The 120903-nt window shown below is 46.8% G+C and overlaps 27 protein-coding genes across 30 annotated transcripts; 14 read left to right on the top strand and 13 right to left on the bottom strand.

Moving 5' to 3' along the window:
* The first annotated feature begins 6591 nt into the window (after nt 1-6591).
* E1B28_006934 (uncharacterized protein) lies at nt 6592-10681 on the top strand. The gene is made up of 2 exons (XM_043151638.1): nt 6592-6691; nt 6752-10681. The coding sequence occupies exon 2, from the start codon at nt 7544-7546 to the stop codon at nt 7946-7948; it is 405 nt and encodes a 134-aa protein (XP_043009718.1). The 5' UTR covers nt 6592-6691; nt 6752-7543; the 3' UTR covers nt 7949-10681.
* Nucleotides 10682-11337: 656 nt separating this feature from the next.
* Nucleotides 11338-11941, bottom strand: E1B28_006935 (uncharacterized protein; the record flags this gene model as incomplete). Its single annotated transcript, XM_043151639.1, has 3 exons — nt 11338-11421; nt 11477-11630; nt 11685-11941. The coding sequence occupies 3 exons, from the start codon at nt 11939-11941 to the stop codon at nt 11338-11340; spliced, it is 495 nt and encodes a 164-aa protein (XP_043009719.1).
* Nucleotides 11942-14280: 2339 nt separating this feature from the next.
* Nucleotides 14281-17069, bottom strand: E1B28_006936 (uncharacterized protein). 2 transcript variants are annotated; one of them, XM_043151640.1, is made up of 4 exons: nt 16987-17069; nt 16147-16919; nt 14894-16094; nt 14281-14738 (listed from the first exon to the last, which is right to left on the bottom strand). In XM_043151640.1, the coding sequence occupies exons 2-4, from the start codon at nt 16684-16686 to the stop codon at nt 14656-14658; spliced, it is 1824 nt and encodes a 607-aa protein (XP_043009720.1). In that variant the 5' UTR covers nt 16687-16919; nt 16987-17069; the 3' UTR covers nt 14281-14655. The 2 variants fall into 2 exon arrangements, with proteins under 2 accessions (XP_043009720.1, XP_043009721.1); XM_043151641.1 differs by having other exon boundaries at nt 14281-16094.
* Nucleotides 17070-20515: 3446 nt separating this feature from the next.
* Nucleotides 20516-24522, top strand: E1B28_006937 (uncharacterized protein). 3 transcript variants are annotated; one of them, XM_043151643.1, is made up of 7 exons: nt 20516-20685; nt 20786-20988; nt 21042-21137; nt 22083-22251; nt 22503-22894; nt 22951-24158; nt 24235-24522. In XM_043151643.1, exons 1-6 carry the CDS (start codon nt 20538-20540, stop codon nt 24151-24153), a joined length of 2211 nt encoding a protein of 736 aa, XP_043009723.1. In that variant the 5' UTR covers nt 20516-20537; the 3' UTR covers nt 24154-24158; nt 24235-24522. The 3 variants fall into 3 exon arrangements, with proteins under 3 accessions (XP_043009723.1, XP_043009724.1, XP_043009722.1); XM_043151644.1 differs by having other exon boundaries at nt 20516-20988; nt 22088-22251; nt 24235-24483; XM_043151642.1 differs by having other exon boundaries at nt 20516-20988; nt 21042-22251.
* Nucleotides 24523-24930: 408 nt separating this feature from the next.
* Nucleotides 24931-26222, bottom strand: E1B28_006938 (uncharacterized protein; the record flags this gene model as incomplete). The annotated part of the gene is made up of 7 exons (XM_043151645.1): nt 24931-25005; nt 25068-25235; nt 25292-25294; nt 25373-25499; nt 25558-25847; nt 25908-25982; nt 26043-26222. The coding sequence occupies 7 exons, from the start codon at nt 26220-26222 to the stop codon at nt 24931-24933; spliced, it is 918 nt and encodes a 305-aa protein (XP_043009725.1).
* A 1172-nt stretch (nt 26223-27394) lies between these two features.
* E1B28_006939 (uncharacterized protein) lies at nt 27395-28622 on the bottom strand (the record flags this gene model as incomplete). Its single annotated transcript, XM_043151646.1, has 3 exons — nt 27395-27578; nt 27634-28039; nt 28094-28622. The coding sequence occupies 3 exons, from the start codon at nt 28620-28622 to the stop codon at nt 27395-27397; spliced, it is 1119 nt and encodes a 372-aa protein (XP_043009726.1).
* A 2253-nt stretch (nt 28623-30875) lies between these two features.
* E1B28_006940 (uncharacterized protein) lies at nt 30876-34334 on the top strand (the record flags this gene model as incomplete). The annotated part of the gene is made up of 6 exons (XM_043151647.1): nt 30876-30883; nt 31127-31288; nt 31348-31640; nt 31696-33735; nt 33797-33885; nt 33948-34334. The coding sequence occupies 4 exons, from the start codon at nt 30876-30878 to the stop codon at nt 31716-31718; spliced, it is 486 nt and encodes a 161-aa protein (XP_043009727.1). The 3' UTR covers nt 31719-33735; nt 33797-33885; nt 33948-34334.
* Nucleotides 34335-40845: 6511 nt separating this feature from the next.
* E1B28_006941 (uncharacterized protein) lies at nt 40846-44277 on the bottom strand (the record flags this gene model as incomplete). The annotated part of the gene is made up of 10 exons (XM_043151648.1): nt 40846-41307; nt 41368-41532; nt 41600-41820; nt 41875-42274; nt 42328-42683; nt 42735-43014; nt 43066-43556; nt 43614-43722; nt 43773-44042; nt 44101-44277. 10 exons carry the CDS (start codon nt 44275-44277, stop codon nt 40846-40848), a joined length of 2931 nt encoding a protein of 976 aa, XP_043009728.1.
* A 246-nt stretch (nt 44278-44523) lies between these two features.
* On the bottom strand, nt 44524-45152 carry E1B28_006942 (uncharacterized protein; the record flags this gene model as incomplete). Its single annotated transcript, XM_043151649.1, has 2 exons — nt 44524-45059; nt 45116-45152. 2 exons carry the CDS (start codon nt 45150-45152, stop codon nt 44524-44526), a joined length of 573 nt encoding a protein of 190 aa, XP_043009729.1.
* An 11971-nt stretch (nt 45153-57123) lies between these two features.
* E1B28_006943 (uncharacterized protein) lies at nt 57124-59460 on the top strand. The gene is made up of 8 exons (XM_043151650.1): nt 57124-57383; nt 57439-57495; nt 57561-58297; nt 58353-58373; nt 58441-58510; nt 58572-58774; nt 58846-58976; nt 59047-59460. The coding sequence occupies exons 3-8, from the start codon at nt 58039-58041 to the stop codon at nt 59311-59313; spliced, it is 951 nt and encodes a 316-aa protein (XP_043009730.1). The 5' UTR covers nt 57124-57383; nt 57439-57495; nt 57561-58038; the 3' UTR covers nt 59314-59460.
* Nucleotides 59461-63331, bottom strand: E1B28_006944 (uncharacterized protein). The gene is made up of 10 exons (XM_043151651.1): nt 63040-63331; nt 62894-62981; nt 62670-62844; nt 62300-62420; nt 61713-62248; nt 61573-61650; nt 61364-61519; nt 61237-61309; nt 61094-61183; nt 59461-61037 (listed from the first exon to the last, which is right to left on the bottom strand). The coding sequence occupies exons 1-10, from the start codon at nt 63089-63091 to the stop codon at nt 59596-59598; spliced, it is 2811 nt and encodes a 936-aa protein (XP_043009731.1). The 5' UTR covers nt 63092-63331; the 3' UTR covers nt 59461-59595.
* Nucleotides 63332-63430: 99 nt separating this feature from the next.
* SPM2 (Ubiquitin-conjugating enzyme spm2) lies at nt 63431-64263 on the top strand. Its single transcript, XM_043151652.1, has 4 exons — nt 63431-63498; nt 63557-63696; nt 63765-63970; nt 64030-64263. Exons 1-4 carry the CDS (start codon nt 63489-63491, stop codon nt 64088-64090), a joined length of 417 nt encoding a protein of 138 aa, XP_043009732.1. The 5' UTR covers nt 63431-63488; the 3' UTR covers nt 64091-64263.
* A 1293-nt stretch (nt 64264-65556) lies between these two features.
* E1B28_006946 (uncharacterized protein) lies at nt 65557-67030 on the top strand (the record flags this gene model as incomplete). The annotated part of the gene is made up of 5 exons (XM_043151653.1): nt 65557-65876; nt 65943-66079; nt 66149-66280; nt 66344-66792; nt 66859-67030. Exons 1-5 carry the CDS (start codon nt 65723-65725, stop codon nt 67028-67030), a joined length of 1044 nt encoding a protein of 347 aa, XP_043009733.1. The 5' UTR covers nt 65557-65722.
* An 852-nt stretch (nt 67031-67882) lies between these two features.
* On the bottom strand, nt 67883-69852 carry E1B28_006947 (uncharacterized protein). Its single transcript, XM_043151654.1, has 2 exons — nt 69739-69852; nt 67883-69677 (listed from the first exon to the last, which is right to left on the bottom strand). Exon 2 carries the CDS (start codon nt 69643-69645, stop codon nt 67981-67983), a length of 1665 nt encoding a protein of 554 aa, XP_043009734.1. The 5' UTR covers nt 69646-69677; nt 69739-69852; the 3' UTR covers nt 67883-67980.
* A 606-nt stretch (nt 69853-70458) lies between these two features.
* Nucleotides 70459-70853, top strand: E1B28_006948 (uncharacterized protein; the record flags this gene model as incomplete). The annotated part of the gene is made up of 2 exons (XM_043151655.1): nt 70459-70576; nt 70645-70853. The coding sequence occupies 2 exons, from the start codon at nt 70459-70461 to the stop codon at nt 70851-70853; spliced, it is 327 nt and encodes a 108-aa protein (XP_043009735.1).
* A 112-nt stretch (nt 70854-70965) lies between these two features.
* On the top strand, nt 70966-71301 carry E1B28_006949 (uncharacterized protein; the record flags this gene model as incomplete). The annotated part of the gene is made up of 1 exon (XM_043151656.1): nt 70966-71301. One exon carries the CDS (start codon nt 70966-70968, stop codon nt 71299-71301), a length of 336 nt encoding a protein of 111 aa, XP_043009736.1.
* A 395-nt stretch (nt 71302-71696) lies between these two features.
* Nucleotides 71697-73749, top strand: E1B28_006950 (uncharacterized protein). The gene is made up of 3 exons (XM_043151657.1): nt 71697-71846; nt 71927-72017; nt 72073-73749. The coding sequence occupies exon 3, from the start codon at nt 72077-72079 to the stop codon at nt 73649-73651; it is 1575 nt and encodes a 524-aa protein (XP_043009737.1). The 5' UTR covers nt 71697-71846; nt 71927-72017; nt 72073-72076; the 3' UTR covers nt 73652-73749.
* A 58-nt stretch (nt 73750-73807) lies between these two features.
* Nucleotides 73808-76042, top strand: E1B28_006951 (uncharacterized protein). Its single transcript, XM_043151658.1, has 4 exons — nt 73808-73942; nt 74024-74082; nt 74134-75840; nt 75899-76042. The coding sequence occupies exons 2-3, from the start codon at nt 74076-74078 to the stop codon at nt 75816-75818; spliced, it is 1692 nt and encodes a 563-aa protein (XP_043009738.1). The 5' UTR covers nt 73808-73942; nt 74024-74075; the 3' UTR covers nt 75819-75840; nt 75899-76042.
* Nucleotides 76043-82541: 6499 nt separating this feature from the next.
* On the bottom strand, nt 82542-84430 carry E1B28_006952 (uncharacterized protein). Its single transcript, XM_043151659.1, has 2 exons — nt 84348-84430; nt 82542-84296 (listed from the first exon to the last, which is right to left on the bottom strand). The coding sequence occupies exon 2, from the start codon at nt 84286-84288 to the stop codon at nt 82564-82566; it is 1725 nt and encodes a 574-aa protein (XP_043009739.1). The 5' UTR covers nt 84289-84296; nt 84348-84430; the 3' UTR covers nt 82542-82563.
* An 80-nt stretch (nt 84431-84510) lies between these two features.
* E1B28_006953 (uncharacterized protein) lies at nt 84511-86784 on the bottom strand. Its single transcript, XM_043151660.1, has 2 exons — nt 86599-86784; nt 84511-86531 (listed from the first exon to the last, which is right to left on the bottom strand). The coding sequence occupies exon 2, from the start codon at nt 86443-86445 to the stop codon at nt 84589-84591; it is 1857 nt and encodes a 618-aa protein (XP_043009740.1). The 5' UTR covers nt 86446-86531; nt 86599-86784; the 3' UTR covers nt 84511-84588.
* An 88-nt stretch (nt 86785-86872) lies between these two features.
* Nucleotides 86873-90051, bottom strand: E1B28_006954 (uncharacterized protein). The gene is made up of 4 exons (XM_043151661.1): nt 88324-90051; nt 88144-88252; nt 87969-88092; nt 86873-87900 (listed from the first exon to the last, which is right to left on the bottom strand). The coding sequence occupies exons 1-4, from the start codon at nt 89874-89876 to the stop codon at nt 87179-87181; spliced, it is 2508 nt and encodes an 835-aa protein (XP_043009741.1). The 5' UTR covers nt 89877-90051; the 3' UTR covers nt 86873-87178.
* E1B28_006955 (uncharacterized protein) lies at nt 90042-92363 on the top strand. The gene is made up of 8 exons (XM_043151662.1): nt 90042-90258; nt 90324-90437; nt 90504-91208; nt 91265-91435; nt 91495-91785; nt 91847-91896; nt 91954-92065; nt 92124-92363. The coding sequence occupies exons 3-8, from the start codon at nt 90711-90713 to the stop codon at nt 92250-92252; spliced, it is 1251 nt and encodes a 416-aa protein (XP_043009742.1). The 5' UTR covers nt 90042-90258; nt 90324-90437; nt 90504-90710; the 3' UTR covers nt 92253-92363.
* Nucleotides 92364-92594: 231 nt separating this feature from the next.
* E1B28_006956 (uncharacterized protein) lies at nt 92595-94863 on the top strand. The gene is made up of 10 exons (XM_043151663.1): nt 92595-92906; nt 92967-93031; nt 93118-93355; nt 93431-93606; nt 93666-93879; nt 93940-94074; nt 94141-94243; nt 94314-94567; nt 94603-94772; nt 94832-94863. The coding sequence occupies exons 3-8, from the start codon at nt 93212-93214 to the stop codon at nt 94541-94543; spliced, it is 1002 nt and encodes a 333-aa protein (XP_043009743.1). The 5' UTR covers nt 92595-92906; nt 92967-93031; nt 93118-93211; the 3' UTR covers nt 94544-94567; nt 94603-94772; nt 94832-94863.
* Nucleotides 94864-96790: 1927 nt separating this feature from the next.
* On the top strand, nt 96791-98169 carry E1B28_006957 (uncharacterized protein). Its single transcript, XM_043151664.1, has 5 exons — nt 96791-96833; nt 96890-97015; nt 97098-97219; nt 97395-97582; nt 97652-98169. Exons 3-5 carry the CDS (start codon nt 97124-97126, stop codon nt 97854-97856), a joined length of 489 nt encoding a protein of 162 aa, XP_043009744.1. The 5' UTR covers nt 96791-96833; nt 96890-97015; nt 97098-97123; the 3' UTR covers nt 97857-98169.
* A 3329-nt stretch (nt 98170-101498) lies between these two features.
* On the top strand, nt 101499-104757 carry E1B28_006958 (uncharacterized protein). Its single transcript, XM_043151665.1, has 4 exons — nt 101499-101603; nt 101665-102051; nt 102503-103102; nt 103505-104757. The coding sequence occupies exons 2-4, from the start codon at nt 101697-101699 to the stop codon at nt 104395-104397; spliced, it is 1848 nt and encodes a 615-aa protein (XP_043009745.1). The 5' UTR covers nt 101499-101603; nt 101665-101696; the 3' UTR covers nt 104398-104757.
* A 1884-nt stretch (nt 104758-106641) lies between these two features.
* On the bottom strand, nt 106642-108274 carry E1B28_006959 (uncharacterized protein). Its single transcript, XM_043151666.1, has 7 exons — nt 107989-108274; nt 107846-107927; nt 107559-107783; nt 107345-107495; nt 107093-107287; nt 106844-107019; nt 106642-106786 (listed from the first exon to the last, which is right to left on the bottom strand). The coding sequence occupies exons 1-7, from the start codon at nt 108237-108239 to the stop codon at nt 106679-106681; spliced, it is 1188 nt and encodes a 395-aa protein (XP_043009746.1). The 5' UTR covers nt 108240-108274; the 3' UTR covers nt 106642-106678.
* Nucleotides 108275-117851: 9577 nt separating this feature from the next.
* E1B28_006960 (uncharacterized protein) lies at nt 117852-118301 on the bottom strand (the record flags this gene model as incomplete). The annotated part of the gene is made up of 1 exon (XM_043151667.1): nt 117852-118301. One exon carries the CDS (start codon nt 118299-118301, stop codon nt 117852-117854), a length of 450 nt encoding a protein of 149 aa, XP_043009747.1.
* Nucleotides 118302-120903: the final 2602 nt, after the last annotated feature.

A 120903-nucleotide genomic window follows, 5' to 3' on the forward strand; every position in this document is an offset into this window, starting at 1 on the left:
CTCTGAGGAGTCTTTGTCGCTTGAGAGGGGAGCAGGTGGAGGAGTCATGGGCTCTTCACGAGACCTTGAGCTGCTTGCCGTGGTTTGTGAACCAGTGGACGATCCCGGAGACTGAGGAGGGTCATAATGACCGGAGTATTGACCGTTCTGTAATCGTGAGGGGCCTTCTGGATCGTCCTACTCTGTGGTATGAGTACCAGGTACACGCCATACGAAGGAAGTTAGACAAACATTCAAGACGAACCTCCGATTACGCGGATATTTCATGAAATGCTCTGTGTCATGAGTCAGTGAATTCTCGAGTAACGCAAGCCACCGAGTCTCGTATTTACCAGGGAACATCTCATTGATACTGGGCAGACGCGGGGGTTCGGTCGGAGGCCAGAATGATCTCCTTTGAGAGGGATGGGCAGACATAATCAGGGCGGCTTGGGAGGTAAGTTTAAAAATATGATAGGTTGACTCTTATATAGTCGTTCGACCTAGATGGTTCTGAAGGGGACGAAGAATGCAAAGGAGTTAGTAACGGCTTGATTTAGGTTAGACGTTTCATCAAGCCATGTTCTTTCAGGTTCACCAGATCTGCGGCAAGTCCCAGAATCCCAGGAAGGCAATAATACTCACACATAGATGAGATTCAAGAGGAAGAGCGGGGTTCCAAAATTAATGGAGTATGTATTCAAATACATATATTCAAATTCCTTACCGTCATTATTGATTTTCACTTCGCTCGAGTCCCTCGACCCTTGATCGCCATTTCATTGCCCAATACATATACCGCCCCCGAGAAAAGCAGCTCATTTTGCACTCATTTTGTGCTGATTCAAGTTTCTCACTCTCCATTCATAGGTTCCCGGCGGATACCCGAGTACGCCGAATCGCTTGATTCTGAGTACGAACGCAAAGCGGAGGAAGCTCCTTCAATCCAATGAAAATCTCCTTCATCACGCCTACCCCTGTGATTTGTTCCGCTCGTAAATGATGCCGGTTTTCGCGTCATGGAAGGGGCGCTCAGTCCCTTGGCCAGTGTTAATGTCAACAGATGTCAACTACCCTCAAATACTCGCGACAGTTCTTCCGGGTTACTCAGGTGCTTGTATGTGTTACCTCGAGTCACTGCTACAGGGCTGACCGCTAGATTTATCAGCGCAGCTCAGGTTCGACTGAGAACCTACCTCCGAGCTCCCCGACTACCCTTTCCGGCTGTTTCACCTTCAGCCAGTGCTCTGAACAAATTATTCTCTCCCGGAAGTCGGATAATCATTCCAATTGACATTCCCAAACATTGCAATGAATGTGACGCCTGGAGTCTTAGAATTTATGCAGGATCGTGAAGTACTAGCGGCGATTGTTAGCCAGTGAATATGATAAATGGCGGGGGAGGGATCTCATCAGAGGATTCCCTCTTAATCGTTTCTATTCTCAGGCTAGGCTAGACTGAACCCAGTCATTCTCCATGCTGAGTGAACGTCGATGGCTACTGTCGAGACGTCGACGTCGACCACCGGCACTGTCAAGGCCAAAATACGGCAATTTCCGCGTTTGGTCCTCTCCGAGTAAAGCTCAACAGGCCGCCAGGCGCCTTTGTATGTATCGCCTCGGTCTTTGCTTGGGAGGATTTTCAAGGGGAAACAATTCAAATAGTGTCCCACCATACTTGATTAGGAACTATGGCACCAAGGACTCTCAACCTACATTACCCGGTCCTTAAGCCCAAGCCTCAATGTATTCCCATGTTCGCCGTCTATTACTACGAGATCAGTGGTGGCAGGTATGTATCATAATATTGTCGGCTACCGACTCCTGAGATCGGCTACCGCATAATTTTAGCGAATATCGTGAATGATGTCGAGTCGTGAAAAGTAGGACCGACTTCGATTTCAAGGAATATGTATGTATGTAGCAGGTTGAACAGCATGTGTACCTGTTATACAATTCACACGTCAGGGTTCCAGCGGATAAACGGAAAGTGAAGTCATTGCTTTGAAATCCAATTCATTAGCTTATAATTACAATTACACCGCAACTGAACCGAGTTGCGACTAACTTGAGCTTTGATTACAGATAGATAGATAGATAGATAGATTACACAGCATGGTCCCACAAGGGAACCGCCGGAACTACTAGAACTACCCTAGAGCGAGCTCACCCCTCTTTGGAGGTGGTAGACCATAGGGAGCCCAGCAGCCTCGTACTACTCTACACAAATGGTGTACTGTAGTACTAATACGATTGTCAGAAGTACGGTAACACATGTACCTCATCGTTTGGAGATCACTCATGTGTGATCCAGAGTTGACGGCGTCGAAATACTGAGGATGTATATGTATAAGGCAAGGGGAATGTAATTATTCCATGCGTATCCCATGCAATCAGACAGCCTTTGTCATCAGTAAAGTTGATGACCAATGAGTCGGTAGGTCGTTGCACCGACACTGACCAGCATGGCCAGTGACAGCGTGGTTGGGATGACCAAGTTAAGGTTGGCCAACCAGGGGCGTTACGCTGTTGTTGTCGCAGGTCACTACTACTGTGAAGAAGTGGCAGACGGGCGATAAGATAGGAAAGGCGGATAATGCCAAATGGACTAGCAGTCGTTGGAGAAAGGTGGTTTGACATCACGACATTTTGTTGGTTGTTGTTTCGCAATATCCGTAACCTCATAGCCACTTGTCAGGTGGAAATCCATGGGCGTCGTGTGTAGGTTCCGATTTGGTTCCGATACAAAGGTGGTCTCGTAGTGGTAGATACATCGATATCCACATTGAGAAGGGCTCCACCGGAGTAGCATAAGATTATTATGTAGCAGCATGGATGAAGGACACGTGTCGTTGACGGTGGTAGACGGCTACCCCAGGCTGTCGAGTAACAAAGGCGGGAGTTGGGGTAAAGGGGTCCAGATGTGCACAATGGACGTCGGTACCGGGGCCAGGTTGGGCTCACCAAACTTCGAGCCCTGTGTCAGCCGAGCCCGGTCAGGTCAGGTGTGAGCAGGGCTAATCAAAGGCAGGTGGAAGAGTAAATGATGAAGCAAACAGTTCGTGCTCTGTAATGTGGGACACAGACGGTGACAGGAGAAGCAGGGCGTCGGTGGGTAGACACTTCAGCCATAGTAGGTGTACAATGAGGCCATCATTGAAGACAACGGCATCACTTTGTAGAATTGGTGCATGAAGTGGATATAATGGGTTGGCTGTAAATTTTCTGACACTGTTGTAGGGGGTGGGAACGTTCAACAGCGGGATTAAATGTGGCAATGAGGAAGGGAGGACCGTTGACGTCGTGGTCCTGTGACGGTCATGTGCAGTATCATGAGCTATGGTGTTGTTACTGAGACATTAGGTGCATGGACGACAGGTTGGCTACGGAATCTCGACCTCGAACGAAGCGTGGCATCGCTCGTTGTAGTCATTCGACGTTAGTGGTCGAGGGAGTCAGTGTTGTAGGGGGTGTTGTAGGGGAGGACCGTTGACGTTGACGTCGTGGTCCTGTGAGGGTCATGTGCAGTATCATGACCTGTGGTACCGATGTGAGACATTAGGTGCACCGGTTCAGGCAGGGAAGAATGGACGATAGGTTGGCTATGCATGCCGGTGAAAGGGAATGCGGATCTCGACCTCGAACGCAGCGATCGCTTGTCATAGTCATTCGACGGTAGTGGTCGAGGGAGTAATTATCGGATTTTGAGAGGTTTGGCCATGTGCATGAATGATCAAACGGCCGTCTTCGTCAACCTATACCAGAGTCCATTTTTCCTTTCCGTCTTCATCCTCCACATGTCCATTCCGCCACATTGGGTATGTAGCAGTCGGATGAGGGTGCTCGCAGTTTTTCAGCGGTGCCTAAAGAACAGATCAGTAAGGCGAGACGGTGATCAAGAACTCAGCTGGTGGAGGATGAGAGCATGTGGTGGCCCATGGTTTGGCGTGAGGTGGTGTTTTGCTTGGACAGTATCTAGCGACTCGGTATATCATGCTAGTCATGATTAGTAGCAGTGCTGGTCGTTATTGCTGCTGTCGACGTGTTTTTGTATTGTGAGAATTTTGGAGATGGTGGTGGTTATGTGTGTAACCGTCAGTGACATCCAAAATTGTAGCGCAATTATGATTTTGTGTAGCTCCCCGCCTTTGTTTGTTGTAAATAAAGCAAGTAATCCAAATTTGGTAACCATGAGGTAAGTTGGTGCTTTGTGGGTATCACGTTGCTGAGGGGACAAGGGCGGGGAAGCAGAGCTCCTACGCCGATTGGCTGGATCAAACTTCGGGCGTCGGGATGGTTTGCCAATTTTGGAATACTTTTTATTTACTAGTACAAACAAGGGCGGGGAGCTACACAAAATCATAATTGCGCTACAATTTTGGATGTCGCTGTAACTTCAGATTCTACGATTATAGACAGACATGAGAGAATACCGGCAGTACGTACGGAACGGCGGGGCGTTATTTTTGGAAAAAACTTTAGCCTAGGTCGGAAGTGCGTTCCATCAACCCGGGAAAATCCTCACGCCTCTTTGCCAGTAACCTGCGTTTCGTCGGTGAGGAAGTCAGTCTGTGAATTAAGAAACTGGACAACAGGCACGCGTAACTTGGTCGAAACCACTTGTCAGAAAGCGAAAACATGTAGGAGTATGCGATAGCGACAGGGACGTAAATCCGATGGTCAATCTCCCGTCCATGAAGACGTAGTAGACGTTGCTACCGATCATCACGGTCGCGAAAAAATAGCCCGTATGAGTATCAGCTACAGACTAGATACTGATGTGGAACTCGCGCAAACAAAGGCTTAAATTAAATGGGAGAAGAGAAGTACTTACCAGATCACATTGTGGCCGCAGAAATGATAACGAGATACCCATTAATTTCCTCAATCGCGAAGTGATTTGGGCTTGTCGATTCACACACAAGAGAAGCTTTGGAAAGTAGGAACGGCGGAAATGAAGGGGGTCATAGCCAGGGACACCACGAGTAATGTCGGCGGGATGCGCACGGATGAATTCCCATATCCCACACTCTGTCCCAGCTCGGCAAACCCTTTCCCACAGTCACATTCTGTGACAACGCACGTCGCCGTTTCTCCTCGACGTCCACCTGCATTGTGCAGCTGTCACTCGTAAGACTCATAACCTTCCGAGGTTCTTCTCCTGTACCACCTCTACATGACTTGTAATTTTTATTGATTTAATCTTGATTTAAACTTTTTAATAGGTAACTCTATATACTATACACAAAAATCCAGCTTTTTTCCACAATCTATGTCCCTTTTGGGACAAGTCGGTTCCAAGTGTGGATGTACAAGCAGAAGTAAATAAAATTACCTAAGATTCGGGAAAGAGTAATGATAGCTTTTCTTATCTATATATAGTTAAAAACGTAACAAAAAGTGTTTTGTGGCTATCAAAAAAGCCCTAAAAATCCTAAAACAAGGCAAAAAGTATTATGTCATTTTGCTGATAAGTTCAACATTTGTTTATGGTCACATACCAAGTATCTCCTACTGTAGGTAATTCTATTTACTTCTGTTTGTACATCCACACTCGGAACCGACTTGTCCCAAAAGGGACATAGATTGTGGAAAAAAGCTGGATTTTTGTGTATAGTATATAGAGTTACCTATTAAAAAGTTTAAATCAAGATTAAATCAATAAAAATTACAAGTCATGTAGAGGTGGTACAGGAGAAGAACCTCGGAAGGTTATGAGTCTTACGAGTGACAGCTGCACAATGCAGGTGGACGTCGAGGAGAAACGGCGACGTGCGTTGTCACAGAATGTGACTGTGGGAAAGGGTTTGCCGAGCTGGGACAGAGTGTGGGATATGGGAATTCATCCGTGCGCATCCCGCCGACATTACCACGAGGGAGAACGAGAGAAGGCATTTTCATGGAAGCGATTGACGGAGAGGTTTGATTAAGAAAATAGCTGCCATCAAAGCTGAAGAAAATTTGTTTTCATGTTTGTTACACACACTCAAAAGATCGAACAAATACTACGGGCGTTCCCTCCTACGATCCCTACCAAACAGACGGTTTAAAACATGTTCCCTGGTTATTTCAGATTTTCCTAAATGTTCGGATGGAGTATTTAGAAACACATATACTCGGTTAGGATGGCCGTTCCCTAATACTTCATCCGAATTTTCCTACTAGTAGTTGATTCTCCGGACTGACCGTTTCGCTCCGTGGAAAAGTCGTAATGAACTAGTATACCATTAATGTGAACCCCGATAAGATGGCTGAAGAACTTACCAAGGAATCAATGCATGCGAGGAGCAGCACCTCGTCTCTTTCTTCTCAAGCCCATCGGAGTGACTCAAGAAGACAATGACTGTCGTTTGACAAAAAGAAGAAGAAACCACGGATGTTGGCAGTAAAAATCCATCAAACACACCTTTAGGCTTCAATAACGAGTGTCTTGCGCTCTATCACAGTCGAACCTGCTTTAGCCATCACCTCGAAACGACGTCTGAGTACGAAACGAGGACAGAGGTTGGGCCGCGGAAATCATGCGCGCAGCAGCGGCAAACACGACCTGACCTGCCCTAAAGATGGTCTGTGCGTTAGAGAACGAACGCACGTGACTAAAGGTTCCAGTGCCCACCCGACTTTCGCAGTTTTACAACCCCCTACGACAGCAACTGGTCTTTTTCCCCGAACGCGATGACATAACCAGCGTTAGCATGTCTCTCAGAATCTGGTAAGCTCTACCCTCAGAAGTCTTGCGAGTCTGATAGAGTCTGAAATATACTTCTCAAAGTCTTTCATCCCATGAAGGGTGCTTCAGTTTTGCTCGAGAAATTCCATCCGGAGCGCCATAGGACTCAGAGATTCCTCCGTATCGTGGGTACTCAACTGCTGTTTAATAATTAAGTTGATTCAATTGTCTGACTCCAGCCGGTGATATTCGCTGTAACGATTGCGGAGTTACGATGCCAAATCCTCGTCGTCCACTCCATCACTTTTCCTGCGCTTTTCATCACCAGGACGAAGTAACCAAGTATCGAAGATGCCGCACAGGCTACGAGATGGTGTGGTTGGGAACCATGGACGAAGAACGTACCGGTCCTGTACTCAAAGAACGCTGTCTCGAAGGAATAATAACTCGATACGTGTGGTTGGATGAGGTGGATCTTCGTACCGCGAAGTGAAAGGCTTCTGGGTTTTTCAGTCAGTTCGGAGGGAAGAAAGGATCTGGCGGATGAGAGGCAGAAGAGCTTGCCAAATCTACGAATTATAGAACTGAAGGGTATTCGAGGAAGCATTGGGCAAGGGGTGATGCTCTTCGGTTGCCCTGCGGGTGAAGAACTTTGGTGGTCTTTCGAGTTCTGAATATCCGCCGATCGTTATCACATCCACCAATCTCATCAGTCTGGACCTTCCCTGTCGACCGTTTCACACACTTGCCACTCTTGTCATTAGGACCCGGCAATCTTGATACGATGCCAGCTGGGGGCGTTACGGGTTATGAAGCAGGTGATTGCAACTGCTCACGGCGCTGTGGGGTGGTTCGGAAGCCTGCCTCGGCCAACACGGGACGTTTTAGATCAGAATGGAAAGGGGGAGCAATATGGAGCATATTGCGATTGTAGCGTGTGTCTGTCTTGGACGGAATGGAGGACAGGCCGATGGAAGAGCGCTGCTACCCGTTGACTCGCTTGCCGCCACAGGCGTTAGTCGCCACCACCGCCCCCGGGGCGTCCACGACCCACGAAGCCGGAAATTTTCTCTAGCCAGAAGTCAGGAAGGGCATACCTGGAACAATACTCTGTTTACTGAATTCCCTTCGCTTCCCGTGACTGCTTTAACCAACGCACCTCATTTCTCATATCTTGTTACCCGCCGCTTCTGCATGGAGTGGAGACCACCTCTTCATAAATCAGCAACAAACACTGTGGCCAGTCCGTGTGGGGTGTGCGGGTTTCGGGGAACGGACGGGACATTAGACGAGCTGTGAGGTAACCTTTCCCAACAAGTATCGGATCGACGTGAATCTCGAAACCATCAATTCCCTTACACCCCAATCCATTACGGGTAGAACCTGAACGGCGACCCATCATCCCCCGACATTACATATGCGCTTATCCAGGACGATGTACGTAGGATTTGAGTTGAGGTGAATAATTATTCAATCGGCCCACTCGTGTGGCGGGTTTTCGGGCGTAGGCTGATTGTTATTCCAGGTTAGCGCTTCCTTGATCTTCCATCTCGGTTCAAAACTTCTATGCTACATCAAGATGGTTACGGGATACATGCGTTACCTCGACTCTGCTCCGCTTTCGGGCATCGACATTCTGGTTCCAAATGTCGGGAGGAACTTTTATCAGCCGTGCAGAATATATGAGGAAGCGTACTGGGACCAGGAAAGTTTTTTTTTTGATGGGGATTGCCCAGTGGTTACTTCGAACGGAGGAATCGTGTTAGGTGGAGGTACCGAGAAGGTTTCGCTCTTCAGCACATATGCGGTTTGAGCGATAGATGTACCAGCCTCACCCTCTTTCTCACTCCCCTCACCATCGTGGACCTCAAAGTTCGAACGCACGTACCTCACCCCCCGTTCACCGACCGTTCCTCTGCAACTGAAACTCATTCCATACAATGATACCTTAGGAACAAATCCTTGGCGCCTCGATCAACGTTCCGGAGAATCGTGTTTTCGGCTATGGCCCTTGTTGGTGCGTTGGCGTGTTCATGGAGAGTCAGGCCGGTTTGCATCGGGATCGGGGAAAGGTTGCCCTCTAACATCGCACCATGCCATAGTCAAATCCATGATCTTTACGAGGTGGAAGCTAACGTGAACGTTGGAACGCCGACATTACTCATAACTTCTTCCTCCTTTCGTCGGCACGTGGCCCATAAAACTTCCACCAGTCCGGGCAGAAACGTAAATCTATGAATGCCCTAGAACACTGGATGCGTTTTGATGGTCTTCGATCAACAACCGCCTGCTTTATGGCTACTACCGCATCACTGAACGTCTTCCCATCCTATCAGTTCCCGGCGGAACGCTGTCAATTCCGCAGGCATGAACTTGGTCAACAAATCTGATCAGAGAAACGCGTCTCACGGCCAATTTGGAATACATGAACTACACTCTGGTCGTCTTGGGGTTTTTCACGAAAACCCTTCTAATCGCTTCATTCCAAGCGTTGACCGGGCCAGGGTGATCGGTCAACTATAGACATTGAACGCCTCTACTCCTAATGACTGGATGTTCATGCCCGGTCTTATCGCTCGCTCGCTTTTCATCACTCTGCGGAACAATACGCTGTTACTTCGAACAAGTCTTGGGACCACCTTAGGGGGGTATACCCTTTCCCAACGCTTGTGGGAGACGATAGGGATGGATATGAGAGTTAGAGTCAGACCTCCAAAAGGCACAAGTGAATCGTCATCTCACAGATAGTGACACCCCATAACAAATTCACATTTCCGCGGAACACCGGTTTACCCATCTGTGGATGCCGATGAACCCTTGACCAGCCTCTTTCGACCGGAGCGCAACGCATCTGACGGCCCAATGCAGAACGGTGGATTACCCTCCAGTCATTGTGGGGTCTTTGTCCATCACCTCCCTCATCGCTGCCGGGTGTACAACCCATCTTCGATCACCTATGGGTACAGTACCTCTACTGCTCACCAGCGGTTCTCGCTTCGGTCTTACCGCTGTCATGTACTCGCTCGAGCGTCATTCACGACTGAGGAACAACACGGTGTTACTGCGAACCAATTTTCTACCAGCGCTGCGTCAGGCTGAGGGTATTCTGCAACACCAATCATCAGTTCTTTCCATCCTCAATAACCCTTCGTCGGATTGGTCCTCCGCCTACAGTATATGACCTTTTCATTCACTCCCCCCCATTCGACCGGAGAGCGGCGCATCTTACCGCTGTTGCAGAACACCAGATTCGCCTTCCGGTGGTGGTGGTTTGTTTCACCAATGCCCGCCTCCCTATCGGTATAACCCATTGTCGCTGAAACGCTGCTCTCACCCCCACGTTCGTTATCACCTCCGAATCCTCGGTCTTATCGACTTCGTTTATTCTCACTCTTCATTTCAGTGGAACGTCACGATGGTGTTGCGGACGAGGCTCCTTCTGGTTGCGGAGGAAATTTATTCATCTTCAACCCTCGCTTGCAACATCAGGGGCGATATGAGGGATACGAACCTCGATTCCTAAAGTCGGCTTGATTGCTCGTTAGACCTGCGAGTAGGGAAAAGATACGGGGGAAGAGCTACCACCTCACGGAAGGGAAGGTCAAGGTTACAGCCGTAATGCCTTCCGAGGGTAGATGATGGATCCAAACAGACGGAGTGACTTCGCGGTGGAATGCGGTGTCAATCGGGATGTGAAGGGTGGCGAGAACGAAGCGTTGGCGGATGTCGGACGTAGGAGATGGAGTCGTCGCGCAGACAAGGCTTTATAACGGGCCTGGGAGTCGGTCGGATGAACCCTCATTGCGCAAAACTTTTTACGTACTCTATCTTTCCCACTACATACACTTTCTACACACGGCGATCAAGTGAAAGTCGTTACCCAGTTCTACGTTCGTTGTACAGCCACTGTGCTTATATCTATCCTTGTATACCTGGCTTACAGACGCCTAACCACTACCGAGATACGAAAATCGATCAGCGGTACCGACAATTACTGGATGACAGTTCCCTGAGTGAGAGGCATGACTGCGCCATATGAGATCTTTGTAACATATCTCAATGTACACAAATTATAGATACACAACGGAAATAATCAATTCTCAAATGAAACAGTTTGCGTACAAGTATTTACTCTAGGGTATCAACGAGGATTAATAGCAGCGCGATGGACACAATCAAAAGTATGAAGGGTGCTTCGTGCTGCTGCTGACCACCATATTGTGATGACCGGTAACTCGGTAAAGATGAAGATATCCAATCAAAGAATATGTTCATTTTGCAATGAACATATTCTTTGATTGGATATCTTCATCTTCAGCGCAATCCCCTAGGGCCCTAAATAAATAAACAGACAGAAAGGTGCTGGAGAGGAAATGAGACTAGGGTCAACCCCTACATGTGAGTAAAGTTCAACTCAGAAAGGGAAATGACTCACATCTTGTCCGGAACCAGTGCATCACCATAAATAGAAAGGAACTGGATTGCACGAGGCAGGCGTGTATGTCCTCCACAATCCATAAATAGCAAGGATAGTTGAGTCATTTCCCATCTCGAATGGGGTAGGCGAAGGTGAAGGAGGAAAAGAGGTTCATAAAGGAATAATCATGTTTGTGATATTGACTGGGCATGTCACAACTCTCATCAGCAAAGGGTAGGGGAGATTACTAGAGAAATACCTCAAATGTCCATCAATAATTCTGGACCCTGGGTTGGAACGGCATGGGTTGATGAGAAGCTACAGCCCTTGCCTCCCTCGTAACCTGAGCATAGGCCTGTTCACTGAGTGAGCACAAGGAATAGTTGAACGTATAGAATTGGGGATCATACCTTGATCTCATGTTCAAGCTGACATAGCCGTGAATGGCAACTACGCATTCCTCGGGCCTGACGATACCGAAACAGAATTCGAGCAGGAATATTGGAGATTCCCGCCGGTTCGTAGTACTGGTTGGTCTTGATGTTCTCGATTTTTAAATATATTCTGCGACCCCACACATGAGCAAAGCCTGACATTCCGTCTAAGGGTGCGACTTACTCTTGTAGAACAGACTTAAAGGCTGGCCCTGCTTCTGAAAGGAGATCCATATGGTAACTGCTGTTTTCATTGATGAGGTTCTCGGTGAACTGAAGACGCTCGTTCAACGCCTCAAATGAGCATGAGGCACGAGTCCACTTGCTCGCAATCCAGGAAACTGAAAGCGTGCCGAGAATGACAAAAACAGGAAGGGGCACAGTCACTGAGGTGCTGGACTCCTGCATTGACACATTGCACAGTTCGGATGGGGGCGGCATCGACGTCGATCAACAGCTATGAATGTTGATTTCAGACTATGAAGGATCTATAACAGTCGAACAAAAGCCTTACCTTAACAAAAACGGTTACTTTCGTGGGATGGATCTTCAAGGATGAAGGGGAAAGGGCAAGGGTCAAAGCTGTGCGAGTCATGATGTATATAACCCAGCACAAATCATTACGTTCTCCGTCCAAATCTGCTCTTTATTTGACATTCTCGTCTTCTGACCTACACGCAGTCAATGGAACCTTCTGGAAACCTATTTATTTCTAGACAGGCAGTCAGCATCTAAGCGCGCAATACTGTACGAGCTGTCTTGAAAGTGCGGGATGTTCGAATTGTAATATATTGGTACTGTAAATTGACGGTTTAGTGAGTACAAAGTTTTCAGCGCGTATTTAAGGAAAAACCAGACCACGTCGAGCTGTAAAATCTTCAGAGAGCCAAACCGCGAGATTAGCGCTTGATTAAAGCACTCAACAGCATTACACGTTCCTACCCGGCCCTCGGTATCAAAATCCCACCTGCACGAGCTACAAATATATGAGACGTCATCTCGGCATGGATGTCTGGGCAATCCGAACCACAATGGAATGTGTACGGGCCTTCGGAAACTGTATTCGGTCGTTCGGCTCACGAGTGTGGAAAGTACGTACGGTAACCTCATGTAGCTCAATCTTCAAGCTTGACCAAAGAGGATGACGCTCGGTGTCGATTGGGCGTCGAAGTTCGCCAATTTCCTGTATGAGTCGTATAGCGACTTGCTCCATTTATGTAGAGTATCTGGAATTCAAAGTAGTCAAGGCGTCAAGGGTTCAGAAATGGATTTAATTTCTAGAGAAGCTCGTCAACTGAGGCTGGTTGTAGTCGGTCTTCCAGGGTTTTCTCCGATATGCTGTTGTAAATGCAAAAAAGTTAAGATAAACACGGCTAGGGTAAGAAAAGTAAGAAAAAACGCACTTCATAGGACACCTTCCGCTCCTGATCTATTCCTACCATCCCGTCCAAAAAATGAAGGTGTAGAAGTGACTTTCGGTTGACACTCTATTGTCAAAATCGACCTGAACGTAACGGATTCACGAGCACGTTAAGCACTAGTAGAGACTCGGTATATCTTGATGACCTCCTCACATCCGACCATTTTTACAACGATAGCGCGTTCAGGTCAACTTGAGCAAAGAATAACCTTGAATACAATTGAAATGAATAAACCAACTGACATAAATTACTGCCAACGTACCCATAGTGAATTCAACAACTTCATCTCTGCATGTAGGGCCTGCTCTCCAGTTTCGTTGGATAAAAAAGTCCAGAAGTTCCGAGGCCTGTGGTTCTGTACAAAAACAATGTCGATGGCAACCAGACAACCCCGGGCCTTGCAACGGTACCGGGTGGTATACTGAGGCCGGACCGGCGGACCTGTGCGGTATCTCTTACTCCGGTTACGGAATCCGCGTATCATCAACGTTCAGGATGTGATTGGAAGTGCATATATAACGAAAGGCTCGACTCCGTTTACAGGTCAACCGTCCCAGTCAGGTTTTGTGCTCAAGGCCGTGACCGTCGCTCAAGGCAGCATAGCGGCAGCACTGAACGTTGAACATTGAACAGCGACACTTATACGGGTGGTGAAGCTTGAAGCTTGGATTTATGCCTTCATGGCTTTAAGATTGAGGCCTTCCTCCAAAGGATTTCCAGGGTCAAGATAAACAGAAGCCAACTTTGAATCCAACTCGTTTTTCCGCTATATCATACGGCCTCGTCGATCGGGATCAAGAAAGTCAAGGTGAATCTTCCTCACTGCTTCAGGAATGCATGTATGGTCTTTCCAGCGTTGGATGAACGGTAAATGTTGAATGTTGAACGCCGGATCAAACCTTTGCCTGAACTTTGCCGTGGGTGCCGGACCACTTCCTAGGTCAAAAAAAGGGGACCTCCCTTATCGTAATGCAGTACAAATGAACCCCCGCCCAAGTTCGGTAAAGTGAAAGTATTTTGGAACGGTTTGTTCCTCCCCGCTGCGCGCGACTGACCTCTATCCAGCTCTCTCAAGAACATTTGTCCGCCCAGTTCCCTGGCTACCCATGCCCGCTTCCAGTTCTACGTCGCACTAGTGAAAGATCAGCGGTAAGGGAATCATCGCACAAAAAAAACAGAGACAAATTCTTTGAAATCGAGATGGAGATCAATCGATCAACAGCTTGGCAATATGAATTCCAACTGAACATCGCGAGCGTACTGCCGACTTTGATCGAATCCCGGGCCGTGAGTCATGATCCCAAAACGAGTTCACGTTTATGATGGACTTCCGGTTCAAATTTCCAACGACAAAATCAACGGAGATGTACGCAGATTGATCATCTACTACACAACACAAACCCAAGTGTACAAGGATGGCAGAGAGAGAGAGAGAGAGAGAGAACCCGCGAAACCAGAACAGACGAGCGGGGGGGAATACAGCGGAAGGGCGTATGAGGAGGGTTTTTACAGATTAGCAGACAGAAACACGCGATGATGAGAATCCATGTTGAGGGACGGAAGGGATACAAAATGACAAAACAGATCGTCCCAGGCGACAAAGGAACGCCGGCACCCAAGTAACACATGCAATGGAAAGGAGGCTCTTCGTCTGTCGCTAACGAAGCACAAAGTCTTTTATACTTTTTTTGAGGTCCGACATGGGCGTTTTGAAGGAAACGAAAGCTTGTGAGGTCAGAGATGGACCCGGACATGTTGACCAAGGTTATCTCTTCTGCTGAACGACTTGCCGCAGCCAGGATGAGGGCATTTGTGCGCTATAGGAGTAAAAGGGGTAGGGAAGAAGCAAAGAAGAGTAAGTCATCGTAAACAAAAGAGGTATAGGGATAAGGAAAATGACGACGGAAAATGAATAAAATAAAATAAAGTAAAATTCGGCCCCCGTAGAGAGAAGGTGATGAAGAACACTCACGCTTTTCCCAAGTGTGTAAACTCCTGACATGACGCTTCAGATGTTCTCCTCTGACGAAACATTTGCCACACCCGTCCACTGTGCACACGTATCGTCTCTCTCCGGAAAGTTTCTTGATACCGCCGCTCACAACCTTAAAAGGCTCGTTTGCAACGCCGGTAGGCGGGTGTTCAGGTTCAACACAGCTCTGGATGTCTTGAGTGAAGGTCTTCACAGGACGGCCTCTAGGTGCGACGGTATCCACCACAAAATCTGCGCCAGTGCCAGCGCCGTCAAAGTCGAAGGGATGGTATACAGGTGGACTCGGCGCTTCTGCATCCTCTCCTGACACTGGCACCTTCCGTCCCCGACTCTTCTTCGTCACGTTAGGCACCGGGACTGGCTGTGAACGTCTGCCATTCTGCCGCCGATGAACCGCTGATTGAGCGTCATCAACGCTAGTGAGCCCTGATGGCTCAAAAATACTAGGTACACTCAACTGTTGCGCTCCATTTGCACGCAGCTCGAGTTCCCTTAACGTATCTGCGTTTCCGCTTCCGCTTCCGCTGCCTTTCCTTCCCCTCCCACGGATACGACGAGCTCCTTCCTCGTCTGAAGGCACATAAACATCGCTATCCGAGTCGTTCTCACCACCCTGAAGGAACTCCTCGTCGGAGTCAATGAGCGTGGTAGGGGGCGAGGCCTCTGCCTGCGAAATCAGAGCCGGCTCTGACTTACGAGGCCTCCCTCGCTTCTTTTTCTCCATGGTATGCGCGGGAGAGTTCCGACGTACCCGCTTCCTATCACTGATATTGTCTACAACATCCGAGTTCAACCTAGTACGCTTGCCAAGGGGTTGTTCCAGCTCAGCATCGATCGCTCTGAACGGAGAATGATACTCAAACTCGCTTTCTAGCTCAGCCTCGTAAGAAGCCGATGCGACGAGGAGTGGGGGAAAATGTTGCAAACGAGACTCATCGAATTCCGAGAGAGAGAAGGTCAAGTTGTAGGCGTCTTGAGTGTGAAGATCGAAAGCGGACGAGGGCGAATAGATATCTGACATGTTGACCATGGGACCATAGTCTTCCTGAGGGTGTTGAAGTGGAGAGGGCAACTTGTCCGGTACAGGTAGATAGGATGCCCGCGGTGAGGAGGTAGCAGATAACACCAAGGGCGATGGAGAAGATGTGGAGTATATGGAAATCGGCGAGTGAGACCCGGACTTAAATGGAAGATAAGGGGGAGATTCTGGAATGACACGGGGGTGAACGTACCTGAGCGTGCACCGAAGGACTAAACGACGGGACCGATAGTCTTGATGAAGCAACTTGATGGCCTTCAGATGTTGAATGAACCGAATTCCCACTCGAGTCGCTTCCATCAGAGTTGGGCGAGGTAATGCTCGGTGAGTCGGAATCCAATGAAGTCCCTATGGGGCCGTGGATGTCGCCAGAAAGAAATGTATGACCTGTTGTCGATGTAGGGCTAGGGGTTCCAGCGTAAGAAACGGAGTCGGCGGGATAGTATTGACTGTCTGTTGAACCGTTTCTCTTCGAGAATGAAGACGCCCAAGCATCTTGAGGATGAACGTACTCGCCCGAGCCTTGAATGAGGATCCCACGACTGACTGGGTCCATAGGCAGATACCGAGACTCTCCTGGATAACGGTAACCGTCTATCTGAGGATTATGGTGATCTTCTTCATCGCCAGGTAAATCTTCAGGAAAATCGATGAACTTCGACATACTCCAAGAGCGAGTCGCTGAAAGAGAAATGGTAGGCGGTGGTAAGTTGTCTAGTAGATCTAAATCCATTTTGGTAGATGAGCCTTCGTGAGAGCAGCTTTTGAGCTGAAAGGGGGGTGGCGAACAATGGCGAGCAAGTCTTCGACACGTTGAGAGATGGTGGCAGCGTCGATAGAAAGATGGCGATGGAATAACAATGTGGAGGATAGGATGGATGGTGGTGGTACACCGGAAAGATAGGATGCCATTTGAATTCCCCCTCTCGCCCTTATGAGTCTTTCGTCCGGTATGCCAACCTGTGGCTGTAAACGACAATGACAAATTCCTTTTTTCGGAGCCGTGGAAAACCCAAGAAAAACTGGGACATACCTGTTTCGTACCTGTTAATGTAGCTAATTTTCAGCGACGACTACTGATATTGATATTATCACCAAATAGAAGAAGAAAACACGGAAAAAGAATATATATGTAAGGACGAGTGATGCATCAAAGCAGAACTTGGGTCGTGGTTCGCTGGCCCCGAGTGACATGATTTATTTGAGACTATTTGTCCTTCATCCCAACGAGGAAGCAACGGCTTGATCTTGCGCCACTTCACTATCCTGGAGGAGACTGGATTCAGACATCTTAGAATAAGCTTTTTGGGGGTCTAAATGGTTTAAAATCTGGTCGGAGGAAATCTCCTCAAATTTATACCGGTCGTCTAGATCCTGTTCATCGCCTCAACGGTCGATCTTGGAAAACTTCATCCGTGGAAGCGTAAAAAAATCCTTTCAACGCAAATATAAGATTTCAAGGCGGTTGGAGAATCGAAGTGAATTTCTGACAATGACTGAATCGTGTCGGAATCGTGAAAGGCAGCCAGTTGGCATCTAATATCATTCGGACACCGTATGAAGGTTGGAACGACCGGAAGAATAATGTTCAAGGAACTCAGGAAATAGGGAACGTATCATTAACTATGTTTTAGATCCCGATGATGACCATCATCGATCGGCATGCGTTGAGAATTCGAGAAATAATGTGAGACTTAAACATAAACCTTTTTGGTCAACGTACCGTATATCGTATTTACGTCTAGGATGTCACTATTCTCTGAACAGTCGAATCTGGGTCAAAATTGGGGCGTTGCGAGAAGGAAAACGAATAATAATGCAACCCAAAGCTTATATTGAGAACGTTCGATGGCGGACTCCGCAGGAGACCATAAATCCCTCCTAAGCGATCGTAGTTACTACACTTCCACTCCTATGGAGCGAAAAGCAAGGGCGGAAAGTCAACCAAGGTAACGAACCTGGCATCCTCGATCTCCACAGCTACCAGACTCGCTGAGGACAAGGTGAAGGGGAATAATAGAACTAGACCCTGATTCATCGCACCAAGGCCTCTAGAAATGGCTCCCGAATATGTGCTCAGCCTGAGTCCAATGCGGAGCTCCCTGATCTGCTTAGTTTCAGAACTCCGCAGGGTTCCAAAAGGCGGAAAAAACGATAGGCTGTCCAAAGGGCCTTACTGCCCATGAGGAAAAGAAAATACACTCTTTCGCGACGCTTGCAGGGTTTTTCCTTAATTTCGTGAATACACGGTATTTGCGCTGTCGATCGACTAAGACGCCCTCGGGAAATGGGCGATACATAGATTAGAAGGTGGTTGAAATTCGCCTTCTGAATCCGAAGTGAGCCGACAATGAAAGAGCAAATGGAATACTGAATCGTACGGTGCTTGCCCCGCCTAAATGGCCATCGACGGGACACACCATCGAAAGTCCTGACCTGTAGAGTACCCAGCTGCTACATGGGAAGGTCGCATCATAACCGTTAGACCACTGATGCCATCTTTTACTTCCAGTAATAGTTCGGGTTTGAAGGCTACCAGTCTTTCATTGAAGAAGACAGAATACGGCTGACCCGGGCCATAAGGAATTTGATGGACCGCCAACGAATGCAAGATTCTGATCGCAGAAAGAAGTAAGAATTATTTGTAAATCATCTGAGTCGTCTGAAGTACAGGTTCAGGTATACTTGTCATATACATACAGCCATCTACCCCGGGCCAACGGCATACATAATACCACCCACTGCCACAATTTTGATTACAGTCGAGCATAGATATGATCCTCAAACATGCGGAGTCCTCGACAGATATGCATGATATATCTCATTCTCAAGGACAGGCATGTCCAGGATTCTTACCTGCAATTTCGTGCCCAACAGGCCGAACTGGGTACAACTGGACTCAGGATCAGTATATCGAAACACTTAATCGAGGAATTTCAAATTTGACATTAGTATTGTTGCGAAGCCGTAACGGTAAGTATACAAAACCTCGTGTCATTGACCTTCGGTAGACGACTGTAATTCATGTATCCAATTTGGGGGGACGGGGCTGGAGGTAAACCGGAATCAAGATGAGTAAATTGGTTACGCTCGTTAAGTACATGTCCATCGTCGTCGGTCTGAAGAGAAGTGGGTGATGAAGATTTTAGGGTATTACTATCGTCATACTCGCCGCCGAAGACGTTGTCATCCTTTGGAAATGATTTTACTGTTGAGGATTGTCAGCGGGCTGTGAAGGGGGACAAAAAGAGGAATATTCACAGCCCATAGTAGATGAGCGACTACCGCGACGTGTATACTAAGGAGATCTCTGATAAAGAATTGGTCTTCTCGTCCTTGGTATTCGTGCAACAGATTGGGGGAGCCGCACATATAAATTCGGAGTTTTCGATATTACGGTGGAGCTGGGAGTAGGCATCCTGATTGTTCACCGACACCCGTCAGCAATGTAATCGTTCACTGAAATTAGTCAGACGAGGCCTCTTCCGATGTTAGATTCGATTCCACTAGTATCGAGCTGATCGGAAGGGTCGTGGAAGCGCGTAATCTCTACCATGAATGCTCCTGAATGTGTGGAAGTCACTATGGAGTCGTCCTCTGGACGGTCCCATCGGCTTTGGAGAACAGAATGGTATTGGTTGTACCTCGTATTCTGAATCTCAGAGCCTGGAGCTCTCGTAAATGTTCCGTGGTTACAGGCATCACTTGAGAAAAGGTTGCCATGTTTTGTTTTACGATCAAGACTTAGAGGAGTACCAGACTGCGTTCTCCACGATAGCTCCCGTTTACCCGCAGGCAGAATCCATACTTGCAACGCCGAACAAGTTGTCCGGAAGATTGACAGCGGGAACGCATTCCACGGGAGGTTCAGTGATTGAGATAGCTTTCGCTGACTTTATTTGATATCGTAGATACGGTTTGAGAAACCCGTTGAACGGAATATTGAGGTGAGTTCGGTAAGTTTAACCTCAAAATTCTGGCTGCAATGAACCTAGTGGCCAGTGATCTGTATTGGAAAGATACAATTCCTTTGATGGTAAGAGATAGTCTCAGTTTACGAGCTTGAAGATAACGACACCACCCAAAAAAGCAGACTCGCCTGACGCCTGATTCAATCAAACTTCATTGACGGAAAGTGGCTGTATGTATTTGCTGTATCCACAGCTGTTGCGATCTAACACCATCGACTGATGATCGATGACGTGTCGGAGTCATCACGGAGCGGGATGGAAGGGGGGTTCGACGAGTCCCTCTCAGAGCTTCAATCAACTATAAGGTTAATTTGTTGCCACTGCCCGAGGAGGGGTCATCGCATTGAACACGTGGATGACTGTGGTTATGATTACTTACGATGTGGTAAAAGTTTGCACGAGATTTTGTAGGAATATTAGCCACGTTCCAAATAACCCTCCAAAACGACATGGATGGCTGGAGAGATGAACATGAAAGTTTGAATCAGATCACATGTCTGTCCAAGCGGTGGCCACATGGGAATATCTTTCCAAATCTAGCAAATGAAAACTATTTTCGTTATTCACATGCGCACATTTTGATGCAGGCTTTGTGACTCTCACTGCTACTCCCATGATCGCCAACGATACACAGCGGCCAACCCACTCACCAGGTAGTAGTGTCAGCCTCAGCTCGACTCTTCTCGATGATCAGGACGAAGATGTTCAGATTGCAGTTCGTGCCCTGGGTGACATGCGGAACGGGGGTGTATCGAAATCCTGTGTGTTCATCAGTTCTATCTATATCGGAATTCAGAACTAACGATATGTTTTTAATTATCATCTTTTTGCGGGATGCTCTGTCAATCTTGGAAGCTTTAGATGGTCCGTATACCCAGTCGGAAGCCTCAATGTCAAGCCCGAGGACAACGTCGTCGCTCTCGACCTCGAGTCTTCCTATAGACGAAGGTCCTGCAGAGACCTCTACAGAAAGCGATTTTGCTTCAAGGGTTGCTCATTTACCTCTCGTTCATGGTGCTTTGCGAATGTATGAGCAGGGAAAAGCCAGTTCCAGAGTCGTCAAGGTGCGTAATGTCAATACTTTCATGTGATTTCACCCTCAATTATCTGTTCTCAGTATGGCGCCGAAATTATGGAATCGAGCATGAAGACTATATCCAGGCCTGTAATCGACAGATTACCCTCTAATACCGTCGATGGTATTTTGGATAGAGTGAGTGGAAACCAACTACCCCCTGTTCTCGACAATCTGTCTCCGGTCATAGCTGAAGGCTAAGCGAGACCGTAAATCCGTTAGCTGTGTTTTTCAAGTCCGTACTTCAAAGTTTCGTTTAAATTCTCTCTTATTGCATGCCGTCCCCGTTTTTGATCCATCAGCGCATCTTGATATCATCCCACCCCGTTCTTTCACTGCACCTTTGAGTCCAGTTTCCTTACCCTTTTCCAAAATTTCTCTCCCAATACCTTTTCAATTTTCCCTGGTCGCCGTCAGCGGCCTCTGGTCTAATTCTGGCAAGATTGCGAAACCCTCCTCTCTTACCTGCCCCCCGACCACACGGATCCTTTGCAGCACAGCAATGATCCAAGCTACTGGGATCATTACTAAACCGGGAGCAGCTTCCAATTCTTGTTGGGTTTCGTTAGATCTTCGATCCGTCCTATACAATTCGCACTGTGTGTCGATTCGAATACACCTTTGCATCCTCTCTCTGCCCCTTGTTTTATGACAATGGAACGGAAAACGGACAACCTGTCCGTGACCTTTCGTCATCACCGGGAACAATTATACTGTTTCTGGCACCATCTGTTCCTATTCATTGCTTTTCCCCCCCTTCTCTCATAACTGATGCAGATGGAGCATCGCCGACTTAAAAGGGGGGTGCTCCAGCTGTTATATCTTGACCCTTTACCTGTTCTAGTCACTCGTGTTGAGCACTCTTCTTTACTAAGGACTGCGTCCTTTTACTTTTTAAATCTTCATCTATTCGCTTTTTCATTAGACTTCTCTAGCATTCTCTTTCTTCCCACCCTACCTTTCCGTCTTCTAGTTCCGCGCGTCAACACTGACCAGCATATTCTACATATCTCAATCCTCCTCAACATGTGTGCTTTACCCTTACTTCCTCCAATCTCCGCTCTGCTCGACTGCATTCCTCAGTTTAGACCCCAGCACTCACCAGTTTCTCCTCGCTCCCTCGAGACCCAACGCCATCATCATGAAGGGGCGGATAGTTACGACGGAGATGCGACGTCCAGCAATCGCCACGAAGAAAATTCTATACCTCGTCTTACCTACGATGGTGCGGCAGTGGGAAGCTGGCTTTATAGTACGTTTCATCCCTTCACTTCATTTACTTCTCTTTCCTTTTCTCGTTATTTGGGACGTACCCGTTGTTTCCACGGTCCTTAAACACATGCGGCCAACGACCTCGTCATGTGCCCCTTTAATGCATATCAACTTTCGTTGGGGTTAACTTCGTCTTTCTCCACCAAACTTTGGGGATCAAAAGTTTTACCCATATGTCCTTCCTTTGCCTGCCTGCTTCATTTCGACCAATGACGCTAATCCCATGATTAGAAACTCCTCCTTATAACCATCGACCACCAGATAATCTAAGGAGAAGGCGTTCGAGTTCTGCATTATCTATTGAAGAACATAGTACATCGTCACATTCCATTACGCCTACGATGACTATGTCTGATCTCCATGATGGAGATTATGGAGGTAGCTCAAGGGCCGGGACTTCTTCCTCGGTTTCTGGTCCTTTTTTTGCGTCCGGAACCCGGCGGGGGCGTTTCCGCTCCCCCAGTCAACCTGAGAGGAGTGCCCACTCGCCACCGCAGGAAAGGGAAACGCAGCTTACAACGACATCGAGACTGCAAGTTTTCCTGACACAAGCCAGTGGTCTCAGTGTGGCTTGGAGTGCGGAGAGCATGAAAAGATTGAGGTATTGCTTGACCTGGTTACACGTATGTGACGTTTTCCGAATCCACACACCTCGTCTAACCTTTTTTGTTTCATCTAGTGGGCCATAGATCATATAGATTCTCAAATCAACTTTTTGAGAGACTTTACCATCTCACTTCAGCAACAATATCTCGAAACCGTGGAGGAGGAGGAAGGTCACGGCATCAGCCCGACCACACCTACTCAAGCGACTACAAGGAGGCCCAGGCGTCGACCTCACACCCGGACACCCTCTACAGTTTCCATCTCCGAAGAACACCAACGCAAGCTGAACGATGCTCGAAAAGATGTCGTTCAGACTATTCGTCAGGTTGTCAGCGTCGTCAGCAAGTATGCTGGCGAGGCGGCCCTACCGGAACCTGCGAAGAGGCATGTCAAGGGCTTCATCTTGATGCTTCCAAGGAGATGGGCAGAAGCTGTACGATGCGGGGGAGGTGCATCAGCTAGTGGTGCATTGCCTCCTTCGTCTGGCAGTGGGCCTAGTGAGGCTGAGCGGGAGATCGTGAATGCCGCTGCATCCGGGAGAGCGGTCAGTGGTCGAAGGTATCATGGTAGTAGGTTGAGGGAGAGAGGGGTTTCCTCTACCGCGGCGTCACCAGCATCCTCGAGAGCTACTTCGCCTTCTGCCTCTCCTCGCATACCTCTTCGCGGAATGCATGAAGCCGGAGGTAGCGGTGCCAACGATGGCAGCAGAACCATGTCGGCCAGCTCGGCCATGGCTACGACTCAAAAAGTGTTGGTTCTTGCCATGGAGAGTCTGGATATGATGAAGAATGTAACAGGCGTAGTGAAGAAGAGTCTTGATGCGGCAGATCAGTGGGTCGAGACGATGCGGAGATACGGACTTCAAGGATCGCAAACGGATGGAGAGATACCGATGGATGATCGGCAACTGCCACCACCAGCTCAGGAAGGTTCCCAGTCATACTTTTCGAATGGTGAACACCCAAGATATCACGAATACCACGATGGAGATGCATTGTCGCCATTGAACCTCAGCAGAAGGGGGAGTGTAGAGAGCTTCCCTCTACCACCTCCTGATTCGCCGTATTCGACACATTCAACATTGACTGGTACGGGAAGTACTCCAGGTACACCCGGTTTCACTGCCTTGAAAGTACCCCACAGCAAACTTGATACTCTGAGCCCTGATGTTCCCGGAAGCATGGGACGGATGACTTTGATGGATGGTGATACAACGGTGAAGAGGGAAGATGAGAGCGAGAAGTTGATGAAGATGGACGTTGATGTTGATACTTAGATAAGGTGAGGTCTCTTGCGCACCATCTAGCAGATCTTCCGACGCCACCAACTGACATGATCTTTTTGCTTTTGATTTTAGGTGATCGATATCGATCGCCCGTATTTTCTTTTTCTGTATATCTGGGTCCTGGATTGTTTGTTTTTTTTTTGTTTTTACGACATCGCGTTACTGTTTATTATTCATGCTGGGAAACTTTACGCCACTCGATCCGATCTGTCCATGAATCCATCCTTGTTCCCGTATCGCCTGGTTTGCGATCCGTCACAAGCACGTACTGATATATAATGTACTGGATCTTTATTGCAACAATAGTTATTTGTATTCTACACCTTACACATACATGAGGGAATCAAGAAGATTGCGAAAACATAGCATAGAGTCAGAGGTTTGGAAATGAGGCTGGAAAAGAAGCACTAAACCGATGCCTACAAACATCCTTATGATGATCAATCAACAGATTCGTACACTGCAAGAAAGTCTTCCGTGGTCCGGAATGTCATTGAGGAGCTGTACCCTAGTTCTTCGATTCAGAACTGTTGTGAAGACACACATCACCACTTATGCGAATGCGAACGCGGATCATAGTTGATAGAAAAGAAGACAGAGATTTGTATTGTTGTGTGTGGAACCAAGTATATGAAATTCTAAAACAAACCAATATTATGGATTATGGACAGGAGAGAGCTTTTAGAATTGGAAATGGGTTTAGATATCCATCGCTCGAAAATGGGATGAGACTTGAGCCGTTGAAATAGAGACACCTTCTTCTTAATTCTAAGGAAAATTGAAGACTCCATCGCAAGGCATTTCGGCGAATTCCATATCCAACGCAACCCTTGGGTTGGCGAACTGTTTTTGGGAGCATAAAAGTCAGTTGATCAGGTATCATTGAAGGAGCAGCTGATACTGACGAAGGCGATCTGGGGTTGCGTATCGGCTCCGATGTAGCCTAATCCCTTGCCGACACCAGTGAGCGAGACGACACACGTGCATTTAGAGCAGGAGGTGGTTCCGTGGAATTGAGCAGCGTTGGCGGCAGCGGTAACCATTGATATTGCTGCACCATTGGCTGCGTTACCCTGATCGAGGCAGAGTGTCAGAACACCAGACTGAGGGACGGGATACGAAGACTTACAATCTAGACGTGCGAAGAGGGGGGGAAGGAATGGGAGTTCAGTGAGCGAATGTTGACAGTATAAGTTGGAAGACATCATACCCAGCTCGTTGCGCCGTTCGGGTCTTGTTCAGGGCCAACTGTATCTTGGATGACGAAAGCATCGGTAGGCTTGACAGGACCGGTACCACAGGCAGCTGCAGTCTGGCAGATCTTGTAAATTACGTTTCTACAGGTGTGAATCGTCAGTCGTTTTCACGTCTCCAGGATACGATTGGAAAGCTAACTGGATATGTCCCTCCGAGATATATGCACCGCCGGGTTCCCTACCCAGTTGGTTCCCGTCGGAGTTGGGGAAAGTCATCTGGTAGCAGCTTCCGTATTTCAATCCGTTTGTCGTCGTAGCATCTCCACAGGCGCGTTGAAGCCGGCAAACACCAACTGGTTGATTCGGGCAAGACGGGCAGTTGCCGTTGGTAGGGTTGGTGCACGTGCCGTCGGTGGCCAAGACTTGGCCTTTAGGACAGCACTTCCCGTTGGGAGCGATTCCCGCGTAGTTCTGGTCAACACCACAGCACTGGAATCGCGATTAAGAGATGAGACGTGGTGAAGGAGATTAAGGTTAAATGAGACGTACCACGCCGACACGACTCTGCTGGTTATAGATGACCAACTCTTGAGTTGGCCCGCAACAATGGTGGGCATTTGTTTCCTATCGGAGAAAATCGATTTTTAGTCACACTCAGATATCAGAAAATCGAGGGATACTCACGGCGTTCACATAGCCTCTGTCAGGGCCTCCGAGGCATTGAATGACGTCCATCTCGCAAACGAAGTTACCGGAACCAGCAGGATCTTCTACGGCGCGCCAGCCGGGGTCGCATCCATCTTCAGCTTGAACTGCGAAGAGCAGGAAAGGCAATAAAGCAGTGATGATGGAAAGATATTGCATTCTCGAATTGTCTTGCTGGTCGGAGAAGTTGCTGCTGTTCTAGATGAGAAACTAGAAGAGGGTGAGGACCAACGAGCGAGAGCCTTGAAGCATTTATACTACCTACCATTACTATGATAGGCAGCTAGCACGGCTCGTCAAAGATAATAACTGACATCCCGAAGGCTGGAGTGGTTCCCTTCGTACCAAGCGTCATTCAATGTGACAAAACCAGACAAACCGATCGAACCATACCTGAATTCAACGAGACTAGCTTCTGGAAGTCCTCCGTCTTACTGATTGACCTTGTGCCTTCGGTTCGCAGCTCGTCCAATTCCGTTAACGCACAGAGAATACATGATATTTATGTGTGGGGTGAACGACGACCTCCAGTTGCGCGTTGTTGAGGACGTCTTGTATGTAACCTTTGGCTGGAAAAATTCAAATAACATTTATCCTGGAGTCGTTAGTATTTCTGGCTTGAGAAACTTCAGGATGCCTCTCTGTACAATATGAAGCTCACCTGAGGGATTCAACGTTCAACGTTCAATGGGCAGAGCAGAAAGCATGATGGTGTTGAAATGATGGTTGTACGACTTTTCCCGAACTCCGAGTTCCGGTCCATCTGTCTTTGTCAGCAAGTCCGCAGTCCTTAAGTTGATCCCCCCCGGCCAACTTCCCCGCAGTAGTAACGTTTCTGTTCTCGCGCGTCGCTTGTTATCATTGCCAGACCACAAAATTTCTCAAAACACTATACCCGACCTCTCTGAGAGTTGCAATAATGGTGTTCTGTGACCCGTCCGCTATTCGATCCGCGATCTTTCAAAGTTATGCTAGGCTACTATGACCCTTCTATCATCAAAATTGACCACCCTCACCTTTTTCTTGGTTTTGCGCGTCGCCACAAATCGACTTAGTGAGGGGAAATGCGATTATTTTCTCCCGATAACATAGAGAAATTAAAGCTTCAAAAGTATTGGTACTCGGACGAGTCTCGAACTAAGTATGCTCAATATTTTGATGATTCGGTTTTAATTTGATTCGAAAACAGGTTCGAAGATTCAGTCTCGACCCCGAGAGGTATCTGGTCGTCGGCATGTGGTACTCGAACGGACGCACACTGGCAGGCGGGGACTATACGATAGAATTACTACAGAACATCGACATTATGGAATGCATCATAAAGGAAACTGCTAGCATTTACCGCCAGCGACATCAATGTCAACCAAAGCTGCTATCTGCGAATTATCGAACAGCCTTATGCGTTCCCAAGGGACGCCGTCAAACGCAGCCTCAAACCTCTCGTCGGAATTGTCGGCATCATCCACGAGATGTATCCAGATACATCTGATGAACTCGCCACCATGGGCCTTGAACCTGTGAAACAAAAAGATCATTGTCGAATTTCAAGAATAGGAAAATGCCGACATACGCAGCGGCATAGATCTCTGGGTCCTCTTCGGTGGAATCACCAATCGACAAGAAGCTCTTTTGGGGATACATTGCATTTACTCGAGCAATTTGTGTCAACTTGTACTCCAATTTCGCACTTGGATCCTCGCTGAACCATTCCATCAATAACCCGAGGTCGGTAAGGGTGAAATTACGGAGGAAAAGAGGACCTTGCGGGTACGTCGTGTCCACAAAGTCTCGGAGGAAAGGGTATAACTGGAAGGGAGATCCAGATATGTAAATGAACTGAGGTTGGTTCATCGAGATCGCCAAAGAATTGTAGAGCTCCGGCATTCCGGCTACTGGCGTTGGGTCGTCAAGAAGGGTTGACTCCACAAGCTTGAGCTTGTCTAGGACATTCGAAACCTTGATGGTGTCGTCAATGTCTGATATGCCATCATCAGCAAGAAATGTGCCTAGGAGTGGCAGCATAGACATACCAGATATAACGCCAAATCCGTCGGGAGGAGATGGAAATATTGTCGCACGGGGCGCGAAATCATTTCCTTCAACTGTTGCATTGAATTGTTTCCCATAACCGCAATGTCCAACTGAAACAATACCAGTGACCACGCCAAGATCCTTAAATCCGGTCTTTGGAAGCGTAGCTTTCTTCTCACATCCCTCAACTGTCATCTTCACCTCCCTTCCTGGTAAGCCCACAGTGGCAAGAAGCTTCATTCTGTCGATGACTCTATCAATCTGGCCCCCAACGTCAATCCCAAGCTCTGCAAGTGCATCGTTAATCACAGTGGTAAGAGGGTCCAGATCGAAGTGCTTCAGGAATACATATGATTGAACGTTAATAAGGGTATTCCCGGGATTTTCTGGATCTTGGAAAGCAGGAGAGTCGAAGAGGAGGACATCGTCAAAATCATTGATAGCCGAGAACAGTCCTTGTTCCGTTACAGGTACCGCATCGACGACAAAAGGGAGGGCCAGACACAAGATCGCGATGTAGAACTTCATAATGTTATGTAGACCAGGTGCTGTGACGAGGGTCGTCGTTTGGGCGTGAGGAACCAAGGACCAGAGAACGGCACTCTAAATGAAGGACAACAACGACTCAGACAGGAAGGATATCTGCGAGTGCCGCCAATGGGGTTTGCAGAGTCCGCTCAAAACGGGAGAATACTCTGTGTGCCCAGGGTCTCTTATATAGTGCTCAAATTGACATTTCACATCATGTTGGCAGAATTTAGAGTTTCCAGGATCAGGATCAGGCAAGGTGGTACATAACACGAGGCCCGGAGACTCACGACACCGTTGACACCTGGAACGACGATAGGCACACCCGAAGAAACGACAGAAAGCATACTGAAACGCACTACAAAACATGATCATGATGCTGGAGAAAGTCAATCCGGTTGCTGGTTCAATGAGTTGAATATTCAAGAGTAACCTGTCACGGATGCCAGGTGCTTGCAAATACACTTCAGTAGTACAATCAGGGCTAGAGATCTCAATCTAGGATCGACAACAAAGGAATAAATAGGATTATATTTAGCGCGGGACAGAGACAGACCAGGGAAATCATCAGACTCAGCGGATGAAACGCCGGAAACTCCGATGATGCTTTACATAGGTGGCAGCTCCCGTCAACTGAGGCCTAGTACTTACGTTCCAACTTCTTCCGCTACATTTAACTACCCATCACCACCGTGACAGAACCATGATCTTCTTCGGCATGATTGTCGCTCATGGCCTTGTTCCCCTTTTCTCCGTCACAGAGGAACACAAGAACAGAACTTTGATGGATTGAATGAGACTGTCCTATAATTTCCGGAGATTGGGTTGGGGCGATATCGTCCAGGGAACAGTAGCTAAGTACGTCTATCAGAAGGTATAACCTATAGAAGAGTCCCCAGCACGGCTGATGAGTCCTATTAGGACAAGCAGCGAAGTACGTCCCGTCAAGAAAAACAAGTAAACACGTGGTTGAAACTGAATAGACTGAAAATTCGGGGTATCGATGAGGGAAAGAAGAAGTGCGACAAGCGCAACAACACTAGTGCGGCGCGCTTCCCCTCACCACCTGCGTGGTTGTTATAATCGACACGAACGAGTACGACAATCGACGTACGAGGGAACTCCTCGTACGTCGATTGTCGTACTCGTCTTCCGTACCGACTCAACACCGCAAAATGGGATAAATAACAGAAATAGGCATAGGGTGGCACAAGAAAAACGTGATTGCGAAAACCATCGGACGGAGGTGCCTGTATATACAACCGTGTTATTGCAAAAGAAAACAGGATCAGGAGAGTAACCCACGTCTAACGTTCCGACATCACGGTTAAGAGCTAGAGGCGAGAGGGTCCGGAACAAGCGGATGGTGGAATTTTATTTTCTCATTTCCTGGGTGAAAGGCGAGTAGAAGGGAAAAGAAAAGAAAGAGGCGGCAGTGGCAACAGTCATGAGGACAGGATTCGCGAGCCCGAACGAACTGGACACATAATTGGATATAGGGATGCCTTGGAAGACATCAAGCCAGAAGGCCGGCGCGAACCCTGTTCTCTTTCACTAATTGGATATGAGCCTGAAAGAAATCGCATCAGTCACTCGACCCGTGCCGCCGGGGGACAGTTTCTCTACCTCAATATCCAACTTGAGCCTCGTTATGCGGCTATGAATCGACTGAGTGGCGCAGATCATACAGCAGTGAAAGAGAAGCCAGGAATGGATCGGCAATGGTCTCGCGATTTCCGCGAGTCGTTGACTTTTGACTCTTTCGACCTCCAGGAGGAGACTGCAACAAGTCTGAATCAATAGGTTTTCTTAATTTGACTGTTGAATATTTACCCTTCCAACATCTCCCTGTATTCTACTGCAGATTCCTGCAGATAGTTCTGATGCAAGCGATTGTTATCACTGATCAGAACGTCGGTGGATCTAAGTTGATCTTCCAACTCGTCGACGGTAGTGAATGGGTAGTAATACCATCTAACGGTTGCCCAACCGGTCCCGGCGATCGTTAATAACAACCCGAGTCTCGTCAAGACTGGGTGACCGTAGAGTGCCATATCTGGAATCATGCTCGACTGCGCACATTCCGTGACGGCATCTGAGATTAAACCGGTTGGCGCCATTGCTGTCGGGAGTTGCTGCACAATTCAATGATCTAACTATCAATATTGAGGAGGTATGAATGACTCACTTGGTGGGGAAAGGACGTTTTGTCGATGCCAGGCTCGCTGATGATGGGGGATTGGGCAGGAAACAATGCTGTGGTGGGTGGAGAATTTAAAGGCGTGCCGTTCTCTCCCCACCTCTTTACCACCTTTTCGTCTCAGTCACATCTTCCCGAAAAATCCGAGTACTTCCATCCGCCATGAGGCAGTGGCGTATTGGGGGCTTTCTTTTCACTGTATTGAGATTCTCAGGGAGGGTTAAAGCTGTAAAAGAAGGCGGAGAGAAGCACAGAAACAATAGTAAAAGCAAGCTACGTACTCTGACTCAAATTTCCGAATAAGGGAGCGAGAAGCCGTAATATACAGCTTTGATCCCCTCCTGGTCGTGGGAACAACTGACCATGGGAACCAATCGACCAAACTGGGTCTACTTCATTGCTTACCACCACACCAGACTCTTGATCCCTCTCATTTTGCATCTTTGAACGGATTGGAAGGCTACATGTAAGGATTATCTCTTGGTTTTGTTCTTCGCTCACCATTTCTCCGACATTATTAATTAGGCCACGTTGGGGTGTGAGCCACTATCAGCTCAAATCCACCGCGGTGGGTTCTACAAAAACGACAGTCTGGTACAACCTCATAATTAAAAGCATTTTGGTAAATGGGAATGAACTAGGCGTCGGTGTGCTGACTACACTCACAGAATCTGCGGTACAATGTGATTATTACACTTTTTGTTGGACGTCAAACAAGCTTCGTCAAACTTCCACAGGCTCGGATGCTTTACGTTCCAGGAGATCTGAAAGTTCGATACCATCTTGGGTGTTCAAACTCCTTCATTGCCTTGCAGAAGGTACGAATTGTGACTGCAGGCTTCTTTTTGCGCACCTTTTCTGACATCATATCAGACTATCAGGCGGTAATGAGATGAAGAGCAATGAATACCGTGTCCTGGAGCCTCCATACTTCTCTTTGCGGCTTGCCTGTTCGCAATTGACTTTTGTTGTGACTGCTTGGGAAGGGGCAGCATACGTTGGATATGAAGAGATCTCTACCGGCCGAACCGCTAATCCTGTCCATTACACCACCTCAAGTATGCTCTTGATGGATGACCAGACCATAGTGCAAGTATAGTGGGGTTTCGACAGCTTTTTTACGAAAAAACCTTCCCGAAACATCTATCTCTGTGCAAGAACCTGACCAGAAACTTGACAGACCACCCTCCCTCAATACGACCCTGGTATCCAATTCGCCTACCATCGAGTCAGAATATACGTATAGGAATCCCGCCACCACATTTGCCGCACTACGCAGAGCTTTCCGATTCAACTCATGCAAGGCGTACATTCATCTAAAGGTTCTACACCATACCATCCTTTTCCAGGTTATTCGGGATCTTTTGGAGACGGGAAAGGAGCTCATTCGCTAGACGTTGCCCGTTACTGGCTCAGGAATACTCTCCATGACGCACCGACCCTTATTGCGGTACCGGTTCCTGCGGTTCCTTCATTCCTACAAGACACTCCCTCCATACCGGTGCGCGACTCTGACATTCCAAGTCCTTGGTGACGAAACTCCACCACGGAGAGTCTGTGGTCGACAGCTCCATGTCATGCAACCGCCTTGTGCCGTGCTTCTCCCCCCCGTCCTTTCGATCCCGCCTCGTGAATTCCAATTTCTATATCGCGCCTCTTGCCCTCAACCCTGCTCACCCTCTCCACATCTGCGGCCTCCCTGGCTTTGACCATGCGGTTTCCTGCCACTGAAGCCGTAAATGAATCTGTACAGTCACCGTCGGATGGTTGAAGATTGTTTCGGGGTTGACTGGACTAGGGCACGTGCTCGCCAGCGCGGAAAGTATGATACTTTCTGAATTGGTGTTCGCATTGACCCACGATGAAAACCCAACCTACTCTCGTTTCGCTACTAAGTACCCCTCAAGCTTCTACGGGTCTCGGTGTCGACATTTAGTCGTTTGGATGTCATCCTTCATCATCTCACCAAACTGGACGGGATTGCTCTACCTTCCGCATCCATTTCGCAGATCTTCAATCTTGCAGCCCCGGAGAGAAAAGCTTTGATATTTGCCAGAGATGGTACAATGGATACGCGGGTCAAAAAATCAGGGTTTCGGACAACAGCTGAACTGTCGTCCGCCGGCACCGATGGTACTACTCTTCTTTTCCATCACCAACGTGTTAGGCGGAATGTCGGTCTACCTCAAAATTGGCCACAAGGTGCCCCTTCCAAACGAAGGGAAACATATGCTTTGCGGCCGCTTTAGAATACGGGATAAGTCATCGTGCGGGCTTTTTCTCATCCTACGGATACGCTGTTGGTCAGGGTTCTTGTCAATCTCTTTCTACTGAGGCTGAAGCACCTCAACCACCCCGGCGATACTCGCGTACTGGCCTGGATGTATTTCGTTCGTACCCTACCGATTCAGATTCTATATCTCGGATGCCATCCTTTTATGAATCGATGACTCAAGTGACGAAAAAAGGCTTCAGTTGTGTCCTTACCGATATCTGTACCTTCCTCTGTCACAAGCGACATTTAGCGTTCGCGGCGTCTGTCCGGTTCTGATACACGTTTGTTTGTCTTTCAGATAACCGCTAGTGCTTTGCCGTTGTTCGTTTTTTGCTGCTTTTATTGGTTTTAAGGATGTTATGGCTATGCTTGTATGTACTTCACGAATGTTAAAAGAAGTCTCAGTGCTGTCGAAACATGTAGTTACTACGTTCAATGCGTGTACGAGTAACGAGGCGAATAATATTTTGATTTGACACGCGGCGGTACAAATCATCTTCACTCACCACCACCATCACCAACTGGCCAAAATCTCGATTTGTTCGACTACTTTCGACGTATCATTTTGGTAGCGATTGCCCAGCAATATGGGGTGATTGTCCCTTACACATTCTCGGAATTCAGGAGTCGGGTTGAAGGTATGGAGTTGCTCACGTCTACTGCGCGCCGTGCTTTATTCATGTGTGATAATCCTCGTAGCATTCAAAAGAGCAATTTTTCAAGTTTTTGCATTCATCTTGTTTTGTCGAAATCAGTTCGGTGGACTTCTATAAGTTGGGCTCTCGATGGTATGTCATGATATTTTTACCTCCAACAAGCGACACTGAAAAAGATGCCCTGATTGTTGCAGAAATCCTTAAGCCCGTTTTCGACCTCTCACATTGCTCATAACGCGTCACCATCATTCGAATCTTCTTTCATTTTCACCCAAGAGATGCACCACAATCAACCTCTGTCATGCGAAAGGTGGCAAACACGAGTAGATGTCGATCCTCGCCTGTTGAGAACGGAATATATCCTTTCCAATGAACAGAAACTCCAGGAAGCGGGAAAAGGTTTTCTTACCAGTTCTACAATGATTATAGTGAATTTTTTCTAATTTTTTTTACAATAACTCTTGTAACTTATATTAAAATTAAGCTGATTTTATACTATAGAAATTTCAGGATAATACCTAGAATAATCAAAGTATACCACACATGGTTTATGTTAAAGTTATATAAAATTTACAGTAAGCCTTATTCAAAATTTATGCTAAAATATAAAGCAGATCAGATATAACATAAGTAAAGAGAAAATCCTAGCTTATTTATAGAATACTTATGCTAATATCTTCTCTCAGTATAATATTACTTTGAAAATAAAATAACTCATATGCATTATGCTATAGCTAATTAGACAAGATATAAAATAAGTTCAACATACTGTATTTGGATTATAGTAGTATTATGCTAAAGTATAAAAGTCTATTCAGACCACTCATTATGTTGTTAAAGAGTAAATCTAGTATAAATTCAATGTAAGTTCTATATGTTTTATTCTATTATCATGGTTAGAATAACTTGATAGTGTAATCAAAGATTATACACCATGCATATTATAGAAGAGTTATGCTAAGAGTTACTCAAGATGAGCATAAGCAAGCTATATAATGATATACAAGTAGTATAGAGATATGTATGTTTATATGTAAATAATATGTAAGTAATATGTGTATATATACATCATATGCAAGTCATATGTAAATACATACATCATTTGCAAGTAATATGTGGATATACAAGTCATATGCAAGTCATATGTCGATAAGTACGTCATATGCAAGTCATATCCGAACACGTACATCATATGCAAGTCATATGCGGATATGTATGTCAGATGTACGTCATATGCAAGTCTGTACATATGCACATATGACTTGCATATGATGTGCATATGATGTACGTATTCACATATGACTTGCATATAACATACATATGATGTACTTATCGACATATGACTTGCATATGACTTGTATATCCACATATTACTTGCAAATGATGTATGTATTTACATATGACTTGCATATGACGTACTTATCGACATATGACTTGCATATGACTTGTATATCCACATATTACTTGCAAATGATGTATGTATTTACATATGACTTGCATATGATGTATATATACACATATTACTTACATATTATTTACATATAAACATACATATCTCTATACTACTTGTATATCATTATATAGCTTGCTTATGCTCATCTTGAGTAACTCTTAGCATAACTCTTCTATAATATGCATGGTGTATAATCTTTGATTACACTATCAAGTTATTCTAACCATGATAATAGAATAAAACATATAGAACTTACATTGAATTTATACTAGATTTACTCTTTAACAACATAATGAGTGGTCTGAATAGACTTTTATACTTTAGCATAATACTACTATAATCCAAATACAGTATGTTGAACTTATTTTATATCTTGTCTAATTAGCTATAGCATAATGCATATGAGTTATTTTATTTTCAAAGTAATATTATACTGAGAGAAGATATTAGCATAAGTATTCTATAAATAAGCTAGGATTTTCTCTTTACTTATGTTATATCTGATCTGCTTTATATTTTAGCATAAATTTTGAATAAGGCTTACTGTAAATTTTATATAACTTTAACATAAACCATGTGTGGTATACTTTGATTATTCTAGGTATTATCCTGAAATTTCTATAGTATAAAATCAGCTTAATTTTAATATAAGTTACAAGAGTTATTGTAAAAAAAATTAGAAAAAATTCACTATAATCATTAACATAATACACATGTTTTACACTACATTGCACCCAGTGATAGTCCATCGTTAAGACAACTCCCTTTGGGATGCCAAGGTCACCCAGACCCTGATCTCCATCCCAAAAGAGCCTCTTCCAACGATATTACGAGCCACTCCTCATCTAACTCATCTTGAGTGCCGAATGTGGATGCACGTGACTGCAACATGACGCGTAGGGTACCGGCGGAGATCTGGGGGATGATCTTCTCCACACTATGCTCGTCGTTCCACGAGTATTCATTCGGCATCAATTATCCCTCTACCTCTCCGCTCCTCAGGCTCCCTGCTGTACTTGAAAGTCAGCAGGTTGGAATTCTGAATTGTATTTTAGGGCTGAACGGAATCTAATCCTAACTTCTAAGGGATCATTCGGGGTATGAGGGAGACAGATGATATTGACATAGGATACCTGCCACCATCCTCCCCCAAGTTTGCTCCCATTGGAGGACGATCGCCAAGGGATTGCCCAAGCTCTGGTCATCCATCGACATTAATCTCTCTCATTCGCCATATAACATTGCTATCCCTCTCAAGGTGTATTTTGCAAATTTGAAGGATTATCCTTTAAAGCTACGAATTCAAGGTGCAGTATGTGGTTCCATTCCGCCATGTGCTCTTGATGTGTTGAAAGTGTTGTCCAGACACATTCACAGAACTCGAAAGCTTATCATGGCGATGGATCATCGCAGTGCCATCGACAATCTACCCCCCCTTCAACGCCTTGCCTTCCCCAATCTCGAATCGTATTGCGAAGAACGGAGACTGCCCCATGTCTCTTCTTGGCCCTGGCTCTGGCAAGCTATTCAGGAGGCACCAAGGCTCATCATAGTTTCAGCTTTCCATCACCAACCTAATCGCATTCTACCATTTTTTCAGCTGAAAACTTGGGAAGTCCTAGATTTCAGGGGCCTCGTGGCTTGAATGACTTTCTCGATAACGCACGGAGCTGCAAATGTCTCACTTCTCTTACTTTGCATATATCGAGCGATTTTGATGGTTCCCCTGTGGCTGCTCGAGAAGTCAAGTTGCCCTCCCTTCGTAATTTATCAGTCTCAGTTGACTACGACGAGCCCGATTGGTTTTCCATTATCCTTCAATCCCTCAATATGCCTACTCTCAAATCCAATCCCTCAATATGCCTACTCTGAAATCGAGTTCTATTCAATATGGGATTGGGTCATCGCCTTCAACCAGCTTGCTCGCCATGGTTCGGAGATGCTCAGCTATGCTCAAACAAATAACGCTTACCGACCTGGCAGACTGGGAACTTGCAATTTCCTCACGAGACTTTCTGTCAAACCTTTTCAGAACAGCTTCCGTATTTGACCCATTTTGGGTTGCATCTTGGAGTGCCACCTCTTTAGTGATGTTATACGGTTCCGGTTTGAGCCAGTTCTGTACGGTCGAACCGGTTTCAACATTGGGTTCTGAACCGTGAAGAACTGGAACCGGAACTGGAGTCTTGAGGATTTTGGAACCACGGTTAGACCAGTTTGAACCAGTTCTGGGCCGGTTCCAGTTGCCGTGGGTTTGAAAGGCCAGCGGCATGATGCCGAGCTGTACAATCCATTGAATACTCCCCAAATACTCCCGATATCAACTTACAGCGACATCCAAAATTGTAGCACAATTATGATTTTGTGTAGCTCCCTGCCCTTGTTTGTAGTAAATAAAAAGTATTCCAAAATTGGCAAACCATCCCGATGCCTGAAGTTTGATCCAGCCAATCGGCGTAGGAGCTCTGCTTCCCCGCCCTTGTCCCCTCAGCAACGTGATACCCACAAAGCACCAACTTACCTCATGGTTACCAAATTTGGAGGTTCATGTCGTATGTCTGTGGAGGCTTATGCCCGATTTGGCATAAGCCACCCCTAACACCGGCAAACAATGACAATGCGCTTTGTGAACTTAAAATCTATACCTTGCCAATGCCTTTCAAGTTTCCCTTAACAGTTCCACAGTGGATGAAATACAGGAGCTGGTCACTGAAAACAAATTATCACAAGAAAATGAAGACTCAAACAGTTACAGCAAATATTGAAGGACAGCAAATCTGTTGCAATAATTTGTAAATAGGAATTGGTATCTTGAATAAATCTTTGATTGAGAGGGCTAAACAAATATTGAACCATGAAGATTTTGAGAGTATAATGTAGATATATGCAGAAATACACTCACCAGTTTGCAAACCTTAGAAGTGATAGCTGTCTCATATAGCTAGCCATCGAGGAAGAATGGGCGACTGCTGGTGGCTATGCCCAGCCAGTTATCTTATCATATCGTCGTCCGTACATCATTGTACCTCGCTGGAAAATTTGTGAGATGACTCATTTACCCTCATGTCATCTTGAAAATGATTGGCCAAGGGCTTAAGTCAAACAGGGCAATTGCTATAAATGGCATAAGCCTACGCCCGACTTGAAAACCATTGAACTACCTTATATGGTCTTGATTGAGATAACATCGATTCATCAAGAACCAGATATGGCATGAATTTTGGGCCAAAATATTTTGTATTCAAGGTCTACAGTACTTCAAGATATTCTCTCCCTTCCCTCTTTCTCCCCTTTTTTTCTAACTTGAAAAAACTTGAAAAACTCGATTTCTCCACAGATATACGCCATAAGCCAATTTGGATTACTTGCTTTATTTACAACAAACAAAGGCAGGGAGCTACACAAAATCATAATTGCACTACAATTTTGGATGTCGCTGTAATTTATTACTATACAACACGCTGTCACTGGAATTCACCATATAATTGGATCAACAAGGACTGAAAAACGTGTTATGGGCTTGTTTGGCAGTGTGTGTAGTTGATTTACTGCCAATCTGAGTGCAATTTGTTTCGAAATTCCAGTACACAACATTATAAAAATGGTTAGATTTAACTTGTACTACTTGTAGATTATTTTTTGGTATATAATTTGTGTCCAAAAGCTTCAAATTATTTATATATATGGAACCGATAGAACCTTCGGTTCGGTTCCAGTTCCACTTCGAACCAGCTCGAACCTAGAACCACAGAGAACCAGAACCAGAACCGCCTTTCTCTCAAAAGTGGAACTCGGTCAGAGCTGGCTCAGACTGAACCGAAATGTATAACATCACTAGAAATTAGGCACTACACTACATTTGTCGATGACATGATCTTCGCCCTCCTTTCCAAATTTGGAGACAAATCTCCTGACTTTCTCCCACAACTTGACTATTTCTCCCTCAAACTTCCATATGTCATGCTGAACATGCAACTCGTGAAGCACATATTGGAGGTGGTGTCTGCAAGGCAGCGTACATCCCATCCTTTGGCGGAGTTTCGCTTTGTGCGTCTTCATCAGTGAAACGGCACGTGTATAATATGTATAATATGTATAATTGAATAAAATAAATGTCTTTCTGCAGATATTTGTTATATATTTTTACATGTATAATGGTGGTGGGCATCAGCAGGTTTTTGATAGCTCACTTAATCCGGTAACCTGAAAGTAACCGACCAAAACCCACGCCAAACTTTGTTCGTTCCAGTTCTAACTCTGAAAAAGCATTCTATTACTAACAACTACTGCTAATATAAGGATGGAACTAATGTACGATACACAATATAAGGTTATATATGAGGTAAATTATACAATAAATACATCTTAATTGCCCTCTCACAAGTTCTGGGCAATTATTATCATTATCATTATCCATCCTCCATCTCTTCATCCTCCACCTTATACCACGCACTGAGGACCCTCTCAGAGCTTTCAAACAAAACCAAGTGAGTTGCTTCGGCCGCTTTCGAGCTTTTCTTGCAACAGGCACCTGACCGCTGCGAGATTAAGCGCTGATTAAATGCTACCATTCAGAAGGTCAGAGTCAACAGCTTTCACGAGGTCAGGATGAACATCTCCCTACCTCAGAATTTGGGAAACTACTCTTTGATATGTTTGCCACATTCAAATAGAATGTTTTTTCCAATCAGGGCAAAAGAACTCAACTGATTTTATTATCAGTACGACAAAATAATGAGACTTAATTTTATAAAAATATCGTTCTATTACTTCAAGGAAAACAGTACATGCTGCTCAGATCACAATTGTATTTTGTTATTGAGGGGCAATAGCAACCTGTGAAAAGGCTTGAAACTGACACAGTTTTTGGCGTGGGCTTTCGCTTAGATGCACCAGATCAGCCAGGCTTATCTATTCTCCCATGGCCGCTGATGCCCACCACCATGTATAATGGTATAAAATGTATAATAATGTATAAGTCCATAGTAACAGGTCATGTATTTGTCACATGTCAAAAAAGCTTTGCGAGTTAGGGCCTATCTGTGGGTGTAACCACAATCATAAACATTAGCACCAGGTTGAATTTCAGCCATAAAATAATGTGAAGTACAAACCCCCTTATTGCTGTTGACGAAATATATGTCTTAGTGGGATAGTGGACTTAGAAAAATAAAAATACTTATAGTAGTAATAATAATTTAAAATAAAATAAAAGCTTCATTCTACACCGCAAAAAGTCTCGCACTCACCACCCAGGTGGATGGGCCTGATAGAACTCGAGTGTTGTCCCATCTGGCTCCACGTAGCGCCCATCATCTGACCATATGAGCCTGAGCCCACCCTAGGTCCAGAAGGTTCTTGATCCTGGGCGTCCAGAAGGTCTCTCCACCTGGCAACCACCCAGACTGTACATAAGAGACTCATATTCATACTATTAGATTTTACTGGGATACATATTGAGCCTACGGGCAGCTTCCAAATGGAACAGACATAGCAGGCATTGTATGCTACTACTATGGTCAGTCATTGTAAAAGTACAGTGTTCATCCAAATGACAGTAGTTACGATACCCAAATCTATTTTAATAAATTTGTACAAGACGCAATCAAAAACTGAGTATCTAGAACTGTATAAATCATCTACTTTTTACGCCGTTTCTTGCGATTATTTAAGCCATTAGCTTGCACTCCCGACTCCCCTTCAAGCTCAATGCTCAAGTTACCCTCTCCTCCACCTTCGGCTTGAGTGTCCACTTCGAGCGTCCTCTTCTTTGTCTGGATGGTATTGGCGCGCTTCTTTTGAGTCTCGGCTTTCTTCATGATGAGGGAGCTGTAGAGGTCCTTCGTGATCTCGAGATGTTTTTCAAGTCGATTTGGAAACATCATCACAGGCACAGTGAGTTCACAAGGAAGCACATGCCTGACGAGGTGAGCATTGTGGAATGAAAAGAGATTTATCAGGTAGTGTCGGTCAGACTTGTGTTCAATGAAAGCTTGCATCTGATCGGTTTCCTTCCGTTCGTTGATTCGTTTCCGTGTCCCAGTCGCATCACAGCCATTGGTACGACAGTCATGCTGCAGGTTCTGCAAAAAACTGATGTTCTATATAAATCAGATGTTAAACGAGCTGGTTGCAATTGAAGGGTTTGTGACATTGCTCACCTGGGTGCGTACAATAACATAACTATACTCATCATGTCGTCTGAAGACATAAGGCAGGCTAAAAAAAATGTCTCTGGTTGGAGCAATGGTAAACTCCTCGAGCACGGCAAGGCTCTGTTCATCATCTGTGAGTATTTCCTTGATACGTCCGATCTCAGCCTTTTCCTGTTGTAATGGCAAATTCAACGTCAGAATTTGATTGGGCTTAATGAAGGTTGTATGATGGCCACACCATTACTGGAGAGGTGTAGAACACCCACGATCCAACGTTACAGACATCACCTGAGACAGCAATAACACTTCGACACTTTGACCATGTCGAAGCCTCATCATATGAAGTGAAGTTGAGTGCCATCCCCCCGTACGTGTCGCTGAGCTTGACCTTACAGGATTCCTTGCAGTTTTCTCTTGTATTGTTCGGTTTATGACCTGCAGGCACCTTTTTGACCGTGCCTAAAGGCCGTTTAATGAGGTTTTGGAATATATAGTGAAGATAATTTCACGTACCAGCTGGAAGTATCACTTCGGGTGACCACCCAAGCATTCCCTGGAGAATAGGGTGACTACTCATGATCTCCTGAACTCCCAATCCAGCCTTCGTCCATCTGCTCTGATCCTTATCGTACCAATAACCACCAAATAGACGGTGCTTTAAGCTCTCCTGGTTTCCCATCTGCAGGGCTATATCACGGCTCAGCGCCCGATGATTTGATAGTACTGAGCATGACCAGAACATGCTATTGAAAGACTCAAATGTCTCCGTAGCCATCCCTACCAGTGGGCCAAAGCGGAGAGTATCCTCTGTCAGATGCCCGAGAAGATGTAACTTGAACTCTTGGAGCATCTTAGTGGCGTCGATGACAGCGAAACTATCCTGAACGTTTGCTCCCGCTCTCTGAATATCGTTCTGAAAACCACTGATCAATAGGGTCTCCTGAGAGGAAAGGACTGTAAATGCACACAATACTGCTTGATATTGTCTAATTCAATCTGCCACAAGAGTGCCGAGAGATGACTGGCAGCCTTCCACACGTCCAGGTATTCCTCGGGAACGATGTCGTGAATATGAAAGACAATTGTCTGGATTACTTGCCGAAATTGGCCTCCATTGAGAGAGTTGGCATACTTCATAATATATCCTGCTTGGATTTCAGGTATTGAAAGGCCATCACAGTTGGTCGCTTGGAAGTGTTGTGTGAAAAGAATTTTCTGGTGAGCCATGAATTTGGTGTTTGAATAATGCCAGATATATTTGACAGCACCAAGTAGAATGGTGTGGAGGATCTCGACAGGTGTATCACAAGCCGGGTTGAAACCTTGTTCAATTCATTTAGAGATCTGGAAAATAGACCACAAATTGGACTCACCATTGGTGGAAAGAAAGGGGTTGTAAATATTGTCATGATGCTCTTCTGCCCATTCAAAGAGAATCTGTTGAGCTTCATCCTCGCTCTTGTTGGCCTCACCATTCTGGAGTTCATTGTAACGTTGGGTGAGATTATCAATCCAGTACTCCATGTAGGCATCCTTTGTTCCTGTTTCTTTCTGACGTGTCTGGAGTGTGGAGCATGCAATACCGCTGCATGCCATTTTCACTTGTGCTTCAAGCTCGCTCCTGATTTTCTCCTTTGTTCGAGGATTTCCGGGCTACAATTTCATAAGTATATGCAATGAAGCTCAACATAATGGCATTCTTACCATGAATACGGTGTGGAATCCTTGACCTTGTGCACGACTCAACTCTGGACCCCCCATTTCGCACTTTCGGCAAGGATGGTTGCCCATTGATCCAATGTGACTGGAGACATCGCTCTGGGCTGGGTTATCCGAAGGGCCCGCATGTGTTTGAAGCATGAATTGTGTCGTTAGCCTGCTAGTGGTATCGAAAACTTTGATGGGGGTCTCGTGGGTTGCGTCAATCAACTTCTTGACGGAATGATACTGCTCAGATATAGTAGCATGCTGCGAGGTTGATATGAGGTGGACATGAAATTCTTGATGGAGCAGTCTACGTGGAAGGTTTCGGTGTGTAATGTAGGAATTGTTGTGCTTGTTCCAAGACTTGGATCGATTACCGGAAACATCGTCTCCAAAATAGTCAATAAAACTAACATACAGGGGATCACCATTTGCTATAGCTCGATACCTATTTGGCATCCGGCTTGGGTACCCTGCAGTGATGGTAGTCTCTGAAAAGATCAGACTATTGGTTGCTGTGCCTTCTGTTTGAGTCGCAATTTACTCACCTGACCACTTCTCCGGGATATTCTTCTCATCGAGAAGATCAAGAAAGTTTGCTTCCAAGTCATCAGTGCAGATTTGAATAGCCTCGGAGTCGACTACGCAGGCCATCTTCTGTGATACTTCCATTAAGCACACTTCTACCGGATGCAATTGAGACACACCTGCTCGTCGAAAGTGACCCGGTAGGAATCTGCACATACCCGCCCGTTTACCATTATCCAACGCATCAGGATGACAAAATCTCCTGTTTTCATGCAACTCAACTTATGGACATAGTAATATTTTAACCCCGAGTCATACATTGGACTCAGGAGGTCAACGTCCATTTCTTTTCTCCACTTCTCGGCATGCCACACCTCTGTTACGACTCCATCTGTTGAAATTTCAGGATAGACATGAATATTCTTGCGAATGTGTGGGTTGAGCCAGTCCTACAGAATTATTCAACTCCAAGCATATGAGAAAACGAAGAAACCAAATACAACCCACATGAGCGATAACAGTTCTGACGTCGTTGATGTAGAAAACATTGCCTTGGACAGAGGTACATTCGAGACATGGGACCCCTTGTGATTCACGCAATTTGGTCTGCATCTTCCGGAGAGCATAGAAAGATGGAACCTGAATGACACCCAGCTCACGAAGAGCCCAGATGAACATTTTCATGAGTGAGATTGATATCCTCATTCAGGGGATGTTGTCGAGAACGTCTAGTATGCACATCTGCAGAACATAAGCCTTAATTTGAGTTGACACAATGAGTTCCACTCACCGCTTTTGAAGTGTAGGGTTCCCAAGATTTATCGGTGGGTGATGCTGAAGATCCATAAAAAATTTGGTTGAGTGTGTGATCGTGGATAGCTAATTTGATGGTTTTGGGTCGTCAAGTTATTGTGTGACATGACACGTCGTCTACTTGCCTGCGTTTGCCATCATCTCCACCAACATTTCTTCTTCCTCCTGTTCAGCAGCATGTCGATACCCTTCTTCTGTAGTGGTTTTGTCATCTAAACCAACCGCCTCTCCCAGCCTTTCATCTCCCCAATTCTCCAGATCATCCATATCCCACTCAAAAATTTTCTGTCTCTCTTGTTCCTCAACGTCAGGATTTGGCCCCAAATCATAATCAGCATTGACCCAGAAGTCTTTGGATGAGAGTGGAAGGTTTTGTGAAGCAGAGGATGTTGGAATTGGACGGTCATTTGGTAAGCTGGCCAGTGTCGCAGGCGCCATTTCCCTTTCTTTCTGAAGATCTTCCTCTTGCTGATGTCGCCGGTTTTTCTCTAGTAGACGAGCCGACTCAAGTTGTTTTAAGGCAGAAGCATGGCCCTTACTTTGCATATGGTCCTTGTGGCTCTTGACTGCAAAATATTTGCGAGTAAGGCTGATGTTTTTTGGTGAGCATACGGTACAATAAATCTGTGTTTTATCACCACTGAACTGAAAACCTGTCCCACTATAGGTTAGAGTACTCTAAATAACCTAAAATCAATCAAATACTTACAAGCTTCAAGTTGGGATTTGTCAAATTTCGGAGGCATGATTGAGATTATTGGCAGAGGAATAAGTCACGACTGGGATTGTCATGATGGTTACGAGTTTGTGCAGACTCATTGTTTCTCCACTATGCTTTGACCAGCCATCTTCAGCCCTTTTGACTGGCCCCATATAAAGCCAAGTATCAATGACCCAACTCATTCACAACTTCTACATCAATATGGGCCGCCACACCACACTCGATGAACTCGACATTGGACTTAGTGACCTTGAAGATATTCATGGGATAGACGACTAGTGCATCGGAAAGCGCACAACTGAGTTTTTATAAGGCAGACATACACCTCTCGGAGCATGGCACACCTGAGAGAGGGGGGCATATGATACATGTAAAACAAGGTAGAATGTGTACGGAGGGAGGGTTACCATTTATGTGATGATCCAGAGGGTGGACTTGCCTTGAGCCAGGTGGTAACCAGGCAGGCAAATACCTGTCATCCGATGGTGAGTGGATCCAACCTGGTCCCATTGTCTGAATCTTAGTCAGGAAGACCTCACATGATCGGCTTGTGATGTCTCCGGGTATCCAGCATCGCATTCCCAGCTGCTGCCTATATGGCATAAAAATCGCGGTGTACTAATCAGTGAATATGCATGTTTCTGAGGGATGATGTATAAATATGTATAACAGTATAATAACAGTATAATACATACATACCTTTTCTAGACCAGATTATACTAGTTATACGTTCATGCAGGTCAATATGTGCAATACATGTATAATGAGGTATAAATATGTATGTATTATACATGTTTATACACCTGCCATTTCACTGATGTTGATGCGTTCATGCAAGCCAAGTTGGAGAGATTTGTCATGAAGCCAGAACTGGTCGAAAGAATAAGAATGCTTAATGAGGGTCATGTCAAGGTCGTTATTCAGGACCGTGTAAGGACCTGACCCCAGCATTTAAGAATAAGAATACTTAATGAGGGTCATGTCAAGGTCGTCAGTCAGGACTGTCAGCATATAGTAGGCTCAGGAAGTGATTCATTGAGGTTATCAATCATATACTTTAGATTTACTCTAAAATATTGATATCATCTAGATTGCCTTATTCTACAATATATAATCCCAATTTTATCTCGAGTTCACATTTGATGAGGTACTACATCAGGAAAAAGGGGTCTGGCATTGAGATGCGTTGACGCCCCATTACCGGTACGGAAATGTTCCCGTGTGTTGAGAGTGCCAAGGCTCCCAACATGCATTAATGCTCCCAACGCACATCAACGCCCCCAACGTGCACCCACACATGTTGAGAACTTGAGCCTAAAACAGGGTTCCTCTGATGTCTGTTAGCATTTGGGACATGTGTTGAGAACTTTAGCCCAAAACAGGTTGCCCTGATGTCCATTAACATTTGGGAACTACAGTCTACATGTGTTGAGAACTTTAGCTCAAGTCTACACAAGTCCACTACCTATTAGCTCAATTTGCATATACATCATGTAGTAGGACTTAGTATGGTAAAGTTAAAAGCATTTATTTAATTGAATTTACAAGTTGGTTCTCAATCTAACGGAAGACAAAAGAGATGTACTTAGACTATTTTTCTTGTTAAGGGTGCGGTGCTTGTTCTTGGTCATTTTGGCATTGGCTGCACAGCCAAATTGATGTAACCATAGCAGTGTATACTGATGTGATCGATTTTGACATTTGTTGGGCTGCTCAGTCATTTCGGCATTGGGAGCGCAGCCACATAACGACATGTCGAGGCTGATTTATTTAAGCACACATTTTCCCATCACTGTCTTCCTCCCTCTCATCCTGCCCTCTCATTCTCCTGCCCTCTTGTTATCCCTTGCTCCACTCATTTGACGATCCCTGTGAGCTTTCTTCTCTTTGTTCCCTCATTCTGTATTGACTTTCCCTCAGATCACTCCTCATTCGGAGATCCCCTCCCTTGTCATCAAGTCCCCTCCCCTCCCCCCTCTTTCCCCTCTCCTGACAGCTGTGAGTTATTGATCCACTCCTTTGGTATTGACTAGCAATTGACTCATTTTCAGCTTTTTCTGTTTGGCCAAATATCGTGGATGAAGATTTCATCACAATGCACAGCTTTGAGTGAAGGTTCACATTCAGAGGGCTGACTGGGAGTAAAGTATATGTACATTTACTAGTGTCATAGTGTAGACAAATGTTTTCAGTACCAGTACTTGATTTTTGATCAATAAATGTCTATTATTTCTATCTATCCAGTTGTGATGAAGTTGTGCATATATATTGGCATTCATTAATGTGCACTGAGGCAAACCCCCTCATCATTGAGGAGCATTGGGTGTGCATTGAGGTGTGTTGGGTGAGCGTTGGGGTGCATTGGGTGCATTGGTGCGCATTTTTCTGTGGGCGCTCCTGGACACTGGGGACATTTTGATGTCATCAGGAACCTGTCCAGTACCTGTCAACTGGAATGGACCCTCGTCACTTTGATGTGACAGGAACAAAGGTTTCATCCCGTATTGTAAGAGCTTTTGGTGCTAAAGTATGTTAAGTTTTGTAATAAAGTATTTGGCTTAATTTGGGAATGGGGAATGCTTTGAGCCACCCGACCTGAGATCTAAACGTGAGATAAGCAAGGCCGTTGGTTGCAGCACCGTTCCTGCCTTGCAATCCTGCCATATTCTGCCAGTCATGAGGCCTTGAGGCACCGTCATTTTGTCAAAACAGGAAAATAAATGAATGTCTAACCCAGCTGAGCGTGACTACATGATGATCGTCTAGCACAGTTGCCAAACAAATATTCGACGCGCTGCTGTCCACGTTCTCAAACCTCTTTCACAACACCGGACTCAAACCAGCGAGTCTTGCTGGGCCAAGTAGATCTATAAGCAAAGTTTTTTTCAAGGAGCCAAAACTGGACGTGTCATTCTTGATTTCTGGAGGACACTGGCTCGATTTGATGGGAAATTCATGTACAACAAAGAGGTACGTGCTGTTGGTACTCTCATTATACTCTTATACCAATCCAAATCTCTGTTTCTATCCTCCATTTCCAGTTCCCTTGGATGTAACTGGGAAGTCAATTTGGAAGTGAGCCATTCACAAGCCTTAAAGTTGAACGGAGAAGATATGGATGAATTTGAATTCGCACTGGATGTGTTTATCATTCTGAGCAAGTTGAAATGGTTTAGCAAGGTATTGTATCATGCCTTTCCCCCCAAATCCATCTGTGGTGAGAGAAACGGAAATTCAGCTTGACAGAGGGGTGAACTCGACGCTATTTATTAACAGTGTTGCTTGGACACATTTTCCAGGGACAGAATGTATGTCGTCCCGTGGACAGTGTGTCTGACAAATATGTTGTCGGGTAGTGGACAGGAAAAACAGTGGGCCAGTTGCAGTCCACCTATCTGCCTACCACGTCATGGATTAGATAACGATGAGCATCATAGATACACATTTGTAGATAACAATAACGATTATTGATGTATTTGTCGGCGTGCCACTGCCTCTGCCTTTATTATATGATTTTGTCTCTTCCTGTATCCTGTACTCACATAACCATGGCTTCAGATTGAAGTGAATGGGTACAGCAGCATTTCTTCAATTTTACATATGTATCATAAATTTATCAGTTGAACTTGACAGCAGCTTGATTGAACCTGTAAATAAAAAGGCTAAAGGAATATTGAATCAGAGGGACTTTGACAAAAAAGTGTACATATAGAGACAAATGCACTTGCCAAATTTCGGACATTACAAGTGATAGCTGTCCCATGTAGCCATCAAAGAAGGGTGGAAAGACAGTCACGCGGCGTTGGATCTCGGTGACGCCGGCATGTGCCCTGGTGCCCCATGATTGTGGGTGTGGGAAGTTCAAAACTACAAAATGTGTCTGCCACTGGCCTGTCGGCAACACTGATTTATCATCCCTTTGTTAGTAGGTACTGTCATCGACCCTGAAGTCAGAAAAACGGGGAAGTCGGAAAAGTGTGATATAGTGAGTGTTAGACTAGATTTTTGAGCAAATATACTATCAAAAAAGAAGGAGCGGGGTCTTATATGCATGCCTGACAATTTTCATAATGGGGGATGGGTTCCTCACTGAGTTGTGGCAGTAGCACAATGCGAAGTGTGAGAATATTTCCTAATCAGGAGATCGGCCACTGCAGCACAAGTACTCATCAACCTCTCGCCGTTCTTGGTATGTTATGACCGCAACATACTTCTCCATCTCACAGACACCCAGGACTACACCCATAACTATCTTACAAGTCTCTGGAGTCAGGTTTATATAATACACTCAGTTTTTTTTCTATCATTCTGACTCTAGATTGCAGTGACTACTTCAAGTTCAGCTGGACATGCCATGGGCAGGGCTCTTAGCACAGTTATATATACCTATCAGGCTACCAGAATCTATTATCCTTGGATTTTTATGATTTTTTTTGAGTCTACACAGCCCATACCTGCAAATATCCCAGATTTTTGTGTTTTACACCCAAAAATTGTTTCTAGAGGGGAGGAAACATTCCTGTCAGATGTCAGATGATCTTCATTTACTCCCTTTAGGACCCAACAATGAATTGTAATAGATTTTGGTGCCACCAGTGCACTCTGACTGTACCTAAATGAGGAAAAACTACCAAATTAAGGTCATCCTCCCACAAGGACAGCCTCTATCAACGCATCTTGCAACAAGAGCATTTAAAATGGATTTATAGGTCCCAGGTGCTCAAACAAAACTCTTATATATGAGATATTGACGATTCTTGGACAATTCATCAATGTGTATGATTGTGTCACATGTAATCACGTTGCCAACCCACGATTTCCGACTTCATGGGGCCATGTTTTCGACACCCCCTCATTAAAAAATTCATATCTCAACAGCATTACACCCTACCCACACAAAAATTGGCAGGCATATACCTCAAAAGGTATTCTATGCAACTGCACTTTATTTACAGGTTCTGGTATGTATTTTCTTAATTATATAAATATTTCTCCTTAGATTGCCGACTTCAGGGGCAATGACAGTATGTATGGAACCAATAGAACCGTTGTTTCGGTCCCAGTTCGAACCGGCTAGAACTGGAACCAGAACCACCTTCAAAGTGGAAGTCGGTCAGAGCCGGCTCTAACCTGAACCGGATAACATTTAGCGATGCAGCAACATTGCCGCCACTTTTGTCTAACTTTGGAAAGGGCCTTTGTACTGGGTTCACATTCTTTCAGATGGGCCACAGTATTCCCTATTGATTTGATTGGTGGCTGGACAGATACTTCATTACAAAATCTGACCTCCTTTGATACAAAAACATTTTCAATACAAAATTGAACCTTTGTTTCCGTCACATCAAATGTGACGAGGTCCGTGTAGGGTCCATTCCAGTTGACAGGTACTGGACACGTTCCTGATGACATCAAAATGGCCCCAGTGGGACCAAACCTTCCGGTGTGTTGCCTGCGTTCGTTGCGTTGGCGCGTTGAAAGCGTTTTCCTGAGTGGTGCAACAGACACTCTGATGTGATGTATGTGTATCCATTCTCAAGCTAGCTTATATGTAAACGACTAGTATCCTAAGGTGGGAACGGCGAGACCGTGACCCGCAAAACGGGCCTCGGGATTGGGGGAGTTAGAATGAACTGAAGACTACCCAAAACTCAGCCTTAGCGCGTCGAAGTGAGGTCTAAACTCACCAGAAGACTACCCAGGAAAAGCTAGAGGCGACCGCTATCTCCTCGAAAAACCAGAAGGAAATCGCCCGTTAACATCAACAAGATGAATGCCAGCCACCCTGTCGATATGCCTCCAGTACTTGTGGAATGCATCTGAACTCCATCTCCCAGTCGCCTTTATGATGTTGGGGTCAATACCCTTCTTGAGATAGTGAGTTGTCCCACCAATACAAAACGAGTGGCATGTAAAACGTTCCAAGCCGTTAACAGACCAGATCTCGTTACATCTCCTCACGAAGTCCTTTTTGGTAAGCACTAAACGTTTGGTAGCCATACCTGCCCAATTGGCACAGACATACGAGAAAAGCGGTGAGCTCTCGGACAGACAGTTCACCACAATATGGTTGTAGATCGCGGAAGTTGGATCAGAATCGTCTGCTTGGTGAGGGATGAATAGGGTGTCACCGCGGTGGATCTTGGTCTTAGTACTGGGTAGGAATAGCAAGTAGGATGTGCTGTCCACCAGGTTGATATCTTTCATGATTGGATGGACTAGGTAGTTATATTCCGCAGGGTCAGAGTTTGTAGTAAGCAGCTCCCCCATTCTGGCTTGGCCGTAGAAAGCGGCAGAGGCTGCTGCAGATACAGCAGCATCAAAACCGTCCGAGGCATCAAGCGAATCAGTCAGCATATTCAGCATTTCCAGAGTGACCAGCTCGCGCTTTGGCTTGACAGATGTGGGAGGAACCAGACGACTGACCGCCTTCAGAGCACGATCAAGGTCAGGCCAGAGGTAGCCCTTCGATTCGTAGTGATTCCGTAGATAGTGCATGTGACATCTTGCTGTACTCACAGCTACAGACCCAGCCATGGATGAAGACACATATTCCACGAGGCACTTTTTGGAAGGAGGTAGGAGTGGCTCATTATAGTACCCATGAACATCCGCCCACTGGTGAAACCTGCTCAATGCCCCCTTCATGCAAGCTTTCGTGTGATCTGAATAGGCAAAAGACAAGATGGTGGAGGCGTGCTTGGAGTAAGGTAAGGACTTTCCGTCAGAGGACAAGGCTGAATATGATGGCGGAGGATAAGGAGGGGTCACGTGCAAATGGCGAGACGGGGAATGCGGATGACAGGCATAGAGAGTTAGATGAAATGAGCGTGAAGGAGAAAGGCAAGCAGCAAGTCGCCCTGAACGCGACCACATATAGGCGTTCAATTACCCACACAAGTACAAACAACCCCCCCCGGACGTCACAGCTATGACACAGAATTCCTGACGCTGTGAATAGGGGAGGTGACAGAGTTACATGTTTAAGAAATGAAGTGGTTGCACTAGAGGACAAGGTACAACACAGTAATGGATAAGGCAGAAATCAGTGGTAGCCAGGTAACAAGGTAACGCCGAAACAATCAAGCCAGACATAAGTGACAATTGTAGTAGTAGCCAAATAAAGAAAAGGACCCCGAGACTTAATGTAGTAAGCGAACATCATGAGGCGGGATTGAGTTGTAAACAAAAGGTGATAGGTAAGAAGGAAGAGCAGGTGGCATTGGATGCAACAGCGCGTGAGTAGGGAACAAACCCCTTGACAGAGGGCCTGCTGGGTTTTCTTTCGTGTTGATATACTCCATGGACACCCAGATGGAGTGGCGATGAAAGAGCCCCACAATTTTGCGTAATACCAGATTTTGTTGAGATCCCCGAGAGCGCCCAGATTTGAGGGTGCCGATAACTCCCTGATTGTCTGAGTGAAGCACCACGTGAAGCCCAGACAACCCAGATGAGACCAGAGTACGTATAGCGAGATCCACGGCAACCATTTCCGCCCAGCCAATGTCACGGCCATCGTCTCGCCAGTTGGACTTGAGTTCCCAAGCCAGCCAGCACCCATTGAGAATCAGGCCGATACTCCAAGTGGAAGAAGCATCAACAAAGAGCAAGTGGGTGGAGCATACAGCCGACGGACGAGCGATGTGGAGCCCTACGAAACCTCTCGACAGTACGTCCTTCCACCACACAAGGTCCAAACGTACAGTTTGAGGGATCTTATGATGCACAAATTTTGACATGGATGACCGGAAGCCAGCATGGAACTTGAACAAATTTACGAGGTAAGCCTTGCCCTCAGGCACCACCAAGGTGACATGATTAAGGGTACCTATGTATAATAATCAGAGATGTCCAGGAGACACAAGCAATATGTACCTATAAGCGACTCAGCATCCTCACATGAGCAGGAGTCAGAGTCCAGCCACATGGATAGCTTGGCAAGGTACTTCAGTTTCTTAGCATCAGGAAGCTGGACGGTGCGGTCCGAGATACTCCAGAGAAAGCCAATGTAGAGGAATGTGGCCGCAAATGGCACAAACTTGGCCAACGCCCAAGGCCAACCCAGCCGCTCGGCAACTTTCCAGATCAGCGTGGCCTTATAGCGGTACGTGAAACCCCCCAGACCATCAGCCCCAGAAGGATAGCGAAAAGCAATGAAGTCGTCTACCCATTTGATGATCTCTTCAACACCAAAGTGCTTGAGTAGTTCAACCATGGCGTCAGCAATGTGACCCCAGATACCGGGCGCAGAAGATTCACCAAAATTAAGAGTCTGGTCGAGATGAACCTTGCCGTCCAGAGACAGAGCGACAAACGGCTGCACAGAAGGATGTAGAGGTACGTTACGAAAGGCGGCGTCGACATCAAAGACCGCGGCTTGAGTCCCTACAGGTGCGTCTGCGACAAGCAGGAAGCAGTCAGAGAAAGTCCCCCACCGGCAGGGGTACTTGTCGGGATCGATGAGACTGTTCACAGATACCAACGCGGGATCAACTGGGGTGTTGCACAGCAGAAGAGAACGATCAAGGAAGGGAGAGGGATTGCGCGGGAACAAGTGATTGATAACAATGCGAAACTTGCCAGGCCGCTGCTCAACAACGGCCATAGGCACAGTCCGGAAAGGACCGATTAACGATTCTAGGTAGCGCGGTTCATAGCCAGGAGAAATCCTGCCCAGCAAGACTTCTTCAGCAAATTTTGAACGAACAATAGAGGCTTCTGCTTCAGTCTTGAAATGATTCGGAGGAGAAAAGGTGCGGGCTACCCTGTAGCCCTCGATACCAATGAAAAAACCAAACTTAATACCTAACGGAATAGAACTATACTTTTCAAGAAGGCCGGCCTCCAAGAGCAACTTGGTCCAAGCTGCATGCTTGAAACAACTTACAATAGGAAAGATCTCCTCAGGTGTGGGTTTGGGAGTTGTGTGATCCAGAACCACACATCCCGCAGGCATGGTGGAACTTGCATGGACGACGGTGGCAGCCACATGAGCTGTTGAAGGCAATGCAGTAGGCATTGCCCGACTTGTCAACAAACTTTTTTGAGGTCGGGTGGAGGAAGACATAGTCGTCATCCAACTTCCAATGCTCGCCATAGGGATGTAGACATTTGGTGACACCGAGCCAGCACACACTGCCGGATGAAGATTTCGAACTGCCTCCTGACGAGCGAAAGGAGGAAGAGGCATGGTCAGAAGGCCGAGCCGAGGACGAGGAGTTGACTTCGGACGAGCAAAAGGAGCTAGAAGAGGGCTTCCTTGAGAATCCAGAACGAGAGCGTTCTTGCTCACGAATCATGTCCCATATTGGCCGGTCGAAGATGTCGATCCGAACGTTGTCCTTGGCTCTGCATGTGAGCCACTGATTAATCACAAAGATGGTGTATTCCCGATAGGAGGGGAACAACTGGTGGAAGTCGGGACGACCTGTCACCCAGTCGAAAAGCCATTGGAACATGTCAGCTATAGCACTGACCAGGTCTGAATCGTCCTCATGGCCAGGGATGACATAGAATTTATGGATAGCATGAGGGAGATGACGCACAATCGCATAATAGTCGCCCACATTGATGCAGTAGGACGGAATGCTATTGAGGTTCCTGCGCTGAGCACGGGTGTCACCAGAGATAGGCTCATTTGCGAAGGAGGGAGAGAACCACACAATGGAAACATCATTTGGAATCCCATCCTGTAACTCATGGATCACCGGGACAGGGAGAAAGGAGATACTCTCAGAAGGAGCTGTCTCGGAGCCAAGACGAGGGTCCAAGGGGATGAGCTTCCGGGACTTACGTGAAACACGACCCCGCCCGCGAGACCTGCTCCTGCTCCGAGAAGAGCTGGAGGAAAAGGATCTCAAACGGCGACGCCTTCTCCGGGAACAACCCCTGTCCTCGCGAGGAGACCGCAGAGGCGGCGCGGCAACCCGAGGATTAAGTGTGGCTCTCTCTTTGACGACGCGATCCAAAGGGGGACCATCATTCAGCAGATGTCCCATATTCTTGGGGACACTGGCTGGCTGAGAGCACCGAGAATTTATGGGCACAGGAGAAACAGAACGACGGTCCCGGCCTGTAATGTACAAATGAGCAAAGATGCAAGCATGACGACTCAGGCGAGAGAAGCATACTTCTGATAGGTTGAGCACACAAACCCAGAGGCTCAAGGCGACAAGCGGGCTGCTTTCCCTTGTCCAGACGAGGAACAGGAAGGGGCGTAGGAGAGCGCACCAGAACACTGGTAGGACCTGGCTGTATGCGCTCAGGTGAGAACACCTGACAACCAGCAGGAACATCCGGGTGTCCACCACCACTTCTCAGCTGGCGGGACTCGAGAGTACCCTTGGAATGGGCGGAGCTAGCGCCATCATCAGGAAACTCGCCATCATCAGGAAACTCGCCATTATCAGGAAACTCATTGATCTCGTCTGAGGCCTCGCCAGCCCCGGCAAAATTCTCTATCTCATCCTCCCTGCCAGGATCAGAACTGACACCACCGACACCGCCACTAGCGAGGTCATCGTCATGGTCGCTCCCCACCCCGGGATGTGGCAGCTGGGAAGTCGAAGCAACAGGGTCTGGAGGGTCGCGATGTGCATAACGGTCAGGATCAAGGCAGCCCCGTGAGAGCAGGACCCTGGAGGGTTCAGTAGGAACATTGGCACATCTCCATGACTTGGGCTTGAGCCTAGCCGCAGGGTCGGAAACAGCAGGGACAGGAGGCTCAGCCGACATTGCAGGTGAGGTAACACTAAGGTCAAAGGCGGCGAGAGGAAGGCGACAAAGATGTGAGAAAGGCGACAAAGAGGAGGCACAAAGGAAGTGAAGAGCGAAAGAAAGCGAAAGAAAGGAAAGCTGGTAGGCGAGCGTTCTGTGTACAGAACGTGGAGGTATGAGAAAGAGAAGCAACTGTGACATGTCATGTTGCTTCTCATGAAAACCTGTGGAGGGTACAGACGATTATTCCTCAGTTGATGTGACATTGACGTGACATTGACGTAGGTGCTTTGATCGGAGCCACAGGTTAAGTCAAGGATAAGCCTGATCACAAGGGTAGGTAGTAGCCAATAATGGACATAGCATTGCTAAGTACTTATGAGCAAGACCACGAGGGTAATAACTAACCGTTCTGTCTTTAAAATTGAACCTGGTAAACACGCTGCATATCTGGAGAAAGGAAAGAAGATATTGAAGAAGTTTACCCTGATTCGTCGTCAATTTGTCGTACATGGTGGTGGTTGTTCAAGTTACAATAGTGGCTGTGCGAACTGTACTGGTATAATTCATGCCGTAATACCTGCGTGGGAAAGGTTAAAAAAATTGGAATCATAAGGCTACCATGATAAGTCTCTGTGCAGATAGTGGTAGGGTTAGAACCCAGACATATTATTGAGTAAATTCTTACATCCTAATGTCACATGAAGTACCCAAAACACAAGGAATAGACTTGAGAGTGGCTGTATGATTCATGCTGATTTCCACATGTGACTCGAGGGTGGCTGTGCGAACCATACTGGTACGATTCGTGCCGTAATGTATTGATTACCTGCAACTTCCCTCTTTGTGAAGCATCAATACAGTTCAATAGATGATCCAGAAAACATTGACTTGTATACAACAAGATGAGTTTTGCTGCTACCTTTTCTCTATTAACAGTGGCAGAGAAAAACTCTTGTTGACGATTAATTATTAATTATTTAAAAGTAATTAAGCGATATTGATCATTTATCTGATTAATGGTAAATTAATTGTGCTTCAAAAGGGTTTATCGATTTATTTTCAGCCTCTGTAAATAAATATGAAATAAATCACCACATTTGGGTCATTTTTGACTTGTTTCGAAGATGTCATACTGTCAACGTCACGTCAACTGAGGAATAATCGTCAGTGGACTCAAAACCTGTGTTCGGATCCTCAGGTCCGTACACTCCACTGACGCGCATTCACACGCATTCACCGCCCCAACGTTCCGTCACGTGCTTCCATGCCAGACCCTTTTTCCTGATGCTAGCAGCGCCGAAGTAATACCGCACTCCAGCGTGCCTTTAAACCATCACCACCATCCACACGTTCTCTACGCTTAGAGTCATTCTATGAAATCCTTCCCCCACTCTTCAACGTGTGCATGAGGACTTGCTTTGACCAAATTGATATAGTAACCGGTGAACTTTTCGTATCCACGTGTCACCCGCATGGTCCTCTCGCATATCCACAAGTGTCTTTAGAAACGCTCGTGGGACTCATTATATCACAGGCAAGTAGTTCCTTGAAATATTCCCATCAGGCAAAATATTTAATGCTCGTTGTAGCAGGACGGGTGATATCTCTAGTTTTCTACCACCGACTGAGCTGAACCGTCGTATGAGGTATCTACTATCCTCTGGAGAGTGAAGTACTGACGTTCGGGTCCTGCAAACCCGGTACTATGTAGCCCTGTGATCCCTTACCAAGACGACAATTCTTCCATACAAATTAGAGCCACGGTACCTCAATCGCCCACTGCGGGTTGTTGAAACTTGAAACGGTGATCATCATCTCTTCGAACACGACAATTCAATTTCAATTTGGGATTCGATGAAACCACCTGGCGACTCACGGGATGATAGTTGCAAAGCACTGCCCACACTGTTACCAGTAACCGTTACCCGCCGTACGCTGAAGCATATGTCAAGATGATGGGACCATTGTTTTATTGGTACGAGCTGGTACCATACAAAAAACAATGGTCCTCTTCTTCACTCTCGCATCTTTCTCACCGCTTTCTCTCGCTTTCTCTCATCTTCAACGATCCTTTCCATCGCTAGTTTATTTACTTTCTGGCGGAGCCGAAGGTTGATAACGGGCGACTCTGATATATCCAGCACGAACTTGTTTATACCCTTCCACTCACTGCGTACTCTTGATTACCCATGTTCTCACCAACCCTCTTCACACTCTTCACACTCCTTCCACTTGCTCTTTCTGCCCCGTTGCTCGGGCGGGGTGACGACAATGAAAACAAGACTCCTACAACACCGCTTTCCATCGGAGACCTCGAATCCAAGTTCCTTCGGTCAGCACAATTCACGAGGGTGGCTTATTGCTCAAGCAAGGCCGTAACAAACTGGCAGTGTGGAGGACCTTGTGATGACATCGGAAAGGGCGTTAAAGTTATTCAGGCGGGCGGAGGTGGGTTGATCTGCATGCCATTTTTTAGCATACCATTGATGCTTGAATTGTTAAGACGATGGACTCGTTCCGATGTGTCAGTACTCTTCTTGGATAGAACTACCTTGAAAGAACGACAACTGAATTTGTTTTCTACTTTATAGATTTCGTTGCACATGATCCCACGGACAACTCAATAGTCGTCGCTCATCAAGGAACGGACCCTTTCAAACTGTATGTCTTCTTCGTCAATCAACCTCCTCGCAACGTTGTTTTTAAGCCACCTCACCTTCAGCCTCTCAATCGTCAACGATGCCGAATTTCTCCTCAAGGATCTCAACACCACCCTAATAACCTCTGGCAAGGATAAAGGAATCCAAGTACACGATGGTTTCCAGGACACATTTGAAAGAACAGCCGACGAAGTTTTGGACGCTGTTAAACGTGGAATGAACGATTTCAACACGACAAAAGTTCACGTTTCGGGGCACTCTCTCGGTACGTAACAACCCTACCCCCCACCCCTCATCCAGCTTTTGAGGACTGACCTTCCCGGTACGATGATACAGGAGCAGCAATAGCGACCCTCGATTCTCTCATGCTCAAACAACAATTAGACAAGTCGGTTGGTCTCACAACTACGGTATTTGGAATGCCGAGAACAGGAAACCAAGAATTTGCTGATTTCGTGGATGCTATGGTACGTTCCCCTTCGATTTACGCACTCCGTCCCCTCTCATCCGATCGTCCCCTACAATGTCGAAAAACAGCTCGGATCCTCCTTCACCCGTATAACAAACCAAAACGACCCAGTTCCTCGCGTTCCGCCCCAACTCATCGGATACCATCATGCGAGCGGAGAAGTTTTCATCAAATCTGTTGATTCGAATGGGCAAGCTACAGACGTTGTTCAGTGTCCAGGGCAGGAGAATGAGAACTGTGGGACGGGCAATGATTTGAAGATTACGAGTATTCCAAACCATTTGGGTCCGTACTTTGATGATATTTCCTTCAGCGAGTTTGCTTGTCCTTTGTAGTTTTTCGGATAAACGACTGTACTAGCCTGCAGGAGGGGTCGCACGCACCTTCTGGCTTTTCCACAAACACAAACAACCTAATACCGTTCGTCATCTCAACATACAAATGCGGATGAGACGCGGGTTGGGTACGAGTAGTCGAGGCAAGTGATGAAAATAAATAATATGATTCGAAAATAGATAGGTCGTCTTGTTGTACATGTGTAGAAGGAAAACACTGAACAACTTGTCAATGTAAGAAGTATCGTAAATGGTGCCGCTCCCCGCTTGTATTTTTCCATTTCAAGCAACTGTTCCCGGTGTTTGAGAAGTCTGACCATGTCCACCACTCGGCCCAAGATTCAACCCACTCATCTGCGACTGTAAACCGGAAAAGCCGCCTCCACCACCACTACCACCAAACCTAGACGACGGTTCCACTTTCGGTAGAACCCATGACGGCGTTGAAGAGGCCAAGGAAGGTGAAGAAGGTGAATGAGATACAGCCGACGTTGCGGAAGCGGCTGGATCGAAGACTCCACCACCAGCACCGATGGGATCGGCTGGACCTGGACCTCCCGGACCACCAACAGTGGTTAACGAACCCGTTGAACTTCTGTGATCCACAGTTTGTTGATAAGCCGGAAGAACGGATTGGGGAGGCTGGGCACCAGGGATTGGAGCGCCGTACGGAGTTGTGCCATAGGTCCCAAGCGACGACGTACTAGCATTATGCGGGGGCGAAGCAGGTCCTGGATACGGAAGACTGTCGGATCTGTCTGACACTGGTCCTGGGTAAGGCAGACTATCGAGTCTAGCCGACGAAACAGGTCCTGGATAGGGGAGACTATCCGATCTAACCGACGAAACAGGCCCTGGATAAGGGAGACTATCCGATCTAGTTGACGAAGCAGGCCCTGGATAAGGAAGACTCTCAACCGAACCTGAAGCCTGCTGCTGTTGGTGCTGTGGATTAAACGTGCTCGATGTAGGCGACATTCCCATGGATTGCTGTTGATAAATCTGATGTGCTTGTTGGTGCCCCTGCCCATGATCTTGATCAACGCCAGCTCCCCCAGATCCTCCAGTTACTACCATCCCGTTCTGGTGAGATTGAGCAGCTACAGGCTGCGGCTGCTGTGATTGGGGGCCTTCTTTAATACCTGGTACGCTCAAAAAGTAAACAGACCCGGTAGGATCTTTTCCACCTTGAGCGTAGTATTGTGCCCACGCCTGTACATTAGGATCTGCATATATACCGTTCGGATCGTAAACATATGGAGGTCCAGCGTTGGTATCAGCTGGCTGCTGCTGAGGTTGTTGTTGAGGTTGTGGTTGTTGCTGTTGTTGCTGTACCTGTTGCTGTTGCTGAATCTGCTGTTGGACCTGCGGCTCAGGTTGACCATGCTGAGCACCAGAGACAGGTCCCGATTGCTGAACACCGTAAGGTTGAGGGCCGTACTGCACCGCTGGTTGACCGTATGGCTGTTGTTGCTGTTGCTGTTGTTGTTGCACAAAATTTGGAGCACCACCACCACCACCCGGATAAGCACTAGGAGGGGCTACGCCGGGCGTTTGAGCCTGAGGAAAATGAGGGTAACCTTGAGGAGCACCCCAAGGACCCGCAGATCCAGGTCCAGGTCCGTATCCAGCTGGCGCAGGAGTAGGAGAGGTACCATAGTCGGGATGTGAACGAGGGTCAATATAAGGTCCAGCAGTCGGTGGTCGGTAGGCAGGATCGTAACCTGACAAGGACAGGTGAGTAACCACCAGATACATGTGGAACCAACTAAACCCTCACCACCAGTGTGTCGAGCCAAACTCTCTTCCATCATTTGGTCGAAAATTGTCCTTGCTCGGACGAACGTTTCGTTCATCGATACCAAATCGGCTGTGAATATCCTTAATGATCATGGCGATAATGCATGGACAAGCAACACCCACCCCGTTTCTGGCTGTACTTGTCGATGAGCTTCACGATCTTGGGTCTCAACGCCATACTTGATCTGTACAATTCCTGAACAACGAAGCTGTGAGCAACCACCAACCATTAAGAAAGGATAACACCCACTTGTATTTCCTCGTTATCGGCTAGATTATCGTGCTGAGGATCCAACGCCTTCAACATGTTTAGCAACTTCTCAACGTTGACGGCCTGAGCAAACACAGCGGCTTCTTGTTCAGCCTCCCGAGCAAGCTCGGAGGCTGTAGGTTCGGGCATCGGTTCCTATCATGATCCTTCGGTCAGATACTCGGTTTCTAAGCGCACAGGAAGCATACCACGTAGTTGACAGGGAATATACCTGTCCGTCCTTTGAGCTGACCTCTCCACCAGTCCTTATACCCACGATCGACAACCTATGGTGCAAGTTTACAGCTCAATACCAAATCCAATAGAAACGAACGAACAGCGCGCTCACCTTGATGATATCTCCCTTCTGGAAACCTAACTCTCCTGCCTCTGAAGGCTCAAACGTGTGTAAGGCCCTCACACGTGTCACGATAGGATTTTCCGACACCATCGGGGTTGAAGCACGGCGAGTGGTAGCAGAGGTAGCGGTGGCGGTGGTTGCAGCACCAACACTGCCATGTCCATGCGATGAAGATGAACCACTTGTCGAAGTATAACCCGCAGGAGTAGGTAAGGATGACTTCCTCTCTGGAGCTGGTACATAACCAGGTCCGGAACCGCCTCCATATCCGCTATACGGCGCTGTTGACGAAGAACCTGCACCTGTACCTGCACCACTGCCAGAAGCAAGGTTGCTAGAGCTTCCGACACCTGATCCGCCACCGCTACTGCTCCCAGAAGGTCCGTAAATGTCCCATTGACCTCGACCGCCTTTGTCCGTCATGCTCATCTCAAGAACACGTTGGAGCTCTTCTTCTTCTTTCCGTCGGATTTCGTCGTCTACCGCTGGCGGAGGCACTTCGTTGGGAGGTTCGTATTTGTAGTCTATGTTACGAATTAGTAAGAGAAGAGAGAAATAATGATAGCATGACGCACTTTTGGCCTTCAAATTGTTAAAACAGTCTTCCATCACACCCAACTGTGGATCGTTCTCGAACTCGGCGGTCCACATTGTGATCAGTTCGAGTGTTTTCCGACTAACTTTCTCATGAGTGTTCTGTAAAGAGAGAATAAGTTAGCCTCCTCGGCGCTTATTGGGGTATAATAAGAAAGGGTCCAATATCAATTGCTGTCTTTTTTATTTTTTATTCGGCGAGCAAATGAATAACCGCTCAATGTCCAAGAGAAAGATACAAGCGGGGAAACATAGCTGTGCATGACGAGAAACGAAGAAATGACATCAAAGAGAGAATCAAGATGCAAGGTCTTCCCATGGAGGTAGCGAATCATAACACATATCACTCACCCTATCCGTGACCAGCTTTTCCAGACCCTGCGTGAATGCTCTGGACGCAATTTCCTTGTGGACCTCGAGACCACAATTTTTGGACAGTGCCTCAACGAGAGATAAGGTGTAGAGTTGTACGTTCGGGTTACGGTGTGCGAGCCGTTTCAATGTCGCCGCGATGACATTATGTGCCCTAGCCAGAAGTATTGAGCTTGCTATCGAAGAAACGACACAGAACTGACCCTTCTGCCCCTTCATCTGCCACTTTGTCACACAGGTTGAGTATGAGTTCCCAATTTTCTGTTGTAAGATTCTCATCGGTCGTTTTCGCTGTCGAAAGATGTTAATGAACTCGATGTGTTGAGGTCAAAAAACCGCGACGACGTGCCTACTATATCATCATATGAGTTGGTCGTCCCCCCTCCAAACATTCCAGACATATTTTTCGTCTAACTTGATGTACCAGTCGACCAAGGACCTTGCTGAGAAGATGCAGTAATGTGTGGAATTATGGTTCTCAAACCCAATTTGAGATGCGATTGTGAAAGCTGCAAGTTAATCCAGGTATCGTAAGAACCCGATGACCTGGATCTGGTAAGGAAGAGAAATAATAGCCTTGACTGCGCAGACCGCGACCGGAAAGCAACGAGTCGATGGAGGTGGGGATGGGGGCAGTGACAGTGTCACCGTAGTCGGGCCGTTCCGGTTACCATGTACGGTGCCAACACTGCCGCCATCGGTCATGCGTTGCATGACTCAAGCGACGAGCGCGCGCTTCCCTCCTTGCCTCTTACTTGCGTCCTCCAGGGCCACTATCGATAACGACTACGAAGAGAGATGGCGAAGGGTAAGAGATTTATTTTTTTCTCTGTAAACTTCTCATTCTGAACCAAATGATCTTACAGTTCCACGAAACTTCAGGCTGCTTGAAGAGCTCGAGAAGGGTGAAAAAGGGATTGGGGACGGATCTTGTTCTTATGGACTGGAAGATGGAGACGATATCATGATGAGCAACTGGACGGGCACAATCATTGGTCCAGGCCATGTAAGTCGTCTGTCCAACTAAATCTTCCATTCATTCCTCTCATCTTCCCCTGCAATCGCGATGGTTAGACCGTTCACGAAAATCGAATCTACAGCCTGAAGATTACCTGTGGCGATAACTATCCCGATGCCCCACCCAAAGTCAAGTTTCTTTCACGCGTCAACTTACCTTGCGTGAATCAGACGAACGGGGAGGTCGACCCTCAAAAGCTACCAGTCCTCAATGGGTGGAATCGTAACAACAGTATCGAAACGATCCTCGTCGAAATGCGAAAGTGAGTTCTCTTCAAAACGTCTCCTAGCTTCGAGAATTGACTGGTCGATCACGCGATAGGGAAATGGTTTCTCCCAACAACCGCAAACTGCCACAGCCGCCGGAAGGCTCGACATTTTAGTCGTCTGCATCACATCAGGGCATACGTTGGAACAAATCGTACAACTCGACATCATATCCCAATCATTGGCATTGTTTTCTCGTTTGCTTTACTATCGCATTTGCACTATATTGATGTTTGTAAGCCGTCCGCGTAGGAGTACTTGAACGCGCGAATGAACCGTTTCCATTTTTTAACGTTGCGCCATTGAGATGATCCCTTTATCAACTCGCATCACGGAACCCTTCGGCCTTGTTACTCCCCTCAAACATGAAGCCTAATTCGAGTGGCATACGCAGGCCATTCTTCCAAGCTAATGCTCCAGTGTCAACCACTGCTGATTCAATATTAGTACGTGTTCCCTTCCCCCTCGACACTCTGAACATTCAGTCGTTCTGTCAGTTCATGGAACTTTTCTCGAGAAACCGGAAGAACACGACTTCGTAAGTATCTCGCGAATCAAATCTCAACTATCACTTATCACCTTCTCCAAATCTCTTTGCAGAACCATTGAAGTCGCTGGAACCTTCCTCAGTCGCGTCAGAAACTCAATAAATTTTTGAGAGGGCATCTTCGTCTTTCCAAATTCATCTTTCACCCTCAACCTTCGAGTTCGTTCTACGGCTCCTTCCTCTGGGGAATCAAGTTAAAGAAGAAGAGACGATAAGATTTGTCTCGCCTCGATTGTAAAGGCTAATAGGTGTTATATTTCAGGCTCAAGAAGATTTGGACTTCAATGAAATACGATCGGAACCAGTTGGTTGAGTAGAGAGCTGCACATCCAACAACTGCCACAACTGCCACAACTCCGGCATCAGTGTCAGAACCTCCTAACCCTCCGGAAGAGCTCAACACGCGAGTAACACGTCGAAAAGAAAGGACTCGATAGCTGATAGTTTGCGGGAATGCTTACTCGATGGGGGAGGAGAAAATGGAGAGGGTAACCTGAACCATCAATGTAAGCATACGACTTTATGGGTTTTTGTTAAGTAGCCACTAGCTCACGAGCATTTTTTAAATCACATGGGCTGGGTTGGTCTCGATCCATCGACCCTCCTCGCCTACTTATTCCCGACCAGGGGCAAACGAGGAACAGGAGCCACGTGTTCTCACCATGTGAAGAGCTTCCTCCGTACGTCCTCAAAGCAGCGATACTGACGTACGGACTTTTTTATTGGTGAGCCGCTTGATTCTGTCTGAACTTACTTATTAATGCTACCCCTTGCCAGTGGCGGTTTGCTCGGGTGTCTTGGTTATGGCTGGTAGGCATAGAGTACGGCTCCAGTACAGTGGAACGGATACTACGGACACCCAAACCGTGACTGGCGACCGCGAGCTCGAAAAGACAAAGACTTTCCTCCCAAATGAGCCATGCAGGGTAACTCTTTCCCGTCCTTTCTAACATGTCCATTCCAATTGCAATCACCATCAATTGTAACTTAGAAGTTGAACCAGACCCAGTTCGGCGACTTCTTGAGCCTGTCATGCCAATATGTCGTATTAATCTAGGCTCGCCACACGGCTCAGTACAACTATCGACTTCGTAATGGCTACGCGAATTATTTACCTACAAATATAAATGCTCGGCCCATTTAAGTCTGTGGCTGACCCCCCACCATCATCATCACCTCTTTTTCCCCCCTTCTTACAGTCATGCCTTCAGTCACCGTCAAGTCCAGCACTGGCACCACCAAATTCAAATATAACATCTCTACGCCTTCCAATGCATCAGCCAAAGCAATCCAGAAGAACTTGCCTACGGTTCTATTTATCCCCGCTGTGTATTTGCAACGAGATATCTTTCATCGTACGCATTCGTTACTTTCCCCTCCCTTGTGACCAAGGAACCCTCATCATCATGATTGTTCCCCAGTACAATTTGGAGACCCGAAATTAAGACGGTTCAACCTCGTAACGTTCGACTTACGTGCCCATGGTGAAACCGCTGGGACCAAGATACCTGAAGGTTACGGTCAAGAGGACTCTGTCGAGGATGTTGTCAAGCTTATGGTATGTTCAAGTTCTTCCGCCACCACCCCACGCTAACTGAACGTTGAACCCCCATCCGCGTATATACAGGAAGCTCTCAAACTCCCTGCTTGCCACATCGTAGGAATGTCGTTAGGCTCCATTATCGCGTTGCAGATGGCCATCACGTACCCCGAAAAAGTCGCCTCACTCTTCCTCGTTTCGCCCCTCGGACTTGAAGAGGTCCGTTCCTTTTCTCTTTTTCCTTCTTTTTTCTCACTCCAACTTTTTTTCTTATATTGACAGCCTGACTACGTGACAGCAGCCCGCGTCGAAATCTACAAATACTGGACAGAAGGCTTCCTCTGCCAACTTGGCACCCGAACAGACGATAGCGCCCTTCAAGATGCTTCCTACGGAGCCTGCCAATTCGCTTTCTCCAACAAGACCAACTCTCTAAACTCCGCTTACGCCGCTAAATTTTTGCCTGTCGCGAAAAAAAACTGGGGGCCTGAAAATTTTGATGTTTTCCATCGGGCGACTGTGGACTTTTTTACGCAGAGGAGAAGTCATTCTGTCGACTCGTTGAAGAAGATCAAGGTGCCGATAACGCTGGTTCATGGGATGGATGATATATCGTACCCTGTGGAGTATAGTATACAGCAGGAGAAGATTTTCCGGGATGCGGGGTTGAAGGTTACTTTGCATAAGCTGGCAGGAGCGCCTCATTTTGCTGTCGTGGATCTAAAGATGGAGTATGTTTTTGTTTTTCGGTTCTTTCGCTTTTCAGTAGGTTTCCTGGACTGACCCTTGTTTTGTAGGGTTAATCAGCTCATCCACGACTTTGTTCTAGAGAACTCGGGGGGCAGATCTACTCCGATACCTCCAGGAGTTTCAATCGTGTCGCCTTGGGATGGTGTATTACGGAAGGCAGGATGGGTACCGGAAGAAGAAGAAGAAGACGAAGACGAAGACGTTGAGTTCGTCAGCTGATTATTTGGAGGTTCGCTCTGTTTGATGGTTTCGTTTTCTCGGGTTGGACTGTAGTATCCTTTCTTTCGCTTCAATCTGTTCCCCTACAACACCAATGAATAGTCATTGCCACTTTCTGAAAACATAATGTAACAGACAATGTCTCTGCAGTCGTGTATCTGTGATACGAGGCTATCATGAGCGACAGCTCGGTGAGTCGCTAACGATGTCCAGCTCTGCACAAGGACGCTCCAGCCGATATTAGCTTTATCATCTAGCCTGAGGCGTTGTCCCGGAGCCGCCTAAGTACATTTTCCTAAGCGGCGCGCCCGGTCCGATCCTTCCAAATTTGAATATCAACCGTTCAGCGTTTACTGTATGTAGGCCGCGGCCTTATAATTACTGTATCCGTAGTCTGGGAGTAGGGGCGGGGGGTAGCTTCGTGATCCCCAAATTCAAAGTCCGACGAGCGCGTAACGAGCGTCTGGACGATATCGCAACAAACGCACATTGGGTTGACGACATCTTGACAAGTAATACGTGAAGCGCGCGCGGAGTTTGAATTTGGGGGATCACGAAGCTACCCCCCGCCCCTACTACCAGGCTGTACACTGATAGCAAAGCACGACTATCTTCTTTGCTCAGTACAGATCGGCTAGCCAGGCTACTGTATCCGGGAACAACCCACCTAAGTCATCACAGCCATTCGGTCCGGCTGGCCGAGCCGGTGGTATGCTATCGTTCTTTGTGACACCCAATGCACCGTCTGGTTCTTCACTCGCCTTCAACTCGGGCGATGTCCTTGTACTTCAGCAGAGTCAAGCATCTGACTAAGATAGGTTGATAGGTTGAGACTAGACCACTACACTTCGTTTGAACAATACAAGAAAAGTTAATATATCTCGAAGCCAAAGTAGGTACACATAACATACAACGCTAAAAAAATTATCTTTACACCAAACTTATATAGTTTACTTATCATAAAAATACGCAGGTCGCAAACACCCCCGCTCCTCATAACACCAAGGCATCTGCCTCGCAAACTTCTCAAACACATGACGAGCTCGTTGCTCTCTCGTCTTCACCGCAAACTCTTCTTCCTCTTTTCTCAGCCTCTCCAGAGTAGCTTCCACTTTCGCCAGTCGAGACACTCGATCCATTATTGGGAAAAGCTGAGCTTCAGTGACAAGTTCTTCACCATACGCAACATCCGACGCCCCTATTCCCAGCGTAGAATCCACTTCATCCCTTTCTTCGTCATCGTCCCCACCATCATTAGATACATGCATTCCGATCGTTGGAATCATCGGAATGTGAAACGTTAGCGGAGAGGGGGTGGCAGTGGATCGTCGTTTCGCCATCATCGCAGAGGTATTCGGGACTCTAAGGTTAAACTGCAAGACCTGCAATTGTGGGAACGTATGCCGGAGGATATCGTCCAACAAACCATAGTCCCCTCGGTATTTGGGTAACTCCGGTATATGAAGTGATCTCAACCAAGGGTTAGGGTGTTTCTGTGTGAACATGGGGACGAGATGGGCGTTCGCGTCCAAAGCGCGGATGTCAACTATCAGATGCTCGATGGAAGGTGCTTTCGCGATGATCCTGGTCAAGAAGGGACCTAAGGAGATTTTTAGTTGATGAAGAGAGTATGAGAGGTGATTACCATTATCCACAGGTTCGGCATTTCTGAAGGAACCGCTACAGGAGTTCAGAAGAGAGAGGTTCTGTAGACGCTCAGAAGACGCGAGAGCATCGGCGAGAATGGTGGAAATTTGTTCTCTGCGGAGATCTTCATCTCCAATGTCAAATGAGGCCGTGCGTAAATTTGGTAGAGGGGAGAGGTAGGCCGTCCACTCAACGGCCGTGCCTGTCGTCCTGAGGGTATGAAGGTTTGGAAGCAACGGCTCCGTGGACTTGCCGTCAGACGAACGGAAATGATTACAGTGCTCGACCTCAACGCACTCCATTTCCAGCATCTGCAAGGTCTTGGTGAACGAACCAAGGAAACTTGTGAACATAACGCTGTTGGAAAATCTAACCCTCTGCAAGACAAGTTTCGTCAACGAGGGAAACGATTGGTGTAGGGAATGCTGGGTCTGAGAAGTTAAGAACACCCATCCCGAATTGCGAAAGCGAAAGCTCGGGGTTTCAAATGCCACTTCGAAAAGACGCATTTCTACCAGCCCGCCGAGAACCTTTGCTGCAGACCAATCATGGGATAACCAGTCGAAAAACCGGTCAAAAGTGCGTATATTTTCCCAGTAACTTTCGTCCGTTCGGTCTCTTTCGCTTTTTACCTTCCTCTGATGGGTTCTCCACCATTGCCAGCCCCAGCCCGCGGGTGCCTGTCCCGTCACATCCAACACTTGTAAATCGGCAGGTCCAAAGGTGAGGTTGAGTGAAGAGAAGAGACGTTTGAAAGCGTGCAACGAGGTATCTGTGGAAGGAACCGGAATCGTTCTGAATAATCGCTTCCTCGAATCCGCAAGCCAGAGGTATGAGATGAGAGAACATGCCCGCAGCGCTCGTCTAGTTTCCCATGTAAGATGTCCTGTTTCGAGGTCGTCACCGGGATGTACCACAAAGTTTAAGATCATATGAATGATCTCTAGAGGAAGGTTTGTGATTGGCATCGTTCAGAATGCTGCTTGACTCTCGAACTCGACTGAATTGAAGAGAGTAGAACCGATCAACAGAGTTTAGAGTCGGAAATATGGAGAGTATACCTTGTGTATAATCTCCGGGTTTGTTATCTTCGTTGTATCCACAAAACGGGAGTCTGATGTCTTCCAAGTCGTTAGCACTGATGAAGGGAGAATGAGCGATGGCAATGATCAGCGGCACACTTCAAACAAGAAGAACCACGTGAGAAATTGAGTCATATTAATGACGGAGGACGGTCCCTGACGGTCCCTGGTCCACCAACCCACATGTGACACTTACTTCACTTTCATCATCCCCACTGGGTACAAAACATCAAGACCCTCAATTCTAACCCGCAAATATGCAAATATGCATGAGGGCCGTCCGGTTTCAATGCAAATAGTAGTCTGATCTCAGACTCCCTTCCTGCACGCTAGTAACCAGGTGCTTGAACCGCCCAATATACACAAAGTTACAACAAAGTTAACTCCCCTTGCTCCAACTTTTGGTTTGAGTAAGTAGGGATGATCTACCTCTGATACGTAGTGTTCTAACGTATTACTGGACCTCTTCTAGGGTAGATAAGAAAATACTTCCGTCATATCCTGGATATGGGCTGCTGACCCGAAATCTGGCTCTTCAAATCTCCACGGTCACGTCTATTCTTTCTGACAAGTCGCTTGAAGCTGCGAAGTGCGCCGCGATGATCACAAATGCACTGACTTAGTTCTTTTCCCACCTGCGGGTGAGTTGTTTCTTCTTCCTCTTCAACACCAGGAACTAATGGTTTTTCGCAGTTGACTATGTTTCCTGCACCTATGCAACCTGCTTTGCTCTTGTTACAACACATCGTACCCTTTGTCGGGTATACTGGCACGCTCGTTACGTGGAGTTGTAGTGCGATTAAGAGCTATGATGTTGGTGAGCAGCTATTCCTTTTCAAAATGCCTTTTTTCTTCTCGTTATTGTGTTGAATCGGTTTTTCGTAGGTTACGGTGTCATTCTATCCGCTACTTGGATCCTCCCCGTCGCTCTGATCCCAGGAACGTGGCAAGCGTATGATTTCCCTGGATCCACTAATCCGCCTGGTAACTGGCGCGACGCCATCTCAATCCTCGATTCCCAATACACCTGTCACGTAACCATCGACTGGTACTCCTACCCAACCTCTGCTGGGACCGGTCGACCTAACCACTAATCAACCTCCTACTGTCGGTACTCCTACACAGCCCTCTACCGGTACTGGTCAGTCCCCCGCTACTCAACCTCCCGCTCCTACACCCACGACTTTCATTACACCTGAGCTGACGATGTCTACACGACTCAAGATGGCCAAAGGCAATAACATCCCATCGCAGCCTACGATTGACACCGAACCTGAACTGACGAACTCTATACGACTCGAGTTTATAACAGGCAACATAGCCTGCCCGACGAATGCCAACGAACTTCCACCGACTATTTCGAAGCGCCTTGCGTTGGTCAAGGGACAAGTTGCGCCTGTTCTGAGTACGGATCCGGAGGAGGATGTTGTTGGATCTGAGCTTCCGAAGACGATGTCTAAGCGGGTTGCGTTGGTTAAGGGGATGGGAGAGGATGGTGTTACCGGAGGAGAAGGAAGGGAATTTGAAGAAGGAAAAGGCTGATGGTGGAGGTGTTTGGAAGTAACTCAAAGGTGGATTGAAGGACACGAAGGAATCGGTTTGAAGACGATGTAATGAGTTCAATTCTTTTTGTTTGATTTTTTTTTGGGGTTCGTGCGTGTATTATGGTTGTGATTGTGAACTTCCTTCCCTTTTTGTCCTTTCCGTTTGGTTTCTTTTCGCTCCTCACCGTTGCCCGGTTTTCTACGATCACCACGACCCATCACCACGTTCTTTTTGTAGATTATTCATGACCATTCATGACCACCCGCGATGGGTTGAGCCAGTAGTTTATCAGATACTATCATATGTTGTACATGGTAGTTACGATTTTCAGGTGTAATAAGAGCCGCGAAGTGTGAGAACCATCAATTTCCAGGCATTTTACTTTGTGGCAGGCAGCAACTTGAACCTTGACCACCATCCATCGCCACGGCTTGCGTCCAGTTTCCTTGTTTCCTCCTCATCCCTGTTTCATTTCAGCGACTTGATATTTTATTGAGGGTTTTTTATACGTATACAAGGCGACCTTGCAGTAAATTGAAATTGTCAGCTGAGTGCCATAACCGTCGGTATGTCGCCTCACCGTGTCGCTTATCCAGATTGAATTATGTGTTTGTGTTGTTAGGCTCAACAGAATAACCGTACCTTGTCCTGATTGGCGTCCCGAACGCACGAAGGAAGAAGATATAGTGGAAACTTTAAGTTGTATAGCCGAGGTGCGTTTCAACCAAAGATGTTCATGTATGCCGGGGCCAATCTACTCCTATCCAGGCACATGTCTAGACAGCAATCCAACGATATTTTGACGCACCGTGATGTTCATGGACGGATTTTGTGCCAAAGGTGCCACGATGTGGTCGCCCTCCCCAATGGTATTCGCCCATTCCATACAATCGAACCTCGATTTCTCCGTAGCGACTACGTACCATCCGATATTGAGATATCTCAGTTGACAGATGTGATACGGAGAGTACCCGCGGAGATCTGGGAGATGAATTTTTCCACGTTATGCTTGTCGCTTTGCGAATATTCACTCGACGATGACTGTGAAGATTATCCGCTCCTTGGACTCCCTGCCACCATTATATCTCAAGTTTGCTCCCATTGGAGGATAATTGCTAAGGGATTCCCTAAGCTTTGGTCTTCCATCAACGTCAATCTCTCTAACCCACCATATAACGTCGGTTTACCTCTCGAGGTCTATTTTTCGAATTCAGGAGATTATCCCTTGAAACTACGAATTCAAAGCGATGGACCTATCCTGAAGTCGTCATGGGGTCTGTATTTATGGGAATCATTATCCAGACACATCCACAGAAGCCGGGAACTCATTATGGCGATGGATGCGAACCGCGCCGATATTGAATTTCTCCCTCCTGTTCCACGATTGACCTTTCCTAATCTTGAATCGTATCGCGAAGAATGTCCCCCGCCCGATGAATTGGCCTGGCCCTGGTTCTGGCAAGCCATTCAGAAGTCGACAAAACTCGCCGTGGTTTCTACCTTCTTCGTAAATCGTGCCATACCCTTTTCTCAGTTGACAACTTGGGAAATTCGATGTATCCACCGTTTTAAGGACGTGGATGACTTCCTCGATGTTGCACGGAGCTGTAAAGCTCTCCAATCCCTTACGTTGTCAGGCTCCCGGAAGCTGCCGGGTACTGGTGACAATCTCCCTGTGGTTGTTCGAGAGGTCAATTTGCCCTCCCTTCGTAATTTATCAATCTGTACCTATCAGGACCACTACTGGTTGCCCAGTATCTTTGGCTCCCTCGTAATGCCCTCTCTCGAAACACGTTCTTTCCGCCATTGTGCATGGCATCTACCTTCCGCGTTAGTCGACATGGTTCGACGATCCTCGATTTCGCTCAAACAAATAAGGCTCACACTAATGGAAGGCTGGCGTGCAAACTCATCTGGGGATCCACTTCTGCTCGATATGTTGCAAGCTGTCCCCAAATTGACTAGTTTTGAGCTGACCTTGGGCGGAGTGGCGACCACCAAAATTAGACACTACACAACATTTGTCGAGGAGATGGCCTCCGCTCTGCTTTCCAAATTCAAAGACAAATCTCGTGACTTTCTCCCACAACTTGAGTATTTCTCCCTCGAACTTCCATGTGTCACGCTGAACATGCAACTCGTGGAGCGCATATTGGAGGTGGCGGCGGCAAGACAGCGTGCGCCTCATCCCTTTTCAGAATTTCGCCTCGTACGTATCACGGATGGAACAGAACTTGATGAGTTCGTCATGGGACCTGAACTGATCGAGAGAATCAGAGTGCTAGAAGAAAGTGGGGTCAAGGTTGTTGTAACTTGTCGACCGCGCTTCAAGTTTTATAATACTTAGTACAGTTGAAAACTAAGGAACCGACAGGTGCAGAATTACCGGATTAGTTACAAGATTCAATGTAGCAGTTGATTGTTGATTTATCATGTACCCGATCCAAGTCTGGAAAAACTCTGAATCCAGCTGAGCCTCAAAGAGCGTCACGCGTCACACATCGAGCCGCGCTTTTCCCTTGACTCTCGGTCGTCTGAGGCTCTTCACTCACCGCAAGCTCCAATTCACACTTACCAAAGGTTTACTTTGAAGAAAACATTCTCTGACACGGAAGCTAGCGTGTCGATCTGTAATTTGGTATGCCACTTCTTCACTTAGTCTTCAAGCTTCATCCCGCGATTCAGATTCAAACTCAAATACATTCATTGTCATGATCAGTCACGGGCCTCAATTTGCAAGGGGGTAAATCTCAAGTGAATCAAAGCTGGTTATGGAAGGTATAGCCACTACCTGTTCTTCTTGTCCAACGGTAATCACTATTTTTTCAGGCAAACTGATGTTAGGAGAACGACTGGACGACGCCTCAGTGCATGCTCAACAACCAGTTTTGTGCCAAAGGTGCCAACATGTAGTCGATACCCCCTATATTCGTCCGCTCCAAACAATCGAACCTCGATTTCTCCATAACGATTACATACCTTCTAAAGTGGAGATGTCCGAATTGAAAGATCTGTTGAAGGAAGGAGAGAGGGAGCTCAAGCGTTATGAGGTGGACATGGCACTGTTGCAGCAAACGCTGGAACAGCTGGGAAATGCAAAGAGTGCCGTGGAGCCCACGACCAGGCAGTGTCGAGCTGCTATTTCTGCTCAACGGAGGGTACCAGTGGAGATCTGGGAGATGATTTTCTCCACGTTATGCTTGTCGCTTTGCGAATATTCATTCGACGTTAACTACCGGTCGCATTCTCCGCTCCTTGGACTCCCTGCGACAATTATATCTCAAGTCTGCTCCCACTGGAGGACGATTGCTAAGGGATTGTCGAAGCTTTGGTCTTCCATCACCGTCAATCTCTCAGAACCACCTTATGACGTCGGTTTACCTCTCGAGGTCTATTTTTCGAATTCAGGAGATTATCCTTTGAAACTACAAATTGAAGGCGATGGACCTACCCTGGAGTCACCATGGTGTGTGGGTTTATGGGAATCATTATCCAGACACATCCACAGAAGCCGGGAACTCACCATGGCGGTGGATGGCGGCGACCGTATTGGAAATCTTCCCCCTGTTCAACAATTGACCTTTCCTAAACTTGAATTGTATCACGAAGAATATCCCTCGCCCGATGTATTGGTCTGGCCCTGGTTTTGGCAGGCCATTCAGAAGTCACCAAAACTCGCCGTGTTCTCTAGCTACCACATAAATCATACTATACCCTTTCCTCAGCTAACAGCTTGGGAAGTTCCATATATCGGGTGTTCTGATGACGTGGATTTCTTCCTCGATGTAGCACGGAACTGTAAGGCCCTCGAATCCCTTGCGTTGGTCAATATCTCGAGTGATGTTGCCAGTTTCCCTGTGGCCTCTCGGGAGGTGAACTTGCCCTCCCTTCGTGAATTTTCGGCCACGGCCGATCAGGACGACTACAGTTGGTTACCCAGTATCTTTGGCTCCCTCGTCATGCCCTCTCTCGAGGCATTCCATATCGATTATGCATGGCCTCTACCTTCTACGTTTCTCGACATGGTTCGACGATCCTCGATTTCGCTCAAACAGATAAGGCTTAGACTAGAGCAACAGGATCCAACCTCATTCAGTGGCTCTCCACTTCTGCTCGATATCCTGCAAGCTGCCCCCAAATTGACTCGTTTTTCGTTTACCTTGACCAGAGCGTCGAGCACCACAATTAGACGCTACACAGCAGTTGTCGATGACATGGTCTCCGCCCTCCTTTCCAAATTCGAAGACGGGTCTCCTGATTTTCTCCCACAGCTTGAGTATCTCTCCCTCGAACTTCCGTATGTCACGCTGAACACGCAACTCGTGAAGCGCATACTGGAGGTGGTGTCTGCAAGGCAGCGTACATTCCATCCTTTGGCGGAGTTTCGTTTCGTGCGTCTTTATGGGGGCTCACAGTTCAAGTCGGAGAGATTGGTCGTGGAGCCAGAACTGCTCGAAAGAATAAGAATACTTGATGAAGGTCGTGTCAAAGTCGTCATTCGGGACCGTGCTTGACCCCAGCATTAGTATGTACATAGTAAGTTTGGTTGGTCGTTATAACGTGATTCGTCGAGTTGATCAACTATATACTTCAGACTTACCTGTAAAGTAGAGTAGATTTCCAGGTTCTATTCAACCGACATTCACCCTTTTGTCGTGCCGTAGCAGCCTTGTAGCGACTCCGGCGTCCGCAGCGCCCCTTGTGCTTGAATCACCACCATCATCCACGCGTTCTCTGCTCTTCAAGTACGAGGCTAACTGCGTACTTTGATCCCTGCGGGTTAGTACACACTGGGCTGCATCCGTTTTCTCGCATATCGACAAGTGTCTTTAGAAACGCTCGTGGCGACGTCGTGACCACGGGCAAGTGGTTTGAGATTTTTTGCATCGCCCAAAAGATTTGTGGTACTCAACCTATCCGGGTGCCGGTGGTATTCACTAACCACTTTGGTGCCATGATGCCAAGTGTAGATGATGACGCGTCAAGTACGCCTTTATTAATATTTCGACCATCATCATCGCCGTGTGGTGTGTTCGCTGGTGGCAGCTCCTTCTCCTTACTCTCGGTTCTCACTCCTCTCTCACCCAGGTAATTCACGATTATCAGAAATTGTTTTGAGGGAAAACCATTTGCTTACGACTGGATCTGACAGAAGTTTGTCAATCTGTATACCATTTCCTCTTCACGCCACGAAGATAATGATAATGACCGACTTGTGTCAAATGACCAGTTTTCTGTCTTAGTTCTCAACACGTATCCAGCGCCCCGACTACCCATTATCCGCCGACAGAAAAATGTGTTGAAGGAAGGAGCATGCAATCAAGTACTCCGTCACCACAGCACAGTGTGGGTGCCACCGAGATTCGGGAGATTATTTTCTCCGCCACTATTCTTGTCGGCGGTCCGATTCGCTTCACAAATACTATTCTTTCGGTTATCAACTGCGATTCTCTTTTTTCTCCGCTCCTAGGGCACCCTGCCACCGTTCTTACCCAGGTTTACTCCCAATGGAAGATGATTGTTTCGGCCCAGGCGTTGCCTCATATTCTTCAAAAACATGAAATGATCGAGATGAACCCGACCCTTCCATCCTGTCATGGATCTTGAATCTTGATGCATGATGTATGGTGACGGCGGTGGGGTAAACTACAGAAGCCGGGAGCTAACTATGGCGATAGATGATTGGAAAATTCACCTTCTATTCAGTACCTTACTTTTCCCGATCACTCCCCCGGACGAATCCTTTTGACCCGGGTTCTGGCAGGCGTCCCGACTAGAGGCACCAAAAACTCGTCAAAATTTGCTCCAGCTACCATTACCACCCAATGACATATACTTTCCTCGGCTGACAGCATGGGAAGTTCAGATCTTTCAGTCATCGAGTGGAGTTGATTTTGGAGGACTACCTCACTATTCCCACAGAACTGTGGGGGACTAGGCTATTCACTTACAATATTGCCAGTGTTGGAAAGCAAGCCGCCCCTTCAACCTTCGGCGATTGCCAGTCTCCGCCTATCGCGACTGGGACGACTGCAGCTGGTGGTCAGCCACCATTTGCCAATCTCTCGTCACGCCTTCTCCCGAGAATATATTGTCTTCCAGCCCGCTTCGACATGACTCGTGGTCCTCGAATTCGCTGAAAACTTGGTTTGAGGGTGACCCACTTCTGTTTGATTTCTGTTTGATGCCCCGTGAGCAGCTGTGAAATTGACTCACTCCGAACTTGTCCTTGGCGCACAGTGTCAGTGTTCCTATGCTAGTAGTGGGCACTACCGCCGCACATGCCGGCGACACAAATATGATCTTCAAGCTCAGTGATGATCTTTTCTTCCCTCGGATGTTTATCCCCTTTGACAGAAATTTTCTATTAGATATTTCCTTGGCACATGTTTAGCTTCAACGGGGGAACCACGAGCTAAAGAGGAGTCCGTCCTGGAGTCGGCAATGGGTAAGAGATTAACAGTTATCAAAGAGGATCGTGTCAAGATCTACGATGCGTTTGTTTAGTTTTAGTTATGGGTCTGACTTTGAATCAGTTGTATACTTTCCAAAGTGGTTCTGATAGCCTCTAGATACCCTTGCGTAGGTTAGCAATCTGATCCGCATATGAACAACCATGGTCACCACACAATCCAGCTTTACTGCTACGTTCACAAAAGAGTCCCTGCACTAACATGTGCATAACGGTATTATAATTATAAAAGGCGTGGCCACTTCGGACTTTGCCGAGTCGGTACCGTGGCCGATATACCCGAGTAAATGTCAGCTGATTTTCGATCTTTTAACCGCGGGAACCGGATCACGGGGCTATTCCTTCGGGATCAACGATATTGACTCGGCAACTTCCCTGAGGGATTCTGATGTGCAGAACAGTCCTCCAATTCTGACTTTATTTTCTCATTCCTCGACCCATACACACACACTCCTTCCAGTAGTACAGGAGCCGCGTCACAGGTTAAGTACCGAAAGAGTGTATGTGAGGAGCCTTCGGATCCTGAGGTAGATCAGGGCCTCAATGCAAGCTTCAAGTTTCAAGTGCCAGTCTGAAGATCTACATACAATCAGGCAATTGAAAATCCTACGTAACGGTGAAAAGGAAAATTCCGAGCGGACTCTTAAGTACAAGGGCTTAGGGATCCCACCCCTACCCGGAGTTGTTTATCAAATCAAGGCACCCCCTTGGTTTCGCCACTGTCGTCAGAATGAAGTCAAAATCTTGGTCAAATCCTCCACGTATAAGTAAGTGGCCTCCACTACTTATGGGGCCTGTGGTAATGGATTCATTACTGCGACTACGGCGATCCTCCCCACTTCCTACTCGCATCAAGCATTCGATTATGGCTCAAAGTTGGTGCGGGATCATTCATTTGTGACCTTGATCCACTCGCGCTCGTCCACGACGCCTTACCTTGTCCCGGTAGTAGAAGAGGGGAAGGCGAAAGTGGATGCGAGATTTCAAGACCGGAGGTACTGATACCGACGTCGTAAAGCCATACTGGGTGGTAGAACCCCCCGGCACCAGCGTGGTTTCGGTAATGTCGCCGCATGTTGGAGTTTACGTTGAATTCACGGCCACATCTGGGGAAGGGACATCGGAACGCTTTTCAAGTGGATCGATAGTTTGGTTTTTTTTTCGCGGGAAGGAATTCGAGGATATGGATATGGTTGAGGTCAGGTATATCAGCTATCGGCAATGTGCGTAGTTGGACTTACGCGTCTCGCCCGTATGTGTGTTGAAGTGGATTCTGAGGCTGCTAGGCCGACTGAAGCATTTAGAACAGGTCGGGCACATGTGTTTCTTCTCTGAGGTGACTTTTTCGCTTGGGAAGAGAGCGGGTGGACGATTCGGGGGTTCTTTACGAGGCCTTGAGCTACTCGCCGTTGCTGTGGACGGCACCAAAGATGGAGGGGGGAAATATTGACTGGACTCGGAGTAATGGCCTTTCGAAGATCGAGATGGGCCTTCTGGATCGTCCTGCTATGTGGTATGTGTGTCAGGTACACGGCCTAGTACGAAAGAAAGCTAGACAAACATTCAAGACGAATCTCCCATTTCGTGAATATTTCATGAAATGCTCTGTATCGCGAGTCCGTCAGTTGACAAGGAACGCAAGCCATTGAGCCTCGTACGTACCAGGGAACATCTCGTTGATACTGGGAAGCTGTGGTGGCTCGTTCGGAGTCCAAAATGATCTCCTTTGAGAGGGATGGGCAGACATGATTAGGGCGGTGGGACTCAAGTAAGTTCAAAAAATTTAAAGCACCGATTCTTATATAGTCATTCGACCAAATTGGCCTTGATTCTAGAGGGAATCGAATAATAATAGTATCATAATAGTATCAGAGGCATGCCGGACTGATTCAGAACTTGATTCCGCTGTAATTCTGATCTCAGTTCGAAGTCCGCGTTAACACTGGCCACTCTCGTCCAACCCTTGATTCCCGCCGTTATAGTCTATCGTCTCCCACTGTACTATTTGTCTGCTCGAATAAGTATCCCCTGAAAGTTATCAAATTCCTGTTTATAAGTTCGGCATGTGATTTTCGGCCAAGTTCAAGCTCAGATTTCTATGTTGCCATGCCCTTTTCCAGCATAGAGTAAATGAAACAATAAAAAAAGTGATCATATCAGCGTGAAACCAAAAAGTGAGAATCTGCGGATCGACTCAAAAAGTTGGTTCACAGTTATCGTGATTCAAATGCGTTAAAAAATCAATAAGGATCGGCGACTCTGAATTCCCCCAATGTAAAAGAGTTAGTAAAAACTTGATTTAAGCTCAAGTTGAAATAGTCTTTCAGGTCTTCAGTACTTCAGTACCGCCTCGGAAAGTCTGACGCTCACACAAAGGAGTACGAGGTGATCTATCTATGAACTTACACTTCTCTCGAGGACCCTCAACCCTTGATCGCCGTGATTTCATTTCCCATTGATACAGACACCGCCGGGCCAGAGGGGAATTTGTACATCATGCTGATTCCACATTCATAGGATCCCGGCGGTCCCGATGACGCCGAATCGATTGATAGTTCTATATGTACTGTACTTTCGATTTTCGTACCCGGCAATCCTTTCATGTGTTACATTGCCGACGCCTTCTCCGGCTTTTTCCGGTTTTCCCATTAGAAGCCGAAAAGCCGTTAGGCGTCAGCCAACCAACAAGTGGTTGAAAAAAAACGGGCGAAAACTGGTTTGCAAGGGCCGAAAATTCTCAGTCTGCGATTGTTGAACGTTGATGCGTCCACTTACTCACGACGTTCTTGTTGGCGTTACAGGTGCAACTTAATAGTATCAGCAGACCGAGTCAGGTTCGACTGCTAATCCCCTCCGAGATTTCCCCTGCTTTGAACAACAAATCTCACCCTCCCGCACATTTCTATTACATACCTAAAGGGGATTTGTCCAGGATCTTGACGTACTGGGCTAGCTGAATACGAGATTCTTCCCTGCCTGCCGCCAGTTATCGTCGGGATATGCAGTCTTGATCGACGCCAGATTGAACACAGTTAAGTCGCCTATCCTTCTTGTCAGTGAGTGAACCATGAAGCGATGGTCACAAAGCATCAGCCTGGCCAACAAATCGGCAATCAGAGCGTCCGGTGGTCACCTGCGAGCTAAGTAACTAGTAGTAACTTGCTGAGAGCTCAAATAAGTCTTAGGCAACAGGGGCATGATGCATATTGTGTTGCCCCGGTGTTTACTTGGCAGGAAGATCTTCAACGGCAAACAATTGAAATACATGTACAAGTTCCCCGCGATACTTGATTAGGAACTATGGCACCCAATTGGTCCTTCAAGTCACTTTACCCTGTCCATCTGACTCCTGAGATTGGATACCACGGATATCATAAATGAGGCAGGTAGTAGAACATATTAGTACCGACCTCAATTCTAAGGAGAATATGTACGTAGCAGCGAACTCACAACGTACGTACTCATATGTTCACCGGGGCAGATGAAGGAAACTGAATCCAATTCCATCCAAGTTCATACCACCTCGACTGAACCGTTTTGCCACTAACTTAAGCCTGTGATTAACTTCGAATTCTATAGACGTGAGAGAATGAGACCGGAAGCGATGGCGATAGCGATAACGTACTATCATTGACCCTGTGTTGAAAAGTGGATAGGTGTTTGAAAATCCGCTTTCTCCCTTTTATCCACAATCCCTGTGGTCTCGGACTTCAACGGAATGTCTTCCTATGCTAATTTCTGATATATCTATGTATTTATTATTTTCTAATCCATTGTTTTCGTCCTATAACATGTCGATGTTTCGAGGGAATCACGTAAAAGTCTCACCAACGAGGTTATTCCCTGGGCGCAAAACATGAATTTGTGTACAATACTATACCAATCGGGTTTATGAGATAATATGTAATATTTTGCTACTTTATAGGCTATACCGCCCACGCACAGAAGTTTTGGAAAGGAAACAAAGAAAGATATCGACTGAAGCGTGACAAAAGTTGATCAGTCGGAGTTATAATTCACTGCCGACAACTGCCGAAACGCGTCGCGTCGCGACAAGTTGTGTTGGCGGCGCCACGTGTTGTGACGTACTGACCGCACCGGCTGTTGCTCGGCAATGTGACGTTATGTGACTGATATTTTTCAAACACTTACCTTTACAGTCCGGCATCTCTATCTCTCCATGTCTGCTCGATAAGAACACTCTGAATTTTGGAGTTAGCTAGCACAGATAGTAGTCGTCTGGTATACTAAAGCCGAATAAAAGAAACCCACGGCAAGTACAAGTCCGACCTTCCTTTCAAAAAGTTTTCAAACACTGGGTAACTGATAGTATGGGAACAGCGGGGCGCGATTTGAAAACAAAGTTTCTGATATATGTTCCATCAACCCAAAAACGATCTTCATGGCACCTCTTGTTAGCAATCTGCCTCTTAGTATTCATCGATAGCCGCCCTGTCGTCCGTCGGCGAAGAAGTCGATCTGTGCCAGATCTTCCAGCTTATTAGGAAGACACGGGTGAGACTTGAAGATTTCAAAGGAACCAGCAACAAACGCCGTGATGCGAAACCAAAATTTCCAGAAGACGAAAGCAGATAGCGACAGGGGACGCAAACTAAAACTGACCCGACGCCTTGATGAGCGCTGCGGAGGCTAGAGCGGCTACAAGGCTGCCGCGGCACGATAGAAGGGTGAATGTCGGTTGAATGGAACCTGGCTCCACTTTACAAGTAAATCTGAAGTATACGATTGATCAACCCGACGAATTGCTTTCCGACAACGAAACAAAGCTACTGTGTAGTATGTACGTAATGATGCCAGTGTCTTGTACAGTCCTGAATAACGACCTTGACATGACCCTCATCAAGCATTCTTATTCTTTTGACCAGTTCTGGCTTCATGACAAGTGTCTCCGACTCGGCTTTCGGGTACGGTCCAAGGCGCACGAAGCGAAACTCCGCCAAAGGATGGGAGGTACGTTGCCTTGCAGACACCACCTCCAGTATGCGTTTCACGAGTTGCGTGTTCAGCGTGACATACGGAAGTTCGAGGGAGAGACACTCAAGTTGTGGGAGAAAACCGGGAGGCCCGTTTTCGAATTTGGAAAGGAGGGCGGAAACCATGTCATCGGTAAATGCAGCTGCTTTGCGACGTCTAATTTTGGTGCTCGACACTCCGCCCAAGGTCAACTCAAAACGAGCCAATTTGGGAACAGCTTGCAACATATCGAGCAGAAGTGGATCCCTACATGAGTTTGGATCCTCTTGCCGTAGTTCAAGCGTTATTTGTTTGAGCGAAATAGAGGATCGTCGAACCATGTCGACTAACGCAGAAGGTAGAAGCCATGTACAACGGTGGATAAAACATGTTTCGAGAGAGGGCATGACGAGAGAATCACAGATACTGGGCAACCAGCTGTAGTCGTCCCGATAGGTCCTGACCGTTAATTGACGAAGGGAGGGCAAATTGACCTCTCGAACAGCCACAGGGAGATTGTCACGAACACCCCAGGAATCGATAGATGACAACGTAAGGGATTTGAGGGCTTTACAGCTCCGTGCAACATCGAGGAAGTCATCCACGTCCTTAGAGCGCTGGATATCCCGAACTTCCCAAGATGTTAGCTGAGGAAATGGTATAGCACGATTTGCGTGGTGGCCCGAGAACACGACGAGTTTTGGTGACCTTTGAATGGCTTGCCAGAACCAGGGCCAGACCGATTCATCGGGCGTGCCATACTCAAGTTCGCGATACGCTTCAAGATTAGGAAAGGTTAGTCGTTGAATAGGAGGGAGATCTCTAAAGTCATCGTGGAATTCCACCGCCATGGTGAGTTCCCGGCTTCTGTGGATGTGTCTGGATAACGATTCCCATAAACCCACATACCATGGTGACTCCAGGATAGGTCCATCGCTTTGAATTCGGAGTTTCAAAGGATAATCTCCTGAATTCGAAAAATAGACCTCGAGAGGTAAACCGACGTCATAAGGTGGTTCTGAGAGATTGACGGTGATGGAAGACCAAAGCTTCGACAATCCCTTAGCAATCGTCCTCCAGTGGGAGCAGACTTGAGATATAATGATGGCAGGGAGTCCGAGGAGCGGAGAATGCGACCGGTAGTTAACGTCGAATGAATATTCGCAAAGCGACAAACATAACGTGGAGAAAATCATTTCCCAGATCTCCACTGGTACCCTCCGTTGAGCAGAAATAGCAGCCCAACATTGCTTGGCCATGGTCTCCACGGCACTCTTTGCATTTCCCAGCTGTTCCAGCGTTTGCTGCAACAGTGCCATGTCCACCTCATAACGCTTGAGCTCCCTCTCTCCTTCCTTCAACAGATCTTTCAATTCGGACATCTCCACTTTAGAAGGTATGTAATCGTTATGGAGAAATCGAGGTTCGATTGTTTGGAGCGGACGAATATAGGGGGTATCGACTACATGTTGGCACCTTTGGCACAAAACTGGTTGTTGAGCATGCACTGAGGCGTCGTCCAGTCGTTCTCCTAACATCAGTCTGCCTGAAAAAATAGTGATTACCGTTGGACAAGAAGAACAGGTAGTGGCTATACCTAGGTTTGATTCACTTGAGATTTACCTTCTCTTCACTTGCAAATTCAGGCCTGTGAGAGTCAAGAGAAAACAATAGTTTCGCACCACACGCGACGATGTTGGCAGTGTCACAACGCGTGACGCTTTTGGGGGCTCGACTGCGATTCATATTTTTTTCAGAATGGCGTATGATATATTATTATTAGGAAATTAAATCCTTCATTGGACCCCGTAGCCTGTAGGATGCCGAAATATGATAAATCAACTGCTAGAGATTGAATCTTGTAACTCTTCCGGTGATTCTGCAATTTCAACGGTACTAAGTATCATCAATCTTGTGGCGTGACGGTCCTCGACAACAACCTTGACTCCACTTTCTTTTAGCACTCTGATTCTCTCGAGCAGTTCAGGCCCCATGACGAAATCATCATACTCATCAGCTTCTGTCCCATACCTAATACGGACGAGGCGAAATTCTGAAAAGGGATGAGGCGCACGCTGCCTTGCCGCCACCACCTCCAATATGCGCTTCACGAGTTGCGTGTCCAACGTGACAAACGGAAGTTCGAGGGAGAGATAGTCAAGTTGTGGGAGAAAATCGGGAGGCCCGTCTTCGAATTTGGAAAGGAGGGCGGAGACCATGTCATCGACAAATGCTGTGCGAGGCCTAATTTTGGTGCTCGACACTATGCCCAAGGTCAACTCAAAACGAGTCAATTTGGGAGCAGCTTGCAACATATCGAGCAGAAGTGGATCCCTACATGAGTTTGGATCCCGGTCTTGGAATAGTTCAAGCGTAATTTGTTTGAGCGAAATAGAGGATCGTCGAACCATGTCGACTAACGTGGAAGGTAGAAGCCATGTACAATGGCGGATAAAACATCTTTCGAGAGAGGGCATGACGAGGGAGCCGAAGATGCTGAGCAACCAGCTATACTTGTCCCGATAGGTCCTGACTAATAATTGACGAAGGGACGGCAAGTTGACCTCTCGAACAGTCACAGGGAGATTGCGACGAGTACCCAGATTCCGGATGCATGACAACGTAAGGAATTTGAGGGCTTTACAGCTCCGTGCAACATCGAGAAAGTTATCCACGTCCGTAGAACGCCAGATACGTCGAACTTCCCAAGATGTTAGCTGAGGAGAGGGTATAGCACGATTTACTCGGTAGCTAGAAAACACGGCGAGTTTTGGTGACTTCTGAATGGCTTGCCGGAACCAGGGCCAGGCGGGCGTGGCACGTTCTTCGCGATACGATTCGAGATTAGGAAAGGTCAGTCGTTGACCAGGAGGGAGAAAATTAATAAGCGCGGCGCGGTTGACATCCATCACCATGGTGAGCTCCCGGCTTCTGTGGATGTGTCTAGAAGACGAATTCCATAAATCCAGACCCCTTGACGACTCCGAGAGAGGTGGAGCGCCTACAATTCGTAGTTTCAAAGGATAATCCCCTGAATTCGAAAAATAGACCTCGAGAGGTGAACCGATGTTATATGACGGGTTGGAGAGATTGACGGTGATGGAAGACCAAAGCTTAGGCAATCCCTTAGCAATCGTCCTCCAATCGCGGCAAACTTGAGAGATAATAGTCGCAGGGAGTCCAAGGAGCGGCGAATCCGAGCGGTAGGCAACTTGAACAGTGACATCGAATGAATATTCGCAAAGCGACAAGCATAACTTGGAGAAGATCATCTCCCACATCTCCACGGGTACCCTCCGTTGAGCAGAAATAGCAGCCCGACATTGCTTGGCCCTGGTCTCCACAACACTCTTTGCATTTCCCGGCCGCTCCAGTGTTTGCTGCAACAGTGCCATATCCACCTCATAACGCTTGAGCTCCCTCTCTCCTTCCTTCAACAGATCTTTCAATTCGGACATCTCCACTTTAGAAGGTATGTAATCGTTACGAAGAAATCGAGGTTCGATTGTGTGGAGCGGACGAATATTGGGGGTATCGACTACGTGTCGGCACCTGTGGCACAAAATCGGTCTATGAACGTCACGGTGCGTCGAAATATTGTTGGATTGCTGTTTAGACATTGTATTCGCCTGAATAGCAGTAGATTGACCCCCCGGCACACATGAACATCTTTGGTTGGAACGCGACTCAGCCATACAACTTAAAGTTTCCACTGTATCTTCTTCCTTCGTACGTTAGGGATACCAATCAGGCCAGGCTACGAATATTCTTGAGTTCGAGCCTAACAACGCAAACATATAATTCAATCTGGATAAGCGACACGGTGAGGCGACATTTGGGCGACATACCGACGGTTATGGCACTCCGGTGACAATTTACTGCAAGGTCCTCTTGTATCCGTATAACAAACCCTCGGTGAAATATCGAGTCGCTGAAATGAAACAGGAATGAGGAGGAAACAAGGAAACTGAACGTAGGACGCGGTGATGGGTGGTGGTTGAGGTTCAAGTTGCTGTCTGTCAGTGTCATAACATAATATAATGGCCTGGGATGGTTCCATGCATCCGAGTCACTCAAATACACTTCGCGGGTCTTACAGCCCAAAATCCTACCACGTACAATCGGCATCCTACGGGGTCCAATAAAGAATTTAATTTCCTAATAATAATAATACAACATATAATAGTATTTGATAAACTACTGGCTCAACACATCGCGGGTGGTCATGAATGGTCATGAACAATCTACAAAAAGAAAGTGGTGATGGGTCGTAACAGGTCATGATCGTAAAATCCAATAACGCAACGGTAAAGAGCGAAAGAAAAAAACCAAAGGTAAAGAAAAAAGAGGGAGGGGGGTCACAATTGCAACCATAATACACATACGAACCCAAAAAAGACCATTGAGCTCATTACACTTTCATCATCATCAAACCGATTCCTTCGTGCTCAATCCACCTTTGAGATACTTCCAAACGCCTCCACCAGTCGTTTCCTTCTTCAAATTCCCTTCCTTCTCCCCAGTAGCAACATCCTCTCCCTTCCCCTTAACCAACGCAAGCCGCTTAGACATCGTCTTCGGAAGCTCCGAAGAACCAACAACATCCTCCTCCGGATCCGTACTCAGAACAGGCACAACTTGTCCCTTGACCAACGCAAGGCGCTTCGAAACAGTCGGAGGAAGATCGTTGGCATTCGTTGCAGAGGCTATGTTGCCTTTTACATACTTGAGTCGTGTAGAGTTCGTCAGTTCGGTGCCGGTGCCAATCGTAGGCTCGGATGGGGTATTGTTGCCTTTTACCATCCTGAGCCGTGTAGACATCGTCAGCTCAGGTATAGTACCAGTCGTGGGTGTAGGAGTACTAGCGGCGGGCGGTTGAGTAGCGGGGGATTGACCAGTACCAGTAGAGGGCTGTGTAGGAGTACCGACAGTAGGAGGTTGATTAGTGGTAGGTTGACCAGTACCAGCAGATGGTTGCGTAGGAGTACCAGTCGATGGTTGCGTGACAGGTGTATTGGGGATTGAGGGTTGAGATGGCGTCGCGCCAGTACCAGGCGGATTAGTGGATCCAGGGAAATCATACGCTTGCCACGTTCCTGGGATCAGAGCGACGGGGAGGATCCAAGTAGCGGATAGAATGACACCGTAACCTGTGAAAAAACGGTTCAGTACAATAGCGAGAAGCAAAAAGACATTCTGAAACGGAATAGCTGCTCACCAACATCATAACTTTTAATCGCACTCCAACTCCACGTAATGAACGTGCCAATATACCCGACAAAGGGTACGATGTGTTGTAACAAGAGCAAAGCAGGTTGCATAGGTGCAGGGAACATAGTCAACTGCGCAAAACGATTAGTTCGTGGTGTTTTGAAGAGGAAGAAACAACTCACCGGCAAGTGGGAAAAGAGCCAAGTCAGTGCGTTTGTGATCATCGCGGCGCGCTTCGCAGCTTCAAGCGACTTGTCAGAAAGAATAGACATGACCGGTGGAGGAAGGAAACTATGGGGAAAGATGTCGAATAAGATCTTTCAGAACACCGCATATATGCGGGAGAAAGAAGAAAAACGCACATCCTGTAGCCCCACCAAAGAGCTTGAACGCTCACTTGCGTGTTGGACGGAATCCAAACACGCTGGTCAAGGGTCGGTTTGGGCTTTCTAAGTTTGTTGGGATGCTTCTTGTCCTTGTCGCCGTCAGCTGGCTTGTCGTCCTCCTTCGGTTTATTGTCAGTGTCTCCCGAACCGGATTCAGGAGCCTTGGTATCGGTATCAGGAGCGGAGGTTGGGGGCTGTGATGGAGCAGGAGCAGGTGTGGGTGTCTTCTTCTTCTTCCAAGGCCATAACTTCCAGGTAGGCTTAGGCCAACGAAGAGCAGTCTCCTTGTTCTTCCCGCCCGACGTGCCATCCTCAACGATAACAGGAGGAACAGTTCCCCTTCCGAACGTCCCGAATGCCCTATACGTACTCAACAACTCAACGAATTTGCTGTCATCGACACCCGTGTTTGCCTTTACTGTCTGTTTGAATTCGGAATTGATGGGCACGACCTCGAATTTGGCCATCTCGACTTTAGATTTCTTGGTTGGCATGAGGGGAAGGTAAACCATGACGCTCCAATCGTCGGCGATGGTATGGTGCGGTTCAACCTCTCCTTCTGATCCTCCATCGTCTTCACCGGCATTATCGTCGCCATCGCTAACGTTACTCCCTTCCCTGCTAGGTCCGGTGTTACCAGGAGCAGAAGATGCGGCTTTGAAGCTGTCCAAGATGGCGAAGACAGTGGGAGCCTCTTCTCCTTCAGGAGCATCGCAGGCTTTGCCATTCATGACAGCAGGGCTCCTAAGCTTCGCAACGAGTTGCTTATTGTCCGTAAGAACCGCGCCTGATGGAGGAATGGGCTTTCCTGAGCCGTCGAGTTGAGGCACCTTGGGCTTAGAGGGAACGGGAACAGGATCGGTTGGCTGAGGAAGTGATCTGACGAGGTTACGAATGATGTCGGCAAGGGCGATAGGATCATCAGGGATCTTGTCAGCGTCGTCTCCTCCTGCTACATGGGCAGCATCGACGACGGTCTCGGCCCCGTTGGCTTCGACCTCAACAGCGACATCTGCAGCATCGGTGGAGAACTCCCCATCAGCGCCTTTCCCTGCGGCATTACCACCACCTTCACCATCCTGAACTCTAACATCAGCAATAGAAACTTGGGCGCTGGTGTCAGCTGAAGCCTGAACCGCATGGTCCGAATGAGAATCGCCAGCCCTGCGATGACCGCCTTTACTGAATTTGGTTAGACCATTCTTGAGACGCTCGAAACCGGTAACTTCGCGTTTCTTCTCGTCCTGAGGTTCAACAGCATGTGTCTCAGCCGCTTCAGATAGTTGGCCTTCATCGTTGGGAGTCGCGTTGGTTGCTGCTGCATTTGCTGAGGTCTCCTCGCCAGCACCATCACCCGTTGGTGAAGTGGCGACCATTTCCTTCTCATTCTCCTCGACATCGACCTCCTGGGTCTCGCCAAGCGAGTCCTGGTTGGCCTTTGCGGTTAGATTCTGACCGCTAAGGGACTTGCTGAGACGATTGAGTAAATTGGGAGGGGCCGAAGCGGGGGATTGGTCAGGAGAGGACATGGTGGTGATGGCGATAAGAAAGAAAGGGTGGATTAGAGTCAGGGGGTTGAAAGAGGAGTATCATAATCACAGTTTTTTCAAAGAAGGACATCTGCGGGGAGTGTAATGAAAGCGTGGGAAATCTGCTCTTAGATAAGATTAGATCGAATTGAGATTTTACTCTGTTCACTTCTTCCTCGCTTTCTAAATTCTACCATCACAATAATGCTGCAGCTGGTCCTTCTCTGTTCTTCCTCTTTTTATTCCGAAGAGAGTATCACGGCATAATTAGGTTGATGACAAATTTGGCTCCAATGGACGACCATTTAAGAACCCGAGGTTCACAGGACCACTAGTTTCCGTTCCTGGTCCTGAGGGTTTTGCAACAAAATAAATCATTTCTGTGAGTAATCTGTATTCTGTTTATGACCGAAGACCTAATTGTTGACGTTACAGACGGTGTATCAGATCTTAGAGGCAGCAAGTCCAGCAGCCACTTGTTCGGGCGATCTTTACTTTCGTCCCCTCCAAACCGGTTCACAGGGTTGATTGTACAGAATGACGAATGCGCAAATCGTTTTGGTGTGTAGATTGACAATGATTGAAGAGGCTTGAACTTGCTGCGAATACAGACCAATTCTGTCATAGCTGACTCGCCGGTTGCTGCGCTTTTGCCTTATCCGCACTGTGAAACCAGGAACGCAACATCTACGTCAGAACTGAGGAATTCAGAATGCGGAAATATCCCATTTACATATCCTGAGCCACCTACGTCACCTTTCTCCACCTCTTTTCGATGCTCTTATAAAGCCCATCTCGAACATTGGGACATAACTTCCACACATTATTTTCATCATGACTTCTTACCTCTCGTCTGCTGGAAAAGGAGTAACAGATTTTGGACAAGGAGTCGGGAAGGGCGTAGGGGAGGTCGGAAAGGGCGTTGGCAGAGGCGTCGGGGAAATCGGCAAGGGCGTTGGTATCGGGGGTGGAGGCGAGGTTTCGAATGCTGATGGCAACGCCACGACATCCAGTGCTAGTGAGGGACAGGCGCAAGGGGCGGAGCGCAATAACGGTGCACAGGGCACCGCTAATCCCGCTCAGCCTGCAGGTGGCAACACCAACACCAACACCAACACCAATGGCACACAAAACCAGGCTACATCGGAAGGTGGAAGTGGTGGGGGAGGATTAAGAGGTGCTTTCAATAGTATCGGCGGCACACTTGGTACTATCACCAACGCCTCCATGGGAATAGCTGGAACGCTATCGAAAACAACTATGGATCTCAATCGTAACGTTGCTAAAGGTGTAGGCGTTATTGGAGGCACAGCTGTTGAACAAGTCGTCAACGTAGGTTTTTTTACTCTTTTCCTCGGTTTTCGCGGATTTGACCTAATTCATTCTAGATCGCATCCTCGACAACCGATAACATTCTGTCCCCTATCGCCAACAGTCTCAAAGCCGTCGAAGGACTGGAAGCATTAGGCGAAGGCGTTGACTCTATCAATGGTCTTTCGACACAGGCTCTACAAGGGATCGCAAGCGCAACAAAGAAGGCGTTGGATACCGCTGGAAAGGTTCTTCACCTCCCCCTCTTACTTTCACCTCCCCATACCTACCTCATAACCCCATCTAGACCCCTACATTCTTCGACCCAGATGGAGACGGCATCGTAAAGTTGAGCGATACTTGCAAAGGCTTCGTAGCCATCGGCCTCGAGGAGAATTACGCCAAAGCCGCTGCATACGCGTTACATTCGACGTTTAGCTACCCCACCTCAGAATCATGGAATCCCGTTCCACTTATCCACCCCAAATCCGGATATGAATTCCCCATCAAGATTGAGAATATGGTCAAGACGAAGTGGGGAAAGAATTGGGGGAACTTTGAGAGGGTAGATTGGGTGCAGGATGCAGATATTGAGAGGGTACGTTGGTTTGAATTGTGAAAATTTGCCCCAGAAGGTTGACATGACTTCTTTGGCGTAGTTCTTCGGCCTTCGGGAACGAACGACATGGACTGAGTACTGGACGGATGTGTAGGTTTTTACTTGTCTCCCGTGGTTCCCCTTTTTTTACTTACTCGCTGTCAACAGTAAATCCTATTTTGGCACTGCACTCCTCATCTTTGAATGGGGAACCACTTGGCCGTACATGTCAGTCCCTGGATCAAACCTCGCTGCTGGCGAGATTGGAGCAATCTTGAGGGTGAGGTTTTACCCTGTGCATTGTTATCTTTGCTAAATTTGCGTTCAATTTCGCTCAGACTGTAATCTTACCGACGATTGCCAAGACCCATGAGAATGCCGAAAAGAAAGAAGGAAAACAGCCAAAGAAGGAGGAGATGCCCGCACCTCCTCCGTTACAAGAGCAGAAAGAAGAAGTGAAGGCGTGAAGATCTATTTTTTTTGATGTGGCCTGTACTATGATATTATCTTTGTGTATTTAGTCTATGCTGTAGCCGTAAACTCTGTACCATACCTACTCGGATGTTGCTAATGACGAAGGATTTTTGGATGTGCATAGGTAATTACTACACCTCCGGAACACCATTTTCTTTTGTCAAGGTTGAATGTGGATCGCGTCGGCGGATGACAGCGTGGTCTTGGACTCTGTCCAAGAAATTGACAAGTGCACAGACTTACTGGAGTAGTTATAATTACAATGATTATACATTGAAGCACTTTCGGTTTGGTGGCATGCCAGAATGACGCGTTCCCGGGCCCGCGTCGAACCTTTCAACTAATACCAGTCACCATGCATCGCATGGCGTACTGCGTTCAGGTCTCTTCTGTTTTTCTCGCTGAAATTTCACTTCATGCCATTCATCTATTCAACGTCCTTTTTTGTGAAGCATTACTGAAGGCGTAGCGCAAGGAAGGCAACCTACAACCACTCCAGGGACATCCCTGAAATTTTCCTAACAAACAACCGGCCCAACCATTACACATGCTCCAGCTTCGAAGTAATTCAGTTGCGCGGCGTCAACTCGAACGCTTGTGCCTGAAGAACCAACAAACTTCCATATTATTCCCAGCTACTCCAACAGGTATGCTCGATAACTCGAATACGAAAGCTCCAACATCGTCATTCAACTTCGGAATCACAGCATGCACTCAAGTCACCAAGTTTTTGCGAGATAATAATCCGGGTCGCCAAATTTGCAGGACTCTTGTAAGTTGTCGTTACTTTCATCCATCATGTCGGGCTTCTTCGCTTGATTTTTTTCACATATCGATGACCTTCTGACTCGGTCATAGGGACATTGACAAAGCTATTTTCGGTAGCCGACTACCGTTTTTAAGAGGCGAGCTTCCAAAGTTCAGATTTTAACTTCCCTCCCGTTCTGAGAAGATGGAACCGGAAAATTACAAAACTCTCCAAGTCTCCCGTGGTTTCACTTATCGCTATTTTTCTGTCCCCGCGAAAGGGAGTGGAAATAAGACTATTCTGTTTCTGCATGGATTCCCGAACGCTGATACGGATTGGAGGCATCAGGTAAGTGAAAATTATCCGAGTCCAGTGCTCAACTATCTACTATAATCTGACTCTGAATGTCTGTGCTCCTACTAGGTTTCATTCTTCAAAGGCCGCGGCTACGGCCTCATCGTCCCCAACCTGCTAGGCTATGGTGGAAGCTCCAAACCTACAGATCCGGCCGAATATCGTCAAAGTCTCATGTCGAAAGATCTAGTAGAGATTTTGGATAAAGAAGGTGTGGAGAAAGTTGTTGCTATTGGGCACGATTGGTATGTTCCGTACATCAGCTCTCCAGCTTCGATGCCAAACTTTTAGTACACACTTTCAGGGGTGCATACGTCGCCGGACGGTTTGCGTTATTTCAACCTCACCGTACGGAAGCCGTGGGCTTCATCACAGTCGGGCACGTCCCCCCTTCCCTATCCCCGAAATTTGAACTCGAACCGTCGTTCGAAATTACAAAAAAGCGATTTGGATATGAAGTGTTGGGATATTGGGAATTTTTTGCATCCCTTGATGCGCCCAAGGTTTCGATGGATAACGTATGTTTTCTTGATATTCTGAACTCAACTTTAACTCGATCTGGTCCCTAATGTTTTCAGTTCGAAACGTTCTTCAACATATTATGGCCTGATGACCCTAAGACTTGGATTTCAGATATGGCACCCCTGGGAGCGTTGAGGAAGGCTTTGGAAGGAAAGAAGGTTCTACCTGCTCCACGTTGGATGTCAGAGGAGGTGTGCATCATTTACTACTATCCAATTCACTTCTTACCGAAGTGACCTAAACCTAAACACCCCCAGGATAAACGTTTGATATCCGAACCTATCCTCAAAAACGGACTTGAAGCATCGATGTGCTACTATAAACTACATGTTCAAGGTTTTGGGGCAGAAGACGATCAATGCGAGTTCTTTTGTTCAAGTCGTTAGGGTCATCCGCTTTCTAATGAGTTCGTTCTCCTCCTCCCCTCTAGTGTTGGCCGGGAAAGCCGAAATTCCTCAACCCGTTTTCTTCCTCGACGCAACCGACGATTTCATTGCTGGGGAAGAGTATTTTATGACCGCTCTTGGTCACACCGAGAGCCCAGTCAAGAAGTACTGCAAGAACGCGACCGTGAAACAAGTGAAGGTCGATCATTGGGTGATGTTGCATATTCCCGATAAGTTGAACGATATGTTACTCGAGTGGATGGAGACATTTTGATACGAAGGAAACGGGTGGATTAAGGTATCGATTTCTCGCATCACACGTAACATACGTAGGATCTTATTTCCACAGAATGTAATGGAACTGAAATCCGTTTTACTTCGACGCTTAACTCCGGGATCTGTCAGAGAAAAAGACAGGTCGTTAATGTTGCTTGTGCACCTCCTGATCTGTGAAGGATCGTGAATGGGCGAGTTGAATGGACGGAGGAAACTGTATTCTCGAGGTTAGCGCCCGGTTGACGAGGAAGAAACGAAACATCTTTGAATCTTAACTCGACGACAGAAACGGAAGGTCTTGTTTTTTTTTGTCAAGGCTCATCGAGGCGCTCCCGCCAGGTCACTGCAAGAGCATGATGATCATGATGGGACTCGCGCCTGGATTTGTCTAAAGACTGTATTAATATTAGAATTGTGGGAGCTTGTTACGCCAGGTTACGCGGCCCCGAAACCGCGTTGGCGGATGAATTAAACGATGGATCAGATCTGAGATTCTCGGAACAAACAAGAAGAGTACATCAGAGTGCCAAACGTTCTTTCTGAGCTCGGCGATGAACTTAGAAACTACTATCATCAACGGGACAGCCGACGGTGAATAAAGAATTCACCGACGGACGAGTAACTTAAGTATAGCGCGTTTTCTTCTTACCCACCAACTTAAGGCGAAACAGGACACCCGTACGATTGTCCAGGTACGTTCTGCTGTGAAAGCAATTGATGAGACGCCTCCGCAACTTTCATGAGCAGATAGGTAGCAACAGTACCAGACAAGGTCCAATACATTGCATTCCAGGCCGCTGTACGGAACGTAGCCAACTGAGCTTGAGATTGATGAGCTTTGTGGATGTGAGTCAGAATGATAGATTCATAGGACAAAACCTGGGTAAAGATGCATGGATGTGAGTTCGTTTTAAAAGTACGGGGCGCTGAAAAGAAAGACACCCGGGCCCTGGCCCTGTTTAGGGGACTGGATGTAATGTAATTTGAGTAAAAAAGAGTGCCTTGACCGTACCGTAAGCACATAACTTAGATATGTAGGTAACATGCTTTTCCGAAAGCAGCAGCCTGCGGAATGGGCACTTCGTTACCGCCCTTAGATAGTAACTAACTATCAGTCACCCGAGAACACCTGGAATGATGACGGTGCTCTCAGATGAACAGGCCCCTGCGAGAAAAATGTACGTTTTCAGGCAAACCGGGCGCCAGTACAAGGAGGACTCCGTTCATTAATCATATTATGTCACTGAGACTTCGACAGAGGTTTCTCTGCGAAAAATAACGTCGAATAAGTATGACATGCCAACAACGCTTGAGCTTGAGTTCTGAATCGGTACCCCATGATGTTGACCATTGTTAAGTAGGTACTTGAGGCTTATGTCCGAGAGATCATTGAGGGGCTCACCGGTGCTGACGGACCTTGATAAAACCGTCGGTGACAGGAATTTCGACCAAAATACGATACACCGTACGTAGTCTGAAACGATGCTTGGTGTGAACGGATGATACCTGGCTTGAACGACCAGGATGGCATCAGCGCGTGAACGTGAGGCCGATTCCGCCGTTGGAGTCGCCTGAGATGATGGATCAACCGTGGCTCTCTCGGAACGTGAGAGGGAATGATCGGGTGGGGTCGATAAAGAGTCGCCAGAGAATTTTCAAGAATCAAGATGGAGTAAAACCAGACCAGTACTATGGAAGCAGTGTGAACTTGTGGATTCATTAATCTACTCAGTCCCTGCATCGATTGCTCGAGGTGGTAATTCTCGGCAGAGAGCTGAGATCGAGTCGTGCTTGTGTTACAAGGCGTGGCTAGTTGATGACTTTTTGATAAGTCAAAGCGGTAGGCTCAGTATGAGATGAACTGGCCATGGGCTTGCGTTACGCATTTCTGTTGAACTTCTATACAGTTATCCATATTCCGGGGAAGTCGAATGGGAATATTAAAGCATGCTTGAACGATCTCCGTGATCCCAAAGCACGGCTTCAGCTAGCTTTTGTGGAGGAAAAAAGGTTTTACTTGAGAGAAGTCCTTTTACCACGACGTGGAATATAATAGACGTTAACAAACTTTGAGTCCGAAGCCTCAACGGTCAATGGAAAGAACCGAATAGAGCATGGGTAGAAGAAATGAGGCAGTGAAAAGATCCATCGTGGTGGCGAAAGAGGCGATGACACAGCATTACCTAACATGGCGGACACCGCAAGCGAGGTCCGTCAGGGCTCGAGTTAGTAATTCTCCCTCAACTCTCAAACATGACGTTGGCCGTTGACTATCACCTCCTCCACCAGTTATGGCAGTTCCCCTTCCACATGGCTATGTTCTGAACACTCTATATAACAATAGCTCTTCAAGGAACACGGTTTTTCGGGCTAAAAGTATCTCGGATTTGATAATCCTCCGACTCAACCGAATCGTTTTTCTGTTTTTCTTTTTCTACCTTCACCTGGTGCTTGCTCTCTTGTTGCTCTGGTCAGTTGTTTTTTGACCGGATTTTTTCTTAGTGACTTGACATACACTTTTCCATCTTCTCTTTCCATTCACACCGCCACAGCGTAATTCATCTCAACTACCCGTCAAATGTACGCCCAACAGCCCCATGCCCATTCATCTACATCAACTGTGTCAAGACACAGTGGTGGAGGAGGCTGGGAAGGTCAACCACGTGTAGATCTGGTAAGCACTTATCTGTCCCGAGTCGGAAATACAATACAACCACTCACCCGTATAAAACCTGCTATGCTCACACTGTCCATCCATCTCATCATCTAACGCACATCCACTACTCAACGGGAACTCCCCCTACTCGCTCAACATGTCCACGATGCGTCCTTCATTCACCTACACTCAGCGCATTCCTGGAGACGTTCCGGCTGCGGTCCGCAATCTTTTGCTTTCCATGAAAAAACTCCAGGAAACATTAAGACAGTGGAGTATAGGCCACGCCTCAGAGAGCCAAGTCAGCGATGTGTACGTTCAGATTGGGACGGATTTCAATACTACGATGCACGCATTTGCCCATCATCATATTGATTTAAGGTATTTTTCTTTCGTTCATTACATCTTCATCAGTAACTCTATGGCTCACGAACACTATTTCTCGTACAGTGACATCCACTCTATCCCTAAAGACCTCCGTACTGTTTTAGAACAGTGTCTGGCTGAAGATCCCTCACCAAATGTACTCGCGTTGTTCATGCCTGAGGTTCGAAAAGTCCTCTACCGACTCCTCAAAGGCCTGAACTCAAGACAAGAAGCCTGGAGAGCGGTCGGCGGAGGTCAACTTCCTACGATGTCGTTAGATTCCCGATGAAGCGGAAAGCTAGAGACTCCGACCCGACTGACCGCGACCGACCCATGACGATGAACGCGCCCAAAAAAAAAACTTTATACTTACACATACACGATCCCGATATTTATTTCCGATGCTCCTTTTCCCTCGATCCAATTCCCACAGAAACGGTAATTTATATTCCCACTCATCCTGATACCCCGAATACCCTCTCCTTTGTTCGAATTTTCTATACTTATTGTTATTTGTACGTACGTTGTATATCACCCAAACTTCATGTAGCTTAGACCTGTCTTCCCTTTCCGTAGAGTTGCAATCTATTTTTCGCGAATTAGATTTATGTTCTTACCCGGGCTAACGATCGGGAGAGGATTCCATGGTATGTTCCGATTAACCAGTGGGCTGGGCAGCGTCGTCTGGGATCCTGTCAGCTAAATATCAGGAACGGTATTCTGCGAATCCCCGCTTCCCGAGACCCCTCATGACCTATCAACGTATGAGAGGTGAGAACTCAGAAAGGTTTTTTTTTTTTGAGTTCTTGGCAAGCTGGGTGAGTCAAGGTGTGTCGTCCATCATACAATTTTTTTTTTACGGACGGTCTTGCGAGTCGCAGTGTAAGAAGACATTTTCAAGTCCCGGACGAGCCGGGTTTAGCTCTTGAGAGAATTTATGTAAGTACAGTTACATCGTCAAGGTGGCGAACACGAGAAGGTACGCGAGGAATAGTACATGACTTGGTACTATATGTGGGTACGTACATAGTCAGATCCAACTGCTTCCGGTGGTACTGAAATATGAACTCCGAGTTATCATATATCGTTGAGCGTTCACATACATGTATGTTGGTGTCTGATTTCGAATGCATCAGTCGGGAGAGGGTTTTCTGATATGTACGTACGTCGTGTAGAGGCAGGGAGCCCAATTACGGCGTAGCTATTGGACGCGTCGTTGTACGGCGGTACCGATTATACAGTTTGAAAATTTTTTAATTCGATCAACCTTTTGAACACCCTACTTGCGTTCATGAGCTTTGGACAGGGGTCTTGTTGGAAAATAAAGGAGCTCACAATACCGTCCGCCATAACTAAACTTGGAACAGCTAGGATCAAGGGAATCTCGGAGACCGTGAGGAAGAGCCTCAACAGTGCCACTGGAAGTCTCGGATTTCTTTTTTTATGGAGTATGTATACAGTAAGGAGCTGTAAAGCTATGAATTGCGATTATTTCGGTGGAGATCCTGAAATAGTCGATCCTGACGCCTATGCTGATACCAGAACTGTTCTGTGTTTGAATGCGGTACAGTCCACTGTTACTGCAATGTCGATTCCAAATCCGATTGTAGCGAGATTCTCAGAGAAAGGCTCTAACTGATAAATTGGTGGTTCATGTTGCTTACAGATGTTTGAGACGAAATGAAATCCTTTTGAAGAAATGGTCGCCCGACGCGAGCTAAATCGGAATCGAGCCTCGAGTGGAGGAGCTTGGACCTATTGTGAGAGAGAACAGGGGAGGATATCTGAGCACAAGTTCGTCCAGATTAAGTTAACCAGCTGGTATAAGGAGGGGAAAACGTATATGAGACCCTAGAGTCGCCAGACGCCAGACGAAGATGGAAGAATGGATGCAGATTCAGCTCCCATTCTCACGCCATATCCAAATCGGGTATACTTCCCACACTCAATCACAACACAACACACGCCAGTCCACTCCTCCCATCCGTCAAGAAAACATCCTCAACCTCAAGAAAAAGGCGAGATGGTGAGTGTTTATGGTTTATTTGCGGTCTTGATCTGTTGGACCATTTCTTGTGGGTTTTGGAGGGCGAAAGAGAGGGAAACGAGTCGGATGGAGGGTTTGTGGTCTGGATGTGCTTCCGAGGGACGGATGACTAGTTTCGTCTGGGGTTGTTGGATGGTTCTGGTCGAGGGTGCAGGATGCCTTGGTTTTAGGATGATCCCTGAACGCCATTCCTTTTCGATCTTGCCCGAATTTCGACAGTGTTCTGACTAGTATTTTCTCCCTCCTGTTTTCTAGACAAAAGGTTCGTTTACCTTGAAGATTACAACATTTCGAAATCCAGAAAGCTAATGCGTTGTCTTTTTCCCTCTTGCCTGCTTGGTGAACAGGTACCTCGTCCTTCGGGTACGTCAAGAACGTTGACTTTGTCTCCGCTCTTATTCACTCACTGTCATTTATTGGATTCTAGTAAGCGTCACACGAAATCGCACACTATCTGCCGGCGCTGCAGTCACCGTGCCTTCCACAGACAACACAAAAGTACGTTGAAGAGTTTTTTTTCGCGCTCGGGTTCTGACAAAGCACCATTCAGCTTGCGCTCAATGCGGCTATCCCTCCGCTAAGATGAGGTCGTATGAGTGGGGACAGAAGGCTAAGCGTAGAAAGACTACCGGTACTGGTAGGATGAGGTACTTGAAGCATGTTCCAAGGAAATTCAAGAACGGGTTCCGGTAAGCAAGCTTGTCTTGATTTCACGACTGCCAGAATTGGTTGCTGATGAGACATCCAGGGAGAATACGGTAGCCAAGAAGCGAACCCAGAAGTCGACCGAGGCATGAGATCTTGACAGATCCCCTCGAACAGGATGTGTAGCGTTGTTTTATGATCGTAGGCTTCCCACTTTCGCTTTGTATCGCATATCAAACTCCCATGAAACATGGAATATGCCATGCCCTATGTCCTCCGGTTTCCTGGTCGCACTTGGCTGGTTGTTGACGTCAAACATCTTCCACCAAATGGCGTAAAGCCTTCTTACAGATTCATTCTTCAATTTTTGTTCTATGACCTGCTGTTGCGATGGTGGCGTTTCTCGGCTGTTATCGGCTGCCAGAATGAAGGTTTTGAACCCTTGGAGTCGATCGTCGCTGCTATCTAACGCCCATAAGGCTTCACGGCAACTTGTTGAGGATGCCATCAAACATTGCTGATAATAAATATAAGGTTTTGGAGGGTTTACCGAATGATTTCCATTGATAGAGGATCTTGTGTCATTGATTCTGAGAGGTACCACAGCCCTCCTGGTGCGTGTATCGATTGAGTCATACTACATGTCCTTCATCCCGTCAATCAGCGAGGCTAAAACTCGGTGATTGCTTGGACGGTCAGAGGCTGATGTATCTTATCGTCCATTACCACCGAGGTTGTGACTATTGAGGTGCGTGCAATGTACATACAGGAAAGAGGAACGTGTACACTCGCAACATGCCAGCTCCCGTGTTGCAGTACTCATGAAACGAAACATGAGCAGCATCGTTGATGCACCTAATAGATTGATGAATGTTGCGATGCCTGCCAGGAACTGCCACAAGGTAAACAGCAGCATCTTATCGACAGATATAGGTCGGCCGGTATATGATAAGGTCTGTAGACCGGCGTGAGGCTATGTACCACTGTATACTTACTTGTCCTCAGTTCACAACTTTCAAAGCATACTTTCCTTGAAGTTGTAATGAAACATAGCAAGCTGATCTTTCCTGCTTTTGCGGCCAACGTAGCGCGTTTATGCCCGGGAAGATTACCCAAAAAGGTCAATTTAGTGCCGAACCGACGCCCATAAATTCCGACACTTGATGGCATCAAAATGATCAGGTGATGAGATATGATTGAAACTGGCAATATCTGATTGGCTGGCCTTTATCTGGGTTTTATCTTCCCCCGCCTGGGCTATTTTGGCTGCAACGACATCTGACGAGCAATTTTACTCTTTGTCCTTCCACCACCACCACCACCGTCAACGTTCTCCTTAGACAGGTCAGCCCTCCTTTTGAATGTCATGATTTCTCTTTTCTCTAACCTTTCCTTTGATCCGTAGATCTTGATCTACGTTCAGCACTTCATTTCTCAATGTCACCAGTCGTAATGGAACCTCCCCCGATACAGAACATGCATAGTCCAGCGCTGGGAAACATGACACGTCTGCAGTTCAATGCCGCACCCCTCAATGCCAGCACACAAGTAGACCACATCAGGCAGAACGATCACCCTCTCTCTCCGTCTCCGAACACGCAGCAAACCAACATGTCCTCGGAATTCTTCATTGATCCTCAACTGAACGACGAATCTCCTTCTGAGCCTTCTATGGAGTCTAATCAACTCAACAAGCTATCTCCGAGTCGGCAACCTTGCCAGAACTGCCATACTCTTGACACTCCGTTATGGAGGAGAGACGCCGACGGAAATCCAGTCTGCAACGCTTGCGGTGGGTTTATCTTTTTCATTTCGACTGCTTCCTTCCTTTCGATCGCTACACGTTTCCCATTATGGGTGCTTGTTTAAGTGCATGCCGTTTCGGTGTGAATCACAATCATATCACATCTAATGCATGTCTTCCGTGTGTTTAGAGGCAGCTATGCGTCTCTTTTTGATCCTTTCCATCATCTCCTTGTTCAGTTCGAACTTTTCGATTGGACACTATGTCGGGACTGGAGCCTGTAGGCGTAGACCCTTACCTTATCTCTAATTTGGCTCATGTTCACCGAAGCCCAAGGTTGCTTTCCTTCACTCTGCTTGCGCACACTTTAGGCGTGCTGTCGTGCCACTCCGTTCCACTTTCCACGCCTTCTTCGCATTCTCTTCTTTATTAGCTATCACTGCCTACCGTCCATCTTCATTGACTCATCCTCTCCTCTTTATTCGTTCTATCTATTCAGGTCTCTATCAGAAGGCTGGTAAAGGGCGTCGTCCGGCAACACTCCAAGCCAGCATTCCTAATCAAACCTCGAACAGCGACCAAATGGGTCCACGTAGAGCGTCCAAATCTCCACCAGCTTCAGCCGCTGTTACCTCCCCAGACATGTCACACAAACGGCCAACTACGACTTCGACGACCACAGCCGCTACCAACTCATCGGTGCCTACTCAACAAACCGGTGGCACCTGTCCTGGAGACGGCCGATGCGATGGTACAGGTGGGACGTCAGCCTGTTCGGGCTGTCCTACATATAATAATGCCCTTATAGCGTCGGCGAGGTTGGGGGCGGCTCAGGTGCAGAATGAAACTTTGCTCGCGAGTACAGCCGCCACTTCGTCAGGGTCGACAGGCGGGCCAATCTCTGGTCCACAACAGTCGTCATCAAAGGGTGACACCGAGCATGATGGCAGGGCTAGCCCAGATGCGAATGGCGGAACCGCCCCTTTATCGCGCAAACCTAGAGGTGCTGTTGGTGCTCTCAACTGTGCTAATTGTGGAACGAGCACCACCCCGTTATGGCGAAGGGATGATGTTGGAAACAATATTTGCAATGCTTGTGGTAAGTGTCTTATCTTGATCTTATTTTGTGTCTTCCATTTTTCCTTGCCTTCTCCGACCTTCACAATTGACGTGGGTTCGATAACGAACCCGTGGGAGTGTCATATCTTATCAGATATGTTATTCCTATCTTATCGATCAAATCACTCTTGCATTTGTCCCCAACCTTCCGTGCCCCATTTTTTGTTCCTTGTATGTGTTTCGGCCTAGTCCACTCAACGTCTTCCATCAATGGAAGCCTTGATTTCTTTGTATCCCCCTTATACTCGGCTTCTTTCGCTCTCTATTTTGAGAACGGAAAAATCCGGCTCGCTCGCACACAGCTCTCCTTCTCCCCTTGATTCTTCGTTCTCAACATTTACTTGGTTTTGACACATGCTGACTGAAGTCGCCTTTCTCTTAGGTCTCTACTACAAGCTTCACGGGACGCATCGTCCCAATTCTATGAAAAAGTCGGTCATCAAACGACGAAAACGTGTACCCGCTGCTGGTGGTGCAGGTGCTACAGTTATGCCTATGCGTATGACGGACCCGGCTGCTGCTGAGACGTTGGTATCCCTGGGTCGAGGAGGGATGGGAGGTGCTGGAGGAGTTGGAGAAGATAGCGATGAAGTTGACTCTGACCAGCCTAGGAAGAAGAAGCAACGGAGGAGTGGGAAGGGCGATGAAGATGCTGCTATGTATGATGAGCATCGACGACAGTATGATGGAGGAGCAAGACCGACTTCACCACATCATCAGCGGCCTTTTTCGAGGAATACCTCGTTTCCAGCTGGGACGTTACCTGGCATAACTTCAATGGATATTGGGGCTTCAGGGTCGGTCATGTTCGTTCCTGCACCTGGTGTCGGATTTATGAGGTCGAATTCGTCGGCACCCAGTCGGACACATTCGCCTTCGGCCGCTCAAGGCGGTAGTATGTTGTTACCCCCTCCTCATGGATTGTCGGGTGCTAGTGGGAACATCTTCCAGACGCAAGACATGTCGATGTCGACCTTGTTGGCTATTGCGGGAGGCGTGATGATGCCTTCTTTGGGAGAACTGGAGAGACAATATGCTGAGATGGGCGAGGAGAGGAAGAGGATGGAGGAGGTGTTGGAGAGGACTGATAGGATGATGGCAGGGTTGAAGAGGGGGATAGATGAGATGCGTGCTAGGGCTTCGTCTTCGCCATCGGTGTCAGCGCAATCTCCGGCGCAGCAGCCAACCTCGGCACCGCTTGCAAGACCTTCGACTGCTGCGGAAAAGGACAAACGTGAAAGTGTGTGGCCGACTGAACCAGAACCTCGTGCATAGGCGGATATCTATTCTTTTTCATGATTATGGTCGTATGTTTATCGGTCACTCTTTTCTCCATAGCTATTGGCCACTTCCCATATCCGTCCTTCGGTCCTTTTTATCGCATTCTCTTCGTCTTTTGCGAGCATAACATATATGTTACTCTATTCTTTTATTTGGGTTCGATATTTTATTTTATTCCCCTTCGTTCCGTGTAGTTATCTATTCCCCCCTCATTTATCTTACTCTTATTGTCTATTACTCGTTTCTTTTTCTATTTGCTATGTCGTATATGCGTAGGTATTTGCTGTGTTAGCTCCCCATTTTATCGTACAGGTTGTGTAGAACACCCCGACGTTGTTATAATAATCGAAGCAGATTCGTGTTATTGATTTTCGAGTCTGAAATTTCCTGGATCAGTGTAGTGCACACACAGGTTCGCCTCACGCGCGTCTTGCGTGAGTTCCACCAGGACCACCACCACCATACGACCACTCAGCATTAATCTATCATTACTGTGAAAACTTCCAGTCCTCAAGGATCAAATTAGCACTATGGGAATTATGGCTCAAACGTGAGGTAGAAGTCGAGTTATGAAAGATTGTGCGGTCATTTATGCCTTTTGTTTCGACAGTTCGCAAACAAAAAGCCCGAATACTAGGGCTTCTTAGAGTAATTATTTGGTCCTCCTAGAAACGACAGTATACTGCAGATCAATGCGCGGGAAGTGGGTGAACGCTGCAGAAGTAGTTTTTGACCTTGGGTGCCATTCTTCCATGGTGCGTCATCCCCTTTGGTAGTGTTCAGTTTGATAACTGCCGAATAGACTATCACTAGAATAACAGCTTCTTCGAAAGGTCCAGCTCCAGATGGCTCAGAAGAGGAGGATTCCCATTAATTCAACCTAATTCATGGGTAGAATCGGAATAGGTGTTCCTGCATCTGTATGCTCCTCGAAGGCGTGTATATCAATCCAAAGCTGTTTTATATGGGATGTTGTTGCCCGTACCCAGCTCATAGTGCTCAGCCATGGTGACAGGGCAATTTCAAAGGCTGTTGTATTTGGGTGGGACTTCATGCTGTTACTCCGTGAGAGGCCAGTGCTAGGTTAACGGCCGCCCGCTGGAGACATGAACCCCCACCAATCTGCCATTTCCCCTTGCATCTCACAACAACACATATGGAGCAGTCATTTCACATCCTCACTATCACTCTATACTGGCGTTTAATCACTCCAGAACCTTCCACATGTCACATCATGTTCTGCATCCCCCCCAGAAGGTATCCTTATTGGCTTCAATACGGGAGTAGCTTTGGAACCGCACACACTTTCACTCGTCTGTTCCCGTTCGGGCTACGCTTTCTGTCAATTCATTGCGAAGGGTTACAGGGAACGCTTGCTATTCCACGTTGCGAGGTCTCAACAGGCCCCCTTGCGGTCAACGTTTCTCTTTAAATCTCCAGGCCAAGACATGAGTCCGCATGCTGGACTATTTTCCTTTGTAGCCTCGCACGAGAACGTGACAGCCTCAAGCTGTAAAGGCTTTTGTTCGAAGTCTGGACGCCGATGCTTATCATGACTCAGTCGAGAGTACCGAGATCGTCATTCGGACGCACTTCCACCCGTGACTAGAGCTTTCTTTGGTCATAACTGTCCTACCTGAAGTTCATTTGTCACGACGACGACGTTCGCTGGTTTATGCGACGCTAGCAAGGACGGTGGATGACCGCCGGTCGAGCTCACTTCACACCGGACGGAGATGGCACTTCTAGCCCTGATTGAGCTATGCCCCCAATTGCCATCAGCGGTAGTACGTTGCTATCAAACGGATGCCCTCGCTCTTTTCATGCCTCTCCCTCATATGTTTGATGGGGGCTATCACCACCAGTTTTCCTGGAAAGATCACCAATATCCTATCCTCTATTGACGCGCTTTATGACGCGGTAGGATCTTTCCTGACACATGGCCGCTGGAGTGTGGTTGGTACTTTGACGCATTTGACGATACGAGATGCGTTGGTGACCGAGAAATTATTGAGAGGTCTCGTTCGGGTGGTGTTTCGCTGCGAGAGTTGGAGTCATCCGTCATTTTCTTTAGATTATGACATTTGAAGAGTTAGACGAGGAGGTATCTCCGAAGAACAAGGGCCCCTCTTGAACCCTCTTATTTACGGAAATCTCTGCGCTATTCTCCTATGCAGCGTCTACTTTCCGGTACATTCGCTTGGTGGTTCAAACATGATTCTACAGTTCGACGACGATCTAACAAAATTTAACCGCTTTTGTCAAGCTTTTGTCCTTACATGCCTGTTTTTGGCAACTCGGGGGCAGGGAACGGTTTGGGAGGTGGTGCCCTCTGAAGATAAGCTGCCGACTTAAGCAGGAAGCTTGGTTCAGCACCATCGCCCTTAGTTGGTTGCTTTAGTCTTCGCGCGTTCAGCTGAAAAGTGTTAATCGAACTCACAATCATGCTCAAAGGGAAACCAGGATCAAACGGAGCCTGACTCTCCAAAGATTTGATTTGTTCGTTGCTCAAATTAATGTCGAGAGCCTCCAAGTTTTGCTCGAGGTGTTCGATTTTGCGCCCACCGATGATTGGGAAGACGTGAGTAGACTTGTGCATCACATACGCGATGGCGACTAGATGAAATCGAGGGGCGAAATGGAGCTTGGGTTTAATTCACGGCCGGAAACCCAGAACGGAACATCCTACCTGCAGATATGCTCTTCGCACCAACCTCGTTCGCCAGCTTCTCTAGAGCATGAACCATCTTCACTTGTTCAGGTGTTCTTTCCCACTCCATCATGAGCTTCCGACCTTGCTCTCCAGTGTCTCTCCGTCGTTCCTCTTCGGCATCAGTTCGAAGTCTCCCGTGAGCAAGGACACCCCATGGTGCGAGGGCCATGCCTAATCGCCAGTGCGCATCAGCGACGTAAGAAGTTACAGGTGGTAGAAAGTACCCACCGAAATGACGAGCCATCGGAATAATATCCCTTTCAAACGATCTCTGCATGACGCTCCATTCACCTTGGTACACGACAAACGGCGTCTTCCCCTGTTCTTTTGCGTATTGGTTGCATAAGGCGACAATCCAGGCCGGGGTGTCTGATATACCCTGTAATCCGGACCGTTAGACCCCAGAAGGCGAAGATTTGCGGGAATAATGAAAGTGGCGTACGAGATAGAGCACTTTACCCTGCACCACGAGATTATGCAAACCGTCCATAAGCTCCTCGATGGATGTATCGTAGTCCCACCAGTGAATGTAGAAAAGATCGATATAGTCCGTACGGAGTTTCTTGAGACTGTCGTTGACGCTCAGATACATGCTTTTCAAATTGTTCCCGACGTAATTGACATGTTGAACGACCGTCGGGTCTCCCTTTTTATAGCAACTTGAATACTAAAAGAGAGAAGAAAAACAGATCGAGCTCGATATTCTTCAGGACAAGAGGCAATGCGGACCTTCGTGGCAATGAAAAGTTGATCCCGGATACCTCGTTTTTCCGCCCACTCCCCAATGAACATCTCCGACGCCTCGTCCTGACTAATGGGTGTGGATCGTTAGCTTGAGTGTACTCGAGTTCATTCAATCGAAAGAAACTTACTACCCATTAGCCGTGTCGATGAAGTTACCGCCCCGATCGAAGTACGCGTCCAAGAGCTTGAAACTTGACTCTTTATCCATTGAACCCATAACCTCGTTCCACTTATCCCCAAGGCTCATAGCACCGAGGCATAAGGGAGAGACGCGAGCGCCTGATCGTGGCGAGAGGACGCGATAGATACCGAGTTTGGTGGGTGGGATAGGAGGGGCGAGTAATGCTGCTAGTCGCCCGTTCGCAGAATTGTTGGACATTGTGTCGATTTAGTTTGAGAGTCAATCAGTGTTCCAATGAGATGATGGGCAGAGATAGAGGGATCGACTGCAGTTTTTGTAGGCTGAAAATGGCAGGCGGAAGATTTCCGTCTGACCGCTTGAAAATTATGCGAACAAACGGTTAATAACCGCTGTAAGTATGATTCCCATGGGCCTACTTGAAATCCATTCAATAAAAAAAGGACGAAAGTGTGGGCACGAAAGTTGTCTGCGAATGGACTTCTCGGGCCTAAAATGGTGCAATCAAGTCGTAAATTCCTCTGGAGCGGGAATATGATCTTGGTACAGACGTCAGAAGCGTCTGAATTATAAGTCACCTTTATAGTGACGAGAACGCCAAACGTCAAAACGTCTGGTTTTTGTCTGGTTGAACATCCCATGGGCTGGTGATCATTGTGGATTTCGTTCATTGGAATCCCCGAATCTTGGAGAGCCTTTCCGACATATTCTTCATTGGCTACAGAAGCAGTTGCCACTCTTCCTCATATATACGCAGCTCCACTGGCGCGGCCGCCTTTTACACCGGCCCTGTCCAATTTAAAAGGCGAGGGTCACCTTTTGTTCACCGTGTCGAAATGGCGGGGTAACCACTTTGTGGACTGTGAACATAGTATAGAGATACACGAAAAAATGATAATACCTTTTGAAATCTTGCAGTGGTGATAACGACGCGACTCTAATAGATAAAGGTACGAAAACCTCAGTGATGGTCAAGCACTGTTTAGATTGATAGTAGTACCTAATAGATAAAGGTACGAAACTACTCTACTGTCAGTGACTGCTAAAGAGAAGACACAAAGAAAAGGACTTACACCTCAGTGATGGTCAAGCACTGAGGTGTCGTCGTACTGTACGCGTAATGATAAGAAAAAGCTGTGCTATGACGAATGGCGCTGCAACGCCTTTGGCACCATCTCTGACCCCAAACGTCATGGAGATAGGTGGTAAATCTCGTCGTACAACACTCCCCCTCGAGAGAACACCTATCCGTGTAGCAAAAAAAATATGAATCAAATCGAAAGAAGCATATCACGGAAGAAACGAAATTTAGTATGTGCGAGAGATTTTGTAAAAGTGTCCGCAATCATAAATTCAGTCGGAACATAAGATAGAACAATGTGACCTTGAGAGACAGTCTGGCGAATCCAGTGGAAATGCACATCGATATGCTTGGTACGTGCATGAAACGTTGAATCTTTAGATAATCGAATCGCACCCTGGTTATCGCAGTACAAATCCGTTGGTTGTTGCTTATCAGCAGGTAAGATTGGTTGAAGTTCATCCAACAGTTTGTTAAGCCAGATCGCTTCCTTTCCTGCATGAGTTAACGCCACATATTCTGACTCGGTACTCGAGAGAGTGACAATTGGCTGCTTCTTGGTACTCCATGATACCGGTCCTGAGCCCAAAAAGAATACAAATCCCGAAATGGAATGACGGTGAGCATGAGATGCCCAATCGGCATCAGAAAATCCCCCACGATGAAGTTCTCCTCCAAGTGTAAGCTTCAAGTTCTTTGTTCCTTTTAAGTACTTGAATACTTGTGTGACGGCTTTTAAATGAGTTGTCCTCGGGCTGGTGAGATATTGTGATAGGGTGTTGACCGCAAATGTAATGTCAGGATGGGTCATAATGGCTGCATACATGAGAGAGCCAATTGCTTCTCTGTAGAACTCATGTTCTTCTGGAGTAAGGGATTGGGATGAGACAGAAGGTGAATCAAGACTGAGATCGATGCCAGGTTCCATAGGAGTAACAGCGGTATGAGCATTAGTAAGTCCCATGCGCTCGACGATTTGGTCAATATATGCGTGTTGATCTAGAGAGATTTTACGAGCTTCCGGGTCATATTTGATACTAGTACCTAGAAACCAATTGATTCTTCCGAGATCAACAAGTTCGAAGTATTCGCCTAGTTGTCCCTTTGCTTGTGCATTTGTCTCCTTGCAATCCGCAACAAATACGAAATCGTCAGTAGCACTGGCAATTATACTCCAACTTGTGCTCTCGAATTTGTAGTACACCGCCTCGTCATTCTGACTTTTGATATATCCCATCTTTCCACAAATTGTTTCCTCCTTGACACGAGTCCATTCATGTGCGCCCTGTTTTGTACCATATAATGACTTCTTCAATCGGCACACTATACGCTTTCCTCGTAAATGCTTTGGAACGTCGATGAACCGTTCGTAGTAAGGTGGTGGTTCCATATAAATTTGAACATCAGATGGAAGTGTTCCGTACAAGTACGCATTTTTGACGTCTCCTTGATCGATATCTGCACCAAGACTGGCAGCGACAGATAATAGAGTACGAAGAGTTGAAGGACGTATTGTTGGCGCGAATGTATCATTGTAATCCACTCCAAACTTTTGCGTGAAACCTTTCGCAACCACTCGAACCTTGTATTTGGCAACTTTACCGTCCGCATCCCGCTTTCGCCGTAACACGTAGCGAGATTGGACAACATTGACACCTGGAGGTAACTCTACCAGGTCCCAAGTATCCATTTTCACAATCTGGTCCAATTCCGCTTTGAAAGCTGGAATCCAGAACTGCGATTCAGGACCATTGAGTGCCTCCTCAACACTTGGTTCATCGCCTACTACAGCCATTGCTTCTTCAGCTAACATTCCCAGCTGTGTTTCAAACTCGAACTCAACTCCCCCTGGTTCGAAAACACCTTCCACCTCAGTTATACCTGCAAACTGCGCATCTTGTTTATGACCTTGAATATGATGTGGTTTGACATTCTGGTTGTTTAACATTCTCCAGTAGCCTGGTTCACGTTCTGGTCCTCTTCTTGTCCTGCGCTCAGGTTCGGGTGCTGGTTCTGGCGCTGGCGTATTTTCACGTTCCGGCGTTTCAGGTAGTGAGGGTGATAATGGGAGGGGAACCGTCTCAGGATTAGGCAATTTTGAAGATGAAGGTAGACTATTGTCAGAGGGAATCGGATTGCTCGGATTGAAACCTGCAAAGTCCGGTAGATCTGTCTCCCCCTCAATATGAGCAGTCCCAGGCTCAAAGACCTGGTTCGGATTGAAGACTACGTCTCTTTCAACCGAAACGCTTTGCTTCAATGGCCAATAAATTCGGTAACCCTTTGAAGTATCATCATACCCTACGAATACACCTTCTTTGGCCCTTCGATCTAACTTTCCCGCTTCTAAGTCTTTAACCCACACTTTACTTCCCCACTCAGGTACTTTTCCGAAGTCCGGCCTTAAACCAGTAGCCATTTCATATGGCGTCTTTCCTTCCTTCAGTCCCCGATGGCGTAAGCGGTTTTTGATCCAAAAAGCATGATGAACAGCTTCCGCCCATAGGTTACGTGGCCGTTTAGCTCGGATCATCATAGCACACGCCATGTCCAATGTGGTACGATTGATTCGTTCGGAACCTCCATTAGACTGTGGTGAATCGTGGGTGGTGAGATGATGGATAGTACCTTGTGAAGCTAGATAGTTGTCAAATTCTTTTGATAAGAATTCGCCCCCTCGGTCTGCACCAAAGATCTTGACTTTAGCATCGAAATGTGTCTTCAGATACGCCTCATACTCCTTGTACTTCGCCAATGCTTCTCCCTTGTTAGTCATCATGTAAACACGGGATGAGCGAGTATGTTTGTCATGAAAGGGGATGAAATACTTGTGTCCACCTAAGGACTGTACGGGCGCTGGACCCCAGTGAGATGTCCGTGGGCAGTATCGGACATTATTGGACGTTATCGTTCCAATTCAGTGAACTTTAGAGTTTTTCTGAAAAATTCGGACACATGGTGACAATGACGTCGTAATGTGTCGTACCTTTCTTTTGAATCCGCATCCATCGCACAGAATTCTCCAGTCATGCCCGGGTGAGTAAAAAAACAATCTAACGCCCTTTCTAAGTACAGTGGGCAGCCGCCAAAACTTTGTCTAAGTTCAAACCATAGTCTGTGCGTGGGAATAGCAGGTCTTTCCAAACCCTTTGCCCTAACCAACGTGCCGCGCAACTCTTCCTCATACCACCACCTTCTTCCATTCGCTTCTTGTCTGTTTCCTTTCCCCTCTCTTAAGATCCCCTGGGATTCTTGGGAGAAGACTAGCAAGATGGTAACTGGGAACTATGAACAAGGTGAATGTTCTTTGATAGAAACAAAACCGTGTGTCTTCGACTCTCAAGATGCGCCGCTTCATGCTAACAACTTCTGTAGATTTCGGGATAGTTGGCTGCGCAGATAGGTATGAATTTCTTCGTTCAGCTGTGGTGCATAAGTTTAGCAGTTGAAGCATATAAGGCAAGGATATTCCAGAGTCGGCGGCCGTTTGTTATCCTGGTGAGTGATCATTTTCTTTTTTGTTGGTGGGTTGCCCAGCGCTGACTTGTTTGTCGTCTACTCCACAACAGATGGATGTTTTGATGCCGTTCTTCATGCGCCTACTTGTGTGTCCACACGCTCCTTATGGCTTCGCCGGTCCAACCCTTCCCTTGCATGGGCTCCCTCCCTGTGTTCCCTGTTCCTCCATTCTCCATTCTGTCTCCCTAATATATGCATTCCCACCTATCTGTCTATTTTCGCCCTACTCTGTACGCTGTTGTCGTGGTTGATGGAATAGACTGGGGATGGCAAAACGGAGATGATGCAGAGCAGGGTTCCAATCAAATCGTATAAATCTGTTTTGTTTATGATAGCATCTGATAATTCAGACAACATTAGAAAAAATTGAAAAAATCGTGAATTTATGGGTGAAAAATTAGTACAGAAAGCCGAGTCCGATACTGTCGTACAACGTCTGATAAGGTCGGATAGGGTCCTTAACCAGACCAACATTCAGGTTTTTTCCGACTTCAGTGAACCGTATCAGACATTATCGGGACAAGCACTCGAAGTCAAAGACCGCCCGATAATGTCCGATAATGTCCGGGGAAACCTCATTGGGGCTGGACCCCAGACGTCAGCTGTGACCTTCCCACCAATGACATGTTCATATGATTCCTCTGTGCTCTCCTTCGGAAAAGGACGATGAATGATTTTCCCGTTTACACAATCATCGCAAAATTCTCGTTTAGAGTTTGCATCAAGCCGAATACCAGTAATGAGATTGTTCTTCACCATATTCTCTAATTCGTCGTAGTGAAGATGACCGAGAATGCGATGAGCCTCAATATGGGTGAGAGTAATGGTTTTCGGTATGGTAGCAGTATGAGCGTGATGTTTGGAAGAAATTCGGTAGAGGTTTCTAATACGTGGGATACGACCAACAACGTTGCTGTCAGGTGTTTTGATAACACATGTGCCGTTGTGAATAGTAAGATGACAACCGGCACAGTCCATGACACTGACGGATATGAGCATGTAAACCATCTGTGGGCAGTAATAAACGTTCTTGAGAGAGACCTTCGTCGATTTCTGACCTACTCCCATGGGAAATAAAAAGGGTAATGTTCCTTTGCCAATAGCCATGAACTGACGTCCGTCGGCCGCAGTGATTGGTTCGGGTTGGATTTTCGTATAGTCAACCATAAGATCACGGTTTGGGGAGAAATGACTGCTAGCACCGCAATCAATAATACCATCCGCCAAAACTTTGATAGCAGCGTTCGCTTCGTGTTCGTCGCGATAATCGGAGGTGATACGGTGACCGGATTCCTCAACGTTGACGTTTGTAGCTAGTAGGGCTACACCACCATCGGTTGGCTGTTCTTGTGTTGTGACGTTCGCCTCCTTGGCGGGTTTCTGTTTCTCCTTGGGTAATGCTTTGAACCAGTCTGGCGCCTTGTGATGCGCTCCTCCACCTTCGGCGAAACAGTCCTTCTCAATATGACCCTTCTTTGTGCAATTTCGGCAGATTTTCCCCTTGTTGGGATTACCGTCGCCACTGTTGCCTCCTTTACCATCACCCTTCGCTTTATGGTTTGATCCTCCTCCTCCCTTCCGTTTATTGAACGATGCAACCAGAGCTTCCTGCGCCTTCTTTTCCTCGGCCTGTAATACAGAGGAGTCGTACTCGTTTTCGAGACTGGCGATGAGAATGTTCGGGTCAATAGATTTCCCGGATGTACGAGCGGCAACGTCAATAGATGCGAGAGTCGGTTTGTAGGATGGACTAAGTGATAATGAGCGTGTGATGTTGGAGACGAACATTAGGTCGTCGACGGAATGGCCTAATTCTGCAAGCTTCTCCCGTAACTCCTTCATTTGCGTGATGTGAGTGCGTAAATTTTGACCCTCAATGAAACGTAGATTCTGCAACTTGGTGAGCAGATCTCCAGCGATAAGAGCACCACGATTTTCGTTGATGTCGATAAGCTGGTTCCAGACTTCGGCAGCAGAGGGAAGATCCTTTATCTTGATGAAGATGGATTTTGGGACGGTCTCGTATACAAACTCCCTAACCTGAGCTTCCTTCTTTTCATATTCCTCCCACTGATCCTCAATCGTCTCAACTTCGTCATCTCCTAATGGTGACAAAGCATTGGGTTTGTACCAGTCTCCATCTCTTGCCTCAATTACTTGCGGTTTCTTTGCTGATCCCAGTAGATGACGCCTAAGGCCTTTAGACACGGCATGATTGTAGATTCTAGCCTTATAGTCTGACCAATTGGAACCATCTTCCTGAAGAGTAGGCAGTCGATGAACAAGCTTGAGAGTTGAAGATGAAAGAGAGTCGTTTTTGGGGCCCATAACCTGAAATCTTGCAGTGGTGATAACGACGCGACTCTAATAGATAAAGGTACGAAAACCTCAGTGATGGTCAAGCACTGTTTAGATTGATAGTAGTACCTAATAGATAAAGGTACGAAACTACTCTACTGTCAGTGACTGCTAAAGAGAAGACACAAAGAAAAGGACTTACACCTCAGTGATGGTCAAGCACTGAGGTGTCGTCGTACTGTACGCGTAATGATAAGAAAAAGCTGTGCTATGACGAATGGCACTGCAACGCCTTTGGCACCATCTCTGACCCCAAACGTCATGGAGATAGGTGGTAAATCTCGTCGTACAACACCTTTATTACTTTCTGAGCCCTTTCCAAGCCATTTCATACTATTCCGAGTCCGAGGTACGAGGACTATAGGCTGTTGCTAATTTTTCTGAGCTTCTTAAGGGTGAGAAGAATTTTCCTTTTATATCCACTTTTGACCCACCTTTCGCTGCAACCACCATGTTCCCATACATAAATACTTGTCACAGTTTTCTGTAGATAATATGTATACCCAATAGTGTAGTCTCTTATAAGACTGGCTGGCTGTGCTACTAGGTTTATGTTAATATAAATTTCGACGTCATTGAGACTGATAACCTTCAATATCAAAGAACAAGAGAAAAGACAAGAAAATAGTTCAATTCTTGTGTGAATGCTCAATCATCTCCACTTCCTCTTGTTGTCTTGGTCAGCCTCTATTACAGTCTTATGTTTCAGGCCAATTTGTGTTTAAAAAGGTCAATTGAGACTCGTTATATGTTGGAGATGTGAGGCTCGAGAGGAAAAAAAATCTTATCGATCGAGCTGATCAGATATCAGAAATCCGGCCCGATTTTCTGACAGCTCTATTGTCCCATGGGTCTGTACTTAATTACCAACGTTCGGCCGCACTCCATCTTTAACATTGAACATTTGAACAGTCATCACCCTACTTCTCACTACTTCAGCTCACAGGTTCATGAGCTCAAGCTGAATTGGAAAATAGATGTCGCCGCTCCAACTCACCAGATGTACTAGCTGAAGAACTGAAAGGTAGAGTTGTTCTTTCACGCCAAAATTGATTTGGTGTATTGTGTGCCGAATTTTTTGACGGTTCCCCATCAAAATTGACGATCTCATCTATCATGATGTGCTTGCCTGTGAGAAAGTTCTGATATCCCCGCTTGAATTTCATTCTCTTCAGCACCATCAGCTGGCTTCAAGCCACTGAAATCTGGCATAATTTTGCACAATATGATCCTTTACAAGTTCGTGTCTCAACACTTTGCACAGTATGTAAGTTTACTTTTTGAGGCGTCCTCAGGCTTATTCACTCGCTAATCGATGCATTTCTTTATACATTCAGGGAACTCTGGAACGATCAGAATCGATAAACTGCTGTTAACCCTCTCTTGTCAGAATCCATTTACACGATGCCCCCCCATCTACAAAGTCTGCTTTACCAAGTGAAAAGAGCCAAATGACCTTGTGCAAGGCTCAGCCGACTCCCGCAGTGTTTAGAAATCGTTCAAACACCTAGCCGAGTTTTTCTTCTGGGCATCTTCCATCAGCACAACTGCCTTCCACATTTGCTTCTTGCAGTTGGATGGACTGAAATTTTCCTTTCGTGGTTTTTTTTCTTGCCTTCTTTTGCTTATCTATGTAATTTATGTCTTCTATCTGTACATTGTAATCTATCAACAGATTTCCGGATTGTAGTGTTGAAATTCAATCTGTAAATGATATGATACTTCGAAATGGACATTCTAAGGTGTCCAGTAAGCTTCGAACAATGTAGAGAACAGACAAGGTTGTTCCCCATTTCTATGGGTCATGATAATTCTGAATAAGCTGGAGATGCACAGGAATGGAGTTAAACAAGCTATCCTGGCATCTTGTACCACTTCAAGTGATGCAAGACAAGAGGAAAGAGCATATCTGTCGAATAAAATATGCAGAATTGCCCTCGTTGCCTCGGACTCGGCACCGCCAGTGGGGGACCACTGGCATGGCTGAGTCCGAGGTGACAGTGACGAATCATGACACACAAGCAACACGAGAATTTAAAAAGGGCTAACTATTTGATTTTTGTAATCGGTATGGAAAGCTGATGAGAACCTGTCTGCAATCATTTCGTACGAATCGAAGCTGTCATAAACAACAGGCATTTCAAAACCGAGAGAGAGGTATGGAGGAGAGGTCTGATCCAAAAGTACGATGATGGTTCCTCATCTTTCTCAAAATTGGGCATCAACTCCAAAATCATATGCCTTAACCCATCAATTACATCCTCACCTACCTGCAAAGTTTTGTGTGCATCTTCGAGCTCCGTGCCGAGCTCCTGGAGCACTTGCCCAGGCATACAAGGGGGTGATGGGGGTAAAGGGGTCGTGAATGCGGCATTGGAGGCCTAACTGTTGTCCTCCGGTTGTTCCAGCTCTGATAATCGAAGCTGAGAGAGTGTAAGAGGTCACTGTCGATGTCGATGTGGGATTTGATTGGAACAGAGAGGTGGGAAATCCGAGCCATACAGGTCAATCAAGAACCCTCAAAGATGCTAGGGTGGGAGCAATGTCATGAACACAATAAATTTTGATAGAAAAGACATACACTCATCGGAACTGGATACGAGTTATCAGAGTATTTCCAGGACAAGAAACATTGTATGTACCCTGAGCTTCCTGAACTGGTATCACTGAAACAAAAATTTCTGTCAGAATATGAGTGAGTTTGTAAATAAATTTTTGAATGCACTTGGATGAACCATCCTCTTTCAGTCTTTTCATAGTCATCATTTTCCACTACTGTATGATTTCATCTAACTGCAGACCTTCTATCTCGATCCCATCCTTCAATGTTACCATGCAGCCCCGTGCTGCCTTTTTCAGAGTGGAATGTGAATGTTTGGTCAAAAAGGCATGAATTAGGGTATACGTTGCTGCCAATCATGAAAATTAGCGAGCATTGGACTGAGTGCTTTCATCAGGTTTTTCGGTGGAGATTTGGGAGGAGGAAGAAAGGACAGATGCGATGTCGTAGGGTGTTCTGATGTGTTTCCAGCTGGGTAGTGTACCGTTGCTTCCTGCATGTGAGTTGTGGGAAGATGTTGGGAAGATGTGTTTGTCGTCATCATCGTGGGATGAGCAGGAAGGTCAGAAAGACCTAGTTTATGAGGGGGAGAGCGGTTACGTTTGTTACTGGTGGGGGAAGATGATGGTGAAGACTTGGGTGTTCCATAATCGCTGTCATCGTCGTCGAGATCGCCCTCGACAACACCTGCATTGTTGTGGTTGATGCCGTTGACGTTATTGACATCATCAGCATAATCAATGGAATAACCCATCCCTTGGAGCTTGCCCTCTGCCCTCCTCATCCTTCCAGCGATCTTTCATACAGTCTTCAGGATGGCACCAAACTGCCAATCGTCTGCATCGATAAAGTTGGAACTTAAAGGAGTGACCATGAAAATAGTTTGTTAGATGAGGAGGAGATTCGTAGTACAACAGGAGACGGTCCAAGTGGTCAATAAATGCGTTGGTCATCATGGCATCCATTTGTCGTCGGCGTTGACGAACGAAGAATGTGTTAATTGGGTTTAAACTTGTTTACACAAATTCAATTTCAGGTATGTAATCTTCTTCATTATCATTCGCCTTCATGCCTCATTGCCTGACCACAGGCAACATGAGTCGCGTACGCCTGAACACAGGTGACGGCTACTGACATTTAGGTATGTGTTTTCTTGCCTGAACACAGGCAGTAACTTATCCACCTGAACACAGGTGTATGCTCACAGACCATCCTCGATCACCCTCTTGTTCAGAATGCACAGTCAGCAGAGGTCTCACCTCTCGTTCTCTCCTCTCACTGTGCATTCGAGTATGCTTCTTTTTCTTTGACTCTCATTCTCTTCTTGTTCTCACTAAAGTGCTTTTCAGTATATTTTTGAGCTTACCCACCCTCCTCTCCCTTTTACCTGTACCAGTATTGTTTCTTTAGGTCCTCCCACCTTCCCACTATCTCACTCTGCTCTGATTCTTTTTATTTTATGTAACACTAGTATTTTAACGGTCATTTTCGGCCTCCCATCCCTCCCTCTTCTCTGTACTTAAGTGTAAGATACGCCATCCCAAAGTAGTTGGATCGAGCTGGGCGATTGATCCAGCCCTTGCACCGCTGTGCTGAGGGCGCTGTCACCTATTCGTAGTACTAGAAATTGGAGTCATAAGTCACTTGAGCTCGATTTGCTTCCATTTCCCAAGACCATGCAAATTGTCAGCAGATCGGGCCGGATTTTCCCCGACCTGATATCTGATCAATGATTGATAAGAAAAATTTTCTCTCTAGCCTCGCAGGTTGGAGAAGTAACAATGGCTCAATTGACACACATTAACCTGTAGCATAATATATTGTGACGACATACATCAAGAGCAATAACACTCTATCTATCCATCTGGTACATGATGCTGCCTCACTGTCAATTCACGATGCGGGATATTTCAAAAAAATGGGCTCCGAGAGACGATCGTTGGATAAGTTGGAACTTCAGAAGATTGTTGTATGTCAAAATTACACGTGCCTTTAATCTCTGTTAGAGTATATAGTTACTAAATACGTACACTCACAGCTCAGTGTCAAACCACCACTGAGGTGTAAGTCTTCTGTTATTTTCCCTTATTCAGAAGTACTCATATTACCTTCTATAGTATACATTCCTTTTAGGTATTCCCTATTATCGTAGTGTCAAACCACCACTGAGGTTATACATTCCTTTTAGCCACTCTCTCACACTCTGGAGCTCCGACAGACTCCGACATTTTTCTGTTCTTACACACTATTCAACACTGCGCATCACAGGTTATGGGCCCCGGCAACGAAACCGTGTCGTCCTCGACAGCTTTGAAACTGGTACAGAAATTACCTACCCTACAGGAGGGAAGTGCGAACTGGTCAGACTACAAGTCCAGAGTTGTTAACCACACTGTGTCCAAAGGACTCAAACGGCACCTGTTCGGGAACGCACAGAAGCCAGAAAAATTAGTATTACAACAAGATGGGAAGTGGTACAAAGAAGGATCGTTGCTACTACCGGTAGAAGAAGCGGCTGTAGAGAAGAATGAGGATGCATGGGATGAGTACGACCAGAAGGAGGCTCAGACCCGAGAATTCATTTATCAAACCATTCCAAAATCACTCTTCATACGGGTCCAAGATTTACCGACAGCATGTGACATATGGAAGAAGCTTATAGATGTCAACAAAAATCGCGGATCGCTTATAGCGGCCGGTTTGTTGACGGGGCTTCAGAACGTGCAATTATCGGGGGGTGGAAGCCTCCGGAATCACATTACAGAGATGAAGGAACTCTGAGAAAAGTTGGCCGAAATGGGACACCCTGTTGACGACCTTATGTTTACATCTAACATCACTCGTTCCCTATCATCGTCTGCCATGTACAAACCCGTACTCACCTCGATCTCCATCATAGCCTGAAACAGCAGTCAACCAGTTGACATTGAAGTACTTTTGTCAAGTCTTGAAAGTGAGTATGACCAATTGCTAATGCAGGCAGAGGAGAAGAAGTCGCAGGAGGCACTTGTAGCTTCCTTTAATAAAGCTCACAGATCCGACGGAAACCGAAAACGGAACCGTAGCGGAAAAAGCGGAAAAGGTGGAGGTAGTGGAAATCCCCACAAGGATACCACTTGCCACAATTGTAACAAGAAGGGTCACATCAAGACCGATTGTTATGCCGAAGGAGGAGGTAAGGCAGATAGTGCACCTGCCTGGTTTAAGGCATTACCGAAAGAGAAGCAGAAAGTTGCAAAGGGTGCTAACGTAGCCAAAAAGGAGGAAAAGTCCGACGGAGTTGCGCTCTTAGCTACTAGTTCTGTGGACTATGCAGTGTCCGAACACCGGATTATGTCGGATTTCCGAAGCGAACATACAGCCAACGTGGCTACCTGCATGGACTC

Source organism: Marasmius oreades, chromosome 4 (assembly GCF_018924745.1).
Source record: "Marasmius oreades isolate 03SP1 chromosome 4, whole genome shotgun sequence".
Classification (NCBI taxonomy): Eukaryota; Fungi; Basidiomycota; class Agaricomycetes; order Agaricales; family Marasmiaceae; genus Marasmius; species Marasmius oreades.

Bases quoted from the DNA above. Each gene is read 5' to 3' on its own strand.
- E1B28_006934 (XM_043151638.1), top strand. From the start codon at position 7,544: ATGGAAAGGGGGAGCAATATGGAGCATATTGCGATTGTAGCGTGTGTC.
- E1B28_006936 (XM_043151641.1), bottom strand. From the start codon at position 16,686: ATGGATTTAGATCTACTAGACAACTTACCACCGCCTACCATTTCTCTT. The intron at 16,095-16,146 runs GTACGTTCACCC...CTTCCATTTAAG, and splicing joins GTCCTTCGGTGCACGCTCAG to TCCGGGTCTCACTCGCCGAT.
- E1B28_006937 (XM_043151643.1), top strand. From the start codon at position 20,538: ATGATCGCCAACGATACACAGCGGCCAACCCACTCACCAGGTAGTAGT. The intron at 20,686-20,785 runs GTGTGTTCATCA...TGGAAGCTTTAG, and splicing joins CGGGGGTGTATCGAAATCCT to ATGGTCCGTATACCCAGTCG. The intron at 21,138-22,082 runs GTGAGTGGAAAC...TGCATTCCTCAG, and splicing joins TCGATGGTATTTTGGATAGA to TTTAGACCCCAGCACTCACC.
- E1B28_006943 (XM_043151650.1), top strand. From the start codon at position 58,039: ATGTTCTCACCAACCCTCTTCACACTCTTCACACTCCTTCCACTTGCT. The intron at 58,511-58,571 runs GTATGTCTTCTT...CCTCACCTTCAG, and splicing joins GGAACGGACCCTTTCAAACT to CCTCTCAATCGTCAACGATG. The intron at 58,977-59,046 runs GTACGTTCCCCT...GTCGAAAAACAG, and splicing joins CTGATTTCGTGGATGCTATG to CTCGGATCCTCCTTCACCCG.
- E1B28_006944 (XM_043151651.1), bottom strand. From the start codon at position 63,091: ATGTCTGGAATGTTTGGAGGGGGGACGACCAACTCATATGATGATATA. The intron at 62,845-62,893 runs GTCAGTTCTGTG...ACTTCTGGCTAG, and splicing joins GCAGATGAAGGGGCAGAAGG to GGCACATAATGTCATCGCGG. The intron at 61,310-61,363 runs GTGGGTGTTATC...TTCGTTGTTCAG, and splicing joins CCGATAACGAGGAAATACAA to GAATTGTACAGATCAAGTAT.
- SPM2 (XM_043151652.1), top strand. The intron at 63,697-63,764 runs GTAAGTCGTCTG...CGCGATGGTTAG, and splicing joins CAATCATTGGTCCAGGCCAT to ACCGTTCACGAAAATCGAAT. The intron at 63,971-64,029 runs GTGAGTTCTCTT...ATCACGCGATAG, and splicing joins ATCCTCGTCGAAATGCGAAA to GGAAATGGTTTCTCCCAACA.
- E1B28_006947 (XM_043151654.1), bottom strand. From the start codon at position 69,645: ATGCCAATCACAAACCTTCCTCTAGAGATCATTCATATGATCTTAAAC.
- E1B28_006950 (XM_043151657.1), top strand. From the start codon at position 72,077: ATGTCTAGACAGCAATCCAACGATATTTTGACGCACCGTGATGTTCAT.
- E1B28_006952 (XM_043151659.1), bottom strand. From the start codon at position 84,288: ATGTTAGGAGAACGACTGGACGACGCCTCAGTGCATGCTCAACAACCA.
- E1B28_006953 (XM_043151660.1), bottom strand. From the start codon at position 86,445: ATGGCTGAGTCGCGTTCCAACCAAAGATGTTCATGTGTGCCGGGGGGT.
- E1B28_006954 (XM_043151661.1), bottom strand. From the start codon at position 89,876: ATGTCCTCTCCTGACCAATCCCCCGCTTCGGCCCCTCCCAATTTACTC. The intron at 88,253-88,323 runs GTGCGTTTTTCT...CTTTCCCCATAG, and splicing joins CTTTGGTGGGGCTACAGGAT to TTTCCTTCCTCCACCGGTCA. The intron at 88,093-88,143 runs GTGAGTTGTTTC...CGTTTTGCGCAG, and splicing joins GGCTCTTTTCCCACTTGCCG to TTGACTATGTTCCCTGCACC.
- E1B28_006955 (XM_043151662.1), top strand. From the start codon at position 90,711: ATGACTTCTTACCTCTCGTCTGCTGGAAAAGGAGTAACAGATTTTGGA. The intron at 91,436-91,494 runs GTTCTTCACCTC...AACCCCATCTAG, and splicing joins CGTTGGATACCGCTGGAAAG to ACCCCTACATTCTTCGACCC. The intron at 92,066-92,123 runs GTGAGGTTTTAC...AATTTCGCTCAG, and splicing joins AGATTGGAGCAATCTTGAGG to ACTGTAATCTTACCGACGAT.
- E1B28_006956 (XM_043151663.1), top strand. From the start codon at position 93,212: ATGGAACCGGAAAATTACAAAACTCTCCAAGTCTCCCGTGGTTTCACT. The intron at 93,356-93,430 runs GTAAGTGAAAAT...TGCTCCTACTAG, and splicing joins ATACGGATTGGAGGCATCAG to GTTTCATTCTTCAAAGGCCG. The intron at 94,244-94,313 runs GCGAGTTCTTTT...CCTCCCCTCTAG, and splicing joins TGGGGCAGAAGACGATCAAT to TGTTGGCCGGGAAAGCCGAA.
- E1B28_006957 (XM_043151664.1), top strand. From the start codon at position 97,124: ATGTACGCCCAACAGCCCCATGCCCATTCATCTACATCAACTGTGTCA. The intron at 97,220-97,394 runs GTAAGCACTTAT...ACCTACACTCAG, and splicing joins GTCAACCACGTGTAGATCTG to CGCATTCCTGGAGACGTTCC. The intron at 97,583-97,651 runs GTATTTTTCTTT...TTTCTCGTACAG, and splicing joins CATCATCATATTGATTTAAG to TGACATCCACTCTATCCCTA.
- E1B28_006958 (XM_043151665.1), top strand. From the start codon at position 101,697: ATGTCACCAGTCGTAATGGAACCTCCCCCGATACAGAACATGCATAGT. The intron at 102,052-102,502 runs GTGGGTTTATCT...CTATCTATTCAG, and splicing joins TCCAGTCTGCAACGCTTGCG to GTCTCTATCAGAAGGCTGGT. The intron at 103,103-103,504 runs GTAAGTGTCTTA...CCTTTCTCTTAG, and splicing joins CAATATTTGCAATGCTTGTG to GTCTCTACTACAAGCTTCAC.
- E1B28_006959 (XM_043151666.1), bottom strand. From the start codon at position 108,239: ATGTCCAACAATTCTGCGAACGGGCGACTAGCAGCATTACTCGCCCCT. The intron at 107,496-107,558 runs GTACGCCACTTT...TCCGGATTACAG, and splicing joins AGGGTAAAGTGCTCTATCTC to GGTATATCAGACACCCCGGC. The intron at 107,020-107,092 runs GTAGGATGTTCC...GATTTCATCTAG, and splicing joins TGCGAAGAGCATATCTGCAG to TCGCCATCGCGTATGTGATG.